The sequence below is a fragment of the Eucyclogobius newberryi genome, unplaced genomic scaffold (genome assembly GCF_026437365.1).
Source record: "Eucyclogobius newberryi isolate DKJ021-1_F unplaced genomic scaffold, fEucNew1.0.hap1 SCAF_11, whole genome shotgun sequence".
Classification (NCBI taxonomy): domain Eukaryota; kingdom Metazoa; phylum Chordata; class Actinopteri; order Gobiiformes; family Gobiidae; genus Eucyclogobius; species Eucyclogobius newberryi.
The window spans coordinates 32,947,716-33,091,539 of record NW_027315735.1 but is presented as its reverse complement, the minus strand read 5'-3'; the positions used below and the strand labels follow the sequence as shown (position 1 = coordinate 33,091,539).

Sequence of the window (143,824 nt, the reverse complement as noted above, 5' to 3'; positions counted from 1 at the left end):
CTGATCCTGTGACAATCTGCTGTTTCAGACGACATCTCGACTCAGTGTTTCTCTGTTTAATGCAGCTCTTTGCTCAAACACAGACACTTGTCCCGCCCACTCCTCCTATTGGTCCGGCTCCGTGAGGCTCCGAGTGAGTGACAGGTGGATTTAACCAATCACAGAAGCTGCAGTTGGCTTCAGTTTCTGCTTCAAAACATTCTAGTTGATACATGAACCGTTACGGACAAAATAACACACTCTTTTCAGGAATTATGCAGGAATGAACTCGATCTAAACGGCTTAAGCTTAAACACAGACAAAAAGAAAATAATAAATGGTAAAAATAAGTGTAAGCTCCTGAAGCTCCGCCCACATGCTTTTACTTCTATAAGAGTAGATTTCCCCCCTCATGAAACTGAACATGGATACAAATGTTGCAGGTTAAAATGGAGAACGATGTGAGTAAAATAGAACAGAGCTTCTTCTATAATCAGTGTAAATGATAATTAGAGCTCGTAAACAACGTCAGCTCTTACATGGTTTATTTGGTGAAGCTGAGTATGTACTGAAGTACTACAGTGTGAATATTTTAGACCTGTTAAAAAAGCTATTTCAAGACATTGTCCACTCTTTGTAACCTTCATTTATGTCTGGTTCATCTCTCTGGTTTTATATGTAAATCTGGATTTTAACTGGTATAAATCACTCTGTTTTCTGTGCAGTGTCCAATGCTGTGGAAATGATGATTATTTAGATTTTCTATCATGTTAAATGTTGCTTTTTTTGTTTTTATTAAGAAGTTAGATAATGATAAATGGCAAATATTTGGAGAACAGTCAATCATATGAACTTAAGCGGCTTTAAATTTAAATAAATAAATCATAAAATCAATACTTTGTCTCATTAATGACATTATTTTTCATACATTTTAAGCATATTACAAACGTCTCTTGAATGAAACTGTCCAACAAAACCCAAATGCAGAGGTTCTCAGCCACGAAATACATTTACTAAGTACAGTTTTGGAGGATGTTTAAGTTGCATTTGAGCCGAGCACTTCTCACTTTGACTCCTCTGCATTTCTAAAAAAAGTCTCCAAGTAGAAAGTACTTTAGTGGAGGAGTTTTCCAGGTCTTTTGTCCCATTTCAAGTCTCACATGAAGCTCACAGACTTGATTTGCTCAGATGTTCCAGACTCACAGAAAGCTTTCCTCTGCTCGTCACACATTTTGTTCTAACTCCTCTTTATTCATCTATTTGGAAAACTTAACGATATTGACAGTTCTAACGAGCTTTGAGTCGGCTTCATCTTGCTTTTGTTTTGGAAAAAGTAAAATGTACAAAATATGGTCTGATGGAATGATTTGATCAGACGTTTCCATCTTCCATCTTCCATCTTCTGCCGCTTTATCCGGGGCCGGGTCGCGGGGGCAGCAGTCTGAGCAGGGACTCCCAGACTTCCTTCTCCCCAGACACTTCCTCTAACTCCTCCGGGGGGATCCCGAGGCGTTCCCAGGCCAGCCGAGAGACATAGTCTCTCCAGCGTGTCCTGGGTCTTCCCCGGGGCCTCTTCCCGGTGGGACATGCCTGAAACACCTCCCGAGGGACGCGCCCAGGAGGCATCCGGAACAGATGCCCGAGCCACCTCAGCTGGCTCCTCTCGACGTGGAGGAGCAGCGGCTCTACTCCGAGCTCCCTCCGTGTGGCCGAGCTCCTCACCTTATCTCTAAGGGAGCGCCTGGCCACACGGCGGAGGAAACTCATTTCGACCGCTTGTATCCGCGATCTTGTTCTTTCGGTCACTACCCAAAGCTCATGACCATAGGTGAGGGTAGGAACGTAGACCGAACGGTAAATAGAGAGCTTTGCCTTTCGGCTCAGCTCCCTCTTCACCACAACGGTCCGATGCAGCGACTGCATCACTGCAGCCGCTGCACCGATCCGCCTGTCGATCTCACGCTCCATCCTTCCCTCACTCGTGAACAAGACCCCGAGATACTTAAACTCCTCCACTTGGGGCAAGGACACCCCACCCACCTCGAGAGGGCAAGCCACCTTTTTCCGGTCGAGAACCATGGCCTCGGATTTGGAGGTGCTGATTCTCATCCCAGCCGCTTCACACTCGGCTGCAAACCGTCCCAGTGCATGTTGCAGGTCCGGGTTTGATGGAGCCATCAGGACAACATCGTCTGCAAACAGCAGAGATGAGATCCTGTGGTCCCCAAACCGGACACCCTCCGACCCCTGACTGCGCCTAGAAATTCTGTCCATAAAAATTATGAACAGAACCGGTGACAAAGGGCAGCCCTGGCGGAGTCCAACATGCACTGGGAACAGGTCTGACTTACTGCCGGCAATGCGAACACAGCTCCTGCTCCGGTCATACAGGGACCGGACAGCCCTGAGCAAAGGGCCCCGGACCCCGTACTCCCGAAGCACCCCCCAAAGGACACCCCGAGGGACACGGTCGAAAGCCTTCTCCAGATCCACAAAGCACATGTAGACTGGTTGGGCAAACTCCCATGAACCCTCGAGCACCCGATGGAGGGTATAGAGCTGGTCCAGTGTTCCACGACCGGGACGAAAACCACTCTGCTCCTCCTGAATCCGAGGTTCGACTATCGGTCGGATTCTCCTCTCCAGTACCTTGGAATAGACCTTACCTGGGAGGCTGAGGAGTGTGATCCCTCTGTAGTTGGAACACACCCTCCGGTCCCCCTTCTTGAACAGAGGGACCACCACCCCGGTCTGCCAGTCCAGAGGCACGGTCCCCGAACGCCACGCGATGTTGCAGAGACGTGTCAACCAAGACAGTCCTACAACATCCAGATACTTTAGGTACTCAGGGCGGATCTCATCCACCCCCGGAGCCCTGCCACCGAGGAGTTTGCGAACAACCTCAGTGACTTCAGCTTGGGTGATGGATGAGCCAGCCTCCGAGTCCCCGGTCTCTACTTCCTCTTCGGAAGACGTGACTGAGGGATTAAGGAGATCCTCAATGTATTCCTTCCACCGTCCGACGACATCCCCAGTCGAGGTCAGCAGGCCTCCACCCGCACCGTAAACGGTGTTGGTGAGACACTGCTTCCCCCTCCTGAGGCGCCGGACGGTTTGCCAGAATTTCTTTGGTGCCGACCGATAGTCCTCCTCCATGGCCTCCCCGAACTCCTCCCAGGCCCGGGTTTTTGCCTCTGCGACAGCACGAGCCGCGGCTCGCTTGGCCTGCCGATACCCCTCGATGACCTCCGGAGACCTACAAGCCAGAGTGGCCTGATAGGCCTCCTTCTTCAGTCTGACGGCATCCCTTACTTCCGGTGTCCACCACCGGGTTCGGGGGTTGCCGCCACGACAGGCACCGGAGACCTTGCGACCACAGCTCCGCGCAGCCGCATCAACAATGGAGGCGGAGAACATGGTCCACTCGGACTCAATGTCCCCAGCCTCCCCCGGGACATGGGAGAAGCTCTCCCGGAGGTGCGAGTTGAATACCCTACTGACAGAGGGCTCCACTAGACGTTCCCAACAGACCCTCACAATGCGCTTGGGTCTGCCAAGTCTGTCCGGCTTCCTCCTCCGCCAGCGGATCCAACTCACCACCAGGTGGTGATCGGTTGACAACTCTGCCCCTCTCTTCACCCGAGTGTCCAAGACACGCGGCCGGAGGTCTGATGACACGACAACAAAGTCGATCATTGACCTCCGGCCTAGGGTGTCCTGGTGCCATGTGCACTGATGAACACCCTTGTGCTTGAACATGGTGTTCGTTATGGACAATCCGTGGCTAGCACAGAAGTCCAATAACTGAACACCGCTCGGGTTCAGATCGGGGAAGCCGTTCTTCCCGATCACCCCTCTCCAGGTGTCACTGTCATTGCCCACGTGGGCGTTGAAGTCCCCCAGTAGAACAACGGAGTCCCCGGTCGGTGCACTGTCCAGTACCCCTCCCAAGGACTCCAAGAAGGCCGGGTACTCTGCACTGCTGTTCGGCCCGTAGGCCGCCACAACAGTGAGAGACCTGTCCCCCACCCGAAGGCGGAGGGACGCGACCCTCTCGTTCACCGGGGTAAACTCCAACACGTGGCGGCTGAGCTGAGGGGCTATCAGCAAGCCCACACCAGCCCGTCGCCTCTCCCCGCGGGCAACACCAGAGAAGTTGAGCGTCCAGCCCCTCTCGAGGAGATGGGTTCCAGAGCCCAAACTGTGCGTGGAGGTGAGGCCGACTATATCTAGTCGGTATCGCTCAACCTCCCGCACAAGCTCAGGCTCTTTCCCCCCCAGCGAGGTGACATTCCATGTCCCCAGAGTTAGTCTCTGTGTCTGGAGATCTGGTCGCCGAGGCCCCTGCCGTCGACTGCCGCCCAGATCTCTCTGCACCGGCCCCTTATGGATCCTCCTGCGGGTGGTGGGCCCACGGGAGGGCGGCCCCACGTCGCTCTTTCGGGCTGTGCCCGGCCGGGCCCCGTGGGGTAAGACCCGGCCACCAGGCGCTCGCCATGGAGCACCCATCCCAGGCCTGGCTCCAGGATGGGGCCCCGGTGACGCCGATCCGGGCGACGTAAACTGCCTTGTTCGTGTTGTCATCATAAGAGGCTTCTGAACCGATCTTTGTCTGACCCGTCACCTAGGACCTGTTTGCCTTGGGAGACCCTACCAGGGGCATGAAGCCCCCGACAACATAGCTCCCGGGATCATTCGGGCACTCAAACCCCTCCACCACGTTAAGGTGTCGGTTCAAGGAGAGGCAGACGTTTCCTTTAAGACCAAATATGGCTTATACATCATTGACACTCGTTTTACAGCTGGACTCAACAGAACTCCACAAAAACACACTTTTCATCTCGTCTTTAGAAGGAACAGATCATTTTTTAAACATTTAAGCCGCATTTGATTTGACTGGAGTAGATTCTGCAGCGAATACTTGAGTACTTTAACTTCATCCTTTCACTGAGCTACTTTTACTGCAGTCTTCCTTGACCAGGTGTGTCTGTTCTTGTACTAAAGTAACTCCTCTACACGTATAGAACCAGAAGAACGCCTCACACTTTGCTCCACACACTTGTCGAAGCCGCCGCACTGAAGGCAATCGCTTCAGCAGCCACAGCCGCCCCGGGACGGTCTGACAAAAGCGCCATCGAACCCCCTGACCTCCGAGCACTCTGACCACTGTGCCACGGTCGCAGAAACAAATCAGGAAAAAAAACAAAGCGAGTGGTGAGTGAAGAAAAGAAAAGTGCAGTTGTCGCCGGCGGAGGGCGAGTTCAAGACAAAGACGGGAACAGAAGTCTTGTTTGAATCCTTTATTTATCACATGTACATCTAGTTTGTGTTTGGTTTCCTTTTCCAGAGCAGCACGGAGTCGACAGCACGAGACGTTACAAACCGGACACGACTCGAGAGAGAGAAAAGCACGAGCCAGGACAAAAAACAACATAACACAGGAGAAAAGCCCAGATAAACGGAACCACGTTTGTGTCGTCTTCTTGAGGGCGAAAAAGAAGGCGGAGCCAGGTTTTTACACAGACACTGTTTTTGTTTTCCTTTGACACATTGTCCTTTTCCCATGATGCAAACACGTCATCAGCCTAATCCAGTTCAACCATCCGGACACTATTTCATCACATTCTCGCGCTGCTTCTTCCTCCCGTTTCCAGTCGAGGCAGAATAAGGTGCAACTCGGTGTAGGACGGCTGTAAACGCACAAACATTCAGCCGCTCTTATTTACACCTTTGTGACAGTTTGAGCTTTTTTATTATTCTGGGCTCAAACCTCGACTGCACAAACTCAAGACATGGTGAGGTCAAAAACAAGCACGTGGACGGATTTGACGCGGTGCAGAGGGCGAGAGCAGCTTCTGGTCGCGTCAAAGGCACGAAACAGAAAGAATGACGTCAGTAGTGGAAAGAAAAGTGAGAAGTGGAAAGAAAAGCTCCATGATCAGATGTCAGTGTAGCATGTGTTTGGACCAGGCCAATGACAGGAGCAAATACACACAGTCCAAAACTGTGTATAATCATGTGCTCCAGAAGTTATATTTTAGGACTTATATACTTATATCACAATACTACTATTACGGCTTGTACGAGAAACTTCGTGGTTAGTAGTAGCCCCTGTAGCTCTTGTTTCCAAGAGTGTTTTGTACCTGAACGCGCGTTCATAATTTTGGTGAACGTGAACTGAACGAACGGTATTACTGCTGAAGAACAAAACTGTGAACGCGTTCATTCTGGTGTCTGTGAACGGCAAAACTCGTTCTTTTTATTATCGTTCAATAAAGTGTCAGATTTCTAGAGTCTTCCAGGAGAAAAACACTCCGTTATGTTGCCCAAAAAGAGCTGATGTCTGGAAAGTGTGAGAGCTCCAGTTGTAGAGGCGATAAATTGCGGAGAGAGATTCCGCGTGTCGCACCGCACTGCGCATGCGCATCAAAACAAAAAGCAGCATTGACGCGACTGCAACGTGAAGTCAACAGAGCTGCGGGAGTCGCCCTGCTACGACCAGTTACGTGAGTTTGATGATGAGGTCGGTGAGGATGGAACAATCTAACATTTCTGTGCAAACTTTGCCCAGCAAGTTTTCCCTCATGTTTTAGAGAATATAATGTGGGGCTGAAAGCTGCAACTGCTGCTACTACTACTACTACTACTACTACTACTACTACTGCTACTACTACTACTGCAACTGCTGCTAGTACTACTACTAGTACTACTACTACTACTGCTACTACTACTACTACTGCTACTACTACTGCTACTACTACTATTACTACTACTATTACTGCTACTACTACTACTACTACTACTACTACTACTACTACTACTACTGCTACTGCTACTGCTACTGCTACTGCTACTGCTACTACTACTACTACTACTACTACTGCAACTGCTGCTAGTACTACTACTAGTACTACTACTACTACTGCTACTACTACTACTACTGCTACTACTACTGCTACTACTACTATTACTACTACTATTACTGCTACTACTACTACTACTACTACTACTGCTACTTCTACTGCTACTACTACTGCTACTACTACTATTACTACTACTATTACTGCTACTACTACTACTACTACTACTACTACTACTGCTACTTCTACTGCTACTGCTACTGCTACTGCTACTACTACTACTACTACTACTACTACTACTACTACTACTACTACTACTACTACTACTACTACTGCAACTGCAACTGCTGCTAGTGTGGACTGAACAGCAGCAAATGGGGGAAGTCTGTCCCTTCTATGTGAATGTAAATCCTGTGTAAGGATTCAAAATTGGATATGAAGATGAAATCTGACACATATTTTCAGCATTAAACGAATACAACAATTGCTGCCTGTGGTTGTATTTGGGCTGTGGAAATAATTTAGAACAATTCTTGCATAATATTGAAAAAAATAACTGAACTAGTTCATTTTTGGAGCTGTGAACTTAGTTAATTTTTTTTTAATTATGAACTATGAACTGAACTAGTTCATGTAGAAAGTGAACTTTCCCAACACTGACTGTTTCTGTGTAGAAAGTACATCCAGCTCAGTAGTGGCAATATTAAATCTTTCTAAATACCTGCTTTTAATCTCTAGATGGCACAGTTTTGTCTGTACCTCTGTGTCTCCTGCGTCTGCAGAATGGATTGTTTGCCTGAGCATGGCTGAACCTCTGACCTGCCATTGGTGAGCGGGCAAACTTTCCTCTGCTTGACACTGTCCCTCTTAAACCACATCGGTGCAGCTCATATATTTGTTGAGTTGATGCGTCTGTGTCATGTGTATCTCCTGATGCTCATGGTGTATGAAGAGAAAGTAGAGCGGGAGGGCAGTGTGGGCAGATCACATGTGTGGTGGGTTTGCCGGTTTGCTCAGGGGAGCTGGAAACCCTCCAGATGAAGCTTGTAGTCCGGGATCTGTCCACTGAGCCAGGACTCTGTAAAGTACAACACAAAAGAGAAGAAAAAGCCCCTGTTTCTTCATCTGCAGTGAATACTCATGCATCCTGGTGCTTAATGACCGAGGCAGAAGATCCCAGGTGAGGGTGTGTGGCAGGTCCAGTAGTAACACCTTTAACCACTGGTGAGCCAGGTAAAAAGTGTTCTAAATCTGCAGCAGACACACAAACTGGAGCTCCACAGGATTACTGGTGTTTAAGAGCTCTTCTCAGGTGTAAGAACAGGCTAAAGTCTGGATGAGCTGGCTTCATGCTGAAGACTGAGAGAAAACTGAAAGGTGACCAGTGCTGACCATAGATCAAAACATGAGACATACTAATATTACATTACATTTGTTTGTTCTTTTTTGTTGTTTTGGTCTGTTTTTTGTTCAAAGAGCAACACAAGAAATAGATGTCTTAGATATTTATTAAAAAGTAGTTTCACATTCATTTCACATTACATTTTACCTTTTCTTTTCCCACACTTTATTCATGAATAAAAATCAGCTTTTTTTTGTAACAATACTATTTAGGAACAACTCCACCCAAGTGATTATGGGCTTTAGCCTCAGCTCTAAACTAAACCAGGTCTATATCAGGACGATGGTCTAAACTAAGGTTAAACAGAATCTAAAGCAGAACTTTAACAATTAAATAAATGAGAAAAATATCTGATTGACATTTGCTAGGTTGGAAACGGTTCACAGTAAAACATATTTAAATTGTTTAGGTCCAATACAATTTGAGAGAATCGATAACATGGTTCAAAGGGTTAGTAGGTTAGTAAAAGTCCATCAAATAAAAATGCATAACAATGTGTTTATGTTAATGTGTGCAATAAAGCCTATTTTGGGAAGTAGAAGTCTTTGGTCAACATGGAGGTGATGCAGGGGACTGTCTTCTTGCCGTTGGACCTTGGATTAGTGGAATACGACTCATATTCATAGGCCACTTTCCTGTTGACTCTGGTCAGGATCTGCATCAGCTCCAGGTCTTTGTGTTTAGGCAGGATCTCACACAGAGACTGAATGAACCAGGAGCCATTATCCACGTTCCTCCACGCGAAGTGCCCTGCAAGACAAGGATTGACAGAGGGATTAGACATTGAGGACCAAGAAAATAATGATGCAAAATTGAAAATGAAGCTAATCAGTCTGGTCACCATCTTGCAATTGAGAGTAGATTTACCATTTCGATATGGAGTCAAATGAATTAAAGGTTAAACCACATGATCAGCAGGTTTTGCATCATTACAACATACAAAGACTTTGCAGAAATAGAGCAATAGCAAAAACTTCAAACTACTCGACTTCTGTTCCACTCGCGCTGCCCTCCTCCACCACTGCACCACCCTTGTTTCATCAGTGTCGGACGGCCCCCCTCAGTATGCGCTGGAGTCAGACGTCCCGAGCACATGTGACGGACCGGGTGAAGCTGTGGAGAGCGTGATGCTGCTGTGACATCATTGAGCAGGTGTCGTCTCAGTGATGGTCTGGAGGGGGAAATCCAGGCAGGGAAGCACACACACACTTCTAACGGCTTTAGACCTTATTCTTTAGAAAGACTCTTTGTTTTTGCTCACTGACCGAAAATATCTAAAAATGATGGTTCATGGTGAGCAGTTAATTAGTATTTGAGCAGTATTTTCACCCAGTCTTTGAAGATGATAACCCTTGATGAGAGATTTGGTTAGTTATCAGTTCTATAGTTTATCCATATCCTTCTTCCTGGAAATCTCTGGGTTGGGAGCAGTGGATGGGTAAAGTGTGTTACCTGGAGCTGTGGCGTAGGCGTACAGGAAGTCCGCCTCCACAGGGATTTTTTGTGTGATGGGCAGCGGTGTGGCATCCACCATATCTCTGTCCATTCCATCATCCAGTTTTTCACCACGACATGCCTTTCAAACAGAAAAAAAAACAATGTATAATGCTGCAGATGGCGTACAAACAGAGGACCATGTGGACTTGTACAAAGGAGGAGAGCGACTCTACCAGGAAAAGGATTCTGAAGAACTGGAGACAAAAGTGGGACCATCTGCTTTTGAAACTGCTGACGGGATTAAATTAGCTGTTTATTACGAGCAAAATAAGAGATAGAGTGAGGCTGAGAAAAGAGAGCAGAGACAACGGGTTTGAGCAAGTTGAAGTCAGTTTTCTCCAAACTACGGGTCCCTCAATTTGGGAGCTACAGCCTCTGATCTGCCTCGCGTCCATTTAAAAGGTTGTGTAGTTTGGACTACGGTTTTAATTCAGTCTGAAAATGCACTTAAAAGCTCTAAACTGTTGACAACATGTCGTATCTGCACCTGAGAAATGATGCATTTTAAGACAGTCAGCACGACTAATAATAATCCCTCTCACTCACTCAGTACAAGCCCAGGAGCAGCGCCAGACACAGGTAAATCAGCTCACACAGAGATCCGTGTGTGAGAGTCGGATCTCTCCTTCATTGGAACTCCTCCAGGTTTCTACGCTTTTTTCCCAGAGAGGTTTTTTTTGTAGTTTTTCCTGGCCGAGAAGGAGAGTCTAAGGACAGAGGACCCTGGGACCCTGGGACCCTCGCCACCACAGACATTGTCTGACTCCCTCGCCACCACAGACATTGTTCATTCGGCCCTCAGAGGCGACTGAGGGCCTTACAAAAATAAATTGAATTGAATTGAATTGAGATGAGACTGCTCAGACATGTTCTCTGTATGTTACACTTCAAAATGCTGTTTTATTACAATCAGACTCATATTCACAGAGAAATTAGTCTAATGAGAAGCTGAATTAGGACGCGTCTAAACACAAAGATAGAAGTGGAGCGCGGACAGAATTCCTTTTTTTCTGGTTTCCAACACTGGTTTTGGAAATTGCCGCGGCGACAAGCTCCAGACCTCATAACGACAGCAAAAACACGTGTGTATGATCTCATCTTTGTTTGATTTCATTGTGTTGATCTAGTTTCTGCTAAACTTCATTGTGCATTGAAATGTCAGACATGCGTTCTACATTTAGAAGGCCACACTTCATCCTATGGCCTACAGTCTCTGAAAAAAGCTACTTGTTTTCATTCCTAAACCGTAAGATCCATGAGAAGATGCAGATCACTTTTGTATTTCTGTGACAGTCAGAAGTATTACATCCATATAAGCCTCCTTTTTGTCATGGTACTATAGTCTGCAGAAGACTCAAGACCCAGCAGAGGATTCACAGTGGAACCTCCAAAGGGAAAAAGGACAAACTGACCTGTAGGAAGAAGAGTTTGGGTTTTCCTATGAGGGTCTTGCTTTGCTCTCCTTTAAAGTATCTCGTGAGGGCTTCAAGTTGCACTGTTTTGTCCGTCCCACAGAGTCCTTCCTCGTCTCCGTGGGTCAAAATCATACAAGCGAAGGACGCGTTTTTACTGTGATCCTCATTAGACACTGAAAAACATCACGTACAAAGAAAAGAGCATTTGTCAGAGGGTACAACCCAGAGTGGCTCTAAACATATTCATTTAGGTGTATTTTTCCCCTCTTTTTCCCTTAGGAACATAAAGATCAAACTTTACACCGAACTTGACACTTATGTATTGTCAGTAAAGCTGTAAAATAAAGTTTGTTTTTCCCTAGTATAGATAAATGTTCACTCCAGATTGATCTTTGTCTCTGAATTCAGTTCTTCACATGAATCAATCTGAAAAGGCTCAGAGTCGCCAGGACGTTAAAAAATACTTCAGGTTGATTGGTCAAACAGTGGAAGAAGCAGAAAATTCTAAATTGTGTTAAATGCAGTGTTCAGAAAAGCACAGTCCTCTTTCTCCTCCACAAATGTACAAAGCGTCGTGTGTACGTTTTGGAAAAACAAAATTGGCTTATTTCAGGAGGAATATGGACCAAGTACGGCCGTCAGCGCCGCCATGTTTGTTTGGACTTCCCCCAAACCACAATGCTGCTCTGTGATTGGTTCCAGTTCATCACTCACTGCACTGTGTACATAGTAAGCCTATTTTTATTTTTATCCTATAGCAGATTTAAATATCTTTGTTTTTATCATTGTTCATTGTTTTATGTTGCACCAAATCACCAAAGTAAGTTCCTATGTTTGTGAATTCTCTTCATTGACGATGACAATAAACCTTTTCTGATTCTGATTCTGATCTAAATGCTCTGTGACTGCTGAGGACTCCAAACAAATCAGCGGGAGCCAAACAAGATGGACTCTCCAGAGTTTGTGAACTCTGGAGCGTGTTTATTGTGTGTATTTGGGATCAGACACACAGTCCGTGCGTTGAGCCTTTGAGGGCTTGTGTACGAGGAAGAGCAGATGCAAATGTGCTCTAAAGTCTGTTGTGGCACGTTATAGCCGCTTATAAGTGTTGCAAACAATCTAAAATCGCCTTTTGTATCCGCAGTGTCTCACCTTTAGTAACTGAAGTCTAAAGCTTGTACATTTATTTGTTTTGGGTTCTGTATGAGATCTTTCACGTTCTATTGCAATCAAAACAATCATCTCTGTTCCTTGGGGGCATGAAGTTACCTTTCTGCAGCTCGTGCTTCATCTCTTTCTTAGTGAGGTTCCTGTGCACAATGACTTCGTATCCCAGACTCTCAAATGTCTTCTTCGCAGCTTCTTCATCTTTATTGGTGCCCGTTCGACTGCGCCATCCTTAAACACCAAGAGCACACTTTAAATGCTGGTCCTATATTGTATTTACTTTAGGACCATAAGTAACTCTAAGGGATGCAGATAGAGCTGACCTGAGAGAGGGTGGAAGGTTTCGTTGTTGATGATCACACAGACTCCCACGTTGGGGAAGTCTGTCCGGTATCTCGACTCATCCTCCGAGTTCTGGAGTTCCGCAGTCACAGGTGAAGACGGGGCGTTTTCCTTACTGTAACGAGAAGATTATAAGTAAAACACACAAATGACATTAGTGATTTTAACTGATTGGACTTGAGGTTACACTTTTGTGGATTTTCTGCAGTGGTTTTGGTGCTTGTAAAGTTCATCCACTTCTTACATTGGAAACGTTGCCGAGTCAACCATGTCTCTGCTGCTCAGTTCTGTGGTGATCCTGAAAAACATTCAAATATAAGATTGAGTATTTCTGTGTTTTATGTGACCTCTGCTCTGAAGCTTCAAATAAGAGTAAAATATGGACTCAATTTCCAACCGGCAGCAACTGAAAACAGTCTTTAGGAATCAAACGTTTTTTTGAATCACAATAGGCTGTGAGTGGTTGAGCTGGTGGTCAAATGTATTGTACTTTTGGTTCTCTATGTGCCTTGATTATCTTGTGACATAAAGAATCATAACTGAGCACAATACCCTGCTTGAAAAAGTGAAATAATATATTACCAGTAAATAGGAATTGGGGAACATACTAGACAGACCTGCAACTTAAAGAATACACATAAAGTTTGACTCACTTTGAGTGTGAAGGGCATTGCAAAAAAAACTGGACTAAACTGCACCTTTAAAGATTTATTTCAGTTTATAAAATGTGCTGTAAGAATGAAGTGGATTGGATTGGATTTGTGGTTTCAAGGGACTGTAGATGAGTTTGTTGTAACAAATATATGAGATTCTTCTCAGTTCTAGAACTTGATGATGTCATATTTTCAGAAGGAGGAGTTTTATAGCTCTAACCTAAACTGAAACCCCCAAACGTTGAACCAGATTTAATTTGACTGGGATTTCCTCCATAAATCGCCACAAAATGTTCAAAGTCCTTTCCTCTGTCAAGAAACACATGTTGAGTAATAATGGCACAGCTCAGTTATAAACTCTGACACAGGAACTGGACACAGCAGTGACAGGTTTTACAATGGCACAGAATGTCAGCCCCTTTGTGCTCTGCAGGGGGCGCCATGTGGCGGTCCGAGCGCTCGTGCAGCGGTCAGAGTAAGTAAGACAAAAAAATGACAAAATTGCACATTTTAAGTCCAGTGTAAGATTAAAAAAGCAATTGTGGACCATTACAAAGATATAATCTGATCTAATCTATACAAAACTTTGCTGAGTCAACAAACTCCCCTCTTCTTTATCTTCCTTGATCTTTAAAAAGAGCGCGTATTACAAATATTAACTGGCTGAAAATTGTGTGCATACATGCAGTATATTACAAGTACCACGTACATGCAGTATATTACAAGTACCACGTACATGCAATATATTACAAATGCCACGTACATGCAGTAAATTAAAAGTACCACGTACTTGCAGTATATTACAAGTACCACATACATGCAGTATATTACAAGTACCACGTACATGCAGTATATTACAAGTACCACATACATGCTGTATATTACAAGTACCACATACATGCAGTATATTACAAGTACCACGTACATGCAGTATATTACAAGTACCACATACATGCAGTATATTACAAGTACCACGTACATGCAGTATATTACAAGTACCACGTACATGCAGTATATTACAAGTACCACGTACATGCAGTATATTACAAGTACCACGTACATGCAGTATATTACAAGTACCACGTACATGCAGTATATTACAAGTACCACGTACATGCAGTATATTACAAGTACCACGTACATGCAGTATATTACAAGTACCACGTGTGTCATCATGCACCTTCAAAAGTGTTACAAACGTGTTACAAAAGTGTTACAAAAGTGTTACAAAAGTGTTACAAAAGTGTTACAAAAGTGTGGGGGGTTTTGAAGGCTGGGCATTATACACATTATTACTCATTTGACTGAGGCCCCCCGGCCCCTGAGTTTCTCTGGTCCGGCCCTGCTCTTGCGCTCACACACTTTCACTTTCTTCTCAAACTGTTTGCCAGGACGACTAAACACATTTTAGACAGTTGTAAGAATAACTAGTTAGTTTAAAAAGAATAAAGAACTAAGGGCAAAGTGTACCTGTGTTGTTAAAAGAGACAATCAAGGGAATTTAAACTTTACTTACTTTCCTTCTTATAGTTTTATTGTGTTTATTAGGCTGACATAATTTAGACCACAATAAAACAACAAACTTCTCAAATTGCTTTGCTTCTAGTTCAGGTCAATACTTACGTTGCCGTGTCAACTGTGTCCTCAATGACTTGTTCTTTATCTGCCATGATTCTGAAAAAGTGAAACAATGAACTCAATAGATAGATGAATAGTGTTAGAAGTAGATAGAACATTCATGGAGCTAAAAAGTGTAATTAAATGGCCTTTAGTGCCATCACGTGCTCCTGAAGTGTCACAGTATGTCTGGATCCACATGATCATTGCTTAATAATAAAACTTACAGTACCTTTATTGTGATGCAGAGTTGTGGAAAGGCTTTAGTGACTTTGATCGCGCTCTGAGAAAGAATATTACCACATCCCGCCCAGGTCTGCACTTTGGACCAATCAGAAGAAGCCTTTCTCTGATAGAGAAGCTGTGAAGCTGATTGGTTGGCAGCGTGTCAAAAATGTACCTGGGCCAGTTCTAGAGAATGAATATAAGTCATTTTCAAAGGAAGAACATTCTGCAACAGCTCCAGGTGTTTCTACAAGTCACGTCTCTTCAAAGATTATATCTGATTGTTATTTGATTGCTTTTATTGTGTCATGCTTTCACAAACCTTAAGCTCTGTGTTCATCCGAGTTCTAATGTGGATGAACATATTTATGACTTTTTATAGTGTACAAAGTTCAAACTGGCCTTTACGTGTCATGAATTTTGATCAGAAAACAGTTTGATTCATCTGCCTTGAAGTGGAGTGTTGAGCAGTATTGAATCTCTTTGTGTTATTGCCGTGTGGATCAAGGAAACTAAAGACTGGTCACACCATGTTGCTGGTGTGCAGTTTAGCATCAAACTAAAAGTACAACAAAGCAAGTATTAGATAAAAATCGTTGCAGGATTTGTTTTGTGTCTTCTTCCGGGTTGTGCGTAGCACGTCACTGGAGCGTCATCTCTGATTGGCTGGTGCACCACGTCCGACCCAGAAAAGATGGACAAAGCTCAACTTTTCTGCGTCAGACGCTGTGGATGCCTCTGCCAAAGCGTCCGATGCCCCTGACGCGCTGTGCTCGTCGTGATATTTTTAAGATATCACATTTTTAAACAAACACTTTACATACTTCAGAGGCGGTCCCTATCTGGCACACGAGCTCACAGTTTTGGACTACCGAACCTTCGGACTACCTAACCTTCGGACTACCGAACCTTCGGACTACCCACGAACCTTCGGACTATCTAACCTTCGGACTACCGAACCTTCGGACTTGTGGACCTTCGGACATGAGAACCTTCGGACTTGTGAACCTTCGGACTACCGAACCTTCGGACTTGTGGACCTTCGGACATGAGAACCTTCGGACTTGTGGACCTTCGGACATGAGAACCTTCGGACTTGTGAACCTTCGGACTACCGAACCTTCGGACTACCTAACCTTCGGACGACCGAACCTTCGGACTACCGAACCTTCGGACTACCCATGAACCTTCGGACTACCCATGAACCTTCGGACTACCAAACCTTCGGACTACCGAACCTTCGGACTACCCACGAACCTTCGGACTACCCACGAACCTTCGGACTACCCACGAACTTTCGGACTACCGAACCTTCGGACTACCCACGAACCTTCGGACTTGTAGACCTTCGGACTTGTGGACCTTCGGACATGAGAACCTTCGGACTTGTGAACCTTCGGACTACCTAACCTTCGGACTACCGAACCTTCGGACTACCCACGAACCTTCGGACTACCCACGAACCTTCGGACTACCGAACCTTCGGACTTGTGGACCTTCGTACATGAGAATCTTCGGACTTGTGAACCTTCGGACTACCTAACCTTCGGACTACCGAATCTTCGGACTACCGAACCTTCGGACTACCCGCGAAGCTTCGGACTACCCGCGAACCTTCGGACTACCTAACCTTCGGACTACCTAACCTTCGGACTACCGAACCTTCGGACTACCCGCGAACCTTCGGACTACCTAACCTTCGGACTACCTAACCTTCGGACTACCTAACCTTCGGACTACCGAACCTTCGGACTACCGAACCTTCGGACTACCCGCGAACCTTCGGACTACCTAACCTTCGGACTACCTAACCTTCGGACTACCTAACCTTCGGACTACCGAACCTTCGGACTACCTAACCTTCGGACTACCGAACCTTCGGACTACCGGACCTTCGGACATGAGAACCTTCGGACTTGTGGACCTTCGGACATGAGAACCTTCGGACATGAGAACCTTCGGACTTGTGAACCTTCGGACTACCAAACCTTCGGAAATGAGAACCTTCGGACTTGTGAACCTTCGGACTTGTGGACCTTCGGACATGAGAACCTTCGGACTTGTGGGCAGCCACCTCATGCGATCATAGCTTACATCGCAATTAACATCATAGCTTACATCGCAATTAACATCATAGCTAAGATCGCAGTTAACATCATAGCTAACATCGCAGCTAACACCGCTATCTAACATCGTCGCTAACATTGCAGCTAACATCACAGCTAAAATAGTAAATAAAGCAGGTTAATTTGTGTAAAATGGTCACTGTCCATGCTTCTTTTTACTGTGGCTTTAAACTGATTTTTAGTCAGTGCAGAACTTGATTCCTGTTGAAATTGGCCTCTGCAAAATCGTACCACCAAAAGGATAAAGGCCCATGGAAAATTCTGGATGAAGGTGAATATGAAAGAGAAACTATGAAACTGATTGCCATCTGTGAGTTGCTCCACTGACAGATTTTTCTTGTACAGGTGAATCACACAGTGGGAAACACATGTGACTGTTCTGATCCAATGATCTTGACTAAAACCAACCTTTTCCCACAAAACATGCCAAAGTACACATTTAATTTAGTCATATTTTCACGGTCAGATTCACAGTGGAGACGTGTGGAGTTTAAAAAGATACTTTATTAAATCATGTTAGATAATGCGCTCTTATCTCTTGGGATATTCCAGAAATGCACCTGTGATTGCTTAAGTTCAAGCGTGACAAACATGACAACCAAGTATGTAAATATATACTGTTATGTTCTAAGGAAGTTCAACGTAGAATTGTTGGCACCACACGCATATTTTGTCTTATTTTTTTCTGGATTCATGTTCTTTTTGTTTCCTTTTCATATTAGATACATCTTTTATTATTATTTTTTCCAGATTTTTTTACTGGGTTCATTTAAATATGGCTAGTTCATTATTTCAACATATTCACTGCAATAAGACTCAAAACTGCCCAATAGGTCCGCATTCACGTTCTAGAACTAGCTCTGTCATCATTTCAGATGGAGGCAAATTTAAGACCATTGCCATGGAGATTAACAATTTAAAACAAAATATTATGACTGATGATATTTTCATTAGTTAAAGCAACTTCTTATCTTCAGCAATAGAGCTCCCCTGCAGCTCCATTGTGAAAATACACTGTCAGAGAACAGTTCTTATTCATCTGCTTTTTACTTTTTCAATGAAATAAAGCAGTATAATCACAAACATGCAACATTTTAAAAAGAGCCATATTTGTTTTTCGCCCAGAGACAGAGGGAGACGACAGATGCTTCAAACGGCCCAAAAATATGTTTAAAAAGGTAAACATGTTATTTAGTTTAAGTACGTACAATTTAATTACACTTTTTATCAGTACTTGTGTGACTGCTCTGCGTTTCGTGTAAGGTTCAAAACATCTTTTCACAAACGTAAGACAGAGAGGAGCAGAGACTGACAGGCTTATAGGACAACTGGACTTGTGCTGTAGCTCATTATACATTTGTGTTGATTTATAGTTTCATTTGAAGTGATAAGACTTAACAAAAGCAAACTTATGATTGTGAAACCCTTGTAGAACGTGCTGTAGCTGGTCTTTAACCTGTGTGGATGTTACATCATCCACGTTCTCCACGCGCGTGACACGTCTTTACCTGTTTGGTCATTCATTTCTCAGGAACGCTTTATAGTTTCTCTTTCAGACACACCCACAATCATACCCTGACTTCTGATTGGACAGAAGCACATACCTGACTAACGTTTGTGTTCCTTTATATTTGCCTCAAGAGCATTAAAAGTCGCACAAGGAACTCAGCGTATTCCAACAACTCTTTGCCACAATAAAGGTGCGTACAATTATTTTTGCCTGCTCTATCTGAATAGATAAGAAATGTTTATACAGTTAAGAACCTTTTCTTTAAAGTAAACCAGCTCGGAACATATATGTAACACGAGTTAAGTGTTCATGAATCGAAAGTATGCTTTAATAACAAAGCAAGTCAGTCAAACAGCCTTAAGGCAGCTCTTATTTATAATAAAAGATTGACTGTTTGGTTGAGAATTGGTGAGGTTCCACTCTAAATCTGGAGAGGGAGAGTTATGCTACTAGTGACAAACAAGATTAAAGCAAACAGCAATTTCCATAACAGAAAACACCCATCATCAAGTGCCACCATCACCAATAACTATAAACAAAATCACCCACTAAAGTGAGCCCCGATCCTCCCCAGCAACCTCAGGACCGACACCAACTGCAGGACTATTAAATACAGGCTAAAAAGGTATAAAATAAACTATATAAAACGGCATCCAGCACTGAGCCTGAAAGCACAGTGCAGTCAATATTTAACAGCAGTTTACAGTTTCATTACATTCATAATAAAAGATGAAAGCACTGGACTGTTAAGACCCTTTCAAATGCAGAATACAAAATTACAAATAAGTCTCACAAAAGGTTAAAACATTTGAAGTGTCAATCATTTGGTTCACCAGAAACCACCATGTGCTCAGGGCTGCTCAGGAAGAGGAAGTAAAACACTTGACCTCTGACCTTTATAGTCTCATGTGACTTACATGACTGAGCTAACCCTGCCACATATAGTAGGATATCATTACTGGAATAATACAAACCAGCAAACAAGCTGAAGTAATGAGGCGTAATTAGTCTGCACAAGGCAGTGAGATAAACTATTACCAAAGTCCTCTGTTTCGAGGCTGCAGCCTAAAGCCTCAACAGGAAGCACAGCCTCCTACTAGTGTTGCTATTGTTTGTCTGATAATAGCTCCATGTAATGTTCCATTTGACTCTCAAGTGCCTATTTTTCTAAAAAGACAACTGTGCAATAGATGTAGGAGTTAACACACCTCTAATACATAGATCATGAGATATTATTCATACAATTATTAATATAATTAATAATTGCTTTTAATACTTTCTCAGAAATATGGCGCATAGTCAACAGAGCGGTGGAGACACTGTCGATGCAGGAACGTAAGTATTGAAACAAAATGATATATATAAATATTTATGTATATAAGATAAGATAAGATAAGATATTCCTTTATTGTCCCACATGGAGAAATTTCATTGGTGCAACGCAGGAAGATACAGCGGCAGATAGAGAAGAACAGATCACTTATAGGAAGTCTGAAAAACACTTTCAGTAGAAGATCTCCTATAAATAAATAAAAACTCCCATAGACAAATAAATAAATACATAAATACCATTGCATGTGATCACGACAGTAATTGCACATGAATATGTGTCACGACAGCACATGAATTTCACAGTAATTGCACATGAATTCCAACAGCAATTGCACATATGACAGAATTGCACATCAGTATTAGGTTAGGTCAGTATTGCGAGTGTTCAGTACTAACAGTTTTTGTTATAAAGTCTGACAGCAGCAGGAAGGAAAGACCTACGGAACCTTTCCTTCACACAGTGAGGGTGGATCAGTCTCTCACTGAAGCTGCTCTCCAGAGCGGACAGAGTGTCCTGCAGGGGACAGAGTGTCCTGCAGGGGGCGACACTCATGGTCCAGCATAGATGTGAATCTAGCCAGGACCCTCCTGTCCCCCACCTCCTGCACCGAGTCCAGAGCACAGCCCAGGACGGAGCTGGACTTCTTGATGACTCTGTCCAGCCTCTTCCTCTCCCTCTCTGTGATGCTGCTGCTCCAGCAGGCCACATCGTACAGGAGACCTGATGCCACCACAGAGTCGTAGAAGGTCTTCAGGAGTGGCCCTGTCACTCCAAAAGACCTGAGTCTCCTCAGGAGGTAGAGCCGACTCTGGCTCTTCCTGTTCAGTGCGTCTGTGTTATGAGTCCAGTCCAGTTTGTGGTTCAGATGAACACCCAGGTACTTGTATGAGTCCACTCTCTCAATGTCCCGTCCCTGGATGTTCACTGGTGAGGGGGCAGTGGGGTGGCGTCTGCGGAAATCCACCACCATCTCCTTGGTCTTCCCCGCGTTGATGAGGAGGTGGTTCCGCTGACACCAGTCCACAAAGTCCTGCGCCAGTCCCCTGTACTCCGCATCATCGTCATCCGTGATGAGTCCGATGATGGCAGAGTCGTCAGAGAACTTCTGCAGGACTACATGTACATATATGGGATGCTCGGTGGCAAAGGTGGTTAGCGGTCATGGGTTCGATTCCCGGACCAGACCAACATCACATGATCTCTCTGGGTGGAGTCTGCATGTTCTCCCCGTGTTACCGTGGGTTCTCTCCGGGTTCTCTGGCTCCTCCCACCGTCCAAACACATGCATGTGTGAGGTAAAAATTGGTGACTCTAAATTGGCCCTAGTGAGTGAACGTGAGAGTGAATGGCTGTTTGTAATATCTCTGTGTTGGCCCTGCGACCAGTTGGCCACTGTCCAGGGTGTACCCCGCCTAAGGCCCGAAGTCACTGGGATAGGCTCCAGTCACTCACGACCCCGACAGGGAAAAAGCGGTTGACAATGAATGAATGAATATGTACATAATACACATAAACAGTGAGAGTGATAGTAAGGCAATGCAACGCTTATTTGTAGAGCACAATTTGCATACAGTATTTTAAAGTGCTTTACAAAACAGAAATAAATGCATTAATGATCAAAATACAAAAAAGATAAAAACATAGATATTAATTACAAACTGTATTTTAAAAGAGAAGAGTGCAAATAAAAGCCTTTCAGTCACATGCACAGCTAAACACAACGGATTTGAACATTGTCAGAGTCAGACTCTGGCACCAGCAGGAGGCCGGTCCATGTTTAGTCCTGACTCTGGCACCAGCAGGAGGCCGGTCCATGTTTAGTCCTGACTCTGGCACCAGCAGGAGGCCGGTCCATGTTTAGACCTGACTCTGGCACCAGCAGGAGGCCGGTCCATGTTTAGTCCTGACTCTGGCACCAGCAGGAGGCCGGTCCATGTTTAGTCCTGACTCTGGCACCAACAGGAGGCCGGTCCATATTTAGTCCTGACTCTGGCACCAGCAGGAGGCCGGTCCATGTTTAGTCCTGACTCTGGCACCAGCAGGAGGCCAGTCCATGTTTAGTCCTGACTCTGGCACCAACAGGAGGCCGGTCCATGTTTAGACCTGACTCTGGCACCAGCAGGAGGCCGGTCCATGTTTAGTCCTGACTCTGGCACCAGCAGGAGGCCGGTCCATGTTTAGTCCTGACTCTGGCACCAGCAGGAGGCCGGTCCATGTTTAGTCCTGACTCTGGGCACCAGCAGGAGGCCGGTCCATATTTAGTCCTGACTCTGGCACCAGCAGGAGGCCGGTCCATGTTTAGTCCTGACTCTGGCACCAGCAGGAGGCCGGTCCATGTTTAGTCCTGACTCTGGCACCAACAGGAGGCCGGTCCATGTTTAGACCTGACTCTGGCACCAGCAGGAGGCCGGTCCATGTTTAGTCCTGACTCTGGCACCAGCAGGAGGCCGGTCCATGTTTAGTCCTGACTCTGGCACCAACAGGAGGCCGGTCCATATTTAGTCCTGACTCTGGCACCAGCAGGAGGCCGGTCCATGTTTAGTCCTGACTCTGGCACCAGCAGGAGGCCAGTCCATGTTTAGTCCTGACTCTGGCACCAACAGGAGGCCGGTCCATGTTTAGACCTGACTCTGGCACCAACAGGAGGCCAGTCCATGTTTAGTCCTGACTCTGGCACCAGCAGGAGGCCAGTCCATGTTTAGTCCTGACTCTGGCACCAACAGGAGGCCGGTCCATGTTTAGTCCTGACTCTGGCACCAACAGGAGGCCGGTCCATATTTAGTCCTGACTCTGGCACCAGCAGGAGGCCAGTCCATGTTTAGTCCTGACTCTGGCACCAACAGGAGGCCAGTCCATGTTTAGACCTGACTCTAATGAAGGCACACATGAAACGAAGCCTCAAATATAACCAGTGCAGTGTATATCCTTCTATATTAATTAATATTAATTCATTTGGGAACAGTTAATAAGATAAGATAATCCTTTATTGTCCACATTGTTTAACGCAGGTAGATACAGGGGGAAAGGACAGATAACTTATAGGAAGTTTAAAAAACACTCTTAATAGAAGAAACTATTATAAACAACAATCCTTTATAGAGAGACTTACAACAAATAAAATGTCAATGTTTCATGTTGGACAAGTAGATCTGTTAGTAGCATCATCCGTTTAAAATATTCAAATTATTTTTGCTTTCATTTTTTTGTCACTGAGCATAACTACCAGTAATACATATATTTAGCCCATTTTACAGCAATATTTAAAATTTGAATTAATACTTCAGATTCAGCGTGACAGATGATGATCTGAGCAATCTGAAGAACTCAACCGATGAAGACATGTAAGTATTTAAATGTATACATGTTTTTGTTTGTTACTTATATGTTCACAATGCAGTAAACATTTCAAATGTACGGAATGTGCTCCAATATAACAAATCATCACCCACATAATCCAAACTGTAGTAAATATATAGCAAGGAGAAAGTTAACATAGAACAACCTGAATGGATTTCTTTAATAAAACTGCATTTGATTCATGTGACATTATGAGCACAGGTTTGAGGAAGATGAACAACAGAGCAGTGGGGACACAGTTCAGTCATTCACAATCCAAATAAAGTAAGTATGACTCTAGAAAGAGGAGTAAGGCAAGGATGTGCCTAGTATCTTCTTTTGTTCAATTTGTATTTGGAACCATTGGCCCAATATTTTAGAAAATCAAAAACAATAAGTACTGTTACACCCCCTGGTTCATCCCCACAAGAACCCCTGGTTCAGCCCCACAAGGACCCCTGGTTCATCCCCACAAGGACCCCTGGTTCATCCCCACAAGAACCCCTGGTTCATCCCCACAAGAACCCCTGGTTCAGCCCCACAAGGACCCCTGGTCCATCCCCACAAGGACCCCTGGTTCCTCCCCACAAGGACCCCTGGTTTATCCCCACAAGAACCCCTGGTTCATCCCCACAAGAACCCCTGGTTCAGCCCCACAAGGACCCCTGGTCCATCCCCACAAGGACCCCTGGTTCCTCCCCACAAGGACCCCTGGTTTATCCCCACAAGGACCCCTGGTCCATCCCCACAAGAACCCCTGGTTCATCCCCACAAGGACCCCTCGTTCATCCCCACAAGGACCCCTGGTTCCTCCCCACAAGGACCCCTGGTTCATCCCCACGAGGACCCCTGGTCCATCCCCACAAGGACCCCTGGTTCCTCCCCACAAGGACCCCTGGTTCATCCCCACAAGGACCCCTGGTCCATCCCCACAAGGACCCCTGGTCCATCCCCACAAGGACCCCTGGTCAATCCCCACAAGGACCCCTGGTTCCTCCCCACAAGGACCCCTGGTTCATCCCCACGAGGACCCCTGGTCCATCCCCACAAGGACCCCTGGTTCATCCCCACAAGGACCCCTGGTTCATCCCCACAAGACCCCTGGTCCATCCCCACAAGGACCCCTGGTTCATCCCCACAAGGACCCCTGGTCCATCCCCACAAGAACCCCTGGTTCATCCCCACAAGGACCCCTCGTTCATCCCCACAAGGACCCCTCGTTCATCCCCACAAGGACCCCTGGTTCCTCCCCACAAGGACCCCTGGTTCATCCCCACGAGGACCCCTGGTTTATCCCCACAAGGACCCCTGGTCCATCCCCACAAGAACCCCTGGTCCATCCCCACAAGGACCCCTCGTTCATCCCCACAAGGACCCCTGGTTCATCCCCACGAGGACCCCTGGTCCATCCCCACGAGGACCCCTGGTCCATCCCCACGAGGACCCCTGGTTCCTCCCCACAAGGACCCCTGGTTCATCCCCACAAGGACCCCTGGTCCATCCCCACAAGGACCCCTGGTCAATCCCCACAAGGACCCCTGGTTCCTCCCCACAAGGACCCCTGGTTCATCCCCACAAGGACCCCTGGTCCCTCCCCCTCCCATGAGCAGACTCATTGCAGTCCGAGATGCGAGTTTGGTGTCATTCGTAAACCTGGTCAGTTTTACAGTGTCGTGGCTGGAGGTGCAGCAGTTGTTGTTAATGGGAGAAGAGCAGAGGGGAAAGGACACAGCCCTGTGGAGTTCTTGTGCTGATGGTAGACGGTTGTGTTCCATTCTCTTCAATCAAGTTGATGAAGTGTTTTTTAACTTGTAGACCCTGACTCAGATTTCATTTATTAAATGATCAAGTATTATGCCACTAGGTGGCTGAGTAGATAGCACGTATGCCAGACTCAATGTGAGACAGTCCTCAGACAATTTGCTGCATGTCACGCCACAGTGTCCTGTCTAATAAAGCCTATGGCCAAAAAGTAAAAATATACGGTAATAACAAAGAGGTCTTCTCTGTTCTGTGATTTGTCACACAATACGAGTCTTTTTGGCCTAAATTAAGATTTGCTTTTAATACATTTTCAGGATCAAGGCCGATAAAAAACAGAGCAGTGGTTTTGCAGTTGAATCAGCAGAGTAAGTATTAGGATCAGAACCTTTTACCATTACAAGACTAAGTATTAAAGTAAAGCAGTAAATACTTCTAAAGTAGTATTATCATTGTATATTATAGTTTGCTGAAAGGTTTGTCTTGAGTCTCATTTTAACTTGTATTATTTATGGGTCAAGTCCACGTGCCTGTAGTGGTGTGAAATCAAGCCATAATAATGTTTACTTTCAACACTTTTTCAGAATCGTTGGAAATAAGAAAAAGAGGTAAGTTTAACCAAATTATCATCGAATAACTTTTGTGGTGGCTCAGGGGTTAGAGCACTTGTTCGTAAAGCTGATGGTCAGATCTTCTAACTTGGACCAAGTCGTCTCGTTGTTGAGGCGTGGTCCCCATTGTGTGGACAAATAAAGGCTATCTTAATCCTTACGCTAATATAATATATTATTTAAAAAAATATAATCTGATAACTTCAAAATAAATACATTCTTTTGAAATATGTAAAAAAACATGGAATGGTAACATCCTTTTTCCGGATGTTTCCATCCCATGGTACTGCAACCACCACTGTCCGGTTGGTTCGCCATTAGCATTCTGTCTGCTTGGCTCTGCCAGAATATATATAAATATATATATATATATATACAGCATATCGTTTCAGCAATCTCCCTTTTTCAGCATCGTCATCAGGAAAAGTGAGAAACAACTGGAAATGAAACAAAGCCTTGTGGACTCAGTTGATGCAGGAAAGATCACTATGTGAGTCATGACATGAGCATGAAGATACCTCCACTGAATACAATTCAAGAAACTCTAAAGTTGAACTTTAAATGTAACTTTAAACTAGGGGAAGCCCCTCCTCCTCCATGATGGCCTCTTCATCAGCGCTGAACTCAGAGGATCAGTTTGTGTACAAGATGGACCACGCCCATGTGGGACACTGCCTGATCATCAACAACGAGACGTTCACCTCAGGTCAGCTCTGCATTAGATGATAAATGATCACATTGTTACGTTATACTAAACGAGATTTATTTGAGCTTTAAACCAAGTCACAATGAGTGTGTTCACGTGTCCTCAAGTATCTTGGTTTGGTATTCACCTTATTACCCTGAGCGCCCTGCCATCCCATGTAATCCTCCTTGTGGTTGTCCTAGTGAACATAGAGCGGCCGACCTTTCTTAAGAGAAAGTAAGTTCTGTGACAAAAGTGGGCGGAGCAGAATAAGGTGAATGCATCTTAGAAAAGTATTCTGGATAAAAACAACATCAAGACAATTTACATGCGCTCAAAGAAAGCAGGACATTCATATTCTTTATAGACGCAGAATCACATCTATCCTGGATATTTAGGGGGTAACTATGATAACTATGGTGGACATATGGCATTTGTGGCATTTTAACATAGAAGGTGACTTTACTTTCCTCAGTTCAATTGACAATGATCCAGAATTCAAACCAAACAAGTTGAATCCGACTTTAATCGGGGCAGGAAAGGATTATCCATATTTGAACCGATTGCCTCTCAGTTTATGTCCTTAAAGGGGCAGTATCTGATTTGTGCTGTTTTTGCATCTGCAGATGTGAAGAACTTAAAGTGAATATAAGTCCATGTACGCCCACCAGTATTATTCTATGTATAAGTGTATGTGTATGTAGACGTACATGTGAATATATATGTATGTGGGGGGGTGAGATTCACAAAATGAATGTCCTGATTACTTTTATATTACTTTTTTTTTTTAATTATTTATTTATTTATTAATATCTTGAAAGTAACTGTCTGAAGTTTGATTGTCGGACATATTTTTATTTGACCTTTTTTACAGAAACCTTTTGAGCATTTTTAACTGTGGACAATGTACTTGATATATATATATATATATATATATATATATATATATACACACATATATATATATATATATATATATATATATATACACACACATGAAAATGAGTTAAACACATTTGTTTGCAAACATTCCAAGCACTTACTGCAACTGCCACTACTACTACTACTACTACTACTACTACTACTACTACTACTACTACTACTACTACTACTACTACTACTACCTCTACTACTACAACAACCAAGATGAAATCCAGCAGGTTTATGTGAAGACACATCTAACGTTCAACTCCTTAATTCCTGCCCTCGTTTCTATTGGACCTTGTAGTACACTAAGTCATTCATGATGAAGAGTTACTCACACAGGTCAGTGTTGAGCCCGGATACTAAAGACGAGACAAATCCTAATCGACCCTCACGATGAGCAAAGACGACAGAAACATTTTGGGTCTTGTTTTCCAGGAATGGCAGAACGAAAGGGCACAGATCTGGATGCAGAGGCTCTGGAGAAGACATTTGGAGATCTGGGATACGAGGTCACTGTGCACAAGGATCTTACTAAGAAACAGATGAAGGAAGTGCTGGAGAAAAGTAATTCACACACAAAAATAAATAACCCATAAGTAAATACAGACTCATAAGATTCAAGGATTGCATCTTAGTTATATAATAAAGTAGGTTTTATCTTTAGTTTTAAAGGGGATATGTTATTCAAAAGCCCACCCAACAGGGTTTCCTCATCATTATCTTACTTAAAGTTGTATTTTGGTTGATTCCTGCTTGTTTGAGTGATTCTGGATTGTTCTGCTACTGAGATACATGTTTGGTTTTAGAATCATGTAACTGCGACTTACAATGAACAAAATGTAAAACCATAGTATATATAATCTTATAGTACATCCCCATTATTATACATCAATAATTGAGCTCAAATGTGAACAAGGATTTTTGTTTTCTGACGTAAATGAAGAAGGAACATTTTTTCCCCCCCAAATCAGTCTAAAATGTGTATATACATAAGTTTGACTCATGGTAACTCGTTATCATAAAACATGCCAAATTGTAAAGCATTTTGCTGTAGTATATTTTGATTCTGTTTAAAGGTGCACTATGTAACTTTTCTGCTTTCAGTCTGCTTTCAATCAAAGAAACTCCACTTCTTTCACTTGTCTGTTTCTTCCTTCGTCTCTAACTGCCTTTGAACGCCCTCTGGTGGTTACTTAATAGAACACAGACCTGACAATAGAAAGTGTTGGAAGTGAAAATGCAGTTGCGTTAGCTTAGCTTTGGAAGACACTGATCTGTTTACGTGCATCGAGCAGAAGCCTTCAGTTAACTCTAATCTATTGGTTTTCAGAGTCTGACGAAGACCACAGTAAATGTGCATCCCTCGTTTGTGTGTTTTTGAGCCACGGGAACGGTGAGGAGATCCACGGGACGGACAAACCAGTGAGACTTGAAAACCTCACAGAATATTTTAAAGGAGACAAATGCAAGAGCCTCTTAGAAAAGCCCAAACTCTTCTTTATACAGGTCAGTCTAACTTTTCCACTGTGAATCCATCTGATTTTCTTGACATTGTAGAAAACGCGTCCACATTTGAATGGTGCAGCCCAAACATCTGCACAACACTAAACATATAGAGCATTTCTCTGCTTCCACCTCCAGACTTGAGCTTTAGTTCTTATGGCTCCACTTTTGTCTCCAGTTCTAACCTCAGACTCTTTCTCCTCAGATTCACTCTCCTCTTCTGTACAAGTCGCCATGTCTGTTCCTCTGTTTGTGCGCCATCTGCAGCAATAAAATTATGTCTTTTTTTTTCTGTTTCAAAGGCATGTCGGGGTACAAACTTTGATGTTGGGGTGGGTAAAGATCTGGTCGATAGCGATCCAATATCCCAGCCCACCAGATTGAAGATCCCAGTGGAGGCGGACTTCTTGTACGCCTACGCCACACCTCCAGGTACGCCACAAATATGACAGACATGACAGAAATCACAAAATCTTAATTTTTATACATGTTTAGTCCTGACTCCCTCAGGTCCTCAGAGTCCGAGATGGTTCATATGGCACTAACATATCCGAGATGTACTTTGGTGCTAGGCCATGGAGAGACTTGTACACAAGCAGAGCTGCTTTAAAGTCTATTCTCTGAGCCACAGGGAGCCAGTGCAGAGACCTGAGACCTGAGTTCTAGTCAGGACCCGAGCAGCAGCGTTCTGGATGTACTGCAGCTGTTTTACAGCTCGTTTGGAGAGGCCAGTGAGCAGGCCGTTACAGTAGTCTAATCTACTGGAGACAAACGCATGGATAAGTCTCTCCAAATCTGGTTTAGACTCTATTTTTGATTTTGACAATGTTTTTTAGATGGTAAAAAGCTGCTGATGTTATTGATTTGATGTGGCTGTTAAAATTCAAGTCTGAGTCCATTATTACCCCCAGATTTCTAACTTGATTTGTAGGTTTTAGAGCGAGACTCTGGAGGTGACCGCTAACACTTTCTCTTTGTTTCTGTGGCCAAAAACGATTATTTCAGTCTTGTCTGAGTTCAGCTGGAGAAAGTTGTTTTGCATCCACAAACTGATCTGTTGGATGCAGTGACAGAGTGAATCCACTGATCGACAGTGTCAAAAGCAGCACTCAGATCCAACAGAATTAAGACTGAGGCTTTGCCCGTGTCAGTGTTCAGGCGGATGTCATTTGTCACCTTGACAAGAGCAGTCTCAGTGCTGTGATGAGGTCTAAAACCTGACTGAAAAACATCTAATGAGTTGTTTATTAAGAGGAAATCTGTGAGCTGTTGTAAACAACCTTTTCAAGGACTTTGCCCCAAAATGGCAGATTAGAGATGGGCCGGTAATGACTCAGTACTGCGGCATCAAGACTGCTCTTCTTTAGGAGAGGCTTTATGACCGCAGTTTTCAAAGACATTGGGAATGTTCCAGATTGAAGCGACATGTTAACTATGTGAGTGAATGGTGCTAATAAACTGTTCAGCACAGACTTTAGAAATCTGGAGGGTAACACATCGAGACAGCATGTAGATGAACTCAGACTGTTGATGATCTCATGGACAGTTTTGTCAGTTACAGGTGCAAAGTGAGTTAGCTTTAGTTATTTTTTGCATTGTTTTAATGCCCTGAACTTTGTCATTAAAGAATAATGCGAACTCATTAAAATTGGATGTGTAAATTAGTTCTAACGGCAGCTGAGCTGGAGGATTTGTTCATCTGTTTACTGTGGCAAACAGGACACGCCAGTTGTTACTGCAGCTTACAATTATTAAAAAAAAAAAAAAATTCCTAGTTCTACATAAAATTAGGTTGTACATTTTCAACTTATCTCTGTAAATCTCTTTTGAACCTGGAGCAAAACATCCTCTGGTCCTAAACCAGACAATAATCTTACTAGCATAAGGTAAGATTAAATAATAAATGAACTAACATAACAGCACTAGAGATAGTCCGGATCTAAGTATTTACTCGAGAAAAGCACACAAGGACTGGATGTAAAAACGATGCCCAAATACATAATTTTCACCATAATGCGTGGCATTTGTGTGTCTAGTTCCCACATTAACCAGACCTGGCAAGTTGAAACTTCAAAAATGTTTAAAGTCAGAGACACTCACGTCCATGGACTGTACAATGAGTGGACAGCACTAAAAAAACAAAAGCAGCCCACTAGGCCCAGCATTCGAAAGAAAGTAAGTGCTGCAGCGTTTGGGCTCCTGCAGCTCTGGCTCCAATCTGCACCTCGTCCTCTTTCACTGCTGCTGTGTTTTCATTTATTCAGCATTTATCCTTGATATCTAGCACAGCTTGTTGCTAAGGCCTGTGGAAAATATCTATGGTATAGGTTATTGCTTAAACCTGTCGTGAGTTGGCCCGGGGGCCAGTATGCTTGTACTTGCTCAGTAGCCCACTCTTTAACCTGGTTTAATACTTATTGGCCTATAGTCCCTGGTGGAATTTCATATTTTTACTAGTTCAACTGTCCCATAGTTATTATTTATCTACTTAAAATAAAAGTAAATACATTTAAATACGACTGTATTGGTTGGTATTATGAGCTTCCCCTATTTGAAAGACCATCCACCACTGATTTACAGCAGCTGTTCATTAATACATGCTGTTCCATTCAAATAGTTATAACATTCAGATACACTCTCAATTGAAATACACTGATCTGACTGATTGGATTCATTTTCAATATTGCATCTTTATTTTCTAGGTCAGCAATGTCTAATCCCTCTGTCAACCCTTGTCTTGCAGGGCACTACGCGTGGAGGAACCATGTTAATGGCTCCTGGTTCATTCAGTCTCTGTGTGAGATCCTGCCTAAACACAAAGACCTGGAGCTGATGCAGATCCTGACCAGAGTCAACAGGAAAGTGGCATTAGACTTTGAGTCGTCTAACACTAATCCAAGATTTAACGGGAAGAAGGCAGTCCCCTGCATCACCTCCATGTTGACCAAAGACTTCTACTTCCCAAAATAGGCTTTAACGCACCGATTTCCAACATGTTTATGCGATTAATCCAGTCGTCCTCAGAGGTCAGACCTTGGATCTCTGCGCAATGTTCTCTCTGAGTTTCTGTGATTCAGTTGTTAAGTTTTATTTTATTTAATGACCTTTATTTAACCAGGAAAGATTATGAATCTCTTTTTCAGGGGAGTCCTAAAAAGGTTTGAAAAACTATGAGCAGTGAATTATAGTTTATCTTCAGTAACGACTCAAAACAAGCGACAAAATCCAGAAAAGTACTAAAATTAACCAAAATCTGAATCGAATTAAGTGACTAGATTAACCCAGACATTGTTATTACATCTGACACTTATTAAAGTCTGAGAATGAATTTCTGCTTTTGTTGCCATTAGCTCTGAGTAGATGTTAATCATCAAAATCCATTTACAAGTGCAGAGACTTGAAGGCATCACAGGAGCCGCTTCGCAGACTAAAGAGAAAATGACCCTCAGTGTTTTAACTCTTGGATATTTCATTTAAATCAAACTTGTGTTTTTAAAAATCGCACACGTTTCCAAGCTGTTCCACTGTTATTTAAAATCTGACCTCTGATGACGACTGCAAAGCAACATTAGGTGTTTGTGTGCACCTTTATGTGTATCAATGCAATTCCTTCAAAAGTATAAATGATCCTGGTCTTCAAAGCGACTTAAAACCGTCACACGTGCTCTATATTCAGGTATTATGATTGTACAATGTATTTTTACGAGCTACTGTGGGTAATTGGGAGGTTTTAATTTTTGACAGCCGTTTTTCATTTATTTGTTTTTTAAATTGCAGTTGATATAAAATGTGTGTATTTTTTGCAGGGGTTATGTCGGGGGAATTCAGTTTTCAAATCAACTGTTATTGTTTTACCATGTTAAATTAATGCAACATTCATTCATGTGCTGGGGAAATGTGGGAAAAGCAGAGGAAAACAGAGCTCACGACTCAGGGTAAAAGGGTGTAACTACATTTTATTAATAAACTGCATTTCTAATCATATCAGCATTGTTTTGTGATCCCGATGTGCATCCAGAATGTAGTCACAGCGCCTCCCTTTTCCCACATTTTGTCATTTTACAGCCTTATTACATAATGGAATAAATATGTTATTTGCCTCAAAATTCTACAAACCAACCCCAATTATGGCGGCTTGAAAGAAGGTTGTCAGAATTATTGGCAAATGTATGAAAATAAAAAAACAAAAAAGCACTTATTAACATATTCTGTTTAACATTACGTAACTCATACACGTTCCATGCATATAAGGTCATTATTTGGTCTGACGCCGTAAATAGTTTTTGTGAGATGTGACTTTTTGGCATTATTTGCACGCGGGACACACAGTCTCTATCTGCCTTGAATCTGAACACTTCACATGTGACAGAGCGGGCAGGAGCTCAGCGACAGAGGAGCGTCTTACACTGCTGCTCTGCGCCCGGGACTCATCCCTGGGTGGTTACTTTAGAAAACTAAGGCTATCGGTCAAATTCCAAACTAATGTTATGAGATCCAAACGACTCCTCTGAGATTCCTCTGGGGCAAGTTGAGCCACTTTTTTCATTGGTATTTTTTTTTGTCAAAACAGTACAAAAGCTGATCAAAATCAAATATTCTACACACGTTTTAGGATGTTCTCGAACCGTTTGCATAAATAAAACTGTACTTTTAGAGAAATTGTAAGTACTTTAGTACGTGGGGTAAGTAGTCTGCTTTAGTACTTACCCAACAATTACCTTTGTTTGATAAATAGTTTTAGGAATATTTTAGGTAGGAAATGTAAGTTAATATGTTTAATAGCTTGCAAAATGACCCAGCAACACAACAAACAAACAAACTCCATAGGCAGGAATGCGGGGGAAGAGAGAGCCTTAGCTCGCATGAGAATGGGCCACACTGGACTCAATTGGTCGCTGAGTAGGACTTCAATCTGCTGAATCTTCTTACAATCCAGTCACAAGGAACATGTAAGGCTATAGTCACTTACTTAAACACAGGGTTAAATGGAAGATTATAGAGCTAAGCACGTCATTGTGGTTACACTACAATCCCCTTTCTGGTATTATGGTCTCTGTTGATCTCCTGTCTACACTCAATCCAGTAGGTGGCGGTAAATACACAGTTGTTGACTGCCAGCCGCCATTAAAAGCAACAACAACAACAACAACAACAACAAGTCTTGTGTGGTTTATGTTCAAAACACAGTTTAAAGGAGAAATGCAGTGAAAATAATCATGTTTACATTTACATACAAAATGGGAAGATAAAGGAACCTTCATTTGTTTAAATCCTTCTTGTGTGCAGGACATAAAGCCTGGATGGGCTACATATCATATTTTAATGTTTCATTAAAGTGTTGTGTGACATGCCAGGAGCTGATGCAGTTCATGAGTCAATGGAATAACGACCTATAGCTTTGAGGTGACGACAACGGAGAATGTCCCTCGGGGGCAAGGGGGCCTCTACAAGCAAATGCTAGCTTCACTTCCATGTTGACCAAAGAATTCTACAACTTAAACTCTAGATTTAACTCTAATTTACTGCTGGTGCATACACTTTCTCCTGCAACTTTTCTCACAACTTGCATTGGTCATGTTTTGGCTCATGGTTTTCCAAACGGCACATACAGTGTAAATGTGGCTGGACTTCATGTTTACATTATGTGGCACTAAATGTGTTTCTGTGGGTTTCTCTGCCTATTTAGACCTGTAATCAGCAATGCCAAGTGTTGCAGATTAAAGAGGAAGTCTTTTCACCGTGTTCACGGATCCTGTCCCACAAAAGGAATATTTGAGAGCATTTGCTGGAGTGTTGGGCTCATTTCAGGAGAAACACACGTCAGAAATACTCTTTTAAATTAGCTCCCTAGTGGCTGGTGAGGCACAGGGTCACGCTGCCTCTACGCCAAAGATTCTACTTCACTGCTGGCTTAAACAGTTGGATAAGAATTAGTATTTTAGAAAGTACTATGTAATAAACAATAGTAAACCTATAGTGTAATGAAAACCCCAGAGCTAAAATAGAGCTCGAGAGGGTTTAATATTCCAAACCTGAATTACTGATTTACGGCCGCGACGATAATTTGAGTAAATCGAGTAATTAGATTACAAAAAAAACTGCAAGACTCAAAACACAAACCTCTGAAGCAACAAACGCAGTCCCACAGAACCTGAAACATTCAGCCGAATGTTTAAAAAAAAGTAATAATACATATAAAACTCGCACACGATTGTTGCAGTGAATATCAAAACAGGTTCAACAAGTTTGTGTTTTAATCATCACCACTGACTTGACTTCTACTAATACATTATTGTTGTATATAACAAAATTTATCTGTGGATCACTACTTAAAACATTTCACACATTAGTACGGTATTAGAATGATTTAATTTAAGACAAACTTGAAATTCTGAGATGAAAAGCGACTTGTGGAAAAGTAAAAACGTGAACACTAAACGTTCATCAGGAGTTCTCAGATGGAGATAAAAACATAGTGATAATAAATATTTACACCATTTACTTTAAAACAGTTTTATTAAAAAACTGTTCTCATCTCATCAAGCAAACGTACGTAACCTGCAGCTTATGGTTTAACACGATCACAAGTGAACCTGAAAACACAAGTGTTCGTCCTTTTGATTGTGTGAGGCTCGTGTGAGGCTCAGTCGGCCTTAACCAAAACACACTTCTCCATCATGTCCAATGTTTTTGTCATTAAGAATAAGTCAGGATTGCAATGGTCATGTGACGTGAACATGTTTATCTGGGGACATTATATGAACATTCAACAAACGCTCCATTTCACATTGTTTGGCTTGAGAAGTGGAGAAACCTTCACACAGCATAAAGTGTGGTGAACATGGCCATAACTTAAACATGTGAAGAATCAGGACAATTAGTTTGTCAAGTAAGAAATACAAAATGAATTCTAAATACTTGGTCTAAAACAGCATGAAATAAAATAAGTGTGACTAAGCACAATCTAAAATCCCTTTTACATTAGTGCTGGATAAAATACCTGCAAAGCAATAAGAAACACTTTTGTAAACTTAAGTCCCTAATTCACTTTATACTAGTTCATCGTTTATAAATGTCTCAAATACTGTCCAGTGTTTACAAGTGCTGCTCACTCTAGAACGACCTGTTTGAGCAGCCAACAAGTATTTGTAAAGATCATCCTGGAATATACAGTGTCACTCAGTTTGAGACTACTTCACACTAGTTGAAAAAAGATGAATGTTCTGTGGTGTTTTAAAGGTTGAATGGACGATTTTTTTGGCACAAATCTAAGTCTTATTTCCTCGTGGCGTGGACTGCCGATTAGTCCTGCCACGTATCAATCATAAAACGCACCTACCGCTCACCTGCAGCTGCGTGTGGTTCGTCCCCACGTTTCCGCGTGTCTAAGCGCATGGATCTATCATAATATAGTTCCCTCAGTGTACGGGACAAAATGAAGACGGAGAAAGACAGTTCGAGCTGACGCAGAAGTGGACGGAAATCTACGGGAGACGAGTGATGCGATGCGCTCCGTTGCGCTAATAAACAAACGCACGTGTGTGTTGTATCGGTCCGCACGGGGGAGTGGCATGTGCACTTCCACCTGCGTTCTCAAAACGCCAAAAAATCGTCCATACCGCCTTTAAGTTAAATACAGTAAAGAATAAAAGACAAGACGTTCTAGTCACTAGAACGTCTTGTCTTTTATTCTTTACTGTATTTAACTTAAAACACCACAGAACATTCACCTTTTTTTAACTAGTGTGAAGTAGTTTGTGGATTCAGATTTTTGGAATGGCCTTTGTCGCACTTGCTCTGATTGACATTATGTTTCTTATTTAATTCTTAGTTTTATACATTTGCACAAAGAATTGCAATTTTTTTAGGTTTAGAATTTCACTTGCTGTTTGTAATTAATGACATCCCAGTAGGAAATTACTCATCAACAGGCTTTTGGATAGGACTTGAGTGGTGGAGTGTGATCATATTGGCTTCCCATATTATCGAGCCGTGGGCGGCGCGAGCAGAAAAGTTACACTACGGCACTCGCACAGACGGTGATCTGGTGAACAAGTGCCAAATAAACCTTTTGGACCAGAATGGAAGTCGTCTACGTTATTGAGTGTAGCTTTCTTAACTATATGATAACGTTGTATGTTACTTGAATAAAAAACACGATCTTTGTTTTTCAGCCTGGCGCTTTCCTTTGGGTAGCGCGCCACCGCGCGCACCGTACCTGGCGGTATATTTCCAGCATGGCGGGGCCCCGCCGGCCAAAACCTCTCAGCGAGAACACTGTAATATTCCCTTTTTTTTAATAAGATTTATTAATAAAATGGCCGTCCCTGCACTCGAAAATGCGCGTCCACATTTTAAAATACCCCGTCCAAAATACGGGAAGACGATCCCGGGAAGATCTAAAAGCCTGCCCAGCTAACACTGGGTGAAAACCCATCTAATGGCATAATTTCTTTATTTGACAAATTAAAATATTGTTGAATTAATGTTTAGAATGTCAAATAAAAGTAATTTCTTTTGTGTAAATCCTGCATAAACTTTGCCTGGAATGAGTGGCCCTAGTGTGATGTCACTTCCTGTCATTTTCTAAAGATGTTTTGACTTTTCTCCACAAATATCTGCTCGACTAGTGTAAAACTATCATGTATATGTAGAGAATAAAGTCAAAATTTGAAAATTGTAAAAACCCGTCATAAACGCCCTTTAAATAAGTAGAACATATTTTTGTTCAGTTGCATACAGTACTTTTCAGACAGTAAATGGAACACAAAATCAACCCCTGACCTTTTCCCTTTTCTGAATATGAAGAGAACCCGAAACCTGCTGGACGTGGGACGACCTCTTGACCTTAGACGAGGTCGTGTCGCGTAAACTCGCATTAAAACCTATTTGGGGAAGAAGAACTCTTTGGTCAACATGGAGACGATGCAGGGGATTTGCTTCTTTCCGCTGAATCCAGAAATATCTGAGGACGACTCGAAGTGATAGGCCACTCTCCTGTTGACGCGGGTCATGATCTGCATCAGCTCCAGGTCTTTGTGCTTCTCCAGGACTTCACACAGGGACTGAATGAACCAGGAGCCGTTATGCGTGTTTCTCCACGCGTAGTAACCTAGAAACACCATAAAACGAGAAAAAGAGTGTGTCAGGCGAGGGGGACTTTGAGCCTAAAGAGAACAATAATCTGGTGTTCGGCCTGAGCAGTTTTTGGGAGAAAAACGCTCTCTGAACTGGTAAAACACTGCATTTCAGAACATTTGTGTAGAAGTCTAAACGAGGCCTGAAATGATTAAAGCAGCACTAAGTAACATTTTCACCTTATTGAACGTCTTTGTAAGTTCCTGTTTCTGGGCGTTTGAAGTGACCGCCGTCGCCCCCTGCTGTCTCTGGGCGGAAAACCAGCCTTGCAACATTTGCCGACAACTCTCCTGAGAAACCCTGGATCGTTGTTTATGCTTGGCAATGCTAAATGTTTTTTTTTTGTGATGATACTATTTTATTATGATTGATGAAGTAAGAAATTTCGGAAAAAAAATTGAAAAATAAAGATGACCATGTGTTGTCCCAGGGGAGCTGCAGGGGGCGCTCTTTAGACAAACGAGTCCACTGTAAAAGGTTCTCATTAATGCGCTTCCTCACAAACTCACCACAAACTGTGCCTATTATCTACATTTGCATCAGAAAAGCGAAGCACAAACGTGAATTTAGTCGAGTTTCCAATGCAAACGTTCCAGCGCACGCCTGTGTTTGTTGCCCTAGTTACGGGAGCCGCCGGTCTGCTCTGTGTCATGACACCACTGAACCTGCAGAGGGCATTTTGCTGGAGAAGCACTTTCTCTTTAGCTTTCGTCATGTCTTGAGTTTATTTAGACATTTTTAAGGCTTTGATAACGCTATAAGACACGTTTACGACCAAACAAAAGGATCTGTTGCGCTGAAGTTGAAAGAAACGAACGCTAAAGAGTCGGAACACTTTAATGTTGGACAAACAAGCTATCGATGCGTTTCTCCCCTGATGAAGATTAGAGCGTATGTGTTTGTAGACGTTGTCGTTGGCACATGTTGTTTTAGACTCGTGGTGTCGCCATGACTCTCGGATGAAAGTCGAAAACGTTTTGTCCAGACGAATACAACTGAATCTTCCCCTACAATGGAACACTCCGGAACGAATGAAGGACTACGCTTGACTTATGAGTGTGGGCAGTGTTTGGACGAGCGGCGTTACCTGGGGCGGTGGAGTAGGCGTAAAGGAAGTCCGCCTCCACTGGGATTCTGTCTGTGGACGGATCCGACGAAGCGTCCACTGAATCCGTCTCAATCCCATCGTCGAACTCGGCGCCACGACACGCCTTTCACACACAACAAACGTGTTATTCTCCTGATCATACTTACAGTGTTTGAGTCGACAAAAACACACCAACGCAAACCGAGTAACTTTAGGCTGTTTGACGTAAACTTTCATTATTCACTCAGACCAGGCACAGCTCAGCCAATAGGAGACAGGCTGGAGGGAAGGGGGCGGGGCTATCTCAGCCACAGGTGCAGGTTATCATCGTTTTTTTTAGTTTATAACTTCACGCAAACACATTCATTTCACAGAAACGTCCTCAGTTAAAAGTGAAGAGTAAAAACAAAAATGAAATCAATTATTTAGTTTGTGATATTGAAAATAATCAAATAATAATGATGATGGTGCCTTCTTTCAATATGATTAATATAAATGAGCTGCTGTTACTGTGGAGATCTACACTGAACTCAAACTAAACCTGAACTCGGCCCAGACTCAAACTAAACCTGAACTCGGCCCGGGCTCAAACTCGCCCCCTGGTGGTGGAGTGGGACAGCACAAACTGACCTGGATGAAGAAGAGTTTGGGTTTTCCTACGAGGCTCCTGCATTTGTCTCCTTTAAAAAATCTGGTGAGGACATCGAGTTTCTCACACCCGTCCGTCCCGTAGATCACGCCCTCGTCGCCGTGGCTCAAGATCACACAAACGAAAGAGGCGTATTTACCGTGGTCCTCCTGGGACACTGGACAGAAGGTCGAATATGGGCATTGAGCAAAGTAAAGTGGAACAACATGGTTTAAGTCAGTGCTTCTCAAACGTTTTCTGGTTCGCCCCCTTAAGTGATGAAAAAGTATCAATGCCGCCCCCATTTGCCCCAAATAAACACCTACATTTAGCTGAAGAATCAGTAATATTGAGAATTTGATGCTACACATTTGTGCCAGTGTCAAAGTCATTAGTTTGAAAACACAACACAGATCCTCAGTGCTCTGCAAACACAAGCTTCTCCTCCTCCCGCTCCCCTCCTCTCTCCTCTCTCTCCCCTCCCCCTCTCCTCCGGCTCCCCTCCCTCTCTCCTCCGGCTCCGAGGCTCCCCTCCCTCTCTCCTCCGGCTCCCCTCCCTCTCCCCTCCCTCTCTCCTCCCTCTCCCTTCCCTCTCTCCTCCGGCTCCCCTCCCTCTCCCCTCCCTCTCTCCTCCCTCTCCCTTCCCTCTCTCCTCCGGCTCCCCTCCCTCTCCCCTCTCTCCTCTCTCTCCCCTCCCTCTCTCCTCCCTCTCTCCTCCGGCTCCTCTCCTCTCCCCTCCCTCTCACCTCCCCTCCCTCTCCCCTCCCTCTCTCCTCCCTCTCCCTTCCCTCTCTCCTCTCTCCTCCCTCTCACCTCCCCTCCCTCTCTCCTCCCTCTCTCCTCCGGCTCCTCTCCCCTCCCTCTCACCTCCCCTAGCTCTCCCCTCCCTCTCTCCTCCGGCTCCCCTCCCTCTCTCCTCCCTCTCCCTTCCCTCTCTCCTCTCTCCTCCCTCTCTCCTCCCTCTCACCTCCCCTCCCTCTCCCCTCCCTCTCTCCTCCGCCGTTCACCACCAGAGGCAGCACAACCATGGTTCAAGAAACACCGACTTGGATTACAAAAAGCACAAAAGTTTACCGCTCTTCAGCTTCTCCTTCATCTTCTCAACAGTCAGGTCTGTCGCCACAATGAGTTTATAGCCCAGATTCACAAAGGTTTTCATCACAGCAGCTGCATCCACGTCCGTGCCGTTTCGAGTGCCCATTCCTGAGAAAAACAAGACCAACATCAGCCCTAAAATGTGTTTCTTTTCACTGTTTGTGTAAAGGAAGGTCAAATCAAGCCCCGACTCTTAAAAGGTTTGGAGCGGCACCACCTAACGCACAGAAAAGCAGTCCAAACACTTAAATGACACATATTATACATTATTTGTATCGTTATTAGCCTTAAACATGCTCTTGAGTACCTTTAGTTTGCCATCTCATGTTTTAGAACTAAAAAAAAGTTGACATTGTTGACAAATGACATGTGGCTCTCTGCTGTTGTGTTGGCGCCATCTACTGGCTAAACATTCTCCCTGGGGACTTAAAAACAGATACTCAGAGCCGCGTCACAGATGGACAAAACCTCAGTTACGGAGGAGATTCAGAGTGTTTATGACGCTCGGAGGAGAGGACTTTCTAACCAGGGTTCATCAAACGAGTGTGAATGAAGCTTAATGCTGCTCCGGGTGCGTTTGTGACGAGGAACAATGTTAGAACGCGGTTAAAACCTCAAAAAAAGTCAATTCAGCATAATATGTGTCCTCAAAGCCACTTCATTTAGCCTGATTGTGCGTTCGGATGCACACACGCACCTCAGACTCCTCTGTCCAGCACAAGTGTGACTGATGTAGGGAAACGCCACATCTACAAGTGCTTAATGCCCCCCTGTGCGCACACACCGTCCCCCTTCCCAGGTTTGTCATCGTGCTGAAAATTGCTTGTTTATTTCAGTTTCCTGTTTCCTCGTTTTGTCTCAGAGCAACTTCAAACTCTAATGAGAACTGACTAAATGTGTAACTTATGAAACAGCCTTACAAACCAAGGTCAAAACATAGGCCTGGATTTACTTTGTCCCGTCTTTGTCCCGTGATCTTAAAAATGCAGCAGAATACAATGTTTATAGTGCACAGCAGGTCTGAATGTTAAAAACAACCCTGAGCGTCACAGTTTAATACAGTGCCTGATTGCTTTGTGTGCTTTTTAACTGTTTAACTGAAGCCTTTAGCTTTTAGTTCTGGCAGCAATAAAACTACTCTCACCCGTGGTTAGATGTGGCCGTGTGCAAGTCGCTGCAGTTTTCACACCCCCAAGACTTTAGACAGTTTCAATTATTAAGAGATTAAAAGGCAAATGTGGTCGCGAATGTACTAAAAAACACATTTGAATCTGAAAACGTTCATAGATGTTTTAGTAATTCTGCTGTGGTCTTTAGTAAACACTTAACTCTTTTGCACGGAGAAAGAAATCCTTTAAAAAAATATATTATTATTTAAACAAAAACTGGAACCAAACCGAGGACGTCGCGGTCGAGCTCAAATACACAGAACTAAGAGACACTCCAAAAAGTAAAACTAGAAGGTAAAGTGCTTTTTATCTGGGCGTTTATGTCATATTATCTTCAGATGAACAGTTTGATTTCATAAAGCTGGTCACTCACAACAGGAACTGGCATTTGTTCGGTTTGTTTGTTGTTGTTTTTTACAGTAATCATGACTAAAGTTTTAGATTTCGACCTCCTCAGTCACAATTTGTTGAACGCATGTGATGTTTTCGGTATCAATGCTCGTTTAAATGAGATTGATACTCGTTTTAGTATTGATCAGTATCAGCAGAGTCAAGATTCTTGTTATTTTTATCTTTTTATCGATGTTGTCATTTGGTTGTTCTGTTGTTTTTTACCCTTGTGGCACTTTGAGATCTTCTTTCAAATGTAAAGGGCATTACAAATTATTATGATTATGATTATGAACAGTACAGACGCTCCTCTATCTAATCCTATGATGTGGAGAAACCTTTGATTGAGGCTTTCTGGCGACAAATGGGTCTATTATATTTTAATTATACATTTAGTTTGTGTCAATACTGGACCGACAGAGTTCACTTCTGTAGCCGCTTCATCTAGATTCTCTGCGTTCGTTTTTTGTGCACTGAGAACGAGGTCCGGATCAGTATGTGGGCGTCGTCTCAGGACACGTGTGACCCCGACGAGGGCGCCGACCTGTGCTGCGTTTGAAGTTCTTGTTGTTGATGAGCAGACAGAGTCCCACGCCAGGAAAGTCCGCCCGGTATCTGTACGGATCCGCCTCGGTCTGGACTCTGGCGGCCTCATCTGAGCCGGGGGCCGGGGCCGGGGCCTCGGAACTCTTCTCCGGGTCCTGGGCGTCACCAGCGCCACCTTCTGGGGACGCGGGGTTCTTCCTGAAATGGAGAGAAGCGACGGCGGTTTTATGGATTCGGTGTTGTCGATATTGACAAAAACGCAGTGTTTAAAAAATTAATCACAAAAGTGCAGCACCTTATTTGAAACTTTATTTTTTATTTTTAATCAGCTGTTTATTAATAAATGTGATAAAACCATCTTGCATAATAATAATAATAATGAGAGTATAAACAGTGACTAAGAAGGGCAGGATCAAGTAGAACGAGACACTGGGTAAAGATAAAGCATTTACTTCACCACTTCCACAAATGGAACTAGTTCTTCTCCATCGTTCACATTTGGTTATAATTACTGGACTTTAGGCTAAATTATTAACTGCGAACACCAACAAAACCCTCACAAAACCCTCACAAAACCCTCACAAAACCCTCACGAAACCCTAACGAGACCCTCACGAAACCCTAACGAGACCCTCACGAAACCCTAACGAGACCCTCACGAAACCCTAACGAGACCCTCAAGAAACTCTAACGAAATCCTCAAGAAACTCTAACAAAATCCTCAAGAAACTCTTAACGAAATCCTCACAAAACCCTAACAAAACCCTAACGAAATCCTCACGAAACCCTAATAAAATCCTCAAGAAAACCTAACAAAACCCTAACGAGACCCTCACGAGACCCTAACGAGACCCTAACGAAATCCTCACAAAACCCTCAAGAAACCCTCACGAGACCCTAAGTAGATTCTCTGAAGTAGCAACAGTTCTACACACAAACGTACCTGATTGAAAAACTCCATGCATCCGTTGTGTCCGCGCTGGCCTGATCTCCCTCTGCCATGGCACTGGAAAAGGCAAAAAAACAAACATTAAAAAGGAGTTTCGTCTCCTTTTCATGTCGACTAAAGAAATTCTTGGGCGCGGTGCTCGAAAATCTCCAAAAACCATTTAACTGACCGTCATCTCTACCGCGTGCGCGACTCAACACGCACACGGAAGATGAAACCGTGTGGTGAGTTCACTCGATAGCAACTTTGCAGAAAAGCACAAAGAAACTGCACGTTTACAAGTTTGAAAAGATGAATTAACGGATTAATAACTCCACAAACTCCATCTATAAACACTGTACGCGTCTTCTCCTTTCTTCTCCTACATCTTATTAAAACCAGTAATATATTTAGTAAACACTCAGACTCACGAAAGACAAGAAAGACTTTTAAAACGTCTCAAAAATAGACAGTGAAAAACGTCCCGCGAATAAGACAAAAGTTGGACCTTTTTGAACAGTTTTACAACGGTCTGGATCTTTTACAGAAGTAGCTTTAAGACCAGGCTTTTCACAATAATTACCACCTCAATAAACGTTCGATAAACAAAAGATACATTTAGCGTCTCTGCAGTTTATTTGCACCGGTTGGTTCATTTTTCTTCACGTCCGATACGAATAATAATGAAATATCTGTGAATCTTAAGCGAGTTTCTTTGTGCCATTTTGTTATTGTAGATGATTCTTTTCTCTGCAGCGTGGTTCAAAAGGGTTAATTTATTGCATATTAATCATTTGTTGCAATAAATGGCACTTCAGTTTTTCTCATTGCGACTGGCCAAGTTTTGGAAAATGCATTTAGTGTTTGAAAATGTGATTTAAATGACACTTTTTGGCATCATTGTCGAGTATTAAGCCTTTCTTACCGCGTCAGTATTTAACTTTTATCGCCGTACAATCTCTCGCCTCTAGTCACTGTACGTGTGAAATGATTTCCACTCAAAAACGGTCGGTTTCATTTTGACTGGTACAAAAGCCGCAAGGAGGTTAATCTGAGCTGAGGACTTTTACAAAACCACAACACAAACAACAGACGAGTTTTGTGTTGTTGAATCTGATTTTCCCTAAAACGCCTGACAAACATGAGCCTCATTTAATTCAGACTGAACCTTTGGAGTTCAAACTAATGCGTGGACTCTTTGTGAAGGGGAGACGCTGCAGTTGTTGCATTCTGAGGTCTGATTTACTCTTGATTATCAGTGGAAACAAGCGCTGCGCACAGGAAAATAAGGCGTCAAACTTAAGATTCATTTGGTGAAAACATGAAGGAGTAAAGACAGTCTAAGGCTTATTCTTTATAGTCGCGTGTGGGTTATATAGCACTCTTTTTATATCTTACATTCCCAGGAGCTTGAGAGTAATTTTTCTTCTTTTCTTAATTAACCAGATGATGAACAATATGGAAACGTGTTTATTTTAATTGTTTTAATCAAGGCAATCAGGAGGGGTTAAACTAATCGTAGTGATACTTAATCGTTCTCTGGACAATGCAGACTCTATAACACATGTGCAAAGCGCTTTTATAACAAAGAGAGGGGCATTATTAAACCAAAATGTCCCAAATGTATCAAGAGTTTATGATTTTCACCATTAATAAACTTGATTCATAAACATTCTCCATCTAGAAGTCTTCACTCGCCACATTTCAGCCTTTATTTGATTAAAATGTATATTTTCAAAGTGTCAATGTGCATGAAATAATCGTTTGACGACTTGAAGAATGTAATAAATGAAATATTTCATGCTGTTCCACAGCCTGGCATTAAGGGCTTATCAACTTTAATCATGTAAAGTTTCACCATTTTAAAGTCTAAAGGCTATTATTAAAAACTGAAAGCGAAAACACAGCCTATATTTATCTATGACGGGTTCAATTGTTAGTTTGTCTATGATTATTTGAATTTCAAATTTGAATGACGCGTGTAACAATCCAAATAATTCGTTTTTTCCAGGAATAAAACAAAACCTGAGGAAATAAAAACTGTAATTGTTGTGTAATATCAACTTTGACAATGTTATTAAGCTGAACTACTAAACCATGACGAAAAATATTATTTATATGGTTAAAACGGTGCCAGAAGGTATTATAAACTGTCATGAGAATAAACCTGGACGCATTCTCTTTAATTATGACTTTGGCGTCATCTACAAACTTATATAAATTAAAAATCGTGTAAATAAACGGCCAAAAGCAGACAAAGGCCATGTTATTCGTGTTAAACCTTAAAAAAGCACCGATTATAGGCGTTAAATAATAAAAAATAAAATCAATAATCGATTTTAGAGCAGTCGGACGCGCCTTTCTTACCTTTGATGCATGTTTTTAACCCGTTTAACCAGTTTCGACCTGCAAAACGCTCAAATGTACCAACTTCTCATCGAGGTGTGAATTAAATCAGCTGATAGTATTCGTGTACGTACCTTTTATTGCGTTAAATACTCGTGGAAAGGCGTCGCCGAGGCGTTTTGTGACTTTTGACAAGCTTTAAAAGGAGGAAGCGAACGAGGAAAAACGAGTAAAGTCCAGTGGCGGGCCGCGGGGCCAATCAGAGGCCGGGGATTCAGGCGGGGGGCGGGCGCTGAGACCGGAAGAAGGAAACCGATTGGTTGAACGCGCGGGCCGTAGATTTGCCTGGACAAGTTTACGCAAAGTTACGCGGGTTGGGTCAAAGTGGGAAGCAATGTTAGTTTATCAGGAGTAATACGTTAACAATTGTACTTCTCCGAGTGTTTTTAGACACTTTGACTCCTACTTGAGTAATGGATGATATATTAAATGATTTCAACATTTGTGTGTGTTGCACCGTGCCTTCAAATATATATATATATATATATATATTTTTTTTGTGGTATTCTCTTTGAAAATATCAGATTCTTTCATTATTTATGTCCATGTTTTGTCCTTCGACTTGTACATCAGGGGGTAATACAGACAGTTTATCTTGTTACACGTTACTTAGCACGCCCAATTTCTTTATTTACTCGTTTTTACTTTATTTTAATTTAACCTTCATTTAAAGTCTATGTCAAGGTTCTCCTGTTTTTCTTGTTACGACTTTGTTTGTTGCGATAGAACCTGTGGCGAATGTCACGGTTTTACATCCGCGACGAAGTATTGAAAAATCAAAAGTTTAAAATGACAGGAAGAAGCGGCGAGCTCTGAAACGGAATCCCTCTGTGATGTCATCAGTGTGTGACGTGCCGCTGAAAACACGGAGACCAACAACAACACTCGACTGACACCATTGTCTGACGTCATTTAACAATATAAAGCTCTGAACAGGTATCATTTGTCATGTCACAACTGTTCCTTCATGTTTATGGATTTTGGCTAGTGTTTACAGTACGGTTGCTCGGTAACAGCTGTGGAATTATCTCTACATGCTGCCCGTGTCCAACCAGGAAGTGCAATTTCTAATGTCTCCAAAATGGTCAAACTGGGGGGAAAAAACAGCAAAAATGACTGAAATAACTGAAATATAACCGTGTTCACAGCGTTTTAGTGAAATATGTTGTTTACACTGTTTCAACATACAAAGAAACTTAATTAAATTAACAGGTTATGAAAAAACAATTGCGCATCATCATCATCTTATTCAGGACGAGTCAAATACAGTTTTATTGATTTGAACAACAGGAACTTGTGTGAAATTTTTTGAATGCTGTGACGTACAACAACATTAAAAGACAACCTCGCCAAATTTAGCCATTTAAAATAAAAAATATATACAAATTAATCATTTTTCATTATTTTTCTTTGAGTTTTTTTTGCAGTCGGTCGTTGATTTGTTTCAACTGAAGTTCCGTTGTTTGGACGTGTTTGGCCTCGATGAGTAAAGCTGGTAAACTGGAGGCGTCGTACTGAAAATGAATGAACAGAGTGTTAAAGGTGAAAGGAAAACGACGAGACAGAACGTGACGCGGTTTAATCTCGTTTATGTTTATTACAAGGTCGTGATCGAGTCTTAATCCGGCTTTTGTCCTGTTCAAAACATGGGTCATTATGGTTTATCTTTTGGTTAGTTCCTAGTCGTAGTCGTCTTAAGCTGGACTAAACCATGAACAAAACCTGAGCAAAACAAGGCCCGATTTAGTCTTTTTTTTTTATTCACAATTTGACTTTACAATTTTTCTTTATTTTCTGTTTTTTCTGTCAATATTCAACTGCTGTTTGGAACTGCAGCTGATCAAAAATGTGCAACTCGCCCGCTCTGAACAGCTTTTGTTTTGTCCAAAAGTCAAAGGGAAAGAAAACTTATTAACCAGGGTTAACCAGGCCTCACTTTACTCCAGCGTCCTGGTAAAGGCCTCCGGCTCACATCATCTTTGGCCCGAGATTAGTCCTGGTTTAGACCTTCTTTAGTCTTAATTTAGTCGTGTTTTATTCAGGTTTCAGCCGTGTTTAGGTCTTAATTTATTTGTGTTTCAGTCCCAGCTCAGTCCTCCCTCCAGCTCTCAGTCCTCCCTCCAGCTCTCAGTCCCCGACCTCTCAGTCCCCGACCTCTCAGTCCCCGACCTCTCAGTCCCCGACCTCTCAGTCCCCGACCTCTCAGTACCCGACATCTCAGTACCTGACCTCTGACCTCTCAGTCCCCGACATCTCAGTCCCCGACCTCTCAGTCCCGCCTCTCAGTCCCCGCCCCCTCAGTCCCCGCCCCCTCAGTCCCCGCCTCTCAGTCCCCGACCTCTCAGTCCCCGACCTCTCAGTCCCTCTCAGTCCCCACCCTCTCAGTCCCCGCCCTCTCAGTCCCCGCCCCCTCAGTCCCCGCCCCCTCAGTCCCCGCCCCCTCAGTCCCCGCCCCCTCAGTCCCCGCCCTCTCAGTCCCCGCCCTCTCAGTCCCCGCCCTCTCAGTCTCATACCGTTTCTTTCTCCTCTGGATTCTTCCGTCGGTGTTGCAGATATCGCTTGTTGAGCTCACGGAGGTTTTGGAGGAAGGTTTTGCTTTGACTCAAATCTTTGAGCTTTTGCTCCAGTTCAGATTTGTCCTTTTGCTGGAGCCACAGACGTCGCTCGGACCTGGAACAAAACCAGACACACATTTAACCCCAAAACTCGCTCCACAGTCACTCGAACCGTCTGTGTACTGAACACTTTGTACTTCGTTTTAAACTTAAATCGTAAACTTAATGATAGAAGAGTCATTGTAATAATCCAGTTACGTCAAATTTGTGTAATCTTAATGTCTTTTTTTTATTCCACTTTATTATTCTTAAATGGAATTAAAATAGAATCTATAAAGTACAGTATTTTTTGCATATTTTTATATTCAAGCCCGTTTATATTTAATAGGACTATTCAAATACTTTGTCTTATTGTATTCTACTGCTGTTGTGCAACCTTTAAACTGCAACTTACAAATTGAGCAACAAATTGTTTTCTTTTCTTACAATGAAAAATTGTGGGAAAACCTGGTTGTTGTCGTTCTTTAATCTAACAAACTCTTCATCATGATAAAATGTTGATTGTGTGATTATTCTGACTGCAAATAGGCACAAGAGTGGGAGCTGTGGACCATTTTGTTCCATCGGAGGCACTTTTACAATAACAAAAGCGTATCGATCATGAATTGGTTCCTGACTTGATGAGTTCGTTCTTGGCGTCCAAAAGCCGCTGTCTCTTCGCGCGAATCGCCGCGGCCAACTTCAACAGAAACGCCGGAGGTTTAGTCAACATGACGACGTGGTTTTCGTAATATTACGTTCGGACCAATGTGTGTCACCTTAGAGTTTTCGCTCATCACAGTTTTCAGCCGTTTACTGGAGCAGATCTGGGAATAAAATAAGAAAAAAGTCAAATCATATGTATATTTTTACTACTATTGCCCCCCAAAAAAACTATTAAATCACTACTGGAAAGCATTTTGAATAGAGTAATTTGTGCAGTTAAATGCCAATCTTTGAAATGATAGAAACGAGGATATGTCCGGAGGTTTATTGCTAAAGAATACAAAATTACCATATTTTCTGGATTATAAATTGCACCTTTTCTCATAGTTTTGGCCGGGGTGCGACTTATACTTATATTTAAACTTATATACTTGTACTCCGGAGCGACTTATATGTGATATTATTTGTTATTTTCACACTTGCAACTGCATTTCATACTCCAGTGCGACTTATATATGTTTTTTCTTCTCTATTATTCTTTTTTTTGGCTGGTGCGACTTTATACTCCGGAAAATACGGTACATCGTAGTATTCTTGTTTTCGTTTAGAAGTTCATATTTCCGACTTGATCGTGTCCTCGGCGGGAGTTCTGAGGCCCGAGTACACAGTTCTGAACAAAAGTACACTACTGATGGCGGGTGTAGAACTATTTTTCTGTTGCAGTTTGAGTGGTACATTCTTTTTAGACGCATAAACCTTCGAAAGTAGTCGGAAATATGAACTTCTAAACGAAAACAAGAAGACTCTCGAATGTTTATGCTAAAAAGAATGTACCACTCAAACTGCAACAGAAAAATAGTTCTACACCCGCCATCAGAAGTGTACTTTTGTTCAGAACTGTGTACTCGGGCCTCAGAACTCCCGCCGTGGACATGATAAACGAACATGTGGAATATAGTTTTGGCAGCATGAAAAAAAAGCCATCACAAGGATATGGATGACACAAATCCCGCCCGACGATTAAAGACTGGACTGACATTACACCAGACATCAGACACATGGAAAAAACACCTTCAGACTCAACTTGAAACTGGAAACATTTGAAAAATCTGGGACGTTTATGTTGGACTCACTACGTCGTAACCTCACCTATGTTTGATCGCATTATTATCATCATTTGAATTATCATTATCTTTCTTTGGTGTCAGTTAGTGTCCCCCGTCATTATGTATTGTGAGAAAGTGTAAGAAAACTAAATAAATAATGTACTTTGTTACCACTAGATGGTGCTGGTGATTCAGCTTTGGCCCAGTGTGGCTCGTACCTTTTCTGTGAGTTGCTCTTTGACATTTGAGGCGAAACAGTCCAGCGCCTGCTTCACCGCTTTAGACTCCACCGTCGCCCTGAAATCAGACAACAACGATCAACGATTATAAACAGAGATCTCTATTTTCATTCATGCCCCAAACACGACCTCTGCCTCCAACATCTCTGAATCTTCGAATATAAAAACTATCATCGAAGCGCTTATCGATTCCTTCTGCGAGTGCTACTTCCAGCACGGAGGCAGGTCAATGTTCTGCTCCCTCGAGATGGAAGTTGTACAAACGGAAACGACAACAGCGGATTTCAAAAGGCGAGTTTAAGGTTTGGAGAGAGAAGTTTGTAACTGTTTTTAGGGAACGATTTGTCTGCGATTTCTAAAAGTCGACGTTCAGACTGATCTGGAGTCTTCTCAATGCGACTTTCCCGGTTAAAAAAAGCTTAAATAAATCATTAAAATAATAATAAATACTCTCCCAGAATGGTAAAAGAACACAAATACAAATGTATTTAATAAAATAATCTAAAGTAATCAAAAATAATTAAGGTAGGTGATATTTTAGTAACTTATTATTTTTAAAAAAGAAGGGAAAAAAGGTATTCAATTAGACGGCCTTTTCATGCTTGATTGACATCCATTCAGTTTTGTCTAATGTTGTCAATAATTGCTACATCATTTAAAAATTGCAACGTTTCTGGTTACAATATTTCACACTTAATAAAATAAAATAATATAATGAAATAATAATAAAATATAATAATAAAATATAATAGTAATAATATAATAAAATATATATATATATAATCATAATCAAATAATAATAAAATATGATAGTAATAATATAATAATTAAATAATAATAATAGTAAAAAAATAAAGAAATGGGGCAAAAACAAGCTTATCGAGCTCGTTATTTAGCTCGAATACTCTGGCGTGACTTCTGCTGCTGTTGGAAGTATTTGAAATAAATAAACACAAACTATAAACGGACTTGTATCGTTGGCAGAAGTCCAGAAACTCCTGCAGCGCCACCTCCGTCTCCGTGACGCCCGATCGCTTCGGTTTCTTCTGCTCGCTCACGTTTTCAGCTCCACGTTCGCTTCCTTCTGTAATCATGACCAACGTGAATGATCAGATCTAAACCAAATCTAAACTGCGAATAAAAGTGAATGATGCGATATTTGTGCGTGAATCAGTCCAAAATGAGGATTAAACCAAGACTAGAGCAGCGAGATTTATTGCAGTAGCTGGCAAAATGGCAAAGACGGTAAATATTTAAATGGCAAATACAGTCTGACATGTTAACGCTGCGGCTTTCATGGATTCTTGAATTAGTTTGGATCTCTCAAATCGACAGGAAAAAAAATAAAATAAAAATGACAAAAACGGTCCAGAAAGTGACGCAGGCCGTGACGCTACGAGGCCGACGAAACGCTAACGCTGCCGAACTGGTCAAAAATCTAATTAGGATTGGAAAAAAACACCACAATTTGAATGTTTTCCGCCAATTAAATTCTTCAGTTTTATTCCACGTTGAACTGAGATTAAAAAGAGGACTCGATCGGACTCAGAATCACAGCCAAACAAGGACAATAAAGAAAATATAACATAGACATAACACAATGAAAGGTCAAATATAAACTATGATCACATTAAATATAAACTATGATCACATTAAATATAAACTATGATCACATTAAATATAAACTATGATCAAATTAAAGGGAGTGCGTAAAAGAAGGTTCAAATATAAACTATGATCACATTAAATATAAACTATGATCACATTAAATATAAACTATGATCACATTAAATATAAACTATGATCAAATTAAAGGGAGTGCGTAAAAGAAGGTTCAAATATAAACTATGATCACATTAAAGGGAGTGCGTAAAAGAAGGTTCAAATATAAACTATGCTCATTTGTGTTTTTACCTGAAGACGACTTTCTGGATCTGTCCGTCGACGACGTTCTGGATCTTTTCGGACCAAGACCTTTCCGTTTCTTTGGACTGGGATTCTGAAGAGTTGCAAATAAAAAAAAAAAGACGGAGTGAAATGCGGTTGAAATGATCGTTTGTTTTCATATTTTCAAACGTGTTTGCGTCGCTCTCTGCGGCGGAGGAAGAAGAAAACGGCTGTGAAACCTTTGATTACAGTGCGTTTTTTATGAAAGATTTGATGCTTAAAATCCTCAAGGAAATAATAGATCATCATTTGCTCAGTAAACGTGTCCAAAAGTAGTTTAAAAGGCCAAAATATAGAGCACATTATTAAGACCGTCAGTAGAGATCGACCAACAGGATTTGCAGAGATTTTTGGCCCGATATTTAGGCCCAATTTTCAATATTTACCACCAAAAAGAAGAATTGCAGTCCATGTTAGAGTTATCGAAAGTACACATTTGAACAAGATTGATACTATAAAAAAAAAAAATGACATGAACGTGACAAAATTCTACCTTTCCTGAACCGTTTTGGAACGATCTAGAGCTTTGTCTTCTTGTTGTGGAATTTCTCTTAAAACGATCGAGAAATAAAGTGACACAATAGAACGGAGTCGTCTTTTCCCAATCAGAATTAAACTCTCCCTGGTGTGAACTCATTAAGAGCCGGTTCTGGTCCCACCAAGCGATTCACGTTCATCAAAGAACAGCGGTAGTGTTGATCACATTTGGATCCTGGTCGTCTGACACTTAGAAAGACACCAAAAGACCTGGTGAGCACGCAAACAGAACCCATCCAGGACCCCCGGAGTTTCTCTGGAGTTTCTCTGGAGTTTCTCTGGAGTTTCTCTGGAGTTTCTCTGGAGTTTCTCTGGAGTTTCTCTGGAGTTTCTCTGGAGTTTCTCTCTCTCCCGAATGGAGATGAATCAGTCTTTGATCAGGACACATCAGAGAACATGACCAACCGTTGTGTGCGAGCACGAGGAGCCATTTCACATGGAGTCGAGACACGTTTGGTATTTTTCTTCCACACACAAACACTCTTCTACCGTCTTTGCATCAAGGAACCAGGCCACACTTTTGTACTTAAAATAAATCATTGTGTGCTTTATTTCGTTTGGAGAAGGGCAGCAACTAATGATCTTTTATTTTTCTTTTCTTGCTAAATCCATTAGTCCAGCGATTACTCTTAAAGACCCAGATGAGGCTGAAGTGAAGCCGCTTGAGGATCCTGGTAGAGCACATTTTAACATTTATCATTATTATTATTATTTATTATATTATGTATGGAGCATGATTTATTTTCATCAGATACACACGCAAATTTACACATTTTCCACGTCATTTTCATGGAGTTACGGCTCAGTTTCGGTCACAAAGCTCACGTCCTCGGCTCGCGGCAGGTTTCGGAACCAGTTCACGATTATTTCATTTCCCAAACGAGTTATTATTCCAGCCGCGATCAATCAGTCGACTTGTTGCAGCCGCGGTTTAGAACGTTATGGGCTTAAAAAGGCGTATGTTTGGGGAGTTTGGTGTCCGACAGCAGATGTTTTGACAGTGCAAATATCGGCCCAAGATATCGGCCTTTCTCTGACCTCTGGGGCGGTAAAGTGTGGCGGACCCTCACCCAGCTCTCCTCCAGCTCCTCGTCAGATGTGAACACGTCTCCGCGGCTCCGAGGCGACGGCGCTCCTCCCGACGCCTCCTGAAATCGACACCCGGTTTGAACCACGTCAGAAGAAACGCTCGTCGCTATTTATCCATCTTTCACAGGCTGGTCGCAGTTCTAAACAGTTACTGACTTTACAGTGCGTTTCCTTTAAGATGCAACTAAAACCATCCCTGTCTCAGTTGAATCTAGTCGACTAAAAAAGGGGTCCGCGGTCGATTGAAGACGTGTCCTGGCGATCGAATAGTCGGGTAAAAAGGCGAACCGCCGCGCTGTGTATCGGACGAGAAATGTGCTAAAAAATGAAATAAAATATGCAGAGATAAGTACTACGCGTGTAAAAAGACGCGAGAATCGTGAGTTTAATCTGCCTTTTTTACGTACAAATGCAGAGAAAACCAACTATACTATAAGTCGCACCTTTTTTCATAGTTTTGGCCGGGGTGTGACTTATACTTATATGTGATATTATTTGTCATTTTCACACCTGCAACCATATTTCATACTCCAGTGCAACTTATATAGGTTTTTTTCTTTTCTCTTGGCTGGTACGACTTATAATCCGGTGCGATTTATAGTCCAGAAAATACGGTACTCTGTGTTGTGTCCTTTCTGCCGTCGTCCCATATGAATCCTTATTGTCTAAATAAAAGGATTAGTCGACTAAGACTCCGATTAATCAACTAAACGACACTGCAGAAAACCAGGAACACACGGAGAAAAGAAAGCGGTGTGTGGTTAATTTCGGATCCCTTTGAGAAGTTTAACCCCGGGTTCCGTCACTACTCGTGTTCAGCGCTGCAACTAACCATTATTTAACCAACCGTGTTGTTGTTTAGAACGCAAAATGCCTGTTAAACATCAGATTTGCACAAAATTTCACCAAAATGAAGCTAAAGTAGCGCTGCCTGAGGACGTCCTGATGCAGTTTATTTACACACAAACCAGTGTTTCCGTCGAAAACACAAAATGTGCACGTTCCCCCCCCCCCCCCGAGTCATTTCGACGTAACTCCGGCTTTGTCCGAGTCGTAAGACCTTTCCGCTCGGCACACGGCGATAACGATGAACGTGTCTCAGCCGGCTCGTGGCGCTGGGACAACAGCAACACGGAAAAGAGCTGAAGATTTTAGCGTGAATCGTGAGTTCAATCCAACTTTAGTGCCTTCGCGATGTCAAACGTTAGCGCTGCGATTAACGTGAGAAAAAACATGGCGATTTAACGATTAGTCGTGATCGGTAACGGTGAAATCTTTAATTGTCTGTTCGTTGCCGTGGGCCGACATGTTACCGTCCTGAACGTTTGTGACCGGCTTTACGAAACTGAACTTTTCCGGAAGACAAATACAAAGATTAAACTTAATAACTTAATTTTGCTTCTAAAATTGTCAGGACTGTTATTTTTTTGGTTCTTACGATTATATTGGGACCTGAACAATTACAATTACCGATTAAACAAACTCCCTCGACCCCAATGACATAAAAATACACTGTTTACAAGTGTCTTTCTAGAGTTTTTCTCTAGAAAGACACTTTTTTCAGTTTTTCTTCCGAGTGCAGATATGTGGATAATTTTGAGAGCTTTTCCACACTCTAACGTGCAAAACTACTTCCATCCACGTTCAGTACAACATGAGATAACTTAATATGACCTTACCTGAGGCTCACCGTTTCCCCCGCGCTTGTCTGCCGCGGGCGTTTTCCTCTTGCTCTTCAGCTTCTGCTTTTTGGCCGGTCTGTTTCGGAGGGATCACACAAATCGGACATTACACTCGGCAAACAATAAACAAATGATTGCTTCCAAGCATCGAAATGCGCCCGCTCAAACCTCCCCGAATCAACTCGATCCTTGCATCAGTCGTAGGTTTTTCCGATCGCTTTAGTTCCTGTCGTAGATTGTTAATTATTCATTTCAGTATCACGATGTATTCGGTTTCAGAAAATATCCCGATAAACCCGGAAAGCGCTTCATCAACCTAACGCAGAATAATCCCACTAAAACCCTTTCCTAAAATGTATGATATCGTTAAAAACATAAGCGATGGCAACGCGAGTGAGCAACTGTCGCCGTGGTTGTTACGTTTACGCACATCTACGGCTCAAATCTGGTCACGATACGAATATATAGACATAAGGAAATCGTCTCTAGCGGTGCAAAGAAAAACCTTCAGACGATGATTATTCAGCCTCCGAATGCATTGCTACATCTGTCGAATATAGATATATATAGTATTTATTCATCATTATTTACATTTGCCTTTTAAATCTTGCTGCAATACTGCCATTTCATTTTAGTTTCTTTATTTTTGATAACAACTCAATTTCGTCTGCTGGTCGGCTCCATTTCTGTGACAAAACGTAAGAATAAAAGTATTTCCGATTCTCATTCCGATCAAACGAAACCACAACGACCGTTCATCGTTCTTCTTTTACGGTTTTGTACGATTTTCTTTCCGTAGTCGTCCCAAACCGCCGTATCTTTATCCCAAAACGACAAATGACGTAGCATTCCCCAAGTGATCTGATCGCTATCTATGTGTATTTAATTAGTTTTATTACGTTACAATCATTCTAAACCTTGTTCCAGTCTGGTTTAGTCTTCTGTTGGGTTTTTCCACAATAAAAGATTGTGTTATTCGCTTTTGTTTCGACTTTACTGGACAAAACAAACAAATCAAATCTTAAATCACTGTAAATTCATCAGACTGTACCCGGCATTTGCGTCTCCAGAGCTCTTCCTCTTCGCTGCCTCGTTCCCTTCGGCTTTGTTTGTCTTCGTTTTTCTGCGTCGTTGTGGCGCAGGTTTCGACCGCTTCTCGTTTCCCCGGCGATTCGGCGCCGCCCGCTCGCTCGACTTCCTCCGGACCGGTTCTTCCTCGGCGGCCGCCAAGTCTTCCTCCAGAGCCGTGCTGTGGAGCGGCGCGCCTGGAGGAGGCGGAGACGACAAAACAACGGTATTTACCATGTCTTTTAAATGATATGTGACTACGACATGGAGGAACATAATCAAAACATATAAATCTTAAAACCTTAAACTGGTTAACTTCAGACAAAGGTTTTAAACAGCACCGACCCGAGATTTAAGTTCTGGATAACAAAAGGAAGAAGAGTTTTTCACCAGATCAAAAAAGGCTTTCTTTGATTTTTATAGGTATTTACAAATAAGAAGTTATTATAATCATAATCAATTATAACCCTCTAACTGAAATATTTATTAAAGCATGTAAATCAGAACTCAAGTGAAATAATATCTAAAGTATATGGATGCACGAAGGAAGGAAAATCGACTGAACATATTAACATTAAATGGGGGAAAAAAGAGCATAATCTTGTTTGGGCACAAGGGCAATGCAGACTATTTTTGATCCCGCTTCGTTCCGGAACAACGTATTCAGGCCTCAAAACCCCCGCCACGGACATAATGGATGGATACTTTTGTAATCGTACTTCCACTTCGCACCGTGAAAGAGAATCACGTCCGTATTTTCAAATGTTATTCTTTATTCTTTACTCTTGTGTTCTCGCTGGTGCTGTTTTTGTTGTCGTTTTATGTTTACATTTTTTTTTTTTCAATGATATATTTAAAGTACCGTATATTGTTGTATTGTTCCATCTTTAAAATTTGTTTTGACGTTTAGAGTCATCGGACAAAAATATAGAAGAAAATACAGTGTGTACATTATTATCAGAAGGAGCAAGAGCAGAGAATGTAACGAACGAGTTCAAGCTATTTCGACTCTCGACAATGACCATTTCTGAAACAACCGCTCGACAAGTCAACCACATCTAATAACATCTAACGTGCTCGTTAGCGGTTGATTAAAAGTGTAATAAAATGTAATAAAATGTAAAGATATGATTATATTTGTGTGATATATGTTATCTGCATCATTAGTCTAAGAGAAAAACGGCATGTGTCAAAAAGGGCATTTGTGAAAGTGTTGTAAAAGGAGGTGAAGAATGTTACCCTCCTCATCCCCAGGACGGGGGTTAGGTAAACATTCCCCAAGCTCTTATCTCTAAGGAAAATACCAAGACAGTTGTAAAGATGAAAAGATAAAAAGTGCTGGATGTCGGGTTAACTAATGAGAAATGTGACCCGCCTATTATACCTAAATCCATAATGTGAAATAAAACCACCTGCAAGAGAGAAAAACGCCGTGAGACTTGGAGGGCCGTCAGGCACAACAGCCTGGCGGCCCGGCGGTCTCTCCCTTGCAAGCCATACAAAGTCTGACGTTTCTGTGTCGTTTTATATTCTAAGTTGAATTATGTTCTCTGACTGTTAAGGAATAGCATTGATTTATGTGTAATTTCCTGACAAAAAGCGGTTGATTTCACCGTTGTGTTGCTGCAGTCCCTCGATGAAGCTGGCGGTGGCTAAAGCGGACGACTCGCCAGCGTCAGACGGATCCAGCTGCAACAGGGTTATTATTATCATTATCATTTTACTACAAGATTGTTTTGTTTCAGAAAGACTATTAGTGGTACTTATTAACCGTATTGGCAGCATATAATAATGTCGTGAAATTTACCGTGTTCTTCTGTTGTGGCTCTTGAGGTTTTTGGCCCTTTTTGGCTCTGAAAAGAGAAGGTTTTTAAGGTTTAGCATTAGCAGGAGAGGGGGACTCCTATCCTGGTGCTCTGGGGCCCAAAACACAGGTAAGTGTGAGGAGAGGTCAAAGGGCAGGCTAATGAGGAGAGATCAAAGGGCAGGCAAATGAGAGATCAAAGGGCAGGCAAATGAGGAGAGGTCAAAGGGCAGGCAAATGAGCCTTTTGTGAAGTCTGTGTTGGTACGAGCTATAAAAACAGAGATGTCACTTTAAACGTGTTTGGAAGTTTCTACAAGATGTTCTGATTTATACAATACAACTGTCAAAGTAGTAGATGTAGAAGTAGTAGTAGTAGTAGTAATAGTAGTAAAAGTAGCAGTAGTAGAAGTAGCAGTAGTAGTAGCAGCAGGCGCAGTAATAGTAGTAGTAGTACTAATAGTAGTAGAAGTAGTAGTAAGTAGTAGGAGTAGTAATAGTAATAGTAGTAGTAGTAGTAGAAGTAGTAGAGGTAGTAGTAGCAGCAGGAGCAGTAATAGTAGTAGCAGCAGGAGCAGTAATAGTAGTAGTAGTACTAAAAGTAGAAGAAGAAGTAGTAGTAAGTAGTAGGAGTAGTAATAGTAATAGTAGTAGTACTAGTAGAAGTAGAATGTTTTGGTGATAGTAGAGCCGCAAAGCTAATAATATTCACAACACATATATTGATAGCAGTAGAAGTAGAAGTAGTACAGTGGTGCAGTAATATTGCTTTTATATTTGTTAAGTTGTTATGTCAATTTATGTAGTAAGTAGAAGAACTTTCAAATATGTACTAGCAGTAAGATGTACCCAAACTGGCTTAATGCCTGTACACGCAGCTTTGTTTACCTTGTTTACATATTATGTGTAAATGCTAGGCTAAATGCTAAGCTAGCAAACTAAACGAGCAGGAAAAAAAGAGTCTCTTTGGGGAGAAAAAGCATGACCGTCAGTAATATCTGTTTGTATAAATGCCAAATATTCGCTGTGGCCAAATAAAAGTCCTCAGACAGTAACTTACCCCATGTTTGGAGACTATTCGCAGATGATTCATGTAAACAAAACTCAAACTAGCCGCAAAAAGTATTTTCTTCTTCTTCTTCTCCCGTCTGCTCCGACTGCGACTAGCGCCATCTGCTGGAGCGTGTCTGTTGTAGTATAAATGTAGCTCAGAAAGACGTGTAGAATTCCCTTCTCTACGACTGCAACATGAAACATTTATGACTTTTCACACATTCATCCCTTCACCTTTGGTCCTGTTGTTTCAAAAGTTGAAATAAGAAAATGGTAATATAGTCTTATTGAAGACTATTTAAAAACATTTTTTAATCAGTCCCAGTGAGTCCCACTAACCACTTTGGCCCAACGGGTTTAATACACAGTCCCCTAACCTTGATTTATTCTACTATAATTCAATGCATAGATTTAGTCTTTGTCCAGACAAAACAATAAAATGTAGAAGATTAAAAGGTGAAGGCTCCAAAACACGCTTTAATCAATGGAAATATGCAGATGACTCCACCAAACCAAGTTTATTTATTTTTTTTGTTTTTGTAATAAAAGCTTGTAACTGATTAAATGAAAGATAACATTCCAGGTACATTTTTATTAGACAAGCAAGTGATTGACTCACAAAGGGCAACTTTTAAGTCAGAAGTGTTACAAATGATGAATGGCAGTCACAGAGAACAGTGAGGAGGGGTTTGTTTTTGTGTGTTAAAGGTTTTATTCATTGTTGTGTACTTAGGTCCTTGTCGGGCCTCGGGTCATAAATATTTGCATGGCCTCAAAATGCTTGTTGCTTGCCCTAAGCGTATGAAAGTAAACAGGTCGTGAAAACACATACCCAGAAGGTTCAGACTCTGTCACCTCCATTTATAACTTGGAATATCAACGTTTAATGAAACCACTTCAAGAACATTTTGACATATCAGGAAATAATAAGTGGTAAGATGCATGAATCCAACAACACTGACTGGCTAACCACGTGGTGGACCTTCACAATAAAAACGCCCGGTTTATTGCAGTAAAAATAAAGAAACCTAACGTTATGATAACATGTTGGCATAATAATTATAACATTAATAGGTTTTTTAAATCCTAAAACTCATCTAAATAATAAAGATAATATTAAAAAAAAAAAAACTTTTGTCCCACAATGTACACAAACCTCACAGTTAGATCTTCATTTTCCCACTTTAGAAATTATACAAATGTTCTTAATATTATGTCACATACTGTTTGTGGACTTCATTATCTAAAATGTGAATTCACAAATGTTAAACTTAAACTCTAAAGCTTGCTATATTACAACTAAATTCTATATTTCATTTGAGTGGTTATGTTATTATTGGTTGTTGTTCTATTTAAATCAAAGAAATCAAATTAGGATTCGTTATATATCACACTGGCTCAGAAAATCTAAAATTCAATTGTTTATGTAACACTTTGCAAAGGCACGAAACAAGAGCCACAACAAAAGGCCATGGAACAATTACAACATCTCCTCAAACACATGTTTTAAAGAAAACTGGTCTATTTCAAACAATAACCATTTGAACCACATTTCTACTGTTACTTCTGACAGAAACACACAGACTTTTGTGCCAGTTTTTGTTTCTTTCAGAAAGGTCTAGTAATAACAGAGTAACCATAAAAAAGGACAGAACATCTGCATTTTAACAGTTATGACTTACTCACACCTCAATGTTAAACACTGAACAGATCAGAATATTGTGATGTCATGTGAAGGCGTGATGGATACAAATAATAAAACTTTAGGGATGTTTTAGAAGGGAACAACATAGCACGTGTAAAATATAGAAAATAGAACTACCTTTTGGAATAGTTTGAAAATAACACAATTAAAAAAAAAAAAACTATAACATTAGCAAATGCCCTGTTTTTTAAACTACACTGGTCTTTCCTTCTCAGTCTGGACTCTCTGGAGCCTGATCTCCAGCTTTTTGAGTCTGACTCTGGGTTCACTTGATCCAGACTCAGCAGCTCTTTCGCCTTTAGATTGTTCAAGACGAGGCATCTTCAGATGATCAGAACTGGACTGGTCAGAGCTGCAGCTTTTCTTTTTATAACGGCAAATTTTAATATGTCTCAGATGACCCCAACCAGTTGCAAAAGCCTTCCCACACGCTTCACAGGCAAATAACTTCTCTCTGGTGTGGATCTGACGGTGCACTGCGAGCGCCGATGAACGTCCAAAATTTTTCCAGCAGTGTTGACATTTGTATGGCTTTTCTCCAGAGTGGATTTTCAAGTGACGTTTGTAGGCGGAAGATTCAGAAAACTCATTCCCACACTGGTCGCATCTGTATGGTTTTTCCCCAGTGTGAACTCTCATGTGAACTTTAAGGTTACTAGATTGTCTAAATGTCTTCTCACACTGGTCACACTTGTACGGCCTTTGTCCTGTGTGGATTCTCATGTGAATTTTGAGAATGGTTGATTTAGAGAACGCATTCCCACATTGATCACATTCAAATGGTGTCTCTCCAGTGTGGACTCTCATGTGTGATACTAAGGCGCTTGAATGTGAAAACTCCGTCTCACAAACATCACACCTGAATGGCTTTTCTCCAGTGTGGATTCTCATGTGACGTTTGTAGGTGTAAGAATCAGAAAACTCCTTCCCACACTGGCCGCATCTGAATGGCTTTTCTCCCGTGTGGATTTTCATGTGTGATACTAAGGTGTCTGACCGTGAAAATTCCTTCTCACAAACATCACAGCTGAATGGCTTTTCTCCAGTGTGGACTCTCATGTGTGACACTAAGTTGCCTGACTGTGAAAATTCCTTCTCACAAACATTACAGCTGAATGGCTTTTCTCCAGTGTGGACTCTCATGTGTGACACTAAGTGGCCTGACTGTGAAAATTCCTTCTCACAAACATCACAGCTGAATGGCTTTTCTCCAGTGTGGATTCTGGTGTGTCTTTTGAGATGTACTGTTCTAAAAAAACTCTTTCCACACTGGTAACACTCGTGGGGTCTTTCTCCTGTGTGAGTTCTGTAGTGTCGTTTGAGTCTGGAAGCAGTGGGCCATGTCTTCCCACAATGGTCACAGGTGAACCCCATTCTGTTGATGGACTTTGTAGATCTGCTATAAACAGAAAAAGGAGATGTCAAAAAATAATATTAAATTTGAAGAGTTTTAAATGGCTGTGTATGACCGGAGCAGGAGCTGTGTTGGCATTGCCGGCAGTAAGTCAGACCTGTTCCCAGTGCATGTTGGACTCCGCCAGGGCTGCCCTTTGTCACGGTTCTGTTCATAATTTTTATGGACAGAATTTCTAGGCGCAGTCAGGGGTCGGAGGGTGTCCGGTTTGGGGACCACAGGATTCCATCTCTGCTGTTTGCAGACGATATTGTCCTGATGGCTCCATCAAACCCGGACCTGCAACATGCACTGGGACGGTTTGCAGCCGAGTGTGAAGCGGCTGGGATAAGAATCAGCACCTCCAAATCCGAGGCCATAGTTCTCGACCGGAAAGAGGTGGCTTGCCCTCTCCAGGTGGGTGGGGTGTCCTTGCCCCAAGGGGAGGAGTTCAAGTATCTCGGGGTCTTGTTCACGAGTGAGGGAAGGATGGAGCGTGAGATCGGCGGATCGGTGCAGCGGCTGCAGTGATGCAGTCGCTGCATCGGACCGTTGTGGTGAAGAGGGAGCTGAGCCGAAAGGCAAAGCTCTCTATTTACCGGTCGGTCTACGTTCCTACCCTCACCTATGGTCATGAGCTTTGGGTAGTGACTGAAAGAACAAGATCGCGGATACAAGCGGTCGAAATGAGTTTCCTCCGCCGTGTGGCTGGGCACTCCCTTAGAGATAAGGTGAGGAGCTCGGCCACAGGGGGGGAGCTCGGAGTAGAGCCGCTGCTCCTCCACGTCGAGAGGAGCCAGCTGAGGTGTTTCAGGCATGTCCCACCGGGAAGAGGCCCCGGGGAAGACCCAGGACACGCTGGAGAGACTATATCTCTCGGCTGGCCTGGGAACGCCTCGGGATCCCCCGGAGGAGTTGGAGGAAGTGTCTGGGGAGTAGGAAGTCTGGGAGTCCCTGCTCAGACTGCTGCCCCTGCGACCCGGCCCCGGATAAAGTGGCAGAAAATGGATGGATGGATGACTGTCTAGTGAATTCCCTTGAACAAAAAAAAGTCTATTTCAGACGCCTCAGTGAGTTCTGAGATGAAAAGGATTATATTGATTTTACTTTATTTTTAAGAATATGGACAGTGTAACAGACCAAACTACAATTCTGTCAAGCATTAGATGCATTTTTAAGGCAAGACACTGTGCTGAGTAAAAAAACATCTTCATTTAAACATATCAATTTAACACGTCTTGTGTGGATTACTGACGTAAATTAAAGAAAGTGTTTTGTCATGTAATGTTTATAAATAAAAATAAGACCATTTATGTGTAAAATGGTCAAAATTGCACTAATTTGGAACATCCAAATGGAATGTTTGGTTTGTATAGGTGCTTCTTTAAGAAGTGATCTTTATGTCCCTACAGGGGGGAATGCCACTGACTCAGAATCAGAATAGGGTTTATGATTATTACTACTGCGGTACTGTAGTACTACTGCGGTACTGCAGTACTACTGCGGTACTGTAGTACTGTGTTACTGCGGTACTGAACCCCCGAGTGTCTCGTGTTCACAGTCCAACATGCTTTCCACTTTTTCGACGGCATTTGCTTCTTTTCCGCTGAGTTCCAGCCATTCCTTTGCAGTCCTCCGACATGGGTTCCATGTTGGTTTGGTTAGGACCTTAGTCTGCTCATTATAAGTGTCGAGGATGTGCAAACAGCAGAAATATTCCGGTTCATGTCGCTGTAAAGACGAGGGACCACGCCGATCAGCATCCATCTTTGTTTACATACAAACCGCATCACAGCAAGCTGCGCGCAAGGTTTTCAGGGTTTAATCAACGCTCATTGGTCGAAATTGCGTCACTGTCACATCACTGCATCCAATTAGTCCGCGGCGCAAACAAAAATAGGTTTGTCTTTGGGAACCTATTACAAGAAAACTGCAGCGAATATTTTTGTGGAATTTTGTTTTGGCGGTTATGGTTACGAGTTTTATATTAAACAATGTCAAAATTGTATTCTCCATCTCAGTGGACCAGAACTGAACGATAGAAATTCTAGCAAATGGCCTAAAACAAAACATTGAACACTGAATTCAAAACAGCACAACAACAGAAACATTGAACACTGAGTACTAAACAGCATGATATGTACATAATAAAATACAAAGTTTTGTAGTGCAATAGGAAGTGACAGTGCAGTGAGTACAAGGTGCTTAGGTGGTGTTCATGAGTTCAACAGCAGAGGGAAAAAAACTGTTCTTGTGACGGGAGGTTCTGGTCTGGATGGACCGTAGCCTCCTGCCTGAGGGGAGTGGCCTCCTGCCTGAGGGGAGTGGCCTTCTGCCTGAGGGGAGTGGCCTCCTGCCTGAGGGGAGTGGCCTCCTGCCTGAGGGGAGTGGCCTCCTGCCTGAGGGGGGTGGCTCAAATAGTCCGTGTCCAGGGTGAAAAGGGTCGGCGGTGATCCGACCTGCTCGTCCCAGAGTCCTGGAGACGTACAGGTCCTGCAGAGATGGAAGTTTGCTGCCGATCACCTGCTCAGCAGAGCGCACAATGTGCTGTAGTCTCTGTTTGTCCCTGGCTGTGGCTCCAGTGTACCACATGGTGATGGAGGAGGTGAGGATGGACTCAATGATGGCCGTGTAGAACTGCACCATCATCTCCACTGTCAGTTTTGCTTTCCTGGACACTTACTCCAAAACTGCATTTAATTGACAACGTTTAGATCCAAATGGATGTTCCTCAGGTCATAGCTTTCAGTTGTGTGACACCCCCTTATTTAAACCAATAAAATAATAATCAAAACGTTTTGTAATCAAATTACTTTAATTATTCGAGTAATCGTTGCAGCCCTAGTACATTTTAAATGTTGATGAGGATGAGAATTGAGGAAGTAGTAGAATTCCATTAAGGTCCATGACCTGAGGAAGATCCATTTGAATCGAAACGTTGTGGATTAAATGCAGTTTTGGAGTAAGTGTGCCGGCTTGTCTTTTCTGTTTTTACATGTTTACATGCAGTAGCTGGCACCTACAGTGATGTGCGTGTACCTACATGGTCCTATAGCATGTAGTTTCTCAACATAACCTTGAAACTGACAGTTAATGTGGTAATCCTAATTTAAATGTCTTATCTCAGGATGGCAGCAGATAATTATGTATCATCAGAAAAAAGGCTGAACTGGTCTATGGTTTTATTATGTTGAAGATTAAAAACTTAATTAAAAGCTCCGTCTCAGCTGCTCCTTCACTCTTTATGATTCATTAAAAAAATAAGTGTGGCAAATGATCTTAACTGTATATGTTCAGCACTTTCTCAAACTTATACAAGATAAGATAAGATATTCCTTGATTGTCCCACATGGGGAAATTTCATTGATGCAACGCAGGTAGATACAGAAGAAAAGAACAGATCACTTATAGGAAGTTTGAAAAACACTCTCAGTAGAAGATTTCCTATAAACAAAAACTTCCATAGACAAAACCTCACATATATTGTCGACAATCATCATGGGAAGGTCACGTGGGCGTTACTTAGGTGGTGATTGACAGTTGTGGCACCATTTCGATCGATGGTTTTGGTTTGTGTCGCGAGAGGAGCATTTTGTGCAAAAGTTGTCAAACGCAGTCCCGCGGCAGACGGTCCCAGGCGGGCCAGCACTTCTGCGGGACTGGAGTGCGCCTCTAGTGGATTCTGACGTACCGAACTGCGGTAAACAAGCAGATCGTTTTCATTTTCGTCTTGTTTTCTGATCCTCGGTCATCAAAGTTTAAAAAACAAGTTCATACATGGTCTGAAATGCTAGATATACATGGCTCAAGCATATAAAAGTACAAATATAGTGTAATTCCCCACTTACATCTGAGGCTGCTCGATAAGGCCAAACGAACGATAATGTGGTGTTCGAACGACCACTTGCGCCCGCGAGAACCTCCTCGAATTGACTTGATCCTTGCATCCGTCGTAGGTTTTTCCGATCACTTTAGTTCCTGTCGTCGATTGTTAATGATTCATTTCAGTATCGCAATGTATTTGGTTTACGCACATCTACGGCTCAAATCTGGTCACTATACAAAGAAATAAGGAAATCGTCTCTAGCGGTGCAAAGAAAAACCTTAAGACGATGATTATTAAGCCTCCGAATGCATTGCTACATCTGTCGAATATTGAAGTCGATATATATAGTATTTATTCATCATTATTTACTTTTTTTTTTGCGTTTTAATCGTGCTGCAATACTGCAATTTTATTTCAGTTTCTTTAGTTTTGATAATAACTCAATTTCGTCTCCATTTCTGTGACAAAACGATTCTCATTCCGATCAAACAAAACCACACCGACCGTTCACCCTTCTTCTTTTACGGTTTTGTACGTTTTTCTGTCCGTAGTTGTCCCAAGTTGTCCCGTAGTTGTATCTTTATCACAAAACGACGAATGATTCAACATTCCCCAAGTGATCTGATCGCAATCTATGTGTATTTAATTAGTTTTATTACGTTACAATCATTCTAAACCTTGTTCCAGTCTGGTTTAGTCTTCTGTTGGGTTTTTCCACAATAAAAGATTGTGTTATTCGCTTTTGTTTCGACTTTACTGGACAAAACAAACATTCAAATCTTAAATCACTGTAAATTCATCAGACTGTACCCGGCATTTGCGTCTCCAGAGCTCTTCCTCTTCGCTGCCTCGTTCCCTTCGGCTTCGTTTGTCTTCGTTTTTCTGCGTCGTTGTGGCGCAGGTTTTGACCGCTTCTCGTTTCCCCGGCGATTCGGCGCCGCCCGCTCGCTTGACTTCCTCCGGACCGGTTCTTCCTCGGCGGCCGCCAAGTCTTCCTCCAGAGCCGTGCTGTGGAGCGGCGCGCCTGGAGGAGGCGGAGACGACAAAACAACGGTATTTACCATGTCTTTTAAATGATATGTGACTACGACATGGAGGAACATAATCAAAACATATAAATCTTAAAACCTTAAACTGGTTAACTTCAGACAAAGGTTTTAAACAGCACCGACCCGAGATTTAAGTTCTGGATAACAAAAGGAAGAAGAGTTTTTCACCAGATCAAAAAAGGCTTTCTTTGATTTTTATAGGTATTGCAAATAAGAAGTTATTATAATCATAATCAATTATAACCCTCTAACTGAAATATTTATTAAAGCATGTAAATCAGAACTCAAGTGAAATAATATCTAAAGTATATGGATGCACGAAGGAAGGAAAATCGACTGAACATATTAACATTAAATGGGGGAAAAAAGAGCATAATCTTGTTTGGGCACAAGGGCAATGCAGACTATTTTTGATCCCGCTTCGTTCCGGAACAACGTATTCAGGCCTCAAAACCCCCGCCACGGACATAATGGATGGATACTTTTGTAATCGTACTTCCACTTCGCACCGTGAAAGAGAATCACGTCCGTATTTTCAAATGTTATTCTTTATTCTTTACTCTTGTGTTCTCGCTGGTGCCATTTTTGTTGTCGTGTTATTATTTTTTTTATGATATATTTAAAGTACCGTATATTGTTGTATTATTCCATCTTTAAAATTTGTTTCGACGTTTAGAGTCATCGGACAAAAATATAGAAGAAAATACAGTGTGTACATTATTATCAGAAGGAGCAAGAGCAGAGAATGTAACGAACGAGTTCAAGCCATTTCGACTCTCGACAATGACCATTTCTGAAACAACCGCTCGACAAGTCAACCACATCTAATAACATCTAACGTGCTCGTTAGCGGTTGATTAAAAGTGTAATAAAATGTAATAAAATGTAAAGATATGATTATATTTGTGTGATATATGTTATCTGCATCATTAGTCTAAGAGAAAAACGGCATGTGTCAAAAAGGGCATTTGTGAAAGTGTTGTAAAAGGAGGTGAAGAATGTTACCCTCCTCATCCCCAGGACGGGGGTTAGGTAAACATTCCCCAAGCTCTTATCTCTAAGGAAAATACCAAGACAGTTGTAAAGATGAAAAGATAAAAAGTGCTGGATGTCGGGTTAACTAATGAGAAATGTGACCCGCCTATTATACCTAAATCCATAATGTGAAATAAAACCACCTGCAAGAGAGAAAAACGCCGTGAGACTTGGAGGGCCGTCAGGCACAACAGCCTGGCGGCCCGGCGGTCTCTCCCTTGCAAGCCATACAAAGTCTGACGTTTCTGTGTCGTTTTATATTCTAAGTTGAATTATGTTCTCTGACTGTTAAGGAATAGCATTGATTTATGTGTAATTTCCTGACAAAAAGCGGTTGATTTCACCGTTGTGTTGCTGCAGTCCCTCGATGAAGCTGGCGGTGGCTAAAGCGGACGACTCGCCAGCGTCAGACGGATCCAGCTGCAACAGGGTTATTATTATCATTATCATTTTACTACAAGATTGTTTTGTTTCAGAAAGACTATTAGTGGTACTTATTAACCGTATTGGCAGCATATAATAATGTCGTGAAATTTACCGTGTTCTTCTGTTGTGTCTCTTGAGGTTCTTGGCCCTTTTTGGCTCTGAAAAGAGAAGGTTTTTAAGGTTTAGCATTAGCAGGAGAGGGGGACTCCTATCCTGGTGCTCTGGGGCCCGAAATACAGGTAAGTGTGAGGAGAGGTCAAAGGGCAGGCTAATGAGGAGAGATCAAAGGGCAGGCAAATGAGAGATCAAAGGGCAGGCAAATGAGGAGAGGTCAAAGGGCAGGCAAATGAGCCTTTTGTGAAGTCTGTGTTGGTACGAGCTATAAAAACAGAGATGTCACTTTAAACGTGTTTGGAAGTTTCTACAAGATGTTCTGATTTATACAATACAACTGTCAAAGTAGTAGATGTAGAAGTAGTAGTAGTAGTAGTAATAGTAGTAAAAGTAGCAGTAGTAGAAGTAGCAGTAGTAGTAGCAGCAGGCGCAGTAATAGTAGTAGTAGTACTAATAGTAGTAGAAGTAGTAGTAGTAAGTAGTAGGAGTAGTAATAGTAATAGTAGTAGTAGAAGTAGTAGAGGTAGTAGTAGCAGCAGGAGCAGTAATAGTAGTAGCAGCAGGAGCAGTAATAGTAGTAGTAGTACTAATAGTAGAAGAAGAAGTAGTAGTAAGTAGTAGGAGTAGTAATAGTAATAGTAGTAGTACTAGTAGAAGTAGAATGTTTTGGTGATAGTAGAGCCGCAAAGCTAATAATATTCACAACACATATATTGATAGCAGTAGAAGTAGAAGTAGTACAGTGGTGCAGTAATATTGCTTTTATATTTGTTAAGTTGTTATGTCAATTTATGTAGTAAGTAGAAGTACTTTCAAATATGTACTAGCAGTAAGATGTACCCAAACTGGCTTAATGCCTGTACACGCAGCTTTGTTTACCTTGTTTACATATTATGTGTAAATGCTAGGCTAAATGCTAAGCTAGAAAACTAAACGAGCAGGAAAAAAAGAGTCTCTTTGGGGAGAAAAAGCATGACCGTCAGTAATATCTGTTTGTATAAATGCCAAATATTCGCTGTGGCCAAATAAAAGTCCTCAGACAGTAACTTACCCCATGTTTGGAGACTATTCGCAGATGATTCATGTAAACAAAACTCAAACTAGCCGCAAAAAGTATTTTCTTCTTCTTCTTCTCCCGTCTGCTCCGACTGCGACTAGCGCCATCTGCTGGAGCGTGTCTGTTGTAGTATAAATGTAGCTCAGAAAGACGTGTAGAATTCCCTTCTCTACGACTGCAACATGAAACATTTATGACTTTTCACACATTCATCCCTTCACCTTTGGTCCTGTTGTTTCTAAAGTTGAAATAAGAAAATGGTAATATAGTCTTATTGAAGACTATTTAAAAACATTTTTTAATCAGTCCCAGTGAGTCCCACTAACCACTTTGGCCCAACGGGTTTAATACACAGTCCCCTAACCTTGATTTATTCTACTATAATTCAATGCATAGATTTAGTCTTTGTCCAGACAAAACAATAAAATGTAGAAGATTAAAAGGTGAAGGCTCCAAAACACGCTTTAATCAATGGAAATATGCAGATGACTCCACCAAACCAAGTTTATTTATTTTTTTTGTTTTTGTAATAAAAGCTTGTAACTGATTAAATGAAAGATAACATTCCAGGTACATTTTTATTAGACAAGCAAGTGATTGACTCACAAAGGGCAACTTTTAAGTCAGAAGTGTTACAAATGATGAATGGCAGTCACAGAGAACAGTGAGGAGGGGTTTGTTTTTGTGTGTTAAAGGTTTTATTCATTGTTGTGTACTTAGGTCCTTGTCGGGCCTCGGGTCATAAATATTTGCATGGCCTCAAAATGCTTGTTGCTTGCCCTAAGCGTATGAAAGTAAACAGGTCGTGAAAACACATACCCAGAAGGTTCAGACTCTGTCACCTCCATTTATAACTTGGAATATCAACATTTAATGAAACCACTTCAAGAACATTTTGACATATCAGGAAATAATAAGTGGTAAGATGCATGAATCCAACAACACTGACTGGCTAACCACGTGGTGGACCTTCACAATGAAAACGCCCGGTTTGTTTCAGTAAAAATAAAGAAACCTAACGTTATGATAACATGTTGGCATAATAATTAAAACATTAATAGGTTTTTTAAATCCTAAAACTCATCTAAATAATAAAGATAATATAAAAAAATAAAACCTTTTGTCCCACAATGTACACAAACCTCACAGTTAGATCTTCATTTTCCCACTTTAGAAATTATACAAATGTTCTTAATATTATGTCACATACTGTTTGTGGACTTCATTATCTAAAATGTGAATTCACAAATGTTAAACTTAAACTCTAAAGCTTGCTATATTACAACTAAATTCTATATTTCATTTGAGTGGTTATGTTATTATTGGTTGTTGTTCTATTTAAATCAAAGAAATCAAATTAGGATTCGTTATATATCACACTGGCTCAGAAAATCTAAAATTCAATTGTTTATGTAACACTTTGCAAAGGCACGAAACAAGAGCCACAACAAAAGGCCATGGAACAATTACAACATCTCCTCAAACACATGTTTTAAAGAAAACTGGTCTATTTCAAACAATAACCATTTGAACCACATCTCTACTGTTACTTCTGACAGAAACACACAGACTTTTGTGCCAGTTTTTGTTTCTTTCAGAAAGGTCTAGTAATAACAGAGTAACCATAAAAAAGGACAGAACATCTGCATTTTAACAGTTATGACTTACTCACACCTCAATGTTAAACACTGAACAGATCAGAATATTGTGATGTCATGTGAAGGCGTGATGGATACAAATAATAAAACTTTAGGGATGTTTTAGAAGGGAACAACATAGCACGTGTAAAATATAGAAAATAGAACTACCTTTTGGAATAGTTTGAAAATAATACAATTTAAAAAAAAAAAACTATAACATTAGCAAATGCCCTGTTTTTTTAAACTACACTGGTCTTTCCTTCTCAGTCTGGACTCTCTGGAGCCTGATCTCCAGCTTTTTGAGTCTGACTCTGGGTTCACTTGATCCAGACTCAGCAGCTCTGTCTCCTTTAGATTGTTCAAGACGAGGCATCTTCAGATGATCAGAACTGGACTGGTCAGAGCTGCAGCTTTTCTTTTTATAACGGCAAATTTTGATATGTCTCAGATGACCCCAACCAGTTGCAAAAGCCTTCCCACACTCTTCACAGCCAAATAAATTATCTCTGGTGTGGATCTGACGGTGCACTGCGAGCGCCGATGAACGTCTAAAATTTTTCCAGCAGTGTTGACATTTGTATGGCTTTTCTCCAGAGTGGATTTTCAAGTGACGTTTGTAGGCGGAGGAATCAGAAAACTCATTCCCACACTGGTCGCATCTGTATGGTTTTTCTCCAGTATGAACTCTCATGTGAACTTTAAGGTTACTAGACTGTGTAAATTCCTTCTCACACTGGTCACACTTGTACGGCCTTTGTCCTGTGTGGATTCTCATGTGAATTTTGAGATTGGTTGATTTAGAGAACGCATTCCCACATTGATCACATTCAAATGGTGTCTCTCCAGTGTGGACTCTCATGTGTGATACTAAGGCGCTTGAATGTGAAAACTCCGTCTCACAAACATCACACCTGAATGGCTTTTCTCCAGTGTGGATTCTCATGTGTGATACTAACGAGCTTGAGTGTGAAAACTCCTTCTCACAAACATCACACCTGAATGGCTTTTCTCCCGTGTGGATTCTCATGTGTGATACTAAGTTGCCTGACTGTGAAAATATCTTCTCACAAACATCACAGCTGAATGGCTTTTCTCCAGTGTGGACTCTCATGTGTGATACTAAAGTGTCTGACCGTGAAAATTCCTTCTCACAAACATCACAGCTGAATGGCTTTTCTCCAGTGTGGATTCTGGTGTGTTTTTTGAGATGTACTGTTCTAAAAAAACTCTTTCCACACTGGTCACACTCGTGGGGTCTTTCTCCTGTGTGAGTTCTGTAGTGTCGTTTGAGTCTGGAAGCAGTGGGCCATGTCTTCCCACAGTGGTCACAGGTGAACCCCATTCTGTTGATGGACTTTGTAGATCTGCTATAAACAGAAAAAGGAGATGTCAAGAAATAATATTAAATTTGAAGAGTTTTAAATGGCTGTGTAGTGAATTCCCTTGAACAAAAAAAAGTCTGTTTCAAACCCCTCAGTGAGTTCTGAGATGAAAAGGATTATATTGATTTTACTTTATTTTTAAGAATATGGACAGTGTAACAGACCAAACTACAATTCTGTCAAGCATTTAGATGCATTTTTAAGGCAAGACACTGTGCTGAGTAGAAAAACATCTTCATTTAGACACATCAATTTAACACGTCTTGTGTGGATTACTGACGTAAATTAAAGAAAGTGTTTATAAATAAAAATAAGACAATTTATGTGTAAAATGGTCAAAATTGCACTTATTTGGAACATCCAAATGGAATGTTTGGTTTGTATAGGTGCTTCTTTAAGAAGTGATCTTTATGTCCCTACAGGGGGAAATGCCATTTTGAAAGGAACTGCCTTTGAATCAGAATCAGAATAGGCCATTTGTCATGAACAAAATTCACAGATATAGGAACTTGTCCTGGTGATTTGGTGCAGCACAAACAACAAAACATTGAACACTGAATTCAAAACAACACAACAACAGAAACATTGAACACGGAGTACTAAACAGTATGATATGTACATAATAAAATATCAAGTTTTGTAGTGCAATAGGAAGTGACAGTGCAGTGAGTACAAGGTGTTTAGGCAGAATTCATCAGGATTTCAGGGGCCCACAAGCGCGCGCGGCATCGCGGCGTCATAAGAACAAGATAAATGTGTTGTTTTAAACCTGGTTATTAGCATGTAAAACAATTTAAAGTACTTTTATCTGTTATTTGATATGAAGAGCACAAATACTGAATCATATAAATCAGAGATCATGATGTTTCAATACTGTTTAATTCAATATAATAATGTTTCTTATATACAAAATAAATACTGTTTACAGCATTTGACACAAGGAGATCTTGTGGAATATATGAAATCACGTCCTACAAAATAAACTACCTAACTAACTAACATATATACATTGTACCTGTAAATAAGAGTGTTCTATTTTGTTTTTATTCAGTTTACTTACCTGCTAATAGTATTACCTAGTCTTGTGCTAGCTGTTTTTACTTTATTTTTTATTTTATTCTATTATCATTATTTTAATATATTTTTTTACCTTTATCTTTTTATTTTTATTTATCTATTTTATTTTATTTTTGTTTTATTTTATTCTATTATCATTATTTTATTATCTTATTTTTATTTTTTTTATTTTTATTTATCTATTTTATTTTATTTCCCCCCCTCCATTCCCTATTAAGATAGGTGAGGAGTTTTGTTCATAAGAGTTCTATTAAGAGTGTGTTTTTGAAACTTCCTATAATCTGTCCTTTCCTCCTGTTTCTACTGCGTTGCAACAACGAAATTTCCCCTTGTGTGGATATTAAAAGGATTATCTTATCTTATCTTATCTTACATTGCCCCGAAAATTAGACCGGGCATTTCCGAGGACACGTGAACGCAACACGAACGCAGCGGCCAATCAGATGCCTGCTTTCATCAATATTACATCACGGAGACCGCTCGGCCAATGAGAAGCGTGTCTGTCAAAACGAAACTAAAGCGATGAAAATGCCCCGAATATGGCCAAATTACTAGTTAAATCTTGATTGAGGAGGGGCACGGCGGGCCCCCTCCTATTTCAAACCGCGGGCCCGCCGGAGATTCAACTGCTTGCGGGCCCCGGGCCCCCGTCTATTTCGCAGCCTGTTCATGAATTCAACAGCAGAGGGAAAGAAACTGTTCTTGTGACGGGAGGTTCTGGTCTGGATGGACCGTAGCCTCCTGCCTGATGGGAGTGGCCTCCTGCCTGATGGGAGTGGCCTCCTGCCTGATGGGAGTGGCCTCCTGCCTGATGGGAGTGGCCTCCTGCTTGAGGGGAGTGGCCTCCTGCCTGAGGGGAGTGGCCTCCTGCCTGAGGGGGGTGGCTCAAATAGTCCGTGTCCAGGGTGAAAAGGGTCGGCTGTGATCCGACCTGCTCGTCCCAGAGTCCTGGAGACGTACAGGTCCTGCAGAGATGGAAGTTTGCTGCCGATCACCTGCTCAGCAGAGCGCACAATGTGCTGTAGTCTCTGTTTGTCCCTGGCTGTGGCTCCAGTGTACCACATGGTGATGGAGGAGGTGAGGATAGACTCAATGATGGCCGTGTAGAACTGCACCATCGCAGGAAGTACATCCTCTGATGCGCCTTCCCGGTGAGGGAGCTGATGGTGAGCTCCCACCGGAGGTCCCGGGTGATGGTGATACTGAGAAAGCGGAGGGAGTCCACAGTGGAGATGGGTGAGTCTGAGATGGTGAGGGGGGGCTGTGGGGCTGTGACTTTCCTGAAGTCCACGATCATCTCCACCGTCTTCTGGGCGTTGAACTTCAGGTTACAATATCCAATAAAACCAATGGACTCAAGTTATTACATTAAATAATAAAACATCTTTTAGGGGCAGATTGGGCAATGTTGTTGTTTCCGGGTGAAAGCTTTTTAGTTGAGAGAGCAGCCCTAGTGCATTTTAAATGTTGATGACTAGAATTGAGGAAGTAGTAGAATTCCATTAAGGTCCATGACCTGAGGTAGATCCATTTGAATCGAAACGTTGTGGATTAAATGCAGTTTTGGAGTAAGTGTGCAGGCTTGTCTTTTCTGTTTTTACATGTTTACATGCAGTAGCTGGCACCTACAGTGATGTGGGTGTACCTACATGGTCCTATAGCATGTAGTTTCTCACCATAACCTTGAAACTGACTACTGCCTAATTTAAATGTCTTATCTCAGGATGGCAGCAGATAATTATGTATCATCAGAAAAAGGGCTGAACTGGTCTATGGTTTTATTATGTTGAAGATTAAAAACTTAATTAAAAGGCTAAGTAGACAAAAGTCGAAAGCATATTGAGCTAAATTGTTGTATTTTGTCAAACTTACAGATTGTGCAGCAGGAGGTGGTTAAACGCAAAAGTAACAGCAGAAAGTCCTGGAAGAGCTTTGACCAAAGAACAGAGTCTGAAGGTTCACTCTCTCTAAAGTTTAGTCTCGTTCTTGTCCCAAAAAGAGCTGCTGCTGTGTCTCAGCTCCTTCACTGTCTCTGCTCTGTCTCAGCTGCTCCTTCGCTGTCTCTGCTCCGTCTTAACTGCTCCGTCTTAACTGCTCCGTCTTAACTGCTCCGTCTTAACTGCTCCGTCTTAACTGCTCCGTCTTAACTGCTCCGTCTTAACTGCTCCGTCTTAACTGCTCCGTCTTAACTGCTCCGTCTTAACTGCTCCGTCTTAACTGCTCCTTCATTGTCTCCGCTCCGTCTCAGCTGCTCCTTCACTCTTTATGATTACAAAAATAAGGGTGGCAAATGATCTTGACTGTATATGTTCAGCACTTTCTCAAACTTATATATTGACGACAATCATCATGGGAAGGTCACGTGGGCGTTACTTAGGTGGTGATTGACAGTTGTAGCACCATTTCGATCGATGGTTTTGGTTTGTGTCGCGAGAGGAGCATTTTGTGCAAAAGTTGTCAAACGCAGTCCCGCGGCAGGCAAATGAGCCTTTTGTGAAGTCGGTGTTGGTACGAGCTATAAAAACAGAGATGTCACTTTAAACGTGTTTGGAAGTTTCCACAAGATGTTCTGATTTATACAATACAACTGTCAAAGTAGTAGAAGTAGAAGTAGTAGTAGTAGTACTAATAGTGGTAGTTGTAGTAGTAGTAAGTAGTAGGAGTAGTAGAAGTAGAAGTAGTAGTGATAGTAGAAGAAGTAGTAGTGATAGTAGAAGAAGTAGTAGTAGTAGTAGAAGTAGAAGTAGAAGTAGCAGTAGTAGGAGTAGTAATAGTAATAGTAGTAGTAGTACTAATAGTAGTAGAAGAAGAAGAAGTAGTAGTAGTAAGTAGTAGGAGTAGTAATAGTAATTGTAATAGTAGAAGTAGAATGCTTTGGGGATAGTAGAGCCGCAAAGTTAATAATATTCACAACACATATATTAATAGCAGTAGTAGTACAGTGGTGCAGTAATATTGCTTTTATGCTTTTATATTTGTTTAGTTGTTATGTAAATTTATGTAGTAAGTAGAAGTACTTTCAAATATGTACTAGCAGTAAGATGTACCCAAACTGGCTTAATGCCTGTACACGCAGCTTTGTTTACCTTGTTTACATATTATGTGTAAATGCTAGGCTAAATGCTAAGCTAGCAAACTAAATGAGCAGGAAAAAAAGAGTCTCTTTGGGGAGAAAAAGCATGACCGTCAGTAATATCTTTTTGTATAAATGCCAAATATTCGCTGTGGCCAAATAAAAGTCCTCAGACAGTAACTTACCCCATGTTTGGAGACTATTCGCAGATGATTCATGTAAACAAAACTCAAACTAGCCGCAAAAAGTATTTTCTTCTTCTTCTTCTCCCGTCTGCTCCGACTGCGACTAGCGCCATCTGCTGGAGCGTGTCTGTTGTAGTATAAATGTAGCTCAGAAAGACGTGTAGAATTCCCTTCTCTACGACTGCAACATGAAACATTTATGACTTTTCACACATTCATCCCTTCACCTTTGGTCCTGTTGTTTCTAAAGAAAATTGTATCAAAATCACGTTTCAAATTATAGTCTTATTGAAGACTATTAAAAAAAAAAAAAAAAGTCCCAGTGAGTCCCACTAACCACTTTGGCCCAACGGGTTTAATACACAGTCCCCTAACCTTGATTTATTCTACTATAATTCAAGGCATAGATTTAGTCCTTGTCCATAAAGTTTAAGACTAAACTAGATTAAATTTGAATGCTCCAAAACACACTTTAATCAATGGAAATATGCAGATGACTCCACCACATTTTTGTAATAAAAACTTGTAACTGATTAAATGAAAGATAACATTCCAGGTACATTTTTATTAGACAAGCAAGTGATTGACACACAAAGGGCAACTTTTAAGTCATAAGTGTTACAAATGATGAATGGCAGTTACAGAGAACAGTGAGGAGGGGTTTGTTTTTATGTGTTAAAGGTTTTATTCAGCGTTGTGTACTTATGGTTGATGATGTTGTAGTAGATGATAAAACACAATTTTTTAGTTAGGAGGTTAAAACGAGGATGTTAAAACGACTCATCTCATGGTTTACAAAGGATCTATCCTGGACAAATGTGGTATTACACTAACTAGACAATAATGTAAAAGCATGACGAAAATCATGAGGAAAATGTATCGATCAGGAAGGGAAAGTTTATTTGTAGAGCACAATTCATAAACAACTAATTCAAAGCGCTTCAAACTGGGGTAAAAATGCAGCAAAATCACAGACATAAAAGAGAAGAGTACAATGAAAATCCTTTCAGTCCAAGTTTAGTCCCGACTCTGGGCAAGTACTTCCTGTCTTCCAGATAGGACCTTAACCAGTTTAGGGCAGTGCCAGTGATGCCCACCCAGTCCTCTAGTCTCTGTAAGAGGATCCCATGATCGACAGTGTCAAAATCCAACAGAATCAAGACTGAGGCTTCTTTAAAGTGAAATTGAAATGTAATGCTAGATTTGAACGCAATAATGCAGGAAATGTTTCCTCTAATTTATGTAAATGAACATTCAAGCTAAAAACAGAAGGCGAAATTTCGTTGTTACAGGAGGAAAGGACAGATTATAGGAAGTTTCAAAACACACTCTTAATAGAACTCTTAAGAACAAAACAAAAAACTCTTATCAACAAAACTCCTCTCCTATCTTAATAGGGAATGGAGGGGGGAAATAAAATAAAATATATAATAAAAAATAAAGATAAAAATCTGATAATAATAATAAAATAATGATAATAGAATAAAATAAAAATAAAACAGCTAGCTTTAAATAGCTAGCTTTAAATAGCTTTAAATACACTGTACAAACCACCATTGAAAGTTATTCTAAATTATACATTACTCTTTACATCGCACAACCCGAACAAACAAGACAAAACAAAAAAGAAAAAAATAATCTTCCGTTCCTGAGTCTTGTTCTTGTGAGTCCTTTTTAATTTCCTTCTTGTGAGTTCGTTTGTGGTTCCAATAACCGGACGGGGAGCGGTACATCCGTCCACAGATTTCACATGAAAACATTTCGATATCGTTGGAGTGCGTTGCTTTGTGAGTGCTTAAACTGGACTGAAACTTGAAGCTCTTGTGGCACTGGTCACATTTGAATGGCCTTTCGTCAAAGTGCACCTTCTCGTGTTGCTTCAAACCTTGAGCCTGGGCAAACGTCTTCTCGCAGTGGGAACATTTGAACGATGACTCTTGATTGTGCAGTTGCTGGTGGCACCTTAAGGAAGGGAGTGACCTGAAATGCTTGCCACAAAAATCACAGCGATGCGGCTTCTCACCTGTATGAATGAGTGTGTGTGACGCTAACACATGTGCATCAGTAAAACGCTTTCCACAATCGTCACATCTGTAATTTTTAATCCCGGCATGAAGTCTCTGGTGTTTCTTTAGGGCGCTGGACTGTGTAAACGCCTTCCCACATTGAGAACACTTGAAAGGTCTTTCTCCAGTGTGAATACGCATGTGTGACTTCAGAGAGGATGAGATCGTAAACGTCCCTCCACACAGTTCACACTCGTAAGGTCTTTCTCCCGTGTGACAGCGCATGTGCACTTTGAACGCTGACGGGAGATCAAATATCCTCCCACACTCGCTACATTTGTATTCTCCCCTCTGGTGCTCCTGCAGATGTTTTCTGAGATGATCCCCGTCGGTGCACAGGAGTTTACAGTGCTGACAGCGGAAGACAACGCGATCGTTTTCCTGCAAAACAGAGTGGTTTTGAAGCATGGTAAGTTAACGTAAACATTTAGAAAGTCTGATGTCATAAAACTCGTCACTAGAATGATGGTGATCAGACAATGTGAAGGAAAGTGACTTAAGGGTTTCACTGTTGCTTGGTCGAGGGGTCAATCATTGTGAAATATTGTAACATCTCGACTCACAATAGCTGTAACATTAATGAAAAATAAAAAAAGATAGTGATATCAGTCATGCTAATTTGGTCAGATAAAGTGAATCCATAGTCAGAATCAGAAAAAGGTTTATAACCAAATTCACAGGCTAAGAACTTGCTTTGGTGCAACATAAAATTAACAATAATAATAATCAGCAAGATATTTCAAATCAAATAAGGCATACACATTAAAGAAAAACTATTACAATTTACAATTAAAAAATTGACTTAATATGTATATAAAATTGACAGTTAAATTTACAAGAGTAGTGCTGAGAGTGTGTTTGTGAGTCCAATGGCAGAGGGAAAGAAACTGTTCTTGTGGCGGGAGGTTCTGGTCCTGGGAGAGCTGGGCAATGTGGCCAAAAACAAGATGACATTTATAAAAAAAAAAAAAAAAAAAAAAAAAATATATATATATATATAATACTGTCGATTTTTAAAAATGCTTTTAGAAAATAATTTTAATTAACATTGAATGCATAAGATAATCACAATTCTTCCTCTTAAGTCTGCCATCTACTCAAAATCATAGGTTTGGAGGATTGTGGACATTCAAAACCCCCAATAAAATAATTAAATGATTAGAACTGAATCTCCATTAATTGGGTTAAAGCCCCCATAGTCTTTACTTATTCTACTGTAAGACGTACTTTCAGTCAGATTTGAGCTCTGTTCAGACCTAAAGGTAATAGTGAATCATGATTGGTGGATCTGAAACACTATATTCTCAGGAGTCTCCAGTTTCTTGTTGGAATTTAAGGTTGAATAAATGAAAGATAAGATTTCTAAGATAAGATATTCCTTTATTGTCCCGCATGGGGAAATTTCAAGGAAATTTATACCATTCCTTGTCACATTTAGGCAGGGTTAACCCCCCAATGTCGTAAAATATACAGGCCAATGAGAAGTTTAAACACTTCCTCTGGACAAATCAGCTAGAACTTCATTTAAAATCTTGCTATGCAACTTTATAAAACCTTAAACACTCACCTGTTTGGAGTTGGAGGCCTGCAGCGCTGCGTCCATGTCCATGTTTGTTTGAACCCTTTTTACCTGGATCAACCGGTCACCACCAGCAGGGACAAAGGTGCTGGAGGAGGACGGGCTTTTGGAGAATTAATGCCCTTTAAACACAGAAGCAGGAGGCAAACATTAGTGTGCAGCGCTACTTTGACTTCCTACAAAGACGTTTAAAATAAGCATTGACGTTTTTAACTGGCCAACATTACAATTTTCCTCAATTTAGCAAAACATTTCTAATTTCAAATGTTGAGGATAATCAGGCAAAGTGCGATCTTAAATATTGGGGAGACTTGTGGAGCAGAACTTACCAGCGCAGGCTCCGCTTTGTTGTGAGAGGAGCAGAGCGCCGCGCATGCGCACAACAGGCCCCGGCCATCTTCTTCTTCGTTCTGTTTTATGGAGAGTGGAACTCAACATTTAGGCGCATTTGCGCCGCCTACTGTATTGGAGTGTGAACCAGAGATTTCTACTTCTCCCAAAGAAAGTGAGATATTATAATAGATCCATGGATGAAACAAAACAAAGCATGGCCGCTGCTTTAAGACAATGGAGCGCTGTAAGGCGCATGCGCATGGCACCAGTTTAGCCTTTAGCTAGTCCACACTCCACCGAGCATGCGCAGTAGTTCTGAATCATAGTCTTATGCTTTAACTCCACTGTTAATTCATAGGTATTAATTATAGTTCTATAGTATTCACATTTTTGTTCCCTTATATTTATCTAGGACAAATTAACCACGAGAGAATCAACATGTAGTTTCAAGCATTTTTATTAAAACATTTGATCAAAGACCGTTTCAGAAGTTGGTAAAATGCATTGATAATAGACTATTAAAACATACATATCTGTATAAGATCAGCAAAATATAAGTTCAATTAGCAACAGTTTTCTTGTCCACATTGAAAACAAGTCTTGAGATTGACCCACTGCTCGACACGAACATAGAACATGAATCACTCTCGTGTTCCTGAGTCTTGTTCTTGTGAGTCCTGAATCACTTCCTTCTTGTGAGTTCGTTTGTGGTTCCAATAACCGGACGGGGAGCGGTACACCCTTCCACAGATTTCACATGAAAACACTTTGATATTGTTGGAGTGCGTTACTTTGTGAGCGCTTAAATTGGGCTGAAACTTGAAGCTCTTGTCGCACTGGTTACATTTGAATGGCCTTTCGTCAAAGTGCACCATCTCGTGTTGTTTCAAACTTTGAACCTGGGTAAATGTCTTCCCGCAGTGGGAACATTTAAAACTTGCTTGATTGTGAAGTTCCTGGTGGGCCTTTAAGGCAGCAAGTGTCCTGAAATTCTTACCACAAAAACCACACCTATGCGGCTTCTCACCTGTATGAATGAGTTTATGTTGTGCTAATCCTTGTGACGCAGCAAAACTCTTTCCACAATCGTCACAGCTGTAATTTTTAATCCCGGTATGAAGTCTCTGGTGTTTCGTTAGGGTGGTCGATTGTGCAAATGTCTTCCCACATTGAGAACACTTGAAAGGTCTTTCTCCAGTGTGAATACGCATGTGTGACATCAGAGAGGATGACATCGTAAATGTCCCTCCACACAGTTCACACTCGTAAGGTCTTTCTCCCGTGGGAATGCGCATGTGTAACTTCAGCACGTAGGAGTTTAACATTTTCTTTCCACATAGTTCACACTCATATGGTCCTTCTCCCGTGTGCACAAACATGTGTGACTTCAGTGCGCCAGAGTTTTTAAATGTCTTTGTGCACAGTTCACACCCATAAGGTCTTTCTCCCGTGTGCACAAACATGTGTCTTTTGAGCTTATATGAATCCGCACAGTCTTTCCCACACACGTTACACGCATAACTTGTGATATTTCTTTTGTGCTGCAGCAGATGTAGTCCGAGCTCCTCCCCAAACATACATTTGAATTTGCATAAGTGACAGGTGAAGACGATATTAAGGGTTTCCTGCAAAACACATTGAAATGAAAATAAGGAAAAAAGAATAGAAATCCACAATCTTCATCTAACAGAAAGCTTCATTTCCATAGCCTGCATCTAGTAAATAGAGACTATGGTGTGAATGGGGGTGAAAAAAACTTAACAAAATAACTTGTTTGGTGTATTATTGAGATGTTTATTTCAGGAAACTACAAACCAGCCCTTGATTCAGCTGTGACCGTGTTCACATTCAATTGGCTTGAAGTACTTTCAGTTGACAAGAATCACATACTCGGGATTGAATAATGTTCCCACTTCCTTCTATTTACACTGATTATGACGCTGTACTTGTGCCAGTTTGTGTTTCATGTGGATAGACTCAGTAATTTGAAATATGAACCATAAACAAGGTCAAAAAATCTGCAACGAGACGGTTAAGCAGTGAATTCAACCATATAATCTTTACAACAATTCTAACAACTTTAGCTAGACAAGAGCTGGGCTATAATATCGCCTAAAAAAAAAAAAGTAATTAATTTAATTAATAATGAGTCATACTGATTTCAATGTTCAAGTCTCTTTTATAAATGGCTTTTAGAAAATATTTTTTATGAACATTAACTATTAATCATATTTAAAAGGCGCAATGGACGATTTTTCGGCGATTTGAGAACGCAGGCGGAAGTGCGCATGCCACTCCCCCGTGCGGACTGATACAACACACACGTACGTTTGTTTATTGGCGCAACGGAGCGCATCACATCTCTCGTCTCCCGTAGATTTCTGTCCACTTCTGTGTCAGTTCGAACTGTCTTTCTCCGTCTTCATTTTGCCCCGTACACTGAGGGAACTATATTATGATAGATCCATGCGCTTAGGCACGCGGAAACGTGGGGACGAACCGCACGCGGCTGCAGGTGAGCGATAGGTGCGTTTTATGATTGATACGTGGCAGGACAAATGATTTATTTATTATGATAAATTTGCTGTCAAATCGTCCATTCCACCTTTAATAAAATTATTAAAATTCTTCCTCTAAACTTGTCTAAAGTCTGCCATCTACTCAAAATCATAGGTTTGGAGGATTGTGGACACTATTCAAAACCCCCAATCAAATAATTAAATGATTAGAACTGAATCTCCATTAATTGGGTTAAAGCCCCCATAGTCTTTACTTATTCTACTGTAAGACGTACTTTCAGTCAGATTTGAGCTCTGTTCAGACCTAAAGGTAATAAGGAATCATGATTGGTGGATCTGAAACACTATTTTCTCAGGAGTCTCCAGTTTCTTGTTGGAATTTAAGGTTGAATAAATGAAAGATAAGATTTATAACATTCCTTGTCACATTTAGGCAGGGTTAACCCCCCAATGTCGTAAAATATACAGGCCAATGAAAAGTTTGAACGCTTCCTCTGGACAAATCAGCTAGAACTTCATTTAAAATCTTGCTATGCAACTTTATAAAACGTAAAGTTATTAAAAGGTTAAACCACGTGTTAGTTTACACGCTCACCTGTTTGGAGTTGGAGGCCTGCAGCGCTGCGTCCATGTCCATGTTTGTTTGAACCCTTTTTACCTGGATCAACCGGTCACCACCAGCAGGGACAAAGGTGCTGGAGGAGGACGGGCTTTTGGAGATTTAATGCCCTTTAAACACAGAAGCAGGAGGCAAACAATAGTGTGCAGCGCTACTTTGACAATTTAGCAAAACATTTCTAATTTCAAATGTTGAGGATAATCAGGCAAAGTGCGATCTTAAATATTGGGGAGACTTGTGGAGCAGAACTTACCAGCGCAGGCTCCGCTTTGTTGTGAGAGGAGCAGAGCGCCGCGCATGCGCACAACAGGCCCCGGCCATCATCTTGGGAAGGTGAACCAGAGAGTTCTACTTCCACCAAAGAAAGTGAGATGAAACAAAACAAAGCATGATTGATAATATTTGTCACAGAAACGCTAAAGAGCTTACGCTGTCCTTGAAACCTTCAGTGTTACTCAGTATGTGAGTGGCCACACCCACAGCAGGAGGCCCCTGCTGGTGCCAGAGTCAGGACTAAACATGGACCGGCCTCCTTAAGGAGCCACCAGAAACTTCACTTTGACGAAATGCCATTCAAATGTGACCAGTGAGACAAGAGCTTCAAGATTCTGTCCAATTGACTACAAATTACTTACTGTGGGTGAAGTAGAAATCTCTGGTTCACATTCCAATACAGTAGGCGGCGCAAATGCGCCTAAATGTTGAGTTCCACTCTCCATAAAACAGAACGAAGAAGAAGATGGCCGGGACCTGTTGTGCGCATGCGCGGCGCTCTGCTCCTCTCACAACAAAGCGGAGCCTGCGCTGGTAAGTTCTGCTCCACAAGTCTCCCCAATATTTAAGATCGCTGTAGCTTCCAGTCAAATTGCAAAGGCCAGAACTAATGGTTAAATGTATTTTAATGGTAAGAACAAATAGAAAACGATTGCATGTTATCCATATGACCACCGTGTTTCTACCAGCTCATTACATTACTACATCATTTTACAACACATTTGTAAATTAAACATATAAAATCGTTCATTTCCACTACAGTTCTTGTTCCCCTGTCGACTGTAGCTAGATCCTTGTGTTTGAACCACGTTCAACATGTTTTTCCCATGTTTTCACCTTTTTCTCGTAGTTCACTTTTACTTTGCGCCTTTTTCTTACTGTTAAGTGGACTTCCGTTTCACGGTCACTTCCGGTCACACAGGAATGTACCAAAATAAAAGAATACAACGTAAATGTCAAAATAATTGACCTTGACACTTTGCCTGATTATCCTCAACATTTGAAGTTAGAAATGTTTTGCAAAATTGAAGAAAATTGTAATGTTGACCTGTAAAAACGTCAATGCTTATTTTAAACGTCTTTGTAGGAAGTCAAAGTAGCGCTGCACACTATTGTTTGCCTCCTGCTTCTGTGTTTAAAGGGCATTAAATCTCCAAAAGCCCATCCTCCTCCAGCACCTTTGTCCCTGCTGGTGGTGACCGGTTGATCCAGGTAAAAAGGGTTCAAACAACCATGGACATGGACGCAGCACTGCAGGCCTCCAACTCCAAACAGGTGAGTGTTTAACGTTTTATAAAGTTGCATAGCAAGATTTTAAATGAAGTTCTAGCTGATTTGTCCAGAGGAAGCGTTCAAACTTTTCATTGGCCTGTATATTTTACGACATTGGGGGGTTAACCCTGCCTAAATGTGACAAGGAATGTTATAAATCTTATCTTTCATTTATTCAACCTTAAATTCCAACAAGAAACTGGAGACTCCTGAGAAAATAGTGTTTCAGATCCACCAATCATGATTCCTTATTACCTTTAGGTCTGAACAGAGCTCAAATCTGACTGAAAGTACGTCTTACAGTAGAATAAGTAAAGACTATGGGGGCTTTAACCCAATTAATGGAGATTCAGTTCTAATCATTTAATTATTTGATTGGGGGTTTTGAATAGTGTCCACAATCCTCCAAACCTATGATTTTGAGTAGATGGCAGACTTTAGACAAGTTTAGAGGAAGAATTTTAATAATTTTATTAAAGGTGGAATGGACGATTTGACAGCAAATTTATCATAATAAATAAATCATTTGTCCTGCCACGTATCAATCATAAAACGCACCTATCGCTCACCTGCAGCCGCGTGCGGTTCGTCCCCACGTTTCCGCGTGCCTAAGCGCATGGATCTATCATAATATAGTTCCCTCAGTGTACGGGGCAAAATGAAGACGGAGAAAGACAGTTCGAACTGACACAGAAGTGGACAGAAATCTACGGGAGACGAGAGATGTGATGCGCTCCGTTGCGCCAATAAACAAACGTACGTGTGTGTTGTATCAGTCCGCACGGGGGAGTGGCATGCGCACTTCCGCCTGCGTTCTCAAATCGCCGAAAAATCGTCCATTGCGCCTTTAAATATGATTAATAGTTAATGTTCATAAAAAATATTTTCTAAAAGCCATTTATAAAAGAGACTTGAACATTGAAATCAGTATGACTCATTATTAATTAATTAATTTAGGCGATATTTAGGCGATATTATAGCCCAGCTCTTGTCTAGCTAAAGTTGTTAGAATTGTTGTAAAGATTATATGGTTGAATTCACTGCTTAACCGTCTCGTTGCAGATTTTTTGACCTTGTTTATGGTTCATATTTCAAATTACTGAGTCTATCCACATGAAACACAAACTGGCACAAGTACAGCGTCATAATCAGTGTAAATAGAAGGAAGTGGGAACATTATTCAATCCCGAGTATGTGATTCTTGTCAACTGAAAGTACTTCAAGCCAATTGAATGTGAACACGGTCACAGCTGAATCAAGGGCTGGTTTGTAGTTTCCTGAAATAAACATCTCAATAATACACCAAACAAGTTATTTTGTTAAGTTTTTTTCACCCCCATTCACACCATAGTCTCTATTTACTAGATGCAGGCTATGGAAATGAAGCTTTCTGTTAGATGAAGATTGTGGATTTCTATTCTTTTTTCCTTATTTTCATTTCAATGTGTTTTGCAGGAAACCCTTAATATCGTCTTCACCTGTCACTTATGCAAATTCAAATGTATGTTTGGGGAGGAGCTCGGACTACATCTGCTGCAGCACAAAAGAAATATCACAAGTTATGCGTGTAACGTGTGTGGGAAAGACTGTGCGGATTCATATAAGCTCAAAAGACACATGTTTGTGCACACGGGAGAAAGACCTTATGGGTGTGAACTGTGCACAAAGACATTTAAAAACTCTGGCGCACTGAAGTCACACATGTTTGTGCACACGGGAGAAGGACCATATGAGTGTGAACTATGTGGAAAGAAAATGTTAAACTCCTACGTGCTGAAGTTACACATGCGCATTCCCACGGGAGAAAGACCTTACGAGTGTGAACTGTGTGGAGGGACATTTACGATGTCATCCTCTCTGATGTCACACATGCGTATTCACACTGGAGAAAGACCTTTCAAGTGTTCTCAATGTGGGAAGACATTTGCACAATCGACCACCCTAACGAAACACCAGAGACTTCATACCGGGATTAAAAATTACAGCTGTGACGATTGTGGAAAGAGTTTTGCTGCGTCACAAGGATTAGCACAACATAAACTCATTCATACAGGTGAGAAGCCGCATAGGTGTGGTTTTTGTGGTAAGAATTTCAGGACACTTGCTGCCTTAAAGGCCCACCAGGAACTTCACAATCAAGCAAGTTTTAAATGTTCCCACTGCGGGAAGACATTTACCCAGGTTCAAAGTTTGAAACAACACGAGATGGTGCACTTTGACGAAAGGCCATTCAAATGTAACCAGTGCGACAAGAGCTTCAAGTTTCAGCCCAATTTAAGCGCTCACAAAGTAACGCACTCCAACAATATCAAAGTGTTTTCATGTGAAATCTGTGGAAGGGTGTACCGCTCCCCGTCCGGTTATTGGAACCACAAACGAACTCACAAGAAGGAAGTGATTCAGGACTCACAAGAACAAGACTCAGGAACACGAGAGTGATTCATGTTCTATGTTCGTGTCGAGCAGTGGGTCAATCTCAAGACTTGTTTTCAATGTGGACAAGAAAACTGTTGCTAATTGAACTTATATTTTGCTGATCTTATACAGATATGTATGTTTTAATAGTCTATTATCAATGCATTTTACCAACTTCTGAAACGGTCTTTGATCAAATGTTTTAATAAAAATGCTTGAAACTACATGTTGATTCTCTCGTGGTTAATTTGTCCTAGATAAATATAAGGGAACAAAAATGTGAATACTATAGAACTATAATTAATACCTATGAATTAACAGTGGAGTTAAAGCATAAGACTATGATTCAGAACTACTGCGCATGCTCGGTGGAGTGTGGACTAGCTAAAGGCTAAACTGGTGCCATGCGCATGCGCCTTACAGCGCTCCATTGTCTTAAAGCAGCGGCCATGCTTTGTTTTGTTTCATCCATGGATCTATTATAATATCTCACTTTCTTTGGGAGAAGTAGAAATCTCTGGTTCACACTCCAATACAGTAGGCGGCGCAAATGCGCCTAAATGTTGAGTTCCACTCTCCATAAAACAGAACGAAGAAGAAGATGGCCGGGGCCTGTTGTGCGCATGCGCGGCGCTCTGCTCCTCTCACAACAAAGCGGAGCCTGCGCTGGTAAGTTCTGCTCCACAAGTCTCCCCAATATTTAAGATCGCACTTTGCCTGATTATCCTCAACATTTGAAATTAGAAATGTTTTGCTAAATTGAGGAAAATTGTAATGTTGGCCAGTTAAAAACGTCAATGCTTATTTTAAACGTCTTTGTAGGAAGTCAAAGTAGCGCTGCACACTAATGTTTGCCTCCTGCTTCTGTGTTTAAAGGGCATTAATTCTCCAAAAGCCCGTCCTCCTCCAGCACCTTTGTCCCTGCTGGTGGTGACCGGTTGATCCAGGTAAAAAGGGTTCAAACAAACATGGACATGGACGCAGCGCTGCAGGCCTCCAACTCCAAACAGGTGAGTGTTTAAGGTTTTATAAAGTTGCATAGCAAGATTTTAAATGAAGTTCTAGCTGATTTGTCCAGAGGAAGTGTTTAAACTTCTCATTGGCCTGTATATTTTACGACATTGGGGGGTTAACCCTGCCTAAATGTGACAAGGAATGGTATAAATTTCCTTGAAATTTCCCCATGCGGGACAATAAAGGAATATCTTATCTTAGAAATCTTATCTTTCATTTATTCAACCTTAAATTCCAACAAGAAACTGGAGACTCCTGAGAATATAGTGTTTCAGATCCACCAATCATGATTCACTATTACCTTTAGGTCTGAACAGAGCTCAAATCTGACTGAAAGTACGTCTTACAGTAGAATAAGTAAAGACTATGGGGGCTTTAACCCAATTAATGGAGATTCAGTTCTAATCATTTAATTATTTTATTGGGGGTTTTGAATGTCCACAATCCTCCAAACCTATGATTTTGAGTAGATGGCAGACTTAAGAGGAAGAATTGTGATTATCTTATGCATTCAATGTTAATTAAAATTATTTTCTAAAAGCATTTTTAAAAATCGACAGTATTATATATATATATATTTTTTTTTTTTTTTTTTTTTATAAATGTCATCTTGTTTTTGGCCACATTGCCCAGCTCTCCCAGGACCAGAACCTCCCGCCACAAGAACAGTTTCTTTCCCTCTGCCATTGGACTCACAAACACACTCTCAGCACTACTCTTGTAAATTTAACTGTCAATTTTATATACATATTAAGTCAATTTTTTAATTGTAAATTGTAATAGTTTTTCTTTAATGTGTATGCCTTATTTGATTTGAAATATCTTGCTGATTATTATTATTGTTAATTTTATGTTGCACCAAAGCAAGTTCTTAGCCTGTGAATTTGGTTATAAACCTTTTTCTGATTCTGACTATGGATTCACTTTATCTGACCAAATTAGCATGACTGATATCACTATCTTTTTTTATTTTTCATTAATGTTACAGCTATTGTGAGTCGAGATGTTACAATATTTCACAATGATTGACCCCTCGACCAAGCAACAGTGAAACCCTTAAGTCACTTTCCTTCACATTGTCTGATCACCATCATTCTAGTGACGAGTTTTATGACATCAGACTTTCTAAATGTTTACGTTAACTTACCATGCTTCAAAACCACTCTGTTTTGCAGGAAAACGATCGCGTTGTCTTCCGCTGTCAGCACTGTAAACTCCTGTGCACCGACGGGGATCATCTCAGAAAACATCTGCAGGAGCACCAGAGGGGAGAATACAAATGTAGCGAGTGTGGGAGGATATTTGATCTCCCGTCAGCGTTCAAAGTGCACATGCGCTGTCACACGGGAGAAAGACCTTACGAGTGTGAACTGTGTGGAGGGACGTTTACGATCTCATCCTCTCTGAAGTCACACATGCGTATTCACACTGGAGAAAGACCTTTCAAGTGTTCTCAATGTGGGAAGGCGTTTACACAGTCCAGCGCCCTAAAGAAACACCAGAGACTTCATGCCGGGATTAAAAATTACAGATGTGACGATTGTGGAAAGCGTTTTACTGATGCACATGTGTTAGCGTCACACACACTCATTCATACAGGTGAGAAGCCGCATCGCTGTGATTTTTGTGGCAAGCATTTCAGGTCACTCCCTTCCTTAAGGTGCCACCAGCAACTGCACAATCAAGAGTCATCGTTCAAATGTTCCCACTGCGAGAAGACGTTTGCCCAGGCTCAAGGTTTGAAGCAACACGAGAAGGTGCACTTTGACGAAAGGCCATTCAAATGTGACCAGTGCCACAAGAGCTTCAAGTTTCAGTCCAGTTTAAGCACTCACAAAGCAACGCACTCCAACGATATCGAAATGTTTTCATGTGAAATCTGTGGACGGATGTACCGCTCCCCGTCCGGTTATTGGAACCACAAACGAACTCACAAGAAGGAAATTAAAAAGGACTCACAAGAACAAGACTCAGGAACGGAAGGATGATTTTTTTGTTTTGTCTTGTTTGTTCGGGTTGTGCGATGTAAAGAGTAATGTATATTTTAGAATAACTTTCAATGGTTGTGTTTGCACAGTGTATTTAAAGATCAGCAGTGTTTTTAGCTTGAATGTTCATTTACATAAATTAGAGGAAACATTTCCTGCATTATTGCGTTCAAATCTAGCATTACATTTCAATTTCACTTTAAAGAAGCCTCAGTCTTGATTCTGTTGGATCTGAGTGCTGCGTTTGACACCGTCACTCATGGGATCCTCTTACAGCAGGCATGTCCAAACTAGGGCCCGGGGGCCAAATGCGGCCCTCAGACTAATTTTTGTTGGCCCTCCAGCTTCCTGCTATGTCGGCCCAAACAACAAAAACTAATACTTTTTATTGTGAAATTGGAAAAATCAGGCATATTGATGATATACCAACATAATATTAATGTTCTAGGTCTAATTAAAGGTGTGGAGGCTCATCGCAATTAAGTCAAATGCAAAATTTCGAATGATTCACTTTGTCATTCAACAAATTCGACATTTTCAAGTTGTTTGTGGCCCTCTTCCCCGTTTAAGTTTCAAAATGTGGCCCTTGGTGAAAAAAGTTTCTACACCTCTGTCTTACAGAGACTAGAGGACTGGGTGGGCATCACTGGCACTGCCCTAAACTGGTTAAGGTCCTATCTGGAAGACAGGAAGTACTTTGTTGAAATTGGTAGCTGTGTCTCAGACCACATGACCCTGACCTGTGGAGTGCCCCAAGGGTCAGTCCTGGGACCCCTTTTGTTCAACCTCTACATGCTGCCGTTAGGACACATTTTCACTGCATATCTGACCTGTCACAATGATGCAGACAAGTCAGATCTATGTTTCACTATCGGCAGGTGACTATGGACCAGGGGATTCACTCTGTCACTGCATCCAACTGATCAGTTTGTGGATGCAGAACAACTTTCTCCAGCTGAACTCGGAAAAGACTGAAATCATCGTCTTTGGCCACAGAAACAAAGAGAAAATGTTAGTTGTCACCTCCAGAGTCTCGCTCTAAAACCTACAAACCAAGTTAGAAATCTGGGGGTAATAATGGACTCAGACTTGAACTTTAAGAGCCACATCAAATCAATAACATCAGCAGCTTTTTACCATCTAAAAAACATTCAGTCAGGACTAAACATGGACCGGCCTCCTGCTGGTGTCAGAGTCGGGACTAAACATGGACTGGCCTCCTGCTGGTGCCAGAGTTGGGACTAAACATGGACCGGCCTCCTGCTGGTGCCAGAGTCAGGACTAAACATGGAACGGCCTCCTGCTGGTGCCAGAGTCAGGACTAAACATGGACTGGCCTCCTGCTGGTGCCAGAGTCAGGACTAAATATGGACCGGCCTCCTGCTAGTGCCAGAGTCGGGACTAAACATGGACCGGCCTCCTGCTAGTGCCAGAGTCGGGACTAAACATGGACCGGCCTCCTGCTGGTGCCCAGAGTCTGGACTAAACATGGACCGGCCTCCTGCTGGTGCCCAGAGTCAGGACTAAACATGGACCGGCCTCCTGCTGGTGCCCAGAGTCAGGACTAAACATGGACCGGCCTCCTGCTGGTGCCAGAGTCAGGACTAAACATGGACCGGCCTCCTGCTGGTGCCCAGAGTCAGGACTAAACATGGACCGGCCTCCTGCTGGTGCCAGAGTCAGGACTAAACATGGACCGGCCTTCTGCTGGTGCCAGAGTCAGGACTAAACATGGGGAATCTGCGTTTTATGCAGCTAAAATCTGGAACATTTTTCCTGAAGATGTGAGACAGGTTCTACTCTGACGATGTTCAAATCTAAGCTAAATCTGTTTTGTTTAGCTGTGCATATGACTGAAAATGTCTTTCTTTGCACTTTTTACTAAACTGTTTAGTTCATTTTCTACCACTTTTAGGCTTCAGTCACCCTTCTATCCCAGTGTCTTTGGGCCTGTAATGTCTTTGTGAATTGAATGCATTTTTTCATGTCGTGTGAAGCAGTTTGAATTGCCTTGTGTATGAAATGTACTCTAAAAGAAATGCCAAGACAAGCTTATTTGTAAATAAACTAATTTAAAGTAGTAACACTTGGACAGAACGTGTGCTCAAAGGCTCAGTGCTGCCCTCTACTGTCAGGGCTTTTGGGTCCAGTATGGACATGGAAATGAACAAATCCAGACAGTGCAGGCTCATTAATATGCACGAGGTCAAAGTATCGATACCAGTATCGTGACTCTAGCTCTTATACTTGTTTAGTTTGTTCAACAAAAACACAAACATTACTTTCTCCAGGTATAAAAGCTTTTAATAGGTAAATGTCCACACCATTAACAATTAAATTGTACAAAAAAATTGTTTAAACTCCATATAAAATATTGACAGTATTTAATTTAGTGTTATTGGACAAAAAAAAATTAAAATTGCAAATAATTATTCTACAACATTTAGTCAAGTCACGTCCCGCCCTTCTCATTAAATGTTAGTATTTTACCTGATTAAATATACAATCATAAATAGAAATAAAAGTACTTAAAAGGCTTAAAATGTCACCGCTTTTCTTTACAAAATGTGCTCGTTTCATATCAGAACATCAATTCAAGACAACACTTACATTCTGGAGGATGACATTAACTACACATATTTGAAGTTATTTGTGTAATATTATAAACCCGCTTTTTCAGTAGAAGAGACAAATGTTGCAGGAGAAAATGTGCAATGCCAGTGAATAACTGGTACGTTTCCAGTCACCATCTTAAACACGGTGAATGTCCGAGCGCTTCACCCACAATCAAAACACCCACAATTTTTGCTGACGAAAGTGTAAATCATGTTTGTACTTTTTATTATTATAACTGTTTGATTTTGGGAGAAATGTTAACATCCTTTAGCTGTTCTTTATCTCCCGCAACACAAAGTACAAATGTAAAAGTACTGCACTTTTTACTTGTCTAAATTCCAGAGCAGGTTTCTGTACTTTCTTCTCCAGAACTAAAAAGTAGCAGGTACTTTTCATATATTTTTAAACACATTTACGATTTGACATTTTTAAGTATCAAAATCTGTGCTAAATACTTGACTCAAAGTACATTGCGTTCAATACTTTTACTTAAGTAGACCATTTTATGCTTTTACTTTTAATTTCTTTCTTTCCTTTGGCTCCTGTATCTGCACTTTTACTTAACAAAATTGAGTACTTCCTCCAGCAGTGTGTGTAAAATGTACTTTTCTCACCTTCTGTACCTTATCTGTCCAAAATACTGCATGCGTTCCTTAGCTAGCCTTAGTCGATTCCATTTAGTCGACGCCACGTAACGCGCCATTTACCCCCAAAAACATTGTCGTAGCTTAGCGTCCGTGGCTGTAAAAGCTGTAAATCATGTGGTTTGTCCCCCTTTCGCCACAGTCCGAGCCTCGTTCCTCGGACTCTTCCTGTGGCCAAACGCTGGTGCCCCGTTAATATTCGGTGCATTTGCCAGTCTTCCTCACTTATGTGACGAGATCCGACCGACCCCTGCCGTGTCTCTCTGGGGCGGATTGTAATAAAACATTCTACACACGTTTTCGGGTGTTCTCGAACCGTTTACATAGATAAAACTGTTCTGAGACTCTTCTGAAAAGTACTTGAGTTCAACCTACTCCACGGTGACTCTTGTTTGATGAATAGTTATATTTTTGTGAAGAAATGTAAGTGAATACATGTTTTATAGCGTGCAAAATTACCAAACGTTTTGCTCTCAATAAAATAGTTTTTTTTTGTAATGCTAAGAAACAGTTTTCTTCCCCAAAATCTAGCAATTTCCTTCCTAATTATTTGATTTAAGGAAGTACGTTTTCATTTTGTTTCGTCAAATTCCCCAAAACAATGTCGAGCTCGTTTCTTTTCTCGCTGTACTTCTTGTCAAACAGATTGTAGACGGATTAAAACAAAGTGTCACTTCAGGGCGAAAGCACTAACTCGTTTGCCGTGTGAATAACGGTCGTTTAAAAAGCAGTTATTATGGCCTCCAGACGGCTCCTTCACAACTCGTTTGCCCCGATCAAACATTTAAAAAAGACACTTCCTGCGTCTAGAAAAGTGACCAGTTAACATCTGTTGCTGACGTTATACGGTCCAGATCACTCGTCCTCACGTCCTTTTCCCCGCTCGACGAAAACGCATCCACGACCTTCAGCGAGCCTCGTCCTTTGACAGACGGATGGCAGATTATTGACCAGTCAAAAGGCTTCAGCTTCGACGCGCGTAGTTGGATGGAGTAAAGTTGGATGAACACATGGCACTTGAGCGGATAATGCACTTTCCTCGCCTTCTTCTTTGCCAATCGTTCCCGTGATTCCCCTGCAGGGCCGTGGTCATGCTCGATCAGTCGCTTAAAGGGAACTTTGGTGCAAAACTGGCCAAATCTGTCAAAACTTTACATTATTTAAATGATCTGGACCTTTTTTTTTCCTGTATGAATTCACAAGTGGTGCAACTATTTATGCCGAGAGGTGAAGTAGGAAACTGTAATTATATGAGAAAAGCAGAGTAACTCTTTGCTGTTGCTGGATAAATAATCACCATAATAATGATAATAATAATAATAATGTCGACCAACACCATTGACTGATTCATAGACTAAAACCCGACAGCCCAAATTCCTCGACTTTTCAAATCTTTCGAGTTTTGGTCCTTTTGCAGGACGAGATGTGATAAAAACACTTTGTGGATAATGCACTTTGCTGTAGAATGAAGTCAGAAGAGGACAAAGGCAGACATTTAGTTCCTCTCGTCCCTCCCCTCTCGTCCCTCCCCTCTCGTCCCTCGTCTCTCGTCCCTCGTCCCTCGTCCCTCGTCTCTCGTCTCTCGTCTCTCGTCCCTCGTCTCTCGTCCCTCGTCTCTCCTCTCTCGTCTCTCCTCTCTCGTCCCTCCTCCCTCGTCCCTCCTCTCTCGTCCCTCCCCTCTCGTCCCTCCCCTCTCGTCCCTCCCCTCTCGTCCCTCCCCTCTCGTCTCTCCCCTCTCGTCTCTCCTCTCTCCTCCCTCGTCCCTCCTCTCTCGTCCCTCCTCTCTCGTCCCTCCTCTCTCGTCCCTCCTCTCTCGTCCCTCCTCTCTCGTCCCTCCTCCCTCGTCCCTCCTCCCTCGTCTCTCCTCCCTCGTCTACCCGACTCTCCCAGACTCTCTCCTTGTCTCCCAGTCTCTCCTTGTCTCTCCTTGTCTCTCCTTGTCTCTCCTTGTCTCTCCTTGTCTCTCCTTGTCTCTCCTTGTCTCTCCTTGTCTCTCCTTGTCTCTCCCCCGTCAGCCCTTCACGCTCCAGTCCATCTCTGGTCTCGCCCAGGCGTCTTCCTCGCGGGGCGTTTGTCTTTTGAGCAGGTCGCTGGCGATTGCCAGCGCGCCGCCTTTTAAAAACCTCACAAAGTTCTCTCCCACGAGCGGCCCCATGGCGTACATCCCGGGCGCCTCCGTGACCCGGTTGGTGTAGGGGTCGACGTCTATGGGGTTTCGGCGACAGGAAATGGGTTCGTTGGGGTTAACGCCGAGCGAGCGGCCGTGATCGGGGAGGAAGGAGAGGTTTGGGTGAGCTCCGATGAGGACCAGAGCTTTGGAGACCTGGATGGCCGTCTTCTGCCCCGAGTCCGATTCCAGGATGCACTTTTGATTGGAGAGGAACTTAACGACTCGATGTTTTGGGAAGCTAAGGTAGTTGGGATACGAAGAGGAGGAAGAGGAGGAGGAAGGAGCGTCGTGCTGCTGCTGCTGCTGCTGCGTCATCATCTGATGAACCTGGAACAGAGAAAAGAAGGAGGAGCTTTAGAGTTCTGCCAATGTTTAGGAGATTTCAGTTTTTATGTCAACAGAACAGTTTTTCATTTTTGTACACTTTGTTAACCAGCAGGGGGCAGTCTTTAACCAGCAGGGGGCAGACTTTAACCAGCAGGGGGCAGACTTTAACCAGCAGGGGGCAGACTTTAACCAGCAGGGGGCAGACTTTAACCAGCGTCAATTGATTAAAAAAATAATAATCAGATTAATCACACTTTATAACTGTGACTTAAACGCCATTATTCAAGTGTCTGTTTTGAAGTAATTTCGCACATTTTCTTAAAACAATTTAGTTTGATACGTCTCCTCACCTTGTGCTACTCTGGGTACAAACTAAACTAAACTAAACTAAAGCTTTATCTTTAGTTAGTTTGCGTCTCTGACCTTGTGGTACTCGGGGTAGAGCAGTTTGGGCAGCTGGTTGAAGATCAGCGCTGGGTCGGTCACGGAGCGTCTGAAGGCGTGGTACACCGGCGCGCTCAGGTGGCGAGTGGCCAGTACTGCGTCTGCTGCCGTGAGCCCCGCCCCCACCACCAGGACGGGCTCAGACGATTGGTCGAGCTCGCCGCGGGAGATGGCCGCCTCCAGCTCCCAGAACGAGTGGCAGACGAAGGGCAGCGACTCGCCGTCGACGCCGAGCCGCGCCGGGATGTCGTGCGTCCCCGTCGCCAGGACGACGTTACGGGCCAGGACCGAGAACGGGACCTCCTCCGAGAGCGTGGCGCCGCCTGGAACAGAGGACAGGAACGTGAAGAGGAGCTACATCTGGAACGTGAGGAGGAGCGACATCTGGAACGTGAGGAGGAGCTACAACTGGAACGTGAGGAGGAGCTACAACTGGAACGTGAGGAGGAGCTACAACTGGAACGTGTGAGGAGGAGCTACAACTGGAACGTGTGAGGAAGAGCTACAACTGGAACGTGTGAGGAAGAGCTACTACTGGAACGTGTGAGGAAGAGCTACTACTGGAACGTGTGAGGAGGAGCTACAACTGGAACGTGTGAGGAGGAGCTACAACTGGAACGTGTGAGGAGGAGCTACAACTGGAACGTGTGAGGAAGAGCTACTACTGGAACGTGTGAGGAGGAGCTACAACTGGAACGTGTGAGGAGGAGCTACATCTGGAACGTGAGGAGGAGCTACAACTGGAACGTGAGGAGGAGCTACAACTGGAACGTGTGAGGAGGAGCTACTCTGGAACGTGAGGAGGAGCTACAACGTGAGGAGGAGGAGCTACAACGTGAGGAGGAGGAGCTACAACGTGAGGAGGAGGAGCTACAACGTGAGGAGGAGGAGCTACAACGTGAGGAGGAGGAGCTACATCTGGAACGTGAAGAGGAGCTACATCTGGAACGTGATGAGGAGGATAGTAGAAAAAGCTTCAGTTGTAGTCATCTGGACTCAGTTTGAAAAAGTAGACGTTTCGACTCTCATCCAAGAGTCATTGTCAATAACAGAATTTAGGTCGAGAACTCCGATATTAATACTGTTCTGTGGTAAGACCCGCCCATTGGGAGGAGCCTTCCTGAAGTAGAAAGAGTTGTTGGTTTCAACAGAAACTCCCCCTTGTATCTACCGAGCTAGCCTATTCAGAATCTTAATGGGCTGTTAAAACCTCTTTGTCTTAGTGAGACCCTGGCTCAACCACCCTGAGTACCTGATTAGCATTTGAATGCCCTGGTCCTTTACCTTTCCAGGGGTTCAGTAACCCATTATAGATAACAGGAAGATTAAACCTAAGCCCTCCATTTCTGTTTAAAGAAGGTCTTTCTTTTTTAACAAAAATAGCTTCCTTGACTCCTCTTTCAAACCATCTTTTCTCCCTGCTTAAAACCTTCACCTCACCGTCTTCAAACGAGTGATTAGAGGCTTCAAGATGGAGATGCACGGCACTCTGTGGACCTGAACTAGTATTTCTTCTGTGCTGATAAAGCCTCTTGTGTAGAGGCTGTTTTGTCTCACCTATGTAACGTTCTTTACAGCTTTCTTCACTGCATTGGATCGAATAAACTACATTGCTCTGTTTTTGAGTCGGCAATTTGTCCTTTGGGTGAACCAGTTTTTGTCTTAAAGTGTTGCCTGGTTTAAAATAAACAGGGACTTCGTGTTGTCTAAAAATTCTCTGCAGTTTTTCCGACAGGCCAGACACATAAGGGATAGAAACACCCTTCCTTCTCTGTTCAGTTTCCCTTTTGTCCTGCTTCTTGGTTCTCTTCACTCTGTTGAGAGCCCAAGCGGGGTAACCACACGCTGAGAGGGCATTTCGGACATGTTTTTCCTCTTTCTTCTTGCCCTCTGAGCTGGTGGGCACAGCTTGAACTCTGTGTTGTAAGGTTCTGATCACACCCAGCTTGTGCTGTAGTGGGTGGTTGGAACCAAAGAGCAGATACTGGTCCGTGTGTGTAGGTTTCCTATATACTTCTATTTGGAGTTTCCCGTCCTCTCCTCTGATCGTGGCACAATCAAGAAAGACCAAGCGATTCTCCTTAGCGTCTTCTCTTGTAAACCTGATATGTGGGTCCACAGCATTGATGTGATCAGAGAAGGTTTCCAGCTCTTGTTTCTTGATTGTTACAAAAGTATCATCGACATAGCGGAGCCACAGTTTTGGGGCTATGCCTGAGAATGAGGACAGTGCCTTCTTCTCAAAGTGCTCCATGTACAGGTTGGCCACTATGGGAGAGACGGGCGAGCCCATGGCACAGCCATGAATCTGTCTGTAAAATTGTCCCCGGAATTGAAAGTAAGTGGTGTTCAGACAGATGTCCAACAGTTTACATATGTGTTCAGGTGTCAGTTTGGTCCTTTCCTGTAGGGTGGTGTCTTCCTGCAGTCTGGTCCTCACTGCTGCTACTGCATCAGTGGTCGGGATGCAGGTGAACAGGGACACAACATCATATGAAACCATGAGGTCATCTGGGTCCAGTTGGAGATGTTTCACTTTATCCACAAAGTTGTGCGTGTTATCCACATGATGTACCGAATTCCCCACAAGCGGAGCCAATATAGTTTTTAAATGCTTGGCCACATTGTAGGTGATGGGATCTGTGCTGCACACTATGGGTCTGAGTGGAACCTCCTTTTTGTGTATTTTTGGAAGGCCATAAATGCAAGGCATGGCTTCACCAGGATACAGTCTGTAATACAGAGGCCGGTCTATCGCTTCCTCTTTTTCCCTCCTCGAGGACACGACCACATACGAGCGCTTGAAAAGAGATCCGACCAGTGGTTACAAGAAGAAAATGATAGACTGTTTACAAAGGCTGGAAAAAGAGGAAGCGATAGACCGGCCTCTGTATTACAGACTGTATCCTGGTGAAGCCATGCCTTGCATTTATGGCCTTCCAAAAATACACAAAAAGGAGGTTCCACTCAGACCCATAGTGTGCAGCACAGATCCCATCACCTACAATGTGGCCAAGCATTTAAAAACTATATTGGCTCCGCTTGTGGGGAATTCGGTACATCATGTGGATAACACGCACAACTTTGTGGATAAAGTGAAACATCTCCAACTGGACCCAGATGACCTCATGGTTTCATATGATGTTGTGTCCCTGTTCACCTGCATCCCGACCACTGATGCAGTAGCAGCAGTGAGGATCAGACTGCAGGAAGACACCACCCTACAGGAAAGGACCAAACTGACACCTGAACACATATGTAAACTGTTGGACATCTGTCTGAACACCACTTACTTTCAATTCCGGGGACAATTTTACAGACAGATTCATGGCTGTGCCATGGGCTCGCCCGTCTCTCCCATAGTGGCCAACCTGTACATGGAGCACTTTGAGAAGAAGGCACTGTCCTCATTCTCAGGCATAGCCCCAAAACTGTGGCTCCGCTATGTCGATGATACTTTTGTAACAATCAAGAAACAAGAGCTGGAAACCTTCTCTGAGCACATCAATGCTGTGGACCCACATATCAGGTTTACAAGAGAAGACGCTAAGGAGAATCGCTTGGTCTTTCTTGATTGTGCCACGATCAGAGGAGAGGACGGGAAACTCCAAATAGAAGTATATAGGAAACCTACACACACGGACCAGTATCTGCTCTTTGGTTCCAACCACCCACTACAGCACAAGCTGGGTGTGATCAGAACCTTACAACACAGAGCTCAAGGTGTGCCCACCAGCTCAGAGGGCAAGAAGAAAGAGGAAAAACATGTCCGAAATGCCCTCTCAGCGTGTGGTTACCCCGCTTGGGCTCTCAACAGAGTGAAGAGAACCAAGAAGCAGGACAAAAGGGAAACTGAACAGAGAAGGAAGGGTGTCTCTATCCCTTATGTGTCTGGCCTGTCGGAAAAACTGCAGAGAATTTTTAGACAACACGAAGTCCCTGTTTATTTTAAACCAGGCAACACTTTAAGACAAAAACTGGTTCACCCTAAGGACAAGTTGCCGACTCAAAAACAGAGCAATGTAGTTTATTCGATCCAATGCAGTGAAGAAAGCTGTAAAGAACGTTACATAGGTGAGACAAAACAGCCTCTACACAAGAGGCTTTATCAGCACAGAAGAAATACTAGTTCAGGTCCACAGAGTGCCGTGCATCTCCATCTTGAAGCCTCTAATCACTCGTTTGAAGACGGTGAGGTGAAGGTTTTAAGCAGAGAGAAAAGATGGTTTGAAAGAGGAGTCAAGGAAGCTATTTTTGTTAAAAAAGAAAGACCTTCTTTAAACAGAAATGGAGGGCTTAGGTTTAATCTTCCTGTTATCTATAATGGGTTACTGAACCCCTGGAAAGGTAAAGGACCAGGGCATTCAAATGCTAATCAGGTACTCAGGGTGGTTGAGCCAGGGTCTCACTAAGACAAAGAGGTTTTAACAGCCCATTAAGATTCTGAATAGGCTAGCTCGGTAGATACAAGGGGGGAGTTTCTGTTGAAACCAACAACTCTTTCTACTTCAGGAAGGCTCCTCCCAATGGGCGGGTCTTACCACAGAACAGTATTAATATCGGAGTTCTCGACCTAAATTCTGTTATTGACAATGACTCTTGGATGAGAGTCGAAACGTCTACTTTTTCAAACTGAGTCCAGATGACTACAACTGAAGCTTTTTCTACTATGGAACACGCCTGGACGAATGAGGGATTACACCGACATAGTGATGAGGAGGAGCTACATCTGGAACGTGAGGAGGAGGAGCTACATCTGGAACGTGAGGAGGAGGAGCTACATCTGGGAACGTGAGGAGGAGGAGCTACATCTGGGAACGTGAGGAGGAGCTACTCTGGAACGTGAGGAGGAGCTACATCTGGAACGTGGTGAGGAGGAGCTACATCTGGGAACGTGAGGAGGAGCTACATCTGGGAACGTGAGGAGGAGCTACTCTGGAACGTGAGGAGGAGCTACTCTGGAACGTGAGGAGGAGCTACTCTGGAACGTGAGGAGGAGCTACTCTGGAACGTGAGGAGGAGGAGCTACATCTGGAACGTGAGGAGGAGGAGCTACATCTGGAACGTGAGGAGGAGGAGCTACATCTGGAACGTGAGGAGGAGGAGCTACATCTGGAACGTGAGGAGGAGGAGCTACATCTGGAACGTGAGGAGGAGGAGCTACATCTGGAATGTAAAGTCATGGAGCCTAATGCTTTCTCACCTCCGAGCTCCTCCCCCTCGCGCTGCTGGACTCCGGTCACTCTCCAACACGGCTCCTCTCCGTCACCGTGCACTCTGGTCACCGCGGTAACCGTCGTGCCGCAGGCAAAGTTCTGCTCCAAAGACTTCTGGGAAACGTAGTGCTGGTAGTACGAGGCGATCTCTGCGGGCGTGGCTCTGTCGTTACGCACGTTTCTGAAGAAGAAGTGGGATCAAAACCTGCTTCATCAGTGATTCTTCTGCATTTTTACAATTTAGGTTTATTTCTATATTTATACTTGGTTTTCTAAGTCAACATTTGATGGAGTGAAATGAGTCCAAAACAGAACATCTAAACTATGACAAAAAAACAGGTTTAAAAAAAGTCAAAATAAACCAAAAAACTGTTCTAACCTAGAGCAAAACCACGTCTAAACCTGGCCTAAACCAGGTCCAAACCAGGTCTAAACCAGGTCTAAACCAGGTCTAAACCTGGTCTAAACCTGGTCTAAACCAGGTCTAAACCAGGTCTAAACCAGGTCTAAACCAGGTCTAAACCAGGTCTAAACCAGTGTTTCCAAAGTGGGAGGTGATGAGGCATGAGCTGGCAGTCGTGAGATGACTTGGAACATCTAATTTAATCTAAAAACCGTGGGGGTCCCGGATCGTTTTGAGGCTCCCGGGCTGAAACGTGGCCACGCCTTATGTCTGAACTATGAAAGCCACAGCCAATAGAAAGCCACAGCCAATAGAAAGCCACAGCCAATAGAAAGCTACAGCCAATAGAAAGCCTGTTCAGCAGCAAAGTCCAAACTGGGCCAAGAGTATTTGAACTGGGTCTGATCCGGTTCTCAAAGGAAAGCGAACACCGTCAAGCTCAGTAAAACACGTGTTTTCTCTCAGTGATCGAGTGCCCACAGAGGAAATGGAAAGAGTCAATCAAATTTACATCAGGCCACTTTATGCAAATATGAGACTCCAACGCCGGCCATAACCAGGTGATTTGAAAAACAAATGAAGACATAAACCAACCCACAGTCTCCTCACTCTGCGTTTTCAAATGTGTTATTCAGATGGTTTAAGTAAAAAATAATAAAAAAAAATACCTCTGATACTGAAAATGCAACGTTGGGACAATTATAAAAGAAAGTGTTTTAGTCGCAGCACAAATAAGTGATAATGCTGCGTCGAGTTAGAGCTAATCATTTAGAAATAATCTTTTATTGATATGGATAAACTGACTTGGCAGAGATCTAAATATACATTGTTGAGGTAATATATGAAAAATGGAACAGAACTCATTTAGAGCTGCAACAATTCATCAAATGACTCTAAATGATGATGATAAATACAATCTAAATGATCTGGACTAAAACATGTGTGATAATGGTAATAATAAAAAAATAAAAATAATTGTAATAAAAGTGTCCCCGTCTAGTCCCCGTCTAGTCTCCGTCTAGTCCCCGTCTAGTCCCCGTCTAGTCTCCGTCCAGTCCCCGTCCAGTTCCCGTCCAGTCCCCGTTCATAGCTCATACGGAGCGCTGTACCTTCGTTTCTCTCGGAGCCAGTCTTTGAGCTTGAGTCCAGGCAGCTCCATCCAGTTCGCCAAACTCAGCGTCAACATAGAGCCCTCCATCGCCTGGAACCAGAGCATGTCAGTTATCGTTTTCATACATTTTAATCCACGTTTAATCGAGAGGCATTCAACGTTCGATTACAAAGCAGCGGCTCGATTCGTGAGCAAACCCCGCGAGTTAAAAGTGCGTCTCATGTTTGTTCTCGTTTTGTTGACGACTGGAGACAATCTGTTGTTTGCGAAAACTCCATTTCAATGAAACGAGGGCAAGGACTGTTTCTGTGCACATCCAATCAGATAAACAGAGACAACATGACCTTAAGGAAATAAATAAAAATGAACGATTAAACGGTGATTCAGGCAGAAGCAGAAGTTGCTGTCGACACAGGATTCGCACAGCGTTTCCCAAACCAAGGATTTGCAAAACGTCAAAATGCAGTTCCTCCTCAACACGTTTGAAGAACTCTCTGCAGCCGTTCTTGCATTAGACGCGTAGCATTTGGAATTTAGCATCTATCATGTATTAAAAGATCATTTCTAGGGCTGCAACTACATAATTGTGACACATTCTGATAATTATGATCGTTTTCTGGACTGTAAACACTCTCAAAACACATTTGAAAAGACCTTTTATAGCAAGACGTCTGCATTATTAACTAAAAATGCCAAAAACGTTACAGAAAATGTTGACTAAAAAAATAAAGAATGTGCAAGGGATTTGAAGGATTATTTGAGTCAAACAATTATTGAAATTTCCAAACACAAAACTAAATAACGGTTGAAATATAGGGACAGAAAACTCCTGCCATGGACAGTAAATGGATACGATTTGACACCATCACATTCAGACTTCATTTGACTGTTTTCTGCTGCATTTTGTTATTTATTTTAACTTCCTGGTCATGTTCTGTGTTTTTCTGGTCCGTGTTATATGTTTAAAAACTCAATTTAAATTAAATTAAAATGGTGACAGACGGCTTCTTGAAAAAAAAAAGTGCATTATTGATGAATATCTATACATCTATGGTAATTTTCTATAGTCCACAAGTCACAATTAGTTGATTATAGTTTAATGTAACCTTATAATACATTCCATTTGTAAATATTCTTTATCTAGAAGTCTCCAGTCACCACATTTCAACATTTTATTCGTTAAAAATGCATTAAAACAATCTCAATGTTCTAATTACAGACTAAAACACTCGTTAGTGGCAGCTCTAATGAGTCGTTCTTGTGGCTCACTGCAGTACGTACATGCCAGGCTCCACCAGGGGGCCCTTTGCCCAGCACCAGGTGAGGGACGGCTCGCTCCGGCTCGAACCTCCAGCTCAGAGGAGACGAGTGGTCCAGCCCGAAGTCACTGTCCGGCAGCAGCAGGGAGTCGAACAGGACGGCCACGGGGTTGGACGAGCGGCCCTCCAGACCCTCACACAGGTACTCCAGGTCCTACAGCGAGAGGCCGTGTGAGATTTAAACAGAACAGCTCTTGACTATTCGCCAAGTTAGAATATACAAGTCTCCTTTATGTCGTCTATAATAAAAACGAGTGGAAAAGGCTTTAATCTTTATGCACTTTTGTGGTTAATTTTACAATCTTTTCACACTTTGTGCCAGACTTTAACCTCGGCATGGGATGATATTGAAATTGTGTGTCCTCAATTAATAATTATAGTATAGTTAATATAGTATTAGTGCCTTAAAAACACAATAATATTTCTCAGAATGTTTAAACAACAATTATAGATTTGTCTCGCCTAAAGTCCATGTGAAATGTTCTTCTGTTTTTCCAATTATGACTTAGTTTGTTGTGCTAGCACCTGTGGTAAATATTAAATCATAGTTTTACATTCAGGAAGTTGCAATTTCTGTTTAAAATGACAGGAAGTAGAGCCGAGTTATAAAACTGAATCCCTCTGTGATGTCATCAACGTGCGACGTGCCGTTGAGATGATTCACACGCAACTGACACCATTTTCTGACAGTTTAAACGACCGTCAACAAAATTAAAGTGTCATCGGGTGACGTTTATTGCCAAATCATAACTATTGTGTACTTTATATGGATTTTTGCCCTTGTTTATAATAATATGGTTGCTAGGTAACAGTTTGCAACCAGGAAGTACAATTAGAAACTGGTCAAAAATAGTCAAACTGGGGACGACTACGCAAAACGTTGAGTAAAATCTGAAATATAATCCATGTTTTTGAGAGTTGTGTAGTCTAACCTGTCGCGGGCACTTTAAGGTCGATCAACTGCTAATTATTTACATCATTTAGGTTTAGTGTGTTTGAAACCAGCGCAGCAGTGTGATGTCACGGCCCCGCTCGTCACCTGTTGCAGCAGAGAGAGGTGCGGCTGCTCCCTCAGTTTGCGCTGCAGCAGAGGATTCGGGTGGGCCGCGTCCTGGGCCACGTACGGCGTGTGACCCGAGAGCAGGTACGACAGGCAGATCCCCGACGGCCCGTTACCTGGGAAACAAGAGACACATCACCACCGTGGCAACGACGGCAAGGAGGAAGTCTAAAGAATGAAGTCTAAAACGTACAGCTACAGTAGGTGGCGGTAATGTAACCAGATCAGATGCTTATGGGTTCAAATCTTGACCATAAATAAATAAACAACAAATTAGAATTTACAGGATAGAAATGTCAGTTACAAAAGGACAGAAAACAGTATAAGAAATGAGGAGATATGGTTCACGGTGGAGCTCTTCTGCCGTTACTTAGAGGAGCGTTTGTGTCGATCGTGGAGGCAGAGACAGCAGGGCTCACTCTGCGACCAAGACTCTAAAATATAATATATATGTATATAATATAACGGGTTTGATATGAATCGCAGACAGTTCTTAGGGTTTAATCTTTGTCCTCGTCTCACTCCAAAACTGAGATTCTGAGCAAGGCCAAAATTGTGCAGTGGAAACCCGGCTTTAAAGTTGCATTTGAGCTCATTTACTACTATAATTTAAGCATAATAATTAGGTTGAGTATGTAATATATCCGTAAATGAACTGAACTACTGTCGTGGGCTCAACATTTTCTGTCAGAACGTGTCCTGTAAAACCTAAAACTTAAGATTTTGCCTTCAATAAGAACGCTTCTTCTCTTATATTTTTACATTCGACTGGTCACAATGAGTTAATGGATCGTCCTGAATGTAATGTTACTGTTATTAGACTTTTGTTTGATTATGTGCTCGTCATGACCATTAACGGTTAAGAAAAAGGAAAGAACAACACGTGAGGCTCAAACGTTTCCTCCGCGACAAACACCTCGAGTCTGCGCCGCTAACGAGCAACTAACGAGCCGCTAACGAGCCGCCACATTATGTCAAATCTCCAGGCGAGTCGGAAATGCCAAGGGACCAAAGGCAGTTGTAGAGGCAGTTGTAGAGGCAGTTGTAGAGGCAGTTGTAGAGGCAGTTGTCTAAGCTTGGTTCATGTTCTGGTTCTCTGGGAGAGTTATGTCCACGTCTGATAAAACACATTGATTTTTCTACCATTTTTCACACATAACCAGAGGATTATGGCTTTTAAAAATTTTAAATTTAAAATGATTATGTGCGTACGCAAGTGGATATGAGTTTATAACAAATACGCCTATGTGTGTACGTGGCCTTGGAATATAGTAGAAATATTGTCTAATTACTATCTATAAACAATTAAAAATGATGGCAAAAAGAGCCGTTTGAACGGAAACATCTAGTTTAACCTCCTGAACAAGAGTGTGAGGAGATATTTCTGCACTTTTACAGTACATTTGAACATTTGAACCTCAAGAAAATACATTCGAGCACATTCCCGATGCTTTGTGAAACGATCGTCTGAATATTGTTCGAGATGATAAAAAAATATGGGAGGTATTAGTTTAATTGTAAAGAAATGGAAAGCGAAATGTGAATTCTGCCATTAAACAAACCAATCTCACCACAAGCAGCGACAGAACTGTGCAGTAAAGCTGTGACTGAAGATTATTTAAGAAGTATCTCTATTTTGCTTTGAGGTTTTAAAATACAACCAAATAAAAAGGGTTGAGTGAAGGCTTCTAAAGAGAGAATATTTAAATGCATCATTGTATTTTATCAGCGTTTTAGAGTCTGTCGAGTCCAGATAACGATTACGATGATAAGAACGTGATTATTCTTGTAGACTACTAGCCACGGATTAGTCAATCCATCGTTTTATTCATTCATTTATAGCGTTTATTCATTCATTTATAGCTTTAAAGTTCTAAATGAAGCGTGCACGGCTTTGACATCACGTTTTGGAAATTGTGAGCAGCCGATGCCAGTAAACTGCTACTGCTGCTTTTGTGGCTCGCCAGCTAGTTTCAAAAGTCACATTTCTGTGCGTTACAGACTCCTCAAAGTGAAGAATCGCTCGGAAAAGTCACGGAAAAGTCAAACCGATACGACCTTTATCAGCTGAACTTTGGCAGGCGGCCATTTTCTCACCCGTAAACCCTCTGACCTCTGGGCTTTCATCCTCATTCAACCAACAAATGCAATTTATGTCAAATGTAAATTGTGTAATAATAAATAATTCATTCTTACGTTAGGTTTTTTACACCCCCTTTGGATTTCAAGATCTACATTGGGGAGAAAGTGGGTTACAGTGGGTCAAGTAATCGCCCACAAACCAAAGCGTCGGTCTGCAGGTTTCACTCACGCGCAGTCGCTCAGGTTATGCGTGTGCACTTGTGTTTGAAACATTGATTATGTAAAAGATAGAAAGGTTTAGATTCGCATATGTTTTGTGGTTTTAACTGTTGTTCTGGCTCAGGATTCAGAACCACCAAAAACTGCTCCTTCTCCTCATTATTCATCCTTAATAGTTCAACAAAAGTGAAAAACAACTGCTCCTTACGGCAAATGTATTCTTTTATGTTGTTTACATCAGAAAAAAGGCAACCATAAAGCTCCTGGATACGTGAAATATAAAGCAGGGCTGCAAGGAGTTAAATTGATTCATCACAACTAAACGATTATTGTAATAATTTAGTAATTGAATAATCATTAACTGGTTTGAAAATAGTTTAAAAAAAGAAAGAAATATAGTGCCATAATCTAGGAAAATAACTTTGGAGTCTCAAATTGAGCCACAGTCGCATGGGAATGATAATGAAAATGTAGTGTATTTGGTGAAAACTCCTGGTGGTCGATTAATCAAAAGAATAATTGCTGGAATAATTGATTAGTAAAATGATCTTTAGTTGCAGTTCTAATATAAAGAGAACACCAGTTTGTCCAAACCCACAAATACAATATACAAGTCCCTCAATCTAATTATGAGTGAAATTAACTTTAGCCTAGTCTCAGTCTACGCTCGGTCAGTCCAAACCTGCAACAGCAGCTTTACTTCTCCTTATGTAACATGTAAACAAGGCAAATCTAGACATCATTTAAAATCCGAGCTCATTTCCACATATTTTCAGAGTAAATATCAGATGTCGGAGGCCAAAACTACAGCGTCACAGAGGCTTTCAGAAACAGTTAGGGTTCATTTTAATCATTTGTTTTAAGAAAGATGAGCCAGAATGACACGAGAAGGATCCGTCACAATCTGGAACCGTCATCTTCATTCTTCAAACACAAACAGCCTTTCCTCTTGAGCGCGCATTCCTTCAAACATAAGACCAACTCATGACAAACTACTTCACCCTGATCTTGTCTTGTGCTGTTGTTCATGACTGCACTTTCCCTAAAGCCACTGCCTCGACCAATCGGAGCCCCCGCCCTCCGGCTCCTTCCCGCCGCTGAGCCAATCGGATCGCTCCCAGGAGGAATGACTCGGCGGGAAATAGAACAGTGTTTGGGGGGGGAGTGATGGGAATATTCCTCACCGATAATGACGACCGGAACGACGTCCCCGGAGTCTCTGTCCTGGTTCTCCATTTTATCTGCGGAAGCAAAACAAAGTCATATAAGTTTGAGTTGAGTTGAAGACGGGACAGTTTAACGTTACTTCTGTTGCGGTCGCACTTCTGGTCGAGCGGAAACACTGTTTATTTCAATGGAGCACGAGTGAAAAGTCTGGCCGCTAAATATCCTATAAAAGTAGAATGATTTATGAAAAATGTCCAATGTTCAAGTGACCGACAAGTCACACTGCACCGATTCCCTGGGCCCGAGAACCACTTTTTAGGAAGAAGCTGAATAACTGTAACTGTTGTGAAATGACAATTGATTACAGACTTTTAGCATATGTCAAGTGCACAAGTCCGAGTCCTCTAGTTTGAGTTTGTGGTTCTTTCAGGTCATTGGACCAAATGACAGAAAACGGCTCATATTTTGGCACATTTTATGATTCTAGTGGATCCAAGTGTCTACTGTAAAGAAGAAGAAGCATCAAGTCATCTCGAGTCATTGGTTTCAAGTCCAAATCCACATTATCAAGTCATCAAAGTAGCGACTCGAGTCCACAAATCTGTTAAATACCATAATTATACATTATACAATACTGTACTTCATACATTATACATTATACTGCACTTCTACGTTCGGTTATATAACGCTCTGGTGATGTTTCAGACGTGTTCTGCTGCAGTTAATGATTGTAAGAAGTGAATGCAGTCAGTGCATTTCCAGTGACCTCGGCACAAAGTGTTCGATTTGGGCTCGACGCGAAGTAAAGATGTCACACTACTGTGATAAGAAGTACAACTCGGAATATTATTATGCAAATTAAACAATGGGCAAAGTTTAATTCAAAAGTTTAATTTAAAAGTAAACTAGGAAAATATCTTAAATAATAAGACTAAACATTTGGAGATTGATATACAATAACCACATATATTTTAGAATACGTTGGTAAAAGTGTCACGTGTACGTTTGTGTCCGGAAGCCACAACCTTTACGAATCAAGACGGCTTGAATTGGTTTAAATGGAAGAAGAAACCACAATTGACACATCATTATGAGTTTAAAGTGCACTGTGTTTTTCAAATGATGACTTAGTTTGGCAATATAGAACCTGTGGTAAACGTTTGTCATAGTTTTACATCGGTAAAGTGGCAGCTTGTGAAGCAAACTGCCAAAGTTGAAAATTACAGGCTGTAGCACTAAGTTCGTAGCCGGAATTCCTCTGATGTCGCCGATCGACGTCCCATTCGAGGAAATTCGCGCACAACCGACAGTTTAAACAGTAACTACACAGAAAAAAGGCGTTATCGGGTGATATTTCTGGTCAAATCATAAACGTCTTGTAATTTACGTGGATTGTGGCTATTGTTTACAGTATGGTTGCTAGGTAACGGTTGCAGAAGGACCTCTAACTATGTCACATCTGCTGCCCGTGTACAACCAGGCCAAAATTGTCAAACATTTCAAAACAATTCCTCAACATTCTTAGTAAAATCTTTAAAGTCTTCACAAGTCTAGAGGGGAGAGCGCCGAGGGTGGGGCCAGTGGACAGAGGGGTGGGGCCAGAGACGCTGCATTAGGTCAGATAACAGTAACCAGTCGTCCTTGAATGTAATAAACCGTTTTGTTTTATTCCACATTAGTGAATGACATAGAAAAGTTTAAAAGTAAAACGTTGGAATTGTTTGAGAGAAAAACGATAAATCAATACAGAACACTGCCTATTACATAACGCTTCACTCTTTATCTTCACAGTGTAGACTGTAGCTGAAGGCGACACTAAAAAGACAGCAGCCTACAGCATATTATTTTAAAGTCAGTTATTTATATGTGAAGCCGAATCGGTCCCAACAGACTTTTTGAGGTGGTCACTCTAGTCATATTCACTTTACCATCATTACCTTCTATATTAAAGTGAACTGCATAGAAGGGCCCTCTCTGATCGTTTAATAAGTCGCTGAAAAACGGAGCCATGTTTGACGTAAAGTCACAGCTCGTGCGTCACCGATTGGCCCAAAGTTGCGACGCCAATCCTGCAAAACCCGCACGACACGATCGATATACTGAGAGAGAGCGTGCATACATTCTCAGAGTGTTTCTATTTGAAGAGCCAAAGAGCCGTCACAAATGGGTAGATTGTTTTATAAGCCGACTTGATCCATGTTTGAAACGCCATTGACGGCAGGAAGGACTTTAAAGCAAAATTTGCCGCAGAGAAACTGGACTCCAGAGGACAGTTATATCACCGGCCCACATCGATTCCCTTATTCCACACAGTATACGCGTGTGTTAAGAGATTTATTCATATTTGGACAAAAACGAGGCTAAAGCAGTGCTACACCAGGACTAAATCAGGGCTTGATAAGACTAAAATCAGAAGAATGAAGAGTCGTAGGCGTCGCTAGGATTGACAGAGTTTGTGAACTCAAAGAACTCGTTTCAAGGTTCAAAAATTGAGCAATTCCACTTTAACCCAAGCGTGCAAAAACGTAGGACATGGTCAGTTTCAAAGTAATGCCGGATCCTGTTCTTTTACAGACGAGGAGCTCACTTTAAATCTGAAGTTGAAATCACCACTCGTCGCGTGTGACAGTCTGCGCGCTCGCCGTTATCGCGTTTATTTAATTAATCAAATGGGGAAATTACAGAAGTATTCTCGGAACATAATGTCTTGAGCTGGGCCGGGATACATTATCGGTGATGTGAAGAATGTCGTCAAGCAACCGCTGGCATCAAAGTGCAGTATGTCGCCAGACTCGCTTTAAAACCGGGTTTATGCAAGTTTTTGGCAAATCAAACTTAATGCTTTTAATGCTTTTTAACCGCAGCGTTTCAAAATCTTCAATTCTTCTGCAACGTAACCCTTCCGTTGGGCAGGAGTATAACGTGAATGTAATCAAATTAACTTTACAGGAGATTTAAACCTGGCAACTGTACACGTTTTGAACTTAACATAGCATAACTTGTACACGCACCACATAAAAACATTAAAAAAAAAAAACATACTCTGAGATTAACAGAGTTTTTAACATTTCCATCCCACTTGAATTTAGAACAATGTGTCTGGGCCTCAAAACTCCTGCCATGAACACTGAATGGATACTTCTGGAGCATCACACAGACAGACAGACACAGACACACACAGACACACAGACACACAGACACAAATAAATGGATGACAAAATGCGACGATCAAGGACTGGACTGATATGTTGAGTGAAAATCTAAAAATGGAAAGGATCACATTCGGACTAGGGCTGTAGTCCACGAAAGATATTCTTGGTTGACTAAAGACACGCCCCATCGACTACAAATGGGTGTGGCTAGCTTTTCTCCATGTATCTGACCCAAACTGCAAATGTAAAAAAAAAAAAAAAAAAAAAATTTGACTAGTCGAAGGTAAAATAAACCGCAGAAGTTCACATGGCATCAGTGATTATTCTTTACATTGTTTGTTTTGTTGTACAAGAGAAACGATGTTTTTTATAGATCCGACGCTGTAGCAACATTTGTAGAACAGGCAAAACTCAACACGTCAAGAACAATTTCGATCAAAACGTGGAGCTACTTGGCACTCCCAGTTCTTCTGTACCAGCTCGGCGTACACTCGCACGTACGGAGCGGGGGGGGGGGAGTAAGCGGGGAACAGGGCGTGTCGGGAGCCGCGGACAAAGTGGGCCTGTGCACGTCCGCCGCGCGGCCGCTCGGGTTCAGCGCCAGGACGCGGCCCGCCTCCGTGAGCTCGGGCCAAAACACGCGGTTACGTAACGCGCGCTGCAGCTTTTCAGAGGCACGTGTCACGCCCAAAAGCTGCGCCCACTTTGATCATCGCTGCAAATATGAAAATGTGCTTATCCTGGCAAGATGACAATGAATTCACACAAACTTTTAAAACTTTCTTATAGGGTTGTCAAAAGCATCCAAACCAGTCACATGCAAAGGACAAAATGTAGCGTTGATAAGTTTGAGCTTTGGTAGAACTAGATTAACAGTTTTGCAATGTTTAGTACAGACAAAAACGATTAAAAAAAGGGCCAGAGACAAGATTTTATGATTTTCTTATTCTGACTTTATTTGTACATGTTGTAAATATAAATAATAGTTTTAAGACAATCGAGCAGCAAAAGTTGAAAAATCTGTTGAAAATTACAGGAAGTGACATCACACCAGGGATTCAGTGCAAAATGTATGCATCATTTACACAAAATAAAACAATTCAACAAAATAAAAAGGTGATCAATAGATCAGTTTTGGCCCAGTGGTTGCAAGCAATTTTCCCAGTGTGATCAATCAAACAGGAAGTACAGCTATAAACCCCCCCAAAGAAATTGCTATTCTGGGATTAAATTTTGATCATTTTAGCTAAATTAATAATTTTCTTACTTGCATTTTAGTTCAACGTGTATTAAAATGAACTTTGAGTAAGATCAATAACTGTTCATTTCAAGTGCAATATTCTCACCTCATTGGCAGATTGAGAAATTTAAGGGAAAAAAAGAACGTATTGAAACTTAAATAAATCCAGTCTAAACTAAGACAAAGGTTATTATTCAGATTATTTTTCCAAGTTTAGATCCTTTTGGGCGGCCTCACCTGGACACGCGAGTCGAAAGGACACGCGGGTCGAAAGGACGCGCGAGTCGAAAGGACGCGCGGGTCGAAAGGACGCGAGAGTCGAAAGGACGCGAGAGTCGAAAGGACGCGAGAGTCGAAAGGACGCGAGAGTCGAAAGGACGCGCGGGTCGAAAGGACACGCGGGTCGAAAGGACACGCGGGTCGAAGGGACACGCGGGTCGAAGGGACACGCGGGTCGAAGGGACACGCGGGTCGAAGGGACACGCGGGTCGAAGGGACACGCGGGTCGAAGGGACACGCGGGTCGAAAGGACACGACACACGAGTCGAAAGGACGCGCGGGTCGAAAGGACACGACACACGAGTCGAAAGGACACGCGAGTCGAAAGGACACGACACACGAGTCGAAAGGACACGCGAGTCGAAAGGACACGACACACGAGTCGAAAGGACGCGCGGGTCGAAAGGACACGACACACGAGTCGAAAGGACACGACACACGAGTCGAAAGGACACGACACACGAGTCGAAAGGACACGCGAGTCGAAAGGACACGACACACGAGTCGAAAGGACACGCGAGTCGAAAGGACACGACACACGAGTCGAAAGGACACGCGAGTCGAAAGGACACGACACACGAGTCGAAAGGACACGCGAGTCGAAAGGACACGACACACGAGTCGAAAGGACGCGCGGGTCGAAAGGACACGACACACGAGTCGAAAGGACACGCGAGTCGAAAGGACACGACACACGAGTCGAAAGGACACGCGAGTCGAAAGGACACGACACACGAGTCGAAAGGACGCGCGGGTCGAAAGGACACGACACACGAGTCGAAAGGACACGCGAGTCGAAAGGACACGACACACGAGTCGAAAGGACACGCGAGTCGGAAGGACACGACACACGAGTCGAAAGGACACGCGAGTCGAAAGGACACGACACACGAGTCGAAAGGACACGCGAGTCGAAAGGACACGACACACGAGTCGAAAGGACACGCGAGTCGAAAGGACACGACACACGAGTCGAAGGGACACGCGGGTCGAAAGGACACGACACACGAGTCGAAAGGACGCGCGGGTCGAAAGGACACGACACACGAGTCGAAAGGACACGCGAGTCGAAAGGACACGACACACGAGTCGAAAGGACACGCGAGTCGAAAGGACACGACACACGAGTCGAAAGGACACGCGAGTCGAAAGGACACGACACACGAGTCGAAAGGACACGCGAGTCGAAAGGACACGACACACGAGTCGAAAGGACACGCGAGTCGAAAGGACACGCGAGTCGAAAGGACACGCGAGTCGAAAGGACACACAGAAAACTGCAGAGTCACTGTAGATGCCAAAAAAATACTAACTGTTGACAGAAGACAGAATAAAAGTAGAGGTCCAAACAGGAGAAACTTACGTGCGTGAAAACAGGATATCGTTTCCTGGGTTCGGTCCAGGTTTAGATCCGGTTTAGTCACGGATTTGTTTTGTATACTGTTCTGGTTTCCTCCTTGTGTAGTTTGTACTTTTAGTGTACTTTGTCCACGGTTTACGTTCAGACACAATATATCCCAGAAATATCAGCAGAGCAACAATTTAAATGCATCGCAGCAACACCAATGTCTTTAAATCTGACAGAAATGTACAGTTTGTATCAATTAAAACGTTAAAAGGGGCTGTTTTTATGTGTGATTTTCCTTTTCCAGTCAACATTTGTCAAATGTCTCGTCTCTATTACCTTTTTATGTATGACTAATACATTAAAGGCATGGACAGGTCTGAAATTATTGTGTCAAAAAAGCAAATATGCCAATGATATCGGTATCACTATACGTACATAATCGCAATAATTTCATATATCGTGCTGCCCGAGTTCAGACAATTACCTGCGCTTGAATAAAACCCATTTCAGTCCAGACAAAGACTTGGTTTGGTCCTGTTCTAGAGTTCGTTTTAGTCCTGATCAATAATCCAGGGTTAGTCACAGGTTTGATGCGGTGAATTAAAGTGTCAGTGTAGTACAAAATAAAGACAATAACGCATGAGATGTATTTGATCGAGCGGCGACGAGGCGTTTCCGACTGGTCCCGGTTCAGCCCGTGACCCGGATCTGACCTTTTCAAGACAAGTTATTGGGGGAAAAAAGACGGGAATTAAACCGTTTACGCCTTCAAACGCTGCCGGAAAAGCAACAACTCGAGAGAGAGCAAAAGAAAAGTGATGCTTTACACTGTGTGACAAAACATTTTTAAAAAGACAAGATAAAGAGGACTATTGGCTTGTATTGACAAAAGGTGCTTCCTCATGATAGCGGTCGACATCGGCAGTGTGAGCCTTTGACGTCGAGTCGATTAATCGGTCGACGGACTCTTTGTCTTTAGGATTTAAAGGCTGCGTCTTGATCACGGCACAAGGGAGAAGGCCCGGAGAGAGTTGGGATCGAATGGGGAGTTCAAGCCGCCGTTTTACAGATAAATCCACAGTTTAAATGTTTTTTTTTTTTTTTGGTATTCATATTTGTAATTCTGTGAACTCGGGCTGTAGAGATACTTGACCGTTTTGAGAGCTTTTACAGCGGAGGCAGTTTAGGTTTAGGCTGCGTTTAGTCCTGACGCACACTCGGTTCGGTCTTGGTTTGATCTTGTGTCCCTGATGTGGTTCGGTCCCGTTAAAAGTCCTGGTTTAGTTCCTGTTTCAGTCCCGGTTTAGTGAGTGTTAAAGCAGGTTTCAGTTCCTGCGTCCTCTGAAGTCTCCAGACTCAGCGTGACTGTGCACTTAGTGTGTTTGCAGATCAATGTAAACGGAGCAGCGCCTCATGCATTATGTAATCAGGCCCAACCCTTACGGCTCCCAGCATGCACTGTAGTGGGCCATTCAAGTCCTGCACAAACAATGACCTCCTGAGGTGAAATTTAGCATGATATTTCAGAGCGTTACATAAGAAGAGGCTCGAAATGCGCTTAAGTTTCCGCATGTTTCAAACTAAATGGTGAAGTAGAGACAATAACAGCAAAATGATTGTTATTGCAAAATGTAATTGATGATGTAATTCATAAGGCAAAAGAGAGCTAAACATTTCAAATTAGGCCTGCAAAAACGGAACTATTGGCATATGGCTGTTAAGAACTGCACAACCATTATTATAGTGAATTTTCTACAGTTACTTTGACACAATAATTTAAAAACAGTATTATTATTATCATCATAATCATTTCCCCCCCATTTTTCAAAATTAACAAAACAACAACAAAAAGACATGACCAGAGAGAATGAATTAGGCAAGAATAAAACTGTTTTGAGTAATAGAAATAGTAAGGACACATTTACCGTAATCTGTTGCGAGTGAAGCGTTGGCCAATTTTGCGACCACATTACATCACGTGCAACACCATTTCAAATATTAATTTCCTCTTCAAAATGACAGTTTTACAGAGCAATCGTCTGTCAAAAAGGTCGAAATCATTTCTGTCCATTAAATATTAAAAGCCATATGCAAACATTTACAGTCAATACTTGGTAATGAAAGTGTGACTCATTGTTCCCCAGCTGCATACTGCATTATAACTGCTACATTACTGCATTATTACTGCTACATTACTACTACTATTACTGCATTATAACTGCTACATTATTACTGCTACATTACTGCATCATTACTACTACTACTATTACTGCATCATTACTACTACTATTACTGCATCATTACTACTACTATTACTGCATTATAACTGCTACATTACTGCATTATAACTGCTACATTACTACTACATTACTGCATTATTACTGCATCATTACTACTACATTACTGCATCATTACTACTACATTACTGCATTATTACTGAATCATTACTACTACATTACTGCATTATTACTGAATCATTACTACTACATTACTGCATTATTACTACTATTACTGCATCATTACTACTACTATTACTGCATTATTACTATTACTGCATTATTACTGCTACATTACTGCATCATTACTACTACTATTACTGCATCATTACTGCATCATTACTACTACATTACTGCATTATTACTACTACTATTACTGCATCATTACTACTACATTACTGCATTATTACTACTACTATTACTGCATCATTACTACTACTATTACTGCATCATTACTACTACATTACTGCATTATTACTACTATTACTGCATCATTACTACTACTATTACTGCATCATTACTGCATCATTACTACTACATTACTGCATTATTACTACTACTATTACTGCATCATTACTACTACATTACTGCATTATTACTACTACTATTACTGCATCATTACTACTACTATTACTGCATCATTACTACTACATTACGGCATCATTACTACTACATTACGGCATCATCACTACTACATTACGGCATCATTACTGCATCATTATTACTACAGTAGTAATAATGCAGTAACAGTAGTACTACATTACAGCATTATTACTGCCTTATTAGTACTACAATATTACTGCACTATTACTTCAATATTACTACGACATTATTACTTCTACAATACCACATTATTACTACTGCATTACCACATTACTACTACTACATTATTACTACTTCCATTTCTTGTCGTGTTAAAACAGTGTCACAATGAAAAGCACTAAATGACTGGAGTATCAAAGAAACGGCTTCATGACTAATGACTGTAAGTGCGTCTTCCTCTGACCTAAATGCCTTCAGCACAGTGACCCCGGGGCCAGGCGTGTAATTGGATTGCCACTAACTACACACTCGCCGTTTTTAGAGTAAGCGGCACTAAAACTGAACCAAAACAAACAACCGCGCGTTCAATGGTGTTTTAAACGTTACACCTTTATTATGTGGTTATTGTGCGGCCGTTTTGTGGTTAATTTTATGATTTTGTGACAGTTTATGAAGTGGCGGATTATTCTGTCGAGTGAGATTCCTTTACAGTCAGACAAGCCTCCTTTAACTTATTTTACATCTTGACCACTGTTTTATTTAGAAACTCTGCTCATTTGAAAGTAGAAAATGTATTTATATCTTACTTGCTGTTTGAAACGAACGCAAAGTTAGTATAATGTCTTGTTAAATCTATTAGAAATTGCCTCAAAAAAGAAGGGAACGAAACCTCTCGCAAACAAGGATAAAATGATATTTCTGCCCTTTTGTGGTTAGTTTTATGGTTTTGTGCAATACTTGAACTTCAACCAGACATTTACAGCTACATTTGATCACATTCCTGATCAATATTTTCTGAACACACAATAAAATATGGAGATTATACGGAAAAATTATATACATTTGTCAGCATCTCCCACTCGAGAAGAAATTGATAATATTCTTATTGTTATAACATGTTGTAACTGTGCATATATGTATTGTGTTGGTCATATTGTCCAGCACTATAATATAACTAATATAATAACATGTTTTGCATCCATCCCATGTCTCCTTTGCATATGCTCGGGCTATGAATATCCATTGAGAGGATTATAGGCGCGTCATGTCCACTTAAATAATCTTCAGCGCGCGTTATCCAACAGTACGCGCGCGTGTGAAGTCATATTTACGAAACGTGTGGGCGTGGCCTGGTGCACAGCGCCCGCCCATCGCGCCTCTGCCCCCGCCCACCACCTCCAGGCCACCGGGGTCACGAAAGCGTCCTTCTTTTTCAACGAATGTGTGAGAAAAACGTATCACAATTGTCCTAGTGTCGTAATTCCATTCCGCTTTAACAGAATCGTCTGAACGCTGCATAAATTCACGTCCGGTGCGTTTCGCGGGCACAAATATGACGTTTTATGGCACATTTAGCTGCGGAAAATATGAGTCTTCATTCATTGTTGTTGTTGTTGTTGTTGTTGTTTTATGGCGGTTGGCATCCGAGTGTTGCATTACCGCCAGACTTTATTCCTCAGACGTTTCGTAGTCCTCAGACTTATCCAAGTGTTACATTACTGCCAGAAAGTATTCATTGTTATTGCACGTAAAGTAAAAGCGTGAGTATTCCGTGTAGACAAAGCCGGAGCTGTCGTCATCCGGACACTTTTTGCTGCCAACTTTCCCTTGTGTACATCGGACCTGGCACGTGTTTGACAACGCAATCCGCGCTGCCGTTACATGCGATCTACAAGAGGCGCGTGTGACCTCACTCTGCACTGGCTTTTCCACCGACTGTTTTACCGTTAGTGACGCCCACACGCACCCCCCGGTCGATTGTTGTTCAGCCCACCCTCCCGCCCCAGCCGCCGTCCTGCGCTCTTCCCCCGGCCACCGCGTCCCACAAAGCCCCGGTGTTTCGCTCACGTCTCGGCGGTGCGGCGGCGTTCTCCTCCTCTCGCTCTCACGGACCTTTGCGGGCGCAGGGTGGACTCGCTTCCTCTCGCCTTCCGTTCTAGAATCGCATCAAACGTGCCCGGTCCGCGGCTCGGTTGTCGTTTGGCCCGTTGGCACGCGGTTTCGAGTGTACGGAACCTCCTGATGTAAACGCGCAGCCATGTTTATATACCGCTGCTGCCGTGTCGAGCTCGGCCAATCAGAGGGCACGTCGCCGTACGCTGCCGGCGCGCTCGGGCCACGCCCCCGCCCATAGATCCGTGCCCCCGCCCCGCCCCCCGCCGCTGCTGCTGTCGTCGAGGTAACGGACGACTCGCGAGCTCGGACCCCGGATGCTTCTCGAAAAGTCCCGTTAAATGCGTTAAAACGAGGCCAAATGACCCGTCTTGCGACACAGGGGTTTGAGCAAAGTGAACGTATACATCACTGCGCCGTTTTCTGGAGTTTTGAGGATGGAAATAGTCATAAATATGTCTTTTAATGTACACTTTGTTTGGTTGGTTTGTAATAAAAGCTAGAGAGGCGGTGGGTTCTGTTGTTGGGGCCATCGCGGCGGCCATCTTGAAAGTGTAGAAAGATCAAAGTGTTTAAATCAATGGTATATTTGTAAAACATTACACTGGTCTATGTTGCATGCTTGATCATTACAATAAATGAAGCTTTTATCACCCATTACTTTCAAGGTTTAGGTTAGTTTGGTAGAAAATGTGCATTATTGTAATGGGCAAATACAACAAAGTCAAATTATGAAAGTATTGATTGCAAAGTGAGAATTAGAAAGTCCAGCTCACGTTCTTTAGTAAAATTTTCCACCACAACACGGCTGCCTGAACTAAACGTTGTTTACCATAGGTTACCATAGCGACGTTCCCTCTTGCCACTATGAGAAAACCAATGCTGATGCTTGCGATTGCTGCTCTTGTTGTTCATTATGATGATTTATTAATGAACTGACGCTTTCAATGTGGCGGTGTGTTGTTTTTGTTCTCGTTTCTCCATAAGATTGTGATGAATTACATTGCACAGACTTGACACAACAATTTAGAATGGTTTTCTATCATTCTGTAGGAAGTAGATTGACTTGTGACTAAGTGAAATGTATTGGTAGTTACTCTGCAGAAACACGCCTTTTGGTTTAAGTATGACTATAAACACCATATTATTAAATTATATAGAGAATTTGAGGAGTTTTTGTGTCTGAAACACTCCAGAATAATGCAGGCAGTGAAAATAAAAGTCGGTTGTTTTAATTTGTTCATTGGACACTTTAGCCCAACGGCTCGTACACACACACCGATAGATTTCTACCATCGCTTAATGTAGTTATTATCTATATATTATAAATGATAAGGTCAGTATAACGAGTCTAATGCATTTCGATATATTTATTAGGTCCCGTTATCATCGTTAACTGTTGTTTATTGTCACAAAGCCGTGCCCTTTATCAGTTTGAACTATATTCCACATCTCAGAGCTGTGTTTTCTACTGTCAAATTCCGTTGGGTGATAAATACCTTGTTTAGACCTTAGCCTTGACTCGCACTGTAAAAAGTAAGAGTAACTTTCCACTTAACTGGGCCGACTGCAGCTCAAAACTGTGCTCTGGGAGTGACTGACAGGCCACGGCACTTTCATCTGGCCGTACGTGTGGCAATGACTATAAAAGTCTGTCATGTTTGTGTAACAATTTTGTAACAATCATTTCTGGCAGTAGATTACAAAAGCGGCACACAATGAGAACTTTCAGTAGTAAATATTGTTGTTTGCAAATGCCAGGATGTGTGCAATGTCCTGGGGGTCACGACCCCGAAGATAGCGCCAATAAAGGTCAATAAATAAATACATTCTAAGCCTGATTTATTAATGTTTTAAGTCTAAAAATGTAGGTAAATTTAGAACATTCAGTCAGATCTAGTTGACACAAATGAAATCCAAAATCCCCTCTGTAAAAGTCTAATTTGTCATCAAAAGGAAGAAAGAAAGAAATTTAAGCCTGGCTCTAGAAATGTTCATAATTCAGGCTGTATGAATAAATATAAAGAAATGACTAATTATCCTAATGTTCTGAAGGCACACGAAGGCACATTTTATGAAGATAAGTTTGTTATCTTAAGTTCGGTAGCAGGACCACGCCCCTTTCACGCCCCTTCCAGATCGCATACACCTGTGTTCATGACGTCGTGCCCCTCCCTCCCACCCTCTTTTAATCGTTCTAATCATTGTACTTTATCTCCTTGATGAGGGTATCGAGGCCCCTACAGCCCTCATCGCCAGAAGCCCCAAAACGGCATCAACTTCTGTGCATTTGTGTTGTTCATGTGTCTCGCCCGCCAATAAACACTTTGCATCGTAGCTGGGGTCGTGGTCCTTGCTAGTGAAGTCTGAAATAAGTGTCCCATTTGGTCCAGAGTCTTTCAAATTAAAAATATGTCCAGAAAAAGGTTAGAGATAAAGACTGTTTTATAGCGTTGTTCATTTCATTACAAATCTCTGGACTTTTTACGCGTGAAACTTGTACATTTCAGTTCAGGTTCTTTTGCATTTCAGTATTTTATTGCCAAATTGCTCGACCCAATTAATCGACAACATGACAGGCAATTATTACAACCCAGAAAGGACAACACTCTCAAACGTTCCTTTTTAAAATGGCCACCGTTGTACAAAAAAAAATCCTCGGCAATGCTCAATCTCGGTTTAACCTTTACGCCATTGAGCACGTTTTGGGCGCGACGGAAAGCTGAGCGACTTTCAATCTGCTCGTTATAATACAGAGAGAACAGGACAGATTAACGTCACAGACTCGATGAATGAACGTGTTGACAGTTGCCGCGGCGATAACGACACACGGGGCATTGACAGACGTGTTTGGGCTCGTACGTTAAAAAAAGAGAAGGGATTGGACGATTATGCGGCGGAACAGACACGTTTGAGCCTTTGTATTTGGAGATCCGTGCACTTAAAGACCTCACATTCACCCCACACTGGTCATTGACATGCGAATGCGAAGAATAGCAAAAGACAGGCTTTGTGGGCGTGAGATTGTTTTCTGAAATGTGACAAATGATTCTAGGCGGAGGTGCTGCATTTCTGCTACATTTCATCTACTTTTTCAGCAACATTTGCAAAAAACTCGGGTAATATTTAGTTTGACGTAACAGTCCTCTTACTCCATTAAAAGCTCTGATTCCTCTTGACCAAAGCTTTATGTTTGTTTGTGTTTCCTGCAGATACGATTCACTTTTTCTCGTTTTTGTGTCAAGCTTTTTAAAAATGCCAGATTTTGTACTTTTAAATGTTCTGTTCTAATTACACTCACAAGTAACTCTTGGTAGTGAAGTGTATTAAAACTAGGTCCATGCAAAGTTAGGCCTCATTCTGAGACTGGCTTTTAGGAATATGTGTGTTTCTACCAAAATGTCTATTCCACGGAATGTAAGGGGGCCACATCTGATTAACTACCGAATGGGAGATGTCTCCATTGGCTGCGAGGCCTTGAGATGCCTTGTGTACATCTGTGTAAGCGCATGATCTCATTTTTGTAACTTTCCCCTGGTGCTACCCAAATAAGGATACCTTTACATCTTGTTCTCTCATTGGATAATCCGTTGGTACATGGATAGGGTCATACCTGTCAGATATTGTTTATCGGTCTTTGTGCGTTTTCAGTATATAAAGGCGAGATATGCCCAGAGACGAGGTTCGTCTTCCTGATCACCAGCGGACCCAGGGCGCTGTTTTCTGCTGTCCTGTATTTGACACTGCTTTCTCTGTAAATAAACTACCTTGAAAAGTTTACAGAGCTTTGTCAGCGTGAATCCTTTGTCTACACCCTACGCCCCAAACGAGCAGTGAATCAGCCACCACAAAATGTCGACACGACACAAAATGGCGCCACGAAATCGGGACGGATTGCAGACTGGATCGAAGCCTCTAAACAGCAGAAAATCATTGGCCTAGGTGAGTTTTACCTTTCGACCTTTGGTTTGATGCTGTGTGAGTGCTGTTGTCCTATGCCTGTTTCCGTTAAAGAGCTGTGTGGAGGTGATGCTCGGTGAGGCGCGTGTGTGGGAAAGGGGGACACGTCTAAAAATGTGTTAGTTGAATTTGGAAAGATAAATTGTTTTTGTCTAAATACTGAGGAGACGTAGTGATCAAAGACCCTAGATTTAGCATCATTTACCGTAGGCCTCGGTGAAGAGTCAGACTAGTATCTAAGTGATGATATACGTGTCCAAAAATGTATTTTGAACCAAAACTGAAAATATAGACGGATAACGGAAAGAACCTGTCAGAAATAAAACGGCAGAGAGGTGAGATCTAGCCCCCACCTTTGCTCATTTCTCGTTTCTGCTCCGTGTGTGTGGCCTGCAGTTCTGTGTCTGTGTGCGCCGAGCAGAGAGAGAAGGAGAGAAGAGAGGGGAAGAGAGAGAGGAAGAGAGAGAGGAAGACGTGACGTAAAGTCGGTACGGTAGTGGATGTTAACCCTGGCCAGGAGAGAGAAAAAATAAATGCATTATTGTTCCTAAGGTGGTTGTGTTGAAAAGAGAATAAAAAGTACCTGGGAATAGTTTCTTCAAGTTCGAAGAAACGCCGAAGTTTTAAGTTGAAAGAAAAAGAAGATAATAAAGTAGTGCCCCGGGGATAGTTTGACCCTCAGAATGGGTCTTTGTGTTTTGAGAAGTAACGTTACTGTTGAAGTTTAAAGGTTAAAGAGAGCTCCAGGCGCTAAGCCCCCACCTTTTTCGTTTTCCTTTCTGCTGCTGCGTTTTGGGGTGACAGTGAGTGTCTGAGAGAGAGAAGGAGAAAGGGAGGGGAGCAAATTGCTAAACTGAAGAGAGAAGATTTAGTTTTTAGCGCTGTTACAGTTTGAAGTTGAGATTAAAAAGCATAGTAGAAAAAGCTTCAGTTGTAGTCATCCAGATGACTACAACTGAAGCTTTTTCTACTATGGAACACGCCTGGACGAATGAGGGATTACACCGACATTAAAAAGCATGCAATAAGTTTTACGTTACTCGAGTTTGTTGTTTGTTTGTTGGTTTTTATGTGGGATTTTGTTTTTTTGGTTAGTTATCCTTGAGGCTGGAACTCGAAGGTTATTTTGTCTTTGTGTGTTTCTTTGTTTGCAGAGTAAAATTGTGTTTTTAGGGTGCGGTCTGAGAGAGGACACAGATAGTCTTTCTAAGTTTGAAGAAACGTGAAGTTTAACTTTGAATAAAAAGAAATTTACTTTAAGTTGAGCAGCAGATGTTGTCTTTGTGTGAGTGCTGATCCGGAGTGTGAAGTCGTTTTTGTCGGTCATTTTTATATTAATTTCTTCGCTCTGTGGAGTCTGTTAAGAGATGTTTCAAGGGGGACAACTGGACCGCGTTTGAGATAGTTTTTAGAAGTCGGGGGCGGAGTTTAGCTCCTCCTACAGGGTGTGAAGAAAGACAGAGAAAGAGTGAAGGCACGGCGGAAGTGCCCAGACAGAGGACAGGAAGAAAGACTGAGCAGGTTAACGCTATTGGGGGCGGAGCTATTGGCTCCTCCCCCATGTGTGTGAGGCAGAGCAGGGTGCGAAGAAGTAGCAGGAAAAGAGAGAGAGAAAAAAGCAGATTGTTAGATACATCGGACTAAGAGGCAATCTCGACCGTTTGTTATTACAGGCTGTACTCGATTTATTATTATAGGATTAATATTAAAATGAGGAAGTTGGAGATAAAAAGAGGTTAATTAACGAGAAAATAGAAAGAAATGAATGAATTAATAAATAAATAAATAGATAAGTGAAGGACGAATGATGGTATTACAAAAATAAGATACTTTATTGGATGATTAAGAAAATTATTCATGATGAAAATTATGTTATGATAATTGTTTGAAATAACCTGAATTGGCAAAGGATTAACGTGAACTAATCACTGTTTTGTCTTTTCTGTTATTGCGACAACATACGAGATCGGAGTGACAGAAGGAGACAGGAAACGGAGCGGAACAGTTTGACGAAACAAAGCAGTCAACTGGAGGAGAAGACCTTGCAAAAGGCCAGTTTGTTTCTATTCACAAACTCTTGCATTAAAAAAGACTGTGTAATTACACATTTATAATCACATACTTCTGTTATGCAAAAACTTGGCAATGACTGATTGTTGGGGGTTACACATAATTACATAAGATAAGGCGTATCTTTACAATCGAGAACTGTTGCATTGGCGTGGTCCATTGTGAGTTAAGAGAATTGTTTTTATGCTACTTAATCGGATAAAAATTATGATATATATATATATATATATATATATATATATATATATATATATATATATATCATAATTTGAATAACCAGTGATACAATATCCTAATTTGAGTCGAATAAGGTACATTTTGGAATTGTGTATTGTTAAGTCAGATAGAAAATAACTTTGACCTGATTTACATTGGTCACCAATTTCAGATTGTTGATGTTGTCCATGCGATAAGACATAGTACTACAATTAAGAATTTTACATTTTTAGTTGGTCCACTGCGTATCCTGAGATTTTGCTGAAATTTAACTTCAATTGAATAAAAATATAGCTTTGATTTTCTCATATCTTAAGGTTAATTGGATAAGGTATAATTTTGAATTTGTTTATTGTTACTCTTTAGTTAGATAAAAATAACTTTGGTTTTTGATAGACATTGGATTTATTTTTACTCTTTAGTTATAATTCAGATTTTTGATTGACATTGAACACCAATTTCTTTCACATCTGCTGAGGTTGGCAAACGATCTTTGAAGTTTTTATCAAACGGACTAAATAACTTGAGAAGTGTTAGAGAAAACACTACGTTGAGGTAAATTAATTTAACAAAATAAAATAAAATAAATCTAAAGAAAGAAAATATAGCATGATGGCGACATCAAGACTAAATACTACAGTGGATTTGGTGCAGATAAACAATCATCTTGTGAAGGACGTAATTAAAATACTACAGGTGTTGATCGAAACATACAAAGCCAACCAGAAGAGAGGAAGAATTGGACGGAAACGCAAAGAGAAGAGAAGAATTGAATTGGAAGTGATGCAACTGTTCGAAAACGAAGTTGTAAAATGGTTCAAAAACAAAGAACGAAGAGATAAAATGAAGATGGAGAGTGAAAAGAACATGCCAATAGTGGACAAAGTGAGGGAAGAGATCACTAGATCATCCTCAAATACGCAGGCAACAGTGAAGATGCCGCCACCTTACGAGAAATTACAGGATATTGCAAAAGAATATCCACAGCTCCCAGTGATGACTCAAGATGGAAGATACAAAATTGAAGATGAAATGAACAAGTAATAGAGACTGGTAAAGCTACAACAACTGTAACAATGTATCAAAAACTCAAAAACAAGAAGAAGTCAAGCTCAAAAACCGTGGGACAAAGACTCAGAAAATTGTCCACCAAAAATGACAAAAGTGATGAAGAAGAAGGAGCAGCGAATGGATACGATCCAGCTGTGAAGAGAGTTTTGGCTGCCGCGGAGAAGAAAGGAAAGAAGTCATTAAAGGTGACATGCAAAACACAAAAGGAGAACAATGACACTGAAACAGAAGACAGCGATGAAGAGTCAGAAGATGGATCGGATTCAAATGAAGAGACTCAAGATCAGAGTGATGATTCTGATTCAACATCCTGGAGAGATGCAGAGAACAGACCGAAGGCATCTAGTAAACATCGACTTTCATTCTCAGAGCTTTCGCATTATGAACTGCACAACAGAACAGTGACAAAGGGAATAAACCAGAAGATGTGCCCAATAATAATAAAAGGACAACGTTTGGAATACAAACCATGGCAAAATGTCGATATGTCGGATTTGATGGAAAAGTTGCCCATACTCCAAGATGGTGCACACCCCTGGATAGCTAAACTGGAGGAGATGCTAGTGGGGACACAAGCAGCAATGGGAGATATGAAGAGACTACTAGCAACTATTCTTGGCATGGCAGGGATGCAAGAAGTCTTGACAAAAGCAGGACTGAACCGATATGCGAAGACAGCAGTGTACGACGCAGAGCTGTTCGTCGCTCGAAAAGGGTCAATATGGAGAACATTAAGTGAGATGTTTCCAACAAACGTTCATCCCGACAACATCATTCTACAACCACTTGGACAGGAGGAGAATCCAAGAGCATACGTATCAAAAGCTCATCAAGTGTGGAGAAATGTCACTGGCAACAATCCAGAGTTGAATCAAATGGAGAAATCAATTCTGCGAGCTAAAATTCAGAAAGGCTTGCCGATACCAGTAAAAAATAAACTGGCAGAAGTTGTTGGCCTTGGAAGCATGACAATTAGTGTTTATTCAGACCACATAGCTCATCACGTGGAGCTATATCGGAAAAAGGTACAAGACCAAGAGGTGATGGAAAAGCTAGATCAAGTGCATTTGGTTGACACTAAGAAGAAAGAAAAGAGACAAGCGATGGTGATACAAAATCATCCTCAAGTGAACCAGCCATTGCCTCAAACACAACCAAACCAGGTTCAGAATCTGCCACCACAGACAGGGCCATGGGGACCACAGACAGGGTCATGGGGACCACAGACAGGGTCATGGGGACCACAGACTGTCTTCACCAAACCAGCCTTTAACCAGCAACAAACCTGGGGAGATAGAGGCAGAGAAAACTACAACAGAGGTAATTTCAATAAAGAAAACCCGAAGAGATCTTCAGCAGAATGTTACAATTGCGGACGGCTTGGTCATTACGCCCGTGAGTGAAGGAAAGAAAGAGGAAGCTTCAGAGGAGAATGCAGAGGTGGTTTCAGAAGCGGGTTCGTAGGAAGATTCAACGGCCCAGCCATACGACAGAGGGGCCCGGTAAACCCTTACAGGGGCCTGGGGTTTGGGGTTTAACAGATGCCCTGAAGATCCGAGAGGAAGATCAAGGACTCATGAAGATTACAATTGATGAAAAACTTCCCATGGGACTAAAACAAAGTCTGACATTTTTGAAGAAAATTTGGCTGAAATTGAACAAGAATCTATAAAGGACGATCATTCAAGACATGGATGACATGATAATTATTCGCTGAATAAAGAAATGTGTCATAAAGACTCTTATCAAATGTTACAGAAACTATGGGGAAAAAGGGAGACAAAGTCTCAGAAGAAGTTACTATACTGCAAGAAGAATTGGAAAATATAATAATAATAAATAAATAAATAAATAGCAATAGCTAAATGTACTACATAAATTAAGAGTTAAAAGTCTCACAAAGTAAACAGAACAGCCGAAGAAGCTGCAAACCTTGTGACCGGTGAAAATGCAGTGAGGAGAAGTTCTTTAAGTCACATATTAGGTGAATTTGAAAGAAAATATTAAATTAAAGATGATTATGATTTGGATTTTAAAGATTTTAAAGATTTGATTTTAGACTGTTGGTTCTAATTATTCTTGAAGCACATGGCTTAGCGCATGGTGCAAGGGAGGAGGTTAAGAGACAATTAGACACCAACCAGAGACAATATTTACTTTGAACTACTTACAAAACTTGAACAGAAGAGATGCATCATCTGTTGCCAAGTTTGTGTGTAGTGAAGTTTTGTGTAGACAATCATAAGGAGGTGGAGACTGTCAAACAGAATCTTTCTGGTGAAAGACAGAATTTGTGAATAATAAAAAACTGAATAAGTCTAGAAATTTAATAAAATTAGATCAAATTGGGGTTCAATAGGATTTAAGTGGATTAAACTAGATTAAAGACTAGATTAATGTAGGAAACAAATTAGAAATGGACTTTTGAAAAATAATCTAGCAAAATAGAGGTTTAAACTGGGAGAAGAGCTTCCACTGACACTGACAATATTCAAGTGAGTTACAATTTCAAATGAAACCACATGAGTGGTGACGGGTGCACATATGTCAACGCAGTGTTTGCACAAGAGGTAAGAACCATAGTTTAAAGCTATTAGAGAACGAGATGCAAACAGATGTTAAGATATGAGGGAACATTTGATGAGAAATTATCTACAGACGTTGCAGATAAATCGGTCTGAAATGGGGGAAAACAGTGGTGACAATTGGAACAGAAATAAATCTCTAAACTAAGGGTTTAAGCAACTGCCACTGACGAAGTTGATTTGATAACTGGGTTCAAAACCAAATAGGAAGCTAAATTTAGTAGTGACTAAAAAGGGGAAATCTTGAATTAAGGGAAAATGCGGAAGAGGAAATAATCAGAGAAGATATATTCTTTATAATAATGGGAGAAATACTTAGATTAGAAGAAATTAGGAACGGCGTTTTGCATAAGAAAGTTATAGGGGAAGACAAAATTATAGATTGGTGCTGTTTAGAAATATTCGCATTAATGATTACATTAATGATTAAGTACAAGATGACTGAGTCAACGTTGACATCAACATTAACTAGGACAACAGCAAAGATTAAGTTGTCTGTTAAAACAGCAAGAACATTGACTATTACATCAACAGCTAAAATGGAAATGGGGTTTAGAATTAGTTAATAGTAAATTAGATTAACTCAACAGGAGTTATCATTCATGGTGATGGTTCCTTAAAGGGGATGCATGCACATGATCATGAATGATGGTTAGCCCATCACTCACATAGAAGGAGTGTTCTGGTTTAAGGGAGGAGTACATTACAGTACATTACATACATTTTTACATTTATTTTCTATTGTTTTTGTTGTATACATTCCATGGATTGTTTACTTATTAAATTTGGTTAACCATTATATTATCACACTTATATATATATCTATATTCTGTTCACATAAAAAATAAAAATACTTTTTAGAGGATGTTTTTACATGAAAAGATCGCAAGCTACAAGATACTGTTCAGTTATTTTTGTTCCCAGGACGATGCTGAAATGCTGTTAAAAGGACAATGGACATGGACAATAACAATAACTGGAGTGGACATTGAGAATATCAGAGGAGAACGCTGGAGCCAAACATCACAACATACCAACACCTTTGAAGACAACATAATCATGGCTGAGAGGAGTGGTGAAAAGAGTTATAATAGAATGTTAAAAGGGTTAAATAAATGATTGGAGTAAATAAGTAAAGGGTTGATGAAATAAATTATACTCATGTGTTGATGTGTTGAGGTGTTGTTGATAATCCAGTGCAGATGTTTAGGTTGTGCGGCGACACGAATATCCTCACACAGTAGCGATTAAGGATTGATTCAATTGGATAATAACTTAAGACTAAATACAAATTTACTCTTAAATTTAATGATAATCAAAGAAGTGAGGCTGTTTAGGTCGTTAGATAACACGATCAAGGACAGCCAGAAGGGGTGGTAGCCAAGATCGGTCAGAACAACTGACGGTTGGTGCCGTGAGAGAATTTTTCCTGCTAAACAAAAGTAAGCATCGACAAGCAGGTTTTTGCTCTCGTTGTCGCTGATCGTGTCTAATTAATTAATTTATCTGAGCTTAATCACTCAGAAGGGAGGAATATGAAGTGTATTAAAACTAGGTCCATGCAAAGTTAGGCCTCATTCTGAGACTGGCTTTTAGGAATATGTGTGTTTCTACCAAAATGTCTATTCCACGGAATGTAAGGGGGCCACATCTGATTAACTACCGAATGGGAGATGTCTCCATTGGCTGCGAGGCCTTGAGATGCCTTGTGTACATCTGTGTAAGCGCATGATCTCATTTCTGTAACTTCTCCCCTGGTGCTACCCAAATAAGGATACCTTTACATCTTGTTCTCTCATTGGCTAATCCGTTGGTACATGGATAGGGTCATACCTGTCAGATATTGTTTATCGGTCTTTGTGCGTTTTCAGTATATAAAGGCGAGATACGCCCAGAGACGAGGTTCGTCTTCCTGATCACCAGCGGACCCAGGGCGCTGTTTTCTGCTGTCCTGTATTTGACACTGCTTTCTCTGTAAATAAACTACCTTGAAAAGTTTGCAGAGCTTTGTCAGCGTGAATCCTTTGTCTACACCCTACGCCCCAAACGAGCATTGATCCAGCCACCACAGTAGTTTACCCAAAAATGGATGACGCAAATTGATTTAGGTCTGGACCAACATCATGGAAAATTTAATTTTAAAAGAAGGGAAAAACGAAAAAAGAAAGAAAAAAAATCACATTTGGACTTAATTTACTTGAAAATTGACAAATTTGATCAACTTTGGAATAAATATGACTTTGGATTTCTTTTGTGCCTTAAATATCTTTTACTTATTTTGTTCTCTCTGGTCTTGCCCTTTGTTTTGTTTTTGGTTTTATATTTAATAAAAATAAAAAATAATAAAATAAAATAACAAAAAATAATAATAATAATAAAAATAAAATAATGATAATAAAAATAAATATTAAAAAATACATAAAAAAATACATTACTACATTATTATTACAAATAATACATAATACATAATAAAAACAAAAATACATTAAAATTAAAATTGTTTCTTGGACCACTACTTGGTAGTGATATTATTTTGAAGTGCAATCTGACTGATAAAAGAAAGGTTCAAACAAGCACAATGACAAAGCATTTTCAGACGGATAATCACACGAGTCGGCTCAAAGTATCAGTTCAATCCTTAGCCTTTTGCACCGAACAGTAAATACGGCTGCTGCTTTTAATAATCGTGGCAACAAATAAGTAATGTATTTAAATAGCACCTTTCACCGACAGAAGTCACAAAGTGCTTCACAAAAACACAGACTAAAATAATAAAAACACAAAGAACTTACAGTGAGCAATACACATACAACAATATACAATAAAGTCTCTAAAACAACTGTATTTAAAAGGCCTGACTGAATAAAAAGGGTTTGAGCTGACGCTTAAAACAAACGTGTCCCAGCATCTTCAGCCAATTCATTTAAGCAGAAAAGAGAAATAATACGGTTTATGAGAATCTATTCATGGGTTTTTTCCATATTTTCCTCCCTCTGAAGCCCACAAATGGAACAAAAATCAGTAAACAGTCTTCATCAAAACACAGTCTGACGCTGTGTCATGGTAAATGTGTCAAGCAGCAGTGACTCGGCAGTTTATCTGGTTTTCCTGCAGCTCCTCACTTGACTTTCTCACATCGCTTTGGCCAGTGCGTCCACACGTGAACATTTACCGGTTTAAAAACTGTCAAGAAAACGCTAACCATGAAATTATGTACAATGTTTATTCAGGCTTTCGTATTGTACTCTTTTGTCTAACATAACACCTCATCACCTCATATACGTCCCATTATCTTTCTCATCACACATAGTTGGAAACCTGTTTTATTTAGACTGGTGTTTTCTCATTTCTCACTCGTTAGAAAACATTTGTCTGAATTTGATATTTATTTACGTTTCTTTTGAGCTGTCAAACTTGGAGGCGGTGCCCGTCTGTAGAGATATCTATAATGTCACCTGACAACACCTTTATTTTGTGAAATTATTGTTTAAACCGTCATAAAAAGTTGCGTTGAAATTGTATCTGCATTTTTGGTGGAACAGCGCGCTCTTTGATGACATCACAGAGCGCCTCAGCATCTTTTTCAACTTTTATTTGTCAAATTTGTCTTCCCAAATTGCAACTTGACAGATGTAAAACTATTATTTACCACAGGGACTATCTCACCATCTGATGTAAGATAAGATATTCCTTTATTGTCCCACATGGGGAAATGTCATTGATGCATCGCAGGAAGATACAGAGGCAGATACAGAAGAAAAGAACAGATCACTTATAGGAAGTCTGAAAAACACTCAATAGAAGATGCCATGTGTACTTTGAGTTTCTGTTTGCTAAGTTAATTTGCATGTTGTTTTGATATTCATTGTTATTGTCTGTTCAGTTATTATAATTTGCCATTTTCTTGCTTTGCTTGATTCATTTTGTTGTGTCTTTTTAGTGTAATTCCTCCTCTTTGGATTACTTTTGGGTTTGTCTTTCAGTATTCAAACCTCTCTTTGTTTGGCGACTGTCAGTTCTGTTTCTGTTAAAGATCCGGTTTTGTTGGGCCCAAGTTTGAATCATTTAAATGATTTTTCAGCTTTTATTAAATGACCTCGGTTTTTACACTTCACTACAATTGTTGTCAGTGATTTACATGATATTTGACGTGTTTAATTCATATGAAAACACAAGGGTTTATGAAATATTCAAGAAAAAAAAAACACTCGCACTTTAATCACACGATGAGAATGTATAAACTTTGTGATTTTCTTTGTGTTATTTCTGAGCGTTACATTTTCTTTTGCGCAGCAGTCGGATTGTGACGAGGAAGGGATCAATAGGTTTCAGAGTTGGTTTGTTTCATTGTAAAGGACGTACGTCACGGGGATTTGCTTTTCCAAACAGTGCGATTCTGGGAAGAGGCAGGAAAAGCGACAAAAGAGTAAAATAATCTAAAGAAGAGAGCGACAGTGTGAAGCACGGAAGAAAGAAGTATATTTTCAGTCCACAAAGAAAAGCAGAACGTGAATGAAGAATTTAGTCCTGGTTTAGTCTTTGTTTACTGGTTTAGAGTGGCCCCGCCTGCACTTACACTCATGAAAGTTAGTCCTGGTTTAGTCTTTGTTTACTGGTTTAGAGTGGCCCCGCCTGCACTTACACTCATGAAAGTTAGTCCTGGTTTAGTCTTTGTTTACTGGTTTAGAGTGGCCCCGCCTGCACTTACACTCATGAAAGTTAGTCCTGGTTTAGTCTTTGTTTACTGGTTTAGAGTGGCCCCGCCTGCACTTACACTCATGAAAGTTAGTCCTGGTTTAGTCTTTGTTTACTGGTTTAGAGTGGCCCCGCCTGCACTTACACTCATGAAAGTTAGTCCTGGTTTAGTCTTTGTTTACTGGTTTAGAGTGGCCCCGCCTGCACTTACACTCATGAAAGTTAGTCCTGGTTTAGTCTTTGTTTACTGGTTTAGAGTGGCCCCGCCTGCACTTACACTCATGAAAGTTAGTCCTGGTTTAGTCTTTGTTTACTGGTTTAGAGTGGTCCCGCCTGCACTTACACTCATGAAAGTTAGTCCTGGTTTAGTCTTTGTTTACTGGTTTAGAGTGGTCCCGCCTGCACTTACACTCATGAAAGTTAGTCCTGGTTTAGTACAGGTTTAATCTAGGTTTAGTCCTGGTTTAGTCCATTCAGTCGTCCAAGTTTAGCCCTAGTTTAGGCCAGGTTAAGTACAACGGTTTAGTCTAGGGTTGATCCAGGTTTAGTCCTAGTTTAGTCTAGGTTTAGTCTAGATTTAATATAGGTTTAGTAAAGGTTAAGAACAAGTTTAGTCTAGGTTTAGTCCTGGTTAAGTCCTGGTTTAACATAAGTTTAGTTCAGGTTAAGAACAAGTTTAGTCAAGGTTTAATCCAAGTTTAGTCCTGGTTTAGTCCATTTAGTCATTCAGGTTCAGTACAGGCCATAGTCCAGATTTAGTCCTAGTTTAGTCCAAGTTAGGTCCAGGTTAAGTACAAGTTTAGTCTAGGTTTAGTCCAGTTTTAGTACAGGCCATAGTCCAGGTTTAGTTCTGGTTTAGTCCTATAATTTATTGCTGATTCAGTGAATTTATTCCTGACTGTTTCATGTTCGGGTCAGTCTCGGTCTGGTAATTTTTAGCCCTGGTTTAGTCTTGTTCAGCCCTGGTTTAGTCTTTGTTCAGCCCTGGTTTAGTCTTTGTTCAGCCCTGGTTTAGTCTTTGTTCAGCCCTGGTTTAGTCTTTGTTCAGCCCTGGTTTAGTCTTTGTTCAGCCCTGGTTTAGTCTTTGTTCAGCCCTGGTTTAGTCTTTGTTCAGCCCTGGTTTAGTCTTTGTTCAGCCCTGGTTTAGTCTTTGTTCAGCCCTGGTTTAGTCTTTGTTCAGCCCTGGTTTAGTCTTTGTTCAGCCCTGGTTTAGTCTTTGTTCAGCCCTGGTTTAGTCTTTGTTCAGCCCTGGTTTAGTCTTTGTTCAGCCCTGGTCCAGTCCTCGGTCTTACCTCCACAGTTATTGTAAGGATTAAATCTTACATAAATATAATTATGTAACTCCTTTGTTCACCGTGACGCACCAAAGAGGCCGAGATTAGGCTCCGTACGCCTCAGTGCCTTGCTCATCGGGACTCCGGAAACCAGGAACAAACCAGGAACAAACCGGGAACAAACCGGGATGAAACCAGGACCAAACCAGCTTTAAACTAGAATGAAACCAGGAACAAACCAGGACCAAACCTGGACCAGAATAGGACTTAACCAGGACTAAACCAGGAACAAACCAGGACTAAACCAGGAACAAACCAGGACTAAACCAGGTTGAAACCAGGATGAAACCAGGACCAACTCAGGACTAAACAGGACCAAGCCAGGACCAAACTAGGACCCACTCGTGACTAAACCAGGACTAAACCAGGACTAAACCAGGAACAAACCAGGACCAAACCAGGACCAAACCAGGAACAAACCAGGACTAAACCAAGACTAAACCAGGACTAATCCAGGACTAAACTAGGACTAAACCAAGACCAAACCTGGACCAAACCAGGACCCGGACTGAACTAAACTTTACAACTAGGATGAAACCAGGATTATACTGAATGCATAAAGAACATGAACATGAACACTAAACCAAAGCTAAACCAGAGCAAAATCTGGACAAAACCAGGACTAACCAGGCCTTTTTGCTATTTTGAATCGCAACCAAGACATTAACGGCACGTTAGACATCACAAACAATAATTTCCCCGGTGCAGTGTCACATGTCAGGTCCTGGACATGTAACATGACGGACTCCGGTGTTGGTGCTCGCGTGTGTTGGAGCTCATGCCATGATGTATGGATGATGTATGGATGATGCATCTGGATGATGTATGGATGATGCGTGTGCGTAAAACATATCGCTTTTAGGCTGTGCCAAACACGATCCGGGCGTCAGGAGCTGAGAGGAAGCGCAGATGAATGTTGTTTGTGTTCTGTGTGTTTTACTGAGTTTGTCCAAGGGATCACAAAAGGTTAGAATCCGGGCATAAAACTTAAGTGCACACAATGAGCACGTGAGAATAGTGACTGAGCAAAGTGCCCACGTAGACAATCAACTTAGAGGAGCAGAGAACCCAGAGAACGTGTGAATATAACAGCGAGGCTGCTCCTCCTGTCTCCGGGCGGCTGTGGCGCGGAGCACGGCTGCTGTTTGAGCCCTGGTGCATTACGGGTCCATCATGGAGAAAGTAAAGCCTTTATCCAACAGTCTGTGAATGATGCGTAACAGGAAAGGTGCTGCTAAACGCAGTGTCTTGTCTTGTAATAAACACACGCAAGACATCGTTTTAAAGGTCAGGAAACACTTTAACATCTATTTTAGGCTTTTATGTAGTTCTAAACTGTCAACTCATCCAAGCCCGTTCTTGTGCGTCCTGACCTGGGGCTGAAAGTGAACTGCTCACGTCACTTTGAATCGGCCCCTAAACTACGACTTTTTCTCGTTAATTAATGACTTTTTTCTCGTTAATTCATGACTTTTTTCTCGTTATTTAATGAGTTTAATGTCGTTAATTTACGACTTTTTTCTGACTTAGACTTTTTTCTCATTAATTGATGACTTTATTCTCGTAGTGCAGCGCATTTTTTTTCCTTAGTTGGCCCTTATACTCCGTCGTAAACGGCACGATGGATGGATGATCTGATGGATTGGAAAAATATCACTGGAGGAAGTGAAGAATCATACAAATGTTATGACATTTTGCCATTCCAAACCAGAACTAAAACAGGACTGAACCAGGAGTAAACCGTGTCGGAACCAGAACTAAACCAGGACTTAGACAAGACTGTAAACCACAACTTGACCCATATAGTCCGAAATTAGCCTCTCACGTGTCAAACCGGTCCAGCCAAACCTTGACCTCTCGTAAATTATAAACTCTCTGTTCAAAGACGTGTGTGTCAGGTGAACTGGTGAATCATTTGTCCTGTAAAGACAAAGAGGTCATCGTCCAGGGAAGTGCAGAACCCGGGGGCCGGTTCCATTTATCGGGTCCCGGAGGTTTCAGGGGCGTCGAACCGTAAACACAAGGAGCACAAAATCACCCGTCTGGAGGGGGAAATCGAACACGTTTCCTCGTAACAACACGTCAAAGTGCTCACTGTTCACAAGGAAGTTCAAACTGTTGGAGAAACCGTGGTTGTCGGGAGGCAAACCGCCGCCACGTGTCCTGGGACTGTCCCGTGGCTCGGAAATGAGATTCAAATATGTCATTGTCACACTCGATTCCAGAACTACTTTGTGTCTGGGCCTCAAAGCTCCTGCCACAGACACAGGAAATGGATACGTTTGGAAAAATGGATGACTCAAAATGCACCGACGATCAAGGACTGGACCCAAATCATAACTGACATTCAAAAATAAATAAAAAATCCCATTCTGTGTGACAATCTCTGGACTAGACGGGACGCTTTTGCCGGACAAGACGTGGCGTAATTTTTTGTTTTATTATTCGGATGTCTTGTTTTAGTTTTAGTTCACGCTCTGAGTCGTGTTCTTTGTTTTGTATTGTATGAGTTTCAAAAAAAAAAAAAGAAAGAAAAAAAAAGAAAATGTACTTTTTAGTAGTGTAGTGTAGTCGAAAGTACAGATAAAACTCGCAAATGTAGTGAAGTAAAAGTAAAAAGTATATCTACATGAAAATTACACAACTGATACTTCAAAAAAAATACTACATAAAATGACTTAAGAACGGCACTTGTACTTTTGTACTTCATTACTTTCCATCACTGGTTTTCATGTACCAGTAGTGCAGTTACTTCAAATTGAAATGACATAACTAAACGTACAAAGTGGTAAGACACACCACTAAAGTACGAGTAAAAATATATTTGAGAAACCAATACTAAGAGTAACTGTCTGAAGTAAACGGGAGAACAAACTATGAAATAAGACACTAACTCTTACATTTTGCTTGATCACAAACTTTAGAAAAACTAAAGCATGACACAAGCAACTGTGAAAGAAACACAAATGATACACACATGAAACGTTTGTCACGACGACCCGAGGAACCAAAACCTTTACTCAAGTAAGAGGACTGTTACTGTTTGTACAATATACTACTTACAAAGGAGTAAAAGTACCCCAAGTACGCCGTCCGAAAAGCACTCTTTCCTCAATGTAACTGAGTCCTACTACACACCCTGTACTACTTTACACCCGGGTACTACTACACACCAGGGTACTACTACACACCCTGTACTACTACACACCCTGTACTACTTCACACCCGGGTACTACTACACACCAGGGTACTACTACACACCCTGTACTACTACACACCATGTACTACTTCACACCCGGGTACTACTACACACCCGGGTACTACTACACACCCGGGTACTACTACACACCCGGGTACTACTACACACCCGGGTACTACTACACACCCTGTACTACTACACACCCTGTACTACTACACACCCTGTACTACTACACACCCTGTACTACTACACACCAGGGTACTACTACACACCCTGTACTACTACACACCCTGTACTACTTCACACCCGGGTACTACTACACACCAGGGTACTACTACACACCCTGTACTACTACACACCCTGTACTACTACACACCCTGTACTACTTCACACCCGGGTACTACTACACACCAGGGTACTACTACACACCCTGTACTACTACACACCCTGTACTACTTCACACTCGGGTACTACTACACACCCGGGTACTACTACACACCCGGGTACTACTACACACCCGGGTACTACTACACACCCTGTACTACTACACATCCTGTACTACTACACATCCTGTACTACTACACACCCTGTACTACTACACATCCTGTACTACTACACATCCTGTACTACTACCCACCCGGTACTACTACACATCCTGTACTACTACACACCCTGTACTACTACACACCCGGGTACTACTACACACCCTGTAGTACTACACACCCTGTACTACTACACACCCTGTACTACTACACACGATGTACTACTACACACCCTGTACTACTACACACCCTGTACTACTACACACCCTGTACTACTACACACCCTGTACTACTACACACGATGTACTACTACACACCCTGTACTACTACACACCCTGTACTACTACACACCCTGTACTACTACACACCCTGTACTACTACACACCCTGTACTACTTCACACCCGGGTACTACTACACACCAGGGTACTACTACACACCCTGTACTACTACACACCCTGTACTACTTCACACCCGGGTACTACTACACACCAGGGTACTACTACACACCCTGTACTACTACACACCCTGTACTACTTCACACCCGGGTACTACTACACACCCGGGTACTACTACACACCCGGGTACTACTACACACCCGGGTACTACTACACACCCTGTACTACTACACATCCTGTACTACTACACATCCTGTACTACTACACACCCGGTACTACTACACATCCTGTACTACTACACACCCTGTACTACTACACACCCGGGTACTACTACACACCCTGTAATACTACACACCCTGTACTACTACACACCCTGTACTACTACACACGATGTACTACTACACACCCTGTACTACTACACACCCTGTACTACTACACACGATGTACTACTACACACCCTGTACTACTACACACCCTGTACTACTACACACCCGGGTACTACTACACACCCGGGTACTACTACACACCCGGGTACTACTACACACCCTGTACTACTACACATCCTGTACTACTACACATCCTGTACTACTACACACCCTGTACTACTACACATCCTGTACTACTACACATCCTGTACTACTACACACCCGGTACTACTACACATCCTGTACTACTACACACCCTGTACTACTACACACCCGGGTACTACTACACACCCTGTAGTACTACACACCCTGTACTACTACACACCCTGTACTACTACACACAATGTACTACTACACACCCTGTACTACTACACACCCTGTACTACTACACACCCTGTACTACTACACACCCTGTAGTACTACACACCCTGTACTACTACACACCCTGTACTACTACACACCCTGTAGTACTACACACGATGTACTACTACACACCCTGTACTGCTACACACCCTGTACTACTACACACCAGGGTACTACTACACACCCTGTACTACTACACACCAGGGTACTACTACACACCCTGTACTACTACACACCCTGTACTACTACACACCCTGTACTACTACACACCCTGTACTACTTCACACCCGGGTACTACTACACACCCGGGTACTACTACACACCCGGGTACTACTACACACCCGGGTACTACTACACACCCTGTACTACTACACATCCTGTACTACTACACATCCTGTACTACTACACACCCTGTACTACTACACATCCTGTACTACTACACATCCTGTACTACTACACACCCGGGTACTACTACACACCCTGTAGTACTACACACCCTGTACTACTACACACCCTGTACTACTACACACGATGTACTACTACACACCCTGTACTACTACACACCCTGTACTACTACACACAATGTACTACTACACACCCTGTACTACTACACACCCTGTACTACTACACACCCTGTACTACTACACACCCGGTACTACTACACATCCTGTACTACTACACACCCTGTACTACTACACACCCCTGTAGTACTACACACCCTGTACTACTACACACCCTGTACTACTACATACACTGTAGTACTACACACGATGTACTACTACACACCCTGTACTACTACACACCCTGTACTACTACACACCCTGTAGTACTACACACGATGTACTACTACACACCCTGTACTGCTACACACCCTGTACTACTACACACCAGGGTACTACTACACACCCTGTACTACTACACACCCTGTACTACTACACACACTACTACTACACATCCTGTACTACTACACACCCTGTACTGCTACACACCCTGTACTACTACACACCAGGGTACTACTACACACCAGGGTACTACTACACACCCTGTACTACTACACACCAGGGTACTACTACACACCCG

At 41.8% G+C, this 143,824-nt stretch overlaps 9 protein-coding genes and 1 long non-coding RNA gene across 13 annotated transcripts in view; 3 read left to right on the top strand and 7 right to left on the bottom strand.

Annotated features, from left to right (window-relative positions):
• The window catches only part of LOC140354729 (NACHT, LRR and PYD domains-containing protein 3-like), a 23,781-nt gene extending 23,570 nt beyond the window's left edge, over positions 1 to 211 (top strand). The window contains exon 11 of one of the 3 annotated variants that reach the window (XM_072439940.1): positions 1 to 211. This exon is cut by the window's left edge and continues 557 nt beyond it. The gene's annotated coding sequence lies outside the window, so the exon portion shown is untranslated. The other 2 variants (XM_072439942.1, XM_072439943.1) reach the window with 2 other exon arrangements.
• An 8,120-nt stretch (positions 212 to 8,331) lies between these two features.
• Positions 8,332 to 12,895, bottom strand: LOC140346455 (caspase-3-like). Its single transcript, XM_072432532.1, has 6 exons — positions 12,840 to 12,895; positions 12,644 to 12,777; positions 12,423 to 12,551; positions 11,151 to 11,326; positions 9,694 to 9,817; positions 8,332 to 8,991 (listed from the first exon to the last, which is right to left on the bottom strand). The coding sequence occupies exons 1-6, from the start codon at positions 12,893 to 12,895 to the stop codon at positions 8,765 to 8,767; spliced, it is 846 nt and encodes a 281-aa protein (XP_072288633.1). The 3' UTR covers positions 8,332 to 8,764.
• Positions 12,896 to 12,902: 7 nt separating this feature from the next.
• LOC140354789 (uncharacterized) lies at positions 12,903 to 15,230 on the bottom strand. Its single transcript, XR_011925993.1, has 3 exons — positions 15,165 to 15,230; positions 14,939 to 14,989; positions 12,903 to 12,960 (listed from the first exon to the last, which is right to left on the bottom strand). It is a non-coding gene; the product is annotated as an uncharacterized lncRNA (long non-coding RNA).
• Positions 15,231 to 18,934: 3,704 nt separating this feature from the next.
• On the top strand, positions 18,935 to 33,081 carry LOC140354751 (caspase-3-like). Its single transcript, XM_072439981.1, has 12 exons — positions 18,935 to 18,983; positions 20,078 to 20,128; positions 23,411 to 23,467; positions 23,685 to 23,747; positions 25,541 to 25,591; positions 25,808 to 25,831; positions 26,244 to 26,324; positions 26,413 to 26,540; positions 27,882 to 28,010; positions 28,777 to 28,952; positions 29,252 to 29,381; positions 31,693 to 33,081. The coding sequence occupies exons 2-12, from the start codon at positions 20,082 to 20,084 to the stop codon at positions 31,917 to 31,919; spliced, it is 1,113 nt and encodes a 370-aa protein (XP_072296082.1). The 5' UTR covers positions 18,935 to 18,983; positions 20,078 to 20,081; the 3' UTR covers positions 31,920 to 33,081.
• Positions 33,082 to 35,282: 2,201 nt separating this feature from the next.
• LOC140354763 (caspase-3-like) lies at positions 35,283 to 46,485 on the bottom strand. The gene is made up of 7 exons (XM_072439996.1): positions 46,411 to 46,485; positions 43,946 to 44,008; positions 43,001 to 43,200; positions 40,877 to 41,005; positions 39,805 to 39,980; positions 39,175 to 39,298; positions 35,283 to 38,061 (listed from the first exon to the last, which is right to left on the bottom strand). Exons 2-7 carry the CDS (start codon positions 44,002 to 44,004, stop codon positions 37,835 to 37,837), a joined length of 915 nt encoding a protein of 304 aa, XP_072296097.1. The 5' UTR covers positions 44,005 to 44,008; positions 46,411 to 46,485; the 3' UTR covers positions 35,283 to 37,834.
• A 1,168-nt stretch (positions 46,486 to 47,653) lies between these two features.
• On the bottom strand, positions 47,654 to 60,208 carry cenpu (centromere protein U). Of its 2 annotated transcripts, none has more exons than XM_072439979.1 (13): positions 60,128 to 60,208; positions 59,072 to 59,117; positions 58,878 to 58,953; positions 57,248 to 57,461; positions 56,194 to 56,272; positions 54,496 to 54,573; positions 52,856 to 52,940; positions 51,911 to 52,025; positions 50,921 to 50,999; positions 49,710 to 49,757; positions 49,569 to 49,630; positions 48,850 to 49,006; positions 47,654 to 47,850 (listed from the first exon to the last, which is right to left on the bottom strand). In XM_072439979.1, exons 1-13 carry the CDS (start codon positions 60,130 to 60,132, stop codon positions 47,737 to 47,739), a joined length of 1,158 nt encoding a protein of 385 aa, XP_072296080.1. In that variant the 5' UTR covers positions 60,133 to 60,208; the 3' UTR covers positions 47,654 to 47,736. The 2 variants fall into 2 exon arrangements, with proteins under 2 accessions (XP_072296080.1, XP_072296081.1); XM_072439980.1 differs by having other exon boundaries at positions 51,911 to 52,022.
• A 1,806-nt stretch (positions 60,209 to 62,014) lies between these two features.
• Positions 62,015 to 76,878, bottom strand: LOC140354781 (uncharacterized). The gene is made up of 3 exons (XM_072440015.1): positions 76,697 to 76,878; positions 72,832 to 73,732; positions 62,015 to 63,169 (listed from the first exon to the last, which is right to left on the bottom strand). The coding sequence occupies exons 2-3, from the start codon at positions 73,705 to 73,707 to the stop codon at positions 62,018 to 62,020; spliced, it is 2,028 nt and encodes a 675-aa protein (XP_072296116.1). The 5' UTR covers positions 73,708 to 73,732; positions 76,697 to 76,878; the 3' UTR covers positions 62,015 to 62,017.
• Positions 76,879 to 79,662: 2,784 nt separating this feature from the next.
• On the bottom strand, positions 79,663 to 81,806 carry LOC140346446 (uncharacterized). Its single transcript, XM_072432522.1, has 2 exons — positions 81,716 to 81,806; positions 79,663 to 80,529 (listed from the first exon to the last, which is right to left on the bottom strand). Exons 1-2 carry the CDS (start codon positions 81,755 to 81,757, stop codon positions 79,663 to 79,665), a joined length of 909 nt encoding a protein of 302 aa, XP_072288623.1. The 5' UTR covers positions 81,758 to 81,806.
• An 8,271-nt stretch (positions 81,807 to 90,077) lies between these two features.
• Positions 90,078 to 92,194, top strand: LOC140354768 (uncharacterized). Its single transcript, XM_072440001.1, has 2 exons — positions 90,078 to 90,168; positions 91,348 to 92,194. Exons 1-2 carry the CDS (start codon positions 90,127 to 90,129, stop codon positions 92,158 to 92,160), a joined length of 855 nt encoding a protein of 284 aa, XP_072296102.1. The 5' UTR covers positions 90,078 to 90,126; the 3' UTR covers positions 92,161 to 92,194.
• A 5,232-nt stretch (positions 92,195 to 97,426) lies between these two features.
• On the bottom strand, positions 97,427 to 111,020 carry osgn1 (oxidative stress induced growth inhibitor 1). Its single transcript, XM_072439971.1, has 7 exons — positions 110,956 to 111,020; positions 107,450 to 107,586; positions 106,373 to 106,564; positions 105,090 to 105,181; positions 103,565 to 103,758; positions 98,341 to 98,684; positions 97,427 to 97,917 (listed from the first exon to the last, which is right to left on the bottom strand). The coding sequence occupies exons 1-7, from the start codon at positions 111,005 to 111,007 to the stop codon at positions 97,432 to 97,434; spliced, it is 1,497 nt and encodes a 498-aa protein (XP_072296072.1). The 5' UTR covers positions 111,008 to 111,020; the 3' UTR covers positions 97,427 to 97,431.
• Between the last annotated feature and the right edge of the window lie 32,804 nt (positions 111,021 to 143,824).

Bases quoted from the DNA above. Each gene is read 5' to 3' on its own strand.
- LOC140346455 (XM_072432532.1), bottom strand. From the start codon at position 12,895: ATGAACTTTACAAGCACCAAAACCACTGCAGAAAATCCACAAAAGTGT. The intron at 9,818-11,150 runs GTCAGTTTGTCC...TCTGTTTGAAAG, and splicing joins CCAAACTCTTCTTCCTACAG to GCATGTCGTGGTGAAAAACT. The intron at 8,992-9,693 runs GTAACACACTTT...CTTGTCTTGCAG, and splicing joins CGCCTACGCCACAGCTCCAG to GGCACTTCGCGTGGAGGAAC.
- LOC140354751 (XM_072439981.1), top strand. From the start codon at position 20,082: ATGGCGCATAGTCAACAGAGCGGTGGAGACACTGTCGATGCAGGAAC. The intron at 20,129-23,410 runs GTAAGTATTGAA...TTAATACTTCAG, and splicing joins GACACTGTCGATGCAGGAAC to ATTCAGCGTGACAGATGATG. The intron at 26,541-27,881 runs GTCAGCTCTGCA...CTTGTTTTCCAG, and splicing joins CAACGAGACGTTCACCTCAG to GAATGGCAGAACGAAAGGGC.
- LOC140354763 (XM_072439996.1), bottom strand. From the start codon at position 44,004: ATGGCAGAGGGAGATCAGGCCAGCGCGGACACAACGGATGCATGGAGT. The intron at 39,299-39,804 runs GTCAGTTTGTGC...TGTGTGTGAAAG, and splicing joins CCAAACTCTTCTTCATCCAG to GCGTGTCGTGGCGCCGAGTT. The intron at 38,062-39,174 runs GTAACGCCGCTC...TGGTGTTTCTAG, and splicing joins CGCCTACTCCACCGCCCCAG to GTTACTACGCGTGGAGAAAC.
- cenpu (XM_072439979.1), bottom strand. The intron at 52,941-54,495 runs GTGAGGGTCCGC...GCAACTCTTCAG, and splicing joins AGGAGCTGGAGGAGAGCTGG to AATCCCAGTCCAAAGAAACG. The intron at 47,851-48,849 runs GTATGAGACTGA...ATTCATTTTCAG, and splicing joins ATCCAGAGGAGAAAGAAACG to TACGACGCCTCCAGTTTACC.
- LOC140354781 (XM_072440015.1), bottom strand. From the start codon at position 73,707: ATGGGGTTCACCTGTGACCACTGTGGGAAGACATGGCCCACTGCTTCC. The intron at 63,170-72,831 runs GCAACTGGTTGG...CATTGTGGGAAG, and splicing joins AAGAGTGTGGGAAGGCTTTT to ACATGGCCCACTGCTTCCAG.
- LOC140346446 (XM_072432522.1), bottom strand. From the start codon at position 81,757: ATGGACATGGACGCAGCGCTGCAGGCCTCCAACTCCAAACAG. The intron at 80,530-81,715 runs GTGAGTGTTTAA...TCTGTTTTGCAG, and splicing joins AGGCCTCCAACTCCAAACAG to GAAAACGATCGCGTTGTCTT.
- LOC140354768 (XM_072440001.1), top strand. From the start codon at position 90,127: ATGGACATGGACGCAGCGCTGCAGGCCTCCAACTCCAAACAG. The intron at 90,169-91,347 runs GTGAGTGTTTAA...TCTGTTTTGCAG, and splicing joins AGGCCTCCAACTCCAAACAG to GAAAACGATCGCGTTGTCTT.
- osgn1 (XM_072439971.1), bottom strand. From the start codon at position 111,007: ATGGAGAACCAGGACAGAGACTCCGGGGACGTCGTTCCGGTCGTCATT. The intron at 103,759-105,089 runs GTACAGCGCTCC...CTTCTTCTTCAG, and splicing joins TGGCTCCGAGAGAAACGAAG to AAACGTGCGTAACGACAGAG. The intron at 98,685-103,564 runs GTGAGAAAGCAT...CCTCTGTTCCAG, and splicing joins CGAGGGGGAGGAGCTCGGAG to GCGGCGCCACGCTCTCGGAG.